This window comes from Gopherus evgoodei, chromosome 20, assembly GCF_007399415.2.
Source record: "Gopherus evgoodei ecotype Sinaloan lineage chromosome 20, rGopEvg1_v1.p, whole genome shotgun sequence".
In the NCBI taxonomy this organism is placed as follows: domain Eukaryota; kingdom Metazoa; phylum Chordata; order Testudines; family Testudinidae; genus Gopherus; species Gopherus evgoodei.
The window spans coordinates 1,222,676-1,365,376 of NC_044341.1; the positions used below are offsets into that span (position 1 = coordinate 1,222,676).

Consider the following 142,701-nt stretch of genomic DNA (forward strand, 5'->3'; position numbering starts at 1 on the left):
AACACAGGTAGGGCCTGAGTACAGCACCGGTTTTAACCTCGGTACCACAGGTCCCCTGGTGGGGTTACAGAGGTAGTGTAGATGGGGCCACAGCCTACCACCAGCTTTTGTTACAAAATGGCAGTTCTTCTAGCATGGCTGTTACCTGCAGAACCTGCCCGCCACCCTTTGCTAATTGGCTGCTTATCTGTCTCCAAGCTTCCCTAGACACTCTCCTCCTGCAGTGCTGTCACCCTTCAGACAGCTTGAAGCCAGGAATTGCGGGAAACTCAAGGCCCAAACCTGTCCCTGGGCGACACATCCCGAAAGCACAGGGGCTGACCGAGATTTTCAAAAGTGGCTAGTGATTGTTACCCCAGAGATGCGTTTGGCTCAATAACAACCCCTCTTGTCCTGACCCCACTCTCTTTCAGCTCCTCCAGCAAAGCGAAGTCTGGGGGACCTTTGCATCCTGCACCAGACACATCCCTTGCCATCGCATGGTAGCAGTGCATCGTGTTGGGGGGGAGTTGGGAGTCGGAAAGGGAGAGATGGTTATTTCTTTTGCACCTGCTTTAATTAACTCCCATTTGTGCCTGGATTCAGAGCTTTGTCCAAGCTGCTGCAGTGAGTTAAACACCCCTTGAGGTAACAGGAGTTGCAGTATTTCCGTATGGACAACCCAAGTGGGCTTTTTGTGATTCCTGCTTTTCCCTACATTCCCCTTTAAAACTCACCACAGTGTAACCGGAGACAAATACATCCAGATGGGACAGAGCCCGGCAGGACCAGTTGCTAATGCAGCGGAACAATCCATCTGCCAGAGGTTACTCAGACGGTCTCTCTCCAGCCTGCCTTTCAAGGGCAGCCGATGAGAGAAACAGAGGTGACTTGGAGAGCTGGGCTCCCTGTCTGACACTCAGGCACAGACACAAAGTGACAGGGGCAATAAAGCATGTTAGCTTAACCCATGGGCGACGTGTGAACAGCCAGTTGAGGGAGGCTAGACCCCTACCCTGCCCCTTCTGCATCCCTTCCCACACCGGAGGCCAGAGCACCCCACTGTGGCTGCCAGTGGCGGCCCCTGCCCCACGCTAGCAGCACCCCCAGCCCCGGAGCACCGGGAGGGCGGGCAGCATGGCCCCAGCCCAAACTGGGACCCCCGCACAGGGAAACTGGAGCCAGATAGTGGGAAGCAGGAGGGAGAGCTAGGGGTGGAGTGTGGGCAGGGCCACACCTGGCTCTTTGGAGAAGCACAGACTCCCCCAACCTATGATACCTGTCCCCCATGGTGATCTTGCAGGCCATGAGGCTTCCTGGGAGGCCTTCCCACTGCTAGAGCTGCTGGGAGGGTGAAATCTGAAAAGGCCCTGGGCCTGGATACATTGCTTCTGAAAAGTGCCTATAGCTGGATACTCTGCATACACAGCTCACCGCCAGCACGATGTGCTGGGACGCCATGTGCATAAACACACACATGTACCTGGCTTCAGAACCCCTGACGGGAGCAGCTGGACCCACCTGAAATGAGAAGTCTGCCTGAGGTCATCAGAAGCCAGCCTGGCTCAGGAGAAGGCTGCCAAGTCTAGGTTACCTTCTGCAAATATGGCCCAAACTTTGATTGGTCTTGAGATCTGAAACTTCATGATGAGACTCAGCAGATCAACTTCCAGAAACATTGACATTCTTTCAGACATGGGCAATGGCTGTGATTGTTTCTTGGCTCATAAGGGCTGTGAGTAGCAGAGCCTGCATCAAAGTCAACACCTGCTCTTGTGAAATTCCACCTATAGGCCATTAGAACTAATCTTTCTTCAGAGGAGAAGCCTCCCGTACACTGGCTGTGCATCAGGGTCCGGCCTTGGGAGTGGTTGGGTCAAACCCTCCCTTGTGTCTAATTTTTCTGATTAAAACTTTCTTGGTCCAGGTCTCTATTTTCCCAGCTTCCAGTGCACTTGCTTTGGCTTCCCTCGGCTGCTTTAGCAGCACATGCTGTAGAGTTGTGAACGTATCCATCACAATGGGAATGGGGTGCAACATATTTTGCTATGAACATTTGTTAGGCTGTGGAAGCCCTGCTGTAAACTGCAGATGCCAAGGAGGATAAGTCCTAGCGCACGACTCTCAGGGCAGCAGGACCACGCAGGGGATGCTCTGGGGTTTAGCACAGATAGCAGGGACCGCACCAGCCAAAGTAGCCATATGGTCACATTGTGCTATGACCATTTATGGGAACTGCTTCGCTCTGGGATGTCCTGCCATGCATCATCTTTATATTACAGCCAATTAGAGAAACAAGGTGGAGGAGGTGATATCTTTTATTGGACCAACTTCTGCTGGTGAGAAGGACAAGCTTGAGAGCTACACAGAGCTCTTCTGCAGGTCCAGACAACGTGCTCAAAGAGGCACAGCTAAATACCAAGTGGAATGGATTGTTCAGCACAAGGAGCTAATGGATCTATGAAGGGACCATTCAAGGTGAAGTGGCCCATTAAACTCTCTCCAATAATAGGGGAGAACGGAGGAAAAAAAGCAGGTTGGTGAGGAGTTTAGTGGGTTACAGATAGTTGTAATAAGATAAAAATCCAGCATCTCTATTCAGTAGGTGATTATTAGTGTCTAGCAAAGTTCTGAATTTGAGCGATCAGGCTCTCCTTTTGTAGGTGTTGGGCAGGTTTCCTTTGAGGATGAGAACTGAGAGGTCAGAATGGAGCAATCGCTTTTGTGAGACATGTTCACCCACAAGTGATAGGGTGTTTTTCTCTTTTATCATTGGTCTGTGTGAGTTCACAGGGAGTTCAAGAGCATAGTGATTGTCTGGTTTCACCCTCCTTGTTGTTACTGAGTATTTAGTGCCTTGGATGAGGTGCACCACATGTTGTGACAGGCATGCGTAAGACTCATGGATTTAGAAAGGTGTGTTGTGGGGGGTGCAGCTCTGCCAATGCACGTTTGTAGTGTAGACCTGCCCTGAGTACCTTTCCCAGACCTGAAGAAGAACTCTGTGTAAGCTTGCAGGCTTGTCTCTCTCACCAACAGAAGTTGGTCCAATGCAAGATATTACCTCACCCACTTTGTCTCTCTAATCTCCTTGGACCGACACAACTACAACAACACTGCATATCACAGCCAATGTCATCTGGAGGAAAGAAGAGAGATCGCTGCATGACTGATGAAGAAAACCTTTTGCTGTCAGGGTGCATATCCTCGAGACTGGGCTCTCCTCCTCTGCAGGAGCATGTGCCCCCTGCTCTTCCCCTCTCACCCACTTTGGGTGGTACAGCATGGAAGCCAGGGCAGAATTATACTTTGTTCATATTCTTATACTGTGCTCATCACTGGGGTATCTGGCTGTATGGACGGATGCACCAGACTAGATGTGGTTGCTACACTGATGAATGAAGTCTCTGCAGGAAGGTGTGGACCTCATGGCAGGTGGCCAGAGAGCATGCACAGTAATGGGAGCATTGCTTTTGTTTACATGGAGAGAAGGACAAGGTCAGACGGGCCTCTTGCCTTCACAATGCGTGGAACAAATGGATCCATTCTCTGTATGGAGATTTGCCTTTGACTCTGAATCACTGTGAAAGTCACTGAATTAGTGGAACAAAATAAAGAATATGTGGTGTGTTGTTCTTATATTTAAATAGTCTGTGCAGAGTCCTGAGAGCCCTGCTGGGATGGAAGAGTTGGGGAGAGAGAGGGGAAGGAAGGCAGAGGCTTAATAAATAAGATGATTATTATACAAGTCAGTCTGGAATTTCTGAGTCCTGGACTTGTGCCTGGTTCAAACTAGGTCATTGGGCAGCTGCCCTGAGTTAGTGCTTGTCTGCCATTCGGTGCTAATATTGCTCTGCACCAATTATCCTTCTACCCAGATTTGATAAGTGAGTCTGAAAAGGAGGAATGAAAACAAATAGAGATGCTCGGAAGGATACAAGGTCTCATGAACTACAGAAATGGTTTGTACTAACCCTCACCTGAGCCAGCTGTGGTTGGCTGACTGGCTCTGCTGGCTTCCCAGCCAGGATAAACGATAGCAACAGCATTATTCTGTCCAAGCCAGCATGCTGATCCTAAAACACAGACAATAAAGGCAGTGGAGGCTGTCATTTTCTTTCTGTGCAGGGCTCCTGAGCAGTGCGAAGTGCTGTGGGCCTGCACTTCAGATTCTAACACCAGATTGCAAAACCCAGAGCCCCACCTGGCTAGCTCTAATTAATAGCATGTGATAATCTGTCTCTGATTGAGTTGGAACGTAGCACTGGATGGATCCCTGCCCCCAGTGGAAGTCTGGATTTCATATAGACAATGATAAAAAGGCATAGACATTCTAGGAATATAATGGTTTTACACTGCCTACAGCTGTGGATTTTCTCATTTTATGACAAATGTGAGGCACTTCAAAAAACCACAAGACACTCACTATATTTTACATTATTTTCTGGTATATGGGTCCCTGTGGGCTGCCTTGAAATCCATTAGCAAGAAATGTAAAGACGCTTAAAGGCATTTACCCAGATTAGCTGCCTTTATTTAGTCAAGGATCTTTCCTATGATTACATTAAAAGCTGAAGGGCTGCCTTGAAACATTTATACTACAGAGATTCCATAGAGTGCAAGAAGAGCATACATCTGACAGCAAAGTAGGTCATTAAAAACAAACAGATTGCACTGATTGCTTTTATTTCCAGTTCAACACCACAGAAGGTACAAAGAGTTAATCCTTGTTATGAGCATTTTCCTTTTGGAGCCTGCAGTCAGGAGCCCTACTGCCTTTATCATGGGATTTATGAGCTAGTTTGACATTACTTTTTATTTTAGCTAGGACTTCTGTCACTGAACTGTGACACAAGAATGCCAGTAATTAGCTGGTATTGCCACCAGCCCCTGTGGGTGCATTTATTGAGGAAACCTCTTGGAGACCTCAGAACATGTGTTGGGGTTGTGTATTCAGATGATCTGCAGATGGTACAGTGTATGTAGGCTGATTGTTTAAACTCTCCTAATTTTTCATCATTCCAAGTTGACATATTTACTTCATGCCAAATAAATTAATAGATTGTTCCTGTCCCCTGGCAGCTTTGCTGATGCCCTTCAATCCAGATGTGCCTCACCTCTGGCTACTCTCATCCTGGCCCATGCCCACACATCTCCAAGAGTTCCCCTGAATCTAGACTTGCAGTGCCCCCTACTATTTCAGCACAAGCCCTCCCATCCCACAGCTCTGCCAATGCACCTGAGCTAACCTGCTTGCAGCACCCTCTGCTTTTCCAGATTCCAGCACTTTGGAGCAGAGACACGGGAATCTGTGCTGGAGTCTGTTGGTTGTGTGACATACACAAAAGAGCACTAAGATGACATGTGACTAATTAATTTACACTTGTGACCAAAACCTTTTGAGTCCACATGGAAAAGTGCAGGTGCAAAACTACCATAACATCAGGACTTCAGTTTCTCTGTAGTCTCTCTCTCTCTCCAAGCGCATCTCCTGCCACCACACATCAAAGCCTATGTCCTGCCAGTTGCCTTACCCTTTATCCTAAAAACTCGTTTGTCAGCAAAAGAAAAAAGTTTTGTTTCTTGGTCCAGCTGTGCCCATTCTCCCACCAAGACTTCCAGCTCTTTATCTCAGGAATTGATGGGCACGGAGTCTGATCCTTTGTCCTTGGTGTTTCTATCGATTTTTTTGTCATGAGGGTTATTTTCACTGCAGTTTCAAAACAATCCTTCTGTCTCCAACTACAGCAGCTAATATCTCATCTCAGGGAATTAGAGAGGTGCGGGTCCTGCCAGCCCCATGTCTGCTGAGTTTCAGGGTAGTCCTTTGCTGTTCTGGAGTTTGAAGCCGGGATCACCAATGACAACTCAAAACTCTTCCATTGCTGTCATCTGAGGGTCTCCTAGTGCTGGGCAGTGGAAATCAGAAAGGCGGCAGAGCTGTGTGTGTGTATGACAGGAGTGAGCAGAAAACCCAGGAATTCTTTTCTAAGAGCTTTTCCCACTCAAACCTAAGAACCTCTGTTTATAAAAGCATCTCTGTGCTCCCATCAGCCCAGCAGCACCTTTATTCCCTCCATCTGGCCAAAGAAAAACTCATGAGCTCAGTTCCCCAGCACACCATGATGCTCTAGAAACATAATTAAAACACCTCTGGCTGTTCTAACATTAAGTCTTTACAGATGCCTGGAATAATGTTGTAGCCAAATGGAAAAGTTTGTATTTGATTAGTACGATGTGAGTGTGACTGGAAAAAACAATACCCCGAACATCAAAACCTTCCCACACATTTGAAATACACTCCACTGGTTAGGCTGTGAAATGAAATAAATGCATATGGCTCCCCTGGGTCTTCTTGTTGTGAATGAAACTATCCCAGTGGTCTGTATTGATTTGGTACATGACATTAATACCTTTCATTGTACCAGAAGCATGAGCCCGTGCATGAATATTAAATGGTAGGTTGTTGTGCCCCAGAGGCTGCTAAGTGAGATCCTATATATTACAGCATGTGAGGCATGTGTCATATTAGAGCAATCTCATTTTAAAGGGCATCTTTCAAGCACAAACTAGCTTTTTCCCACACTTGACTGATCACACAAATAACTACGATTAAAGGTCAAGTGCCTGGGTTTTTCTATTTTACTCCTTAAAAATTTATATGCGAAAGAAAACCTAGAAGTTAACATAGCATGAAATTGTTATGCAGTTATGAGTCTTTAATGACAACTAAATATCACTTTGTTCCTGGGTGGCTTGAAAAATCTCCTGTAGTGATGGGTCACTTTTGCTGGTTTCCACTTGAGGAAGGTTATAAATAAATGCTATTTTTTCCTTCCCTGAGCAGCAGTGTGATAGAGGGAGAACTCTGGTCCTATGAACTCCATCACCTGATAAAGGCCTCACACCTTCAGACACAGCTGGGATTTTTTAAAGACTTTTTGCTTTGCCCTTTGTCGTTCAGGACCTAGGCATGCTCCTGAAGTGGGGTAAATTGCAAGCCCCGTCAGAGTTCTGCCCAAACTGTGGAAAGAAAAGCAACTATTTTCTTGTGGCTTAACCTCAGCATAGAACAAAGGTAGCAACAATAGCTGCAGAGAGGCTGAGAGATGACGGGAGATACCATAACTGTCTATTTGGACCTGAAATTTCCTACAGGGCCATTTTTTACTCAGCTGGGTGTGTGAAGTATCACAATACAGCACTCCCCCTCCTCAGATCTGTCAAACTCCATGTCTGGACAGAAATGTTTAAGGCTGAATGGAGGGATTGGTAGGGGACTCTGGTGCTTTGGAGATGGAGGTTAGAGCTGACAGGTGTGGAAATCAAATGGAAACACTAGAGAGATTTATACTCCTTGAATCTAATGGCTAATCCTCTTTGTGCTTGAAAAATGTTTCCATCATTTCAGTAGAATGGTCATGACAGCAGTGGACTCGTTAGCTGACCAGGTGCCTCAGGCTGCTGGTGGATGTATACTGGGTGCAACGTGTCTGACACCCTTCACGAGCAAATGTGCTTTGGTTTTTAATTTGTTTTGGAGACTGAGGGTCTTACTGATCATGTTACGGAAATAATGGGCTTGCAGTTTTAAACCTGCAGATAGACTCTGTTCAGGATTTAGGCCCCAATCCTGCAAAGATGCACACACAGGGTTAGCTCCATTGACATGAGCAGTCCCATTCATTTCAGGAACAAGGTGCCCAGTAACTGGACCACAAGGCATGCACGTAGCTGCAATTACTAGATCCGATTCATCTTGCTATAGGATGTGTACCTTTGAGTCTAACTGGCAGCAGGCTTCACTGTGGGAGTCATTGCAGGATCTAGGCTTCAGTGCCTAACATTTTAGAACTATTTACACTGAGTGAATTGTTGTTGGCACAGAATGCTGCCCCTCACCCCACCTGCCTCCTTCCCCATCGCCTTTTGACTGGGCATTTTTATTTTTCTCTGAACCCAGTTTAGGCAAAGTTCTGCTGCTGCTTCTCCATCTGCCTCACATCTGAGCTTCAGCTGAGCCAAGCCTCTAACACAGGCACAGAGGTACAATGTAGTGAATCAGCACTGGCTTTCAGCCAGGAGCGGCGCGAGGGTTTTTGGCGCCCTAGGCGCAGGGCCGGCTCGCTGGTCCTGCGGCTCTGGTGGACCTGCCGCAGGCGTGCCTGTGGATGCTCCAGGGGAGCTCCGGGACCAATGGACTGTCCACAGGAACGCCTGCGGGAGGTCCATCGGAGCAATCTGCTGCCCTCCCAAATCCTGGTGCCCTAGGCAACCGCCTAGGTCGCCTAAATGGAAGCGCCGGCCCTGCTTTCAGTCTGTTGTACCCAGAGACAGTGGCTGGTGGGGTGTCTCATTACAACTTCCCCTCACACCTTCCAAGCCAGGCTTGGTTCCCTCACTTCCTCTTTGCTGGTTTAATCCTCGCTTTGAAAGGACTGATCTAATCAGAGAAGATGAAGGTTGATGGGCTTCCTATCTACAAGCAGCAGGGAGTCAGAACAGCAGAGTTCAGCCCACTATCTAGCTACACATCTCTGCTTTGTGAAGGGCTGCTCAGGAAGCAGCATCTCCCAGCCACACTGCCTCACTCAGGGGCTCAACATTTGCATCCCAAACTAGCTGTCAGGGGGGTTCCATTTGACTGTACAAATCCACAAGGAAGTAAGTAAATGTTGCTGAGTAATTAAGGACATAAACTCCTTAGTCTTTATATTATGCAGGTCTCAGATTAAAGGGTTCCTGGGCTTGGGAGGGTTACATCAATCTCATATAAAACACAGCAATAGCAAACAGCTTGTAGCCCTGGTGTGCGTGAGCTCCACTTAGGGTGACCAGACAGCAAGTGTGAAAAATCGGGTTGGGGCTGGGGGGTAATAGGTGCCTACTGTAAGAAAAAGCTCCAAATATCAGGACTGTCCCTATAAAATCAGGACATCTGGTCACCTGAGCTCCATTGAGCGTCCTCAAATCATAAACAAACAAGGCAACAGACCTTCCAAAGCCACGCTCTGAGCTCGCCCCTTTCCCCAAGCGCTGCACTTCCCTTTTGTAATGTGCTGGGGGAAGGCTCTAATTCTCCACAACTGAGAGCCTTGCAACCCTCCCAATCACTGTGCTAGCGCATGCAGTCCTGCTCTTTCCCCGGCTCAGAGAGCGTTAACCCTGTCCTTGCTGGCCCCAGTAGGTCCATGTAATTAGGGTGACCAGATGTCCCGATTGTATAGAGACAGTCCCGATTTTGGGGTCTTTTTCTTATATAGGCTCCAATTACCTCCCCCACCCTGTCCTAATTTTTCACACTTGCTGTCTGGTCACCCTACATGTAATACTTGGGTTGCATTTCAAATTTCCTTCAGCAGCACCCTCTAGAAAGGTCACTCTCACTGTTAGAAATGACCTTTCAGTAGAGAAGCCCTGTACATGAGCAAACTTTACACTGAAATCTACATCTTTTCCTTTTACATCATGATTTCAATTCACCTGAAATATGTTGCAATTTAGTCTATAATGTTCTCCAGGGGAAAAAAATCTCAAATTATACTGTGAAGAAATTCATAGGAAACAATGCAATGCAGTCACTGTTTCTACAGGGCCTCTGAGGTTGTGTGCTTCAGTGCTAGTGAGCCAGGATTCAGAGAGGGACCTATCACTCACTCAAATCATCAGAAACTACTGCTTCCTGTAGAGTCACCATGAGAATTTGCAACATGCTCACAGAAAATTTGTGCATTTTCTTTGGGGATTAGGGGACAGAGAAAAGATTTACGTGATTATAATAGAAAAATACTAGGAAAAATAGCCTTGAATGTTTTTGACTTTGTGGGGGATGAGTGAAACAAATCTATTGTTTCCCACTTTTGAAAGCTGAGTTCCCCTTCAAGATCCTAGTCACTGCCCCCTTTAAACTCACCATGTTAGAGGGGCAGCATGGGGGAAACTGGCTCTACTACTGTACTCCATCCCCCCGGCTACTCCTCTGTGCCCCACCACCTCTGACATGCACCACACTGGTCCAGTCTATTCAGACAGCACAGAGAGCTTTCCTACTTGCATAGTCTTGGTGGAACTGTAAAGTGAGCATAATCCAAAACACCTGTATCTCACCCTCTTAACTTAGCTATACAAGCATTTTCAAAAAACACTGTTTGGGTTGAAAGAGGACTGATTTCAATCAAGGAAAGTATAACGTGAGGATTTGTCATAAGATTTTGCACATTTAGGTGCTGATCCTGCAAAGAACTGTGCATCATCAGACCCCAGATCTTGCATGAAGGCCTATTGACTTAAAATAAATATTCAAACACTTGCACTGCTTATTAGCAGGGTTACATAAAGAGCAGCTCCGCATTTACACACCAGCACTAACAACACAGATTTCATTAGGCATATTTATTAATAATATTAGGAATACAGTGTTCTGTAACTAGGTCTCAAGGCATATTTTAATATGACTGCAATAACCATATCAAGTGAATCCAATTTATTATGACACGCAGAACTGAGTCTGACTGGTAACAGGCTGAGAAGCCAATCAACATTCTGTCTGATATCTGGGGATTTTAGTGAGTCTCACTCTATGATGATACAAGAGTAATGTTCTCTTTATGGTTTACTGTTGGAAGCCTAAGAGACTTACTACTTATTAACAAATATTGCCTAGCTTTTCATGGTTAATTTGATTTTCTAGACTTGCTCCTGTTTATTCTTCAAAAGCAAAGATAGACAAAAACTAGAGCTACTCCGGGTTTTGGATGAATGGAGAAAAGATTCAACTCTCCTCCCCTGCTTCTGGGTTTGATTTTGCAAAATAAAATCCTGACACAGCACTTTTTGCAGATTACCCATTTACTAATTTTTCATTAACTGTACCAGGGAACTGAGCTCATTCAGTGGACAGGGCCAAATTACATTTTTAATTAGGGTTGATGCACTTTGACTACAAGGACATATAGTACCCTCCACAGTAGATTTCCCAATAAGATTGAGGGCAAACTATGACCCTGATATAGTAATTAGGTTTTTAAGACCACCAATATTTCTGTCCTTTGTTTACGTGTCCACTTATGTGTGAGTGGGACTGAAGTAACTGTGCATATGAATTAGGCAGGCAGCTGCAAGCCCGTTCTGTATGCACAATTCTCCATCTATGTTTCTAGGACCCTGAGATGTAGCTATTAGGCTTCAGAATCACAAACTCATCAGCATGAATAGGAGGAGCTCACATTTTTCAGAGATGTTGCAGTTGTAGCACTCTGAACAGCACAATGACACCCCCCAATTTACAACAAGGGCTGTGGACTTGGTACTGAGCCACTGTGAGCTGCTCCCCCTGCCCAGAACCTGGCAGCCTAGAGCCCCCTAAATCCTCAGCCCTCTGAAGTGGGTACACCCCCCAGCAACTCTGAGCCCCAGGCTCCAAATTCCACTACAGATCCCTGAGCCCCTGCTCCCTCAACACAATCCCAGAGCCTCCCCCCAGCACTCCCAGCTGCCCCCAATCCCAGAGCCTCCCCCCAGCACTCCCAGCTCCCCTAACCAAGCCAAGTCCACCAGCACTCAACTCTGTTAACCCCAGAGCCCCCAGTTCCTGCCAGCTCAAAGCCCTAGTACTTCCAGCTCCCCCATCCCAGAACCCCCCAGTGCTCCTGGCTCCCCCCAATGCCAGGGCCCCCCAGCACTCCCACCTCCCCCATCCCAGAACCCCCCATTGCTCCCGGCTCCCCCCAATGCCAGGGCCCCCCAGCACTCCCAGCTCCCCCATCCCAGAACCCCCCAGTGCTCCCGGCTCCCCCCAGTGCTCCCGGCTCCCCCATCCCAGAACCCACCAGTGCTCCCGGCTCCCCCCAATGCCAGGGCCCCCCAGTGCTCCCGGCTCCCCCATCCCAGAACCCCCCAGTGATCCCGGCTCCCCCCAATCCCAGGGACTCCCAGCTCCCCCATCCCAGAACCCCCCAGTGCTCCCGGCTCCCCCCAATGCCAGGGCCCCCCAGCACTCCCAGCTCCCCCATCCCAGAGCCCCCCAGCACTCCCAGCTCCCCCATCCCAGAGCCCCCCAGTGCTCCCGGCTCCCCCCAATCCCAGAGCCTCCCAGCACTCCCAGCTCCCCCATCCCAGAACCCCCCAGTGATCCCGGCTCCCCCCAATCCCAGAGCCCCCCAGCACTCCCGGCTCCCCCATCCCAGAACCCCCCAGTGCTCCCGGCTCCCCCCAATGCCAGGGCCCCCCAGTGCTCCCGGCTCCCCCCAATGCCAGGGCCCCCCAGCGCTCCCAGCTCCCCCATCCCAGAGCCCCCCAGCACTCCCAGCTCCCCCATCCCAGAGCCCCCCAGTGCTCCCGGCTCCCCCCAATGCCAGGGCCCCCCAGCACTCCCAGCTCCCCCATCCCAGAGCCCCCCAGTGCTCCCGGCTCCCCCCAATCCCAGAGCCTCCCAGCACTCCCAGCTCCCCCATCCCAGAACCCCCCAGTGATCCCGGCTCCCCCCAATCCCAGAACCCCCCAGTGCTCCCGGCTCCCCCAATCCCAGAGCCCCCCAGCACTCCCAGCTCCCCCATCCCAGAGCCCCCCAGTGCTCCCGGCTCCCCCATCCCAGAGCCCCCCAGCGCTCCCAGCTCCCCAATCCCAGAACCCCCCAGTGCTCCCGGCTCCCCCATCCCAGAGCCCCCCAGTGCTCCCGGCTCCCCCATCCCAGAGCCCCCCAGCGCTCCCAGCTCCCCCATCCCAGAGCCTCCCCCCAGCACTCCCGGCTCCCCCATCCCAGAACCCCCCAGCACTCCCAGCTCCCCCCAATCCCAGGGCCCCCCAGCACTCCCGGCTCCCCCAATTCCAGAGCCCCGCACTCCCAGCATCTGCCCAGCCAAGGCCGCCCCGCGTACCGCCTAGACCCCCAAGGAGGTTTAACTCAGGCCGCGTGTGCCCCACCCTCGGCTCCGCCCCCTCACTTGTAATTGGCTGGCAGGGGCCCCAGCAGGCGGAGCCTCTGCTCCTCGCCCCGCCTCCTTTACGGTCCATTGGCCGCGCCCCTCCCTCTGCGTGGAGATTGTGCTCCTCGCCCCGCCCCTCCATGGTGTGCGGCCCCGCCCCCAATCGCTTTGCCCCTGCCGCGCCCGCCGTCGTGAGCGGCTGCTCTCCATCCTCGCCCCGCCCTTCCAGCGCACTTGTCGCTGTGATTGGCCGGTGCCGCTCCTCGCCACGCCCCCTCCCGCTCCTCTCGCCCCTCGCGGCGATGGCCGCGCCTGCCCCCGCCCCCAGCCCCGATTGGCCCGGCTGCCGGGGGGGCGGGGCGGGTTCCCACGGGCGCGGGCTCGGCGGCCGGGCCCGGGGAGGCGGGGGCGGCCGGGATGAGGCGGGCGGCAGCGGCAGCCGGAGCCGCGCGGAGTCGGCAGCACCATGGAGACGGGCGGAGGCGGCTTCCTCGTGCGGCTGCTGCTGCTGCTGCCGCCGCTGCTGCCGCTGCCCGGGGCCGCCGCCGAGGAGGGTGAGTCCGGCCGGGGGATCAGAGACGCGGGCGGAGGGGCGCGCAGTGCTTGTGGGGGGGGCCTGGGGCTGGGGGCAGTGGGACTGGGCAGGGGGCGGGGGCCTGGGGCAGGGGAGATGAGGGGCAGTTGGGGGGCTGGGCAGGGTGGATAGGGCAGGGGAGATGGGGGGCTGGGGCAGGGGAGATGAGGGGCAGTGGGGGGGGCTGGGGCAGGGGAGATGGGCGGCTGTGAGGGGGGCCTGGGGCAGGGGAGATGAGGGGCAGTTGGGGGGCTGGGCAGGGTGGATAGGGCAGGGGAGATGGGGGGCTGGGGCAGGGGAGATGAGGGGCAGTGGGGGGGGCTGGGGCAGGGGAGATGGGCGGCTGTGGGGGGGGCCTGGGGCAGGGGAGATGAGGGGCAGTTGGGGGGCTGGGCAGGGTGGATAGGGCAGGGGAGATGGGGGGCAGTGGGGGGGCTGGGGCAGTGGGGGGGGCCTGGGGCAGGGGAGGTGGGGCAGTGGGACTGGGTAGGGGGCCTGGGGCAGGGGAGATGGGCGGCTGTGGAGGGGCCTGGGGCAGGGGAGATGAGGGGCAGTTGGGGGGGCTGGGCAGGGGAGATGGGGGCAGTGGGGGGGGGCTGGGGCAGGGGAGATGGGGGGCTGGGGCAGGGGAGATGGGGCAGTGGGACTGGGTAGGGGGCCAGGGGCAGGGGAGATGGGCGGCTGTGGGGGGGGGCAGGGGAGATGAGGGGCAGTTGGGGGGGCTGGGCAGGGTGGATAGGGCAGGGGAGATGGGGGGCAGTGGGAGGGCTGGGGCAGGGGAGATGGGACAGTGGGACTGGGTAGGGGGCCTGGGGCAGGGGAGATGGGCGGCTGGGGGGGGCCTGGGGCAGGGTGGATGAGGGGCAGTTAGGGGGGCTGGGCAGGGTGGATGGGGCAGTGGGACTGGGTAGGGGGTATGGGGCAGGGTGGATGGGGGGCAGTTGGGGGGGCTGGGCAGGGTGGATGGGGCAGCAGGGGGTTGGCCAGTGGCAATGTGGAGGGGCAGTTGAGTAGGGGCAGTGTGCAGGCTGCGTGGGGAAGGGGCCATAGGAGGAGGTAGGGACATGACAACAAGTATCTCTGTGGGCGGGAGGATTGATGGAGGGAGGGTGTCTGATTGTCATTGAGCCATGAGCTGGGCACTGACAGGAAAATCTTTAAGCTCCCTGTGCCCCATGTGGTTCCTCCTAGCTAGGATGACCAAATGTCCCGATTTTATAGGGACAGTCCTGATATTTGGGGCTTTTTCTTATATAGATGTCTATTACCCCACCCCCCCACCCCATCCCGATTTTTCACCTTTGTTATCTGGTCACCCTACTCCCAGCCTTCCTAGGAGGGTCCTTTGCCAGAACAGGTTCATTGAAGAGAGGGGAACAGTTTGGGGATCAGGAGATGGGGATGTGATGAATTAAAGAGTTTCTGCCATCTGCATATAAATAGTGTTTCCCGCATGTTTATAAATAGTTGTTATTATAAATTGCATTTCCTGAGTGTCCCTATAAACAGCAGCTAGTCCTCATCCTCCTTTTTCCTTCCCCTTCCCCTCAGTAGAGAGGAGGGTAGCTGGAGACTGAGATCAGGGGAGTGAAGTCTGCAGGAAGTCTTCCCTTCTGTGGGGCGTCTGTCCTGGACTCTGGTTGCTCACCCCTTCCCTCTAGTCTTAGTGCCTGGTCCCTTTCTGTCTTGTGCCTGGAGATTCCTTGCACAGAGAATTCTCTTTGGCACTTGCAGCTTTACAAGGAGCCCCTGGTTCTCTGTGCTAGTTTTGTCTGGTATGTGAAGAAAAAAGGCAGAATGGGGAAAAGCAAGCAGATTGCTCAAAAAGTCAGCAGCTGGGAGGGTGCACATGTTTCCCAGTCTGCCTCCAAGATCCAAAACCTCCGCAGACTATTATTCTGGCTGTGTGAACTCCTTCTGGTTCTAAATTTATGGGAGAATAGATCAGTATCTGGAGAGAACATACATAATGCGAAACCATGGTAGAGCTGTCAATTTGTGGTTGTAAAGATGTGAATTTTTAGTATTGTACTTGTGCTATTGTGGGGGCAATAGAACATGCAAAGGTAGATGAGTTTCATTAGGCTGTGCAGTTATCATTCCTTTCTTAATTGACAGAATAACACAGAGAGACCAGGTGGGTGAGGTAGTACCTTTTATTGGACCGACTTCTATTGGTGAGAGAGACAAGGTTTTGCACCTACACAGAGCTCTTCCTCAGGTCTGACCTGAAGAACCGAACAACATAGAGGCAATTTAGATATTCCCTACTGCCAGAGATCAGAAAAGTTTACGGTGTAGTCTGGCCAAATCAGTGGATTTTCACTTCCTCTGTCCCTGGACTTCTAAGTGTCTAATTTAGCTGGGGAAAGTGTGTAGCTTAAAGAGTTGGACAACAGTTTTATGGTTTCCAGGACCAAAGAATCGAAAGCTTCCATCCTTGTCTGATTAATTCTTACTGTGTTTGCTGGGTTGTAATCCCATGATTTAAGGAGAGAGTCGAAGATGGACAACTGGTGATGTGAACAGCAGAGTCACTACTAACGCTAAATTCCAAGGCAGACTGGCTGACATTGTGGGCAATCTGGTAAACTAAACCATGTAGATTGTGTACCTTAGTTCACCTGGATGACAATTGTGCCTAACATGAGGTACTGGTATAGAGCTTGTAACCAGTGCATCCCTGTACTATCGGTGAATAATGCACTAAGTGAGAACACGATTTATGATTTAGGCCCATGTGATAAAAATTCATAATTCGGGTAGCTAATGCAAGTTCCCCAATATGTTGTTGCTTGACTGGAGTTTTTTTCCTCTATGCTATGCATGTGTGTAGTTGGAAAACAGTTCTGCTTTTCTGTGGTATGCAGAAGTTAATTTAGAGTCCCGAAATTCTCCTGGTTACATGAGTAGAATATTCTTTGGAATGGAAACTCTAGATTCAATTCCTTTTCCTTTCTTGAATTAACCCAGAGGAGATCCTGGTAATAAAGTCTGGTCAAGTGTAGTTTGTTTTGGCTTGAAATACTATTTGTGGCTGCTAATTTCCTGTATGTCTAGGTGCCACATGCCTGCTGTTGCATTAATTGCATGACACTGTTTTGTTTTGTGTTGAAAAGTGTGAACTGCTGCTTCTGTTTCCATTGCCAGTGCAGTGTGGGTCCTCTGGAATCCTACACTTCAGAGCATCCGTCATTATGGGTTTCCTGGAAGCTACCTGACATTTGGCTTACAAAAAATGTCCCATGGATATTGTGTGCGGGTCCCCATCTGGTCACTTACCCAGGTGTGTATTTATCTGTAGACAGACAGACAGTGGATCTCACTGGAACTCTGACGAGAGATTGGGTGTGCCCACCTCTGGGCTGGGACAGCATCTGATCTAAATACACAACCCTGAGATTGGAAAGGGGGAAGGAAAGTGAACTCCTATAGCTTGGGACTGTGCTTGCTGTTCTAAATTTATCCTGAGGCTTCAACCTTCTCTCTAATCCCTCTGCCCTTAGGTCTTCCCTGTCCCTGCCCACCTCAGCTACTGCCTCTTTTCATACTTTTAGGTCATGATGCTCCCTATGCCTGGAAAGACCCTCGCTCCCTCCATGCTCTTCATCACTGACCTCCCCTCCTGGACTGTCTTCTCCTCCTCCTAGCTCAGTCTCTGCTTTAAAGCTGTGAGCAGATCAGATTTGCTTACCTCAGTTCCATCTCTGTAAAGAGTGATGATAATCCTTTCTTCCTCTTGTCTGCTTCAGTGGTAAACTCTTCAGGGCAGGGGCTGTCCCACTCTACGCTAGTGCAGTGCCCTGCACAGCAGGGCCTCTTACCGCTATTGTAATACTAATAACTGGCTTATATTTTAAGCTTCTTACCTTCTCCCTGTATCTATCGCTGCTATGTTCTATGCTTATCTTCTTTAGAAAGAGAGCTCCTTGGGGCAGTGACCCTCTCTGGCAATCCCTGGAAAATGCTGTGCAAAGCTCTGATGCTGCTTTAATGGTTAACAGTATAAATAACAGGATGCATGCTGAAGCTGTTTGAAAGGTGTGGTTCTGTCTAAGTGCTGTGATCACCTGGAAATTCTTGCTGGCAAGTTCCCTTTCTTTTCAGTTGGTTACACAGCAGCTCTCTGAACTTGCCCTCTGGAGGTGCTTAAAAACGTCCTAGGAGGAAAACTCAGGCTGACTTTGTTCTAGTCTCATGTCTCTCACCCCTCTACCACCTTCCTGCTTTGCTTTCACACTCAGAACCATTGAATTTAATCTGGCTGTAGCATATTGATCGGCTTTCTGCAATAGTTTTCATTCAAATAAAGCAGGCAAATAAATGGCTAGGAGTTCACATTCTTTTTTCCAGATGAGCCCAATGAAGCCTAATTTAACAGCCTTTGAATTTCTGAAGAGCTGTAGTTAAAATACACCAGGGTCACTAGTGTTGTTGACATTCCCATTCACACCATGAAGATGGTGCTCAGTGTTGCACTGCGATGTGAAGTGGCCCAAGTCCTAGAGGATGCGGAGTGTTGTAGTCAATGTTCTGTCTAGAAATGGCATGGCAAGCTTGGTTTCTTTCCCCATTCTGCCTCTTGCTTTCTGGTTACATTGGACTCTGCTTTTCCCCTGACATAGAGCTCTTTGCTCATATTGGCCTGTGCTTTCCACTTGCATGGTTTCAGTGATGAGTAGTGGTTTGATTTATCGCTGATTGATCTCTCTGTTCCATCCCGCAGGGGCTCGCTGCATTTACAGACTCCCGTGGGGGAGAGGAGCCAGGACTCCTCTGAGTGTCTGTGCCATTCCCTTCACAGCAGAGGGCCTTAGCGTGGGTGGCTGGACAGTGAATCTAAGATCTGACACTCTAGGCAAGATAACATTTAGGACTAAGTTATATGCAACCATTTGGATCCGACAGCTGTTGCTTTTAAAGGCACGACCTGGTCTGCTGTGCAATAGTCTTCAGTCTGCTACTTATTCTGTGGCATTCAGATTTGACTCAAAAATCTTGTGCAATCTGTGCCTATAGTGTGGTTTGCTTGAAAGGAAATATTAAGTTCTTACTGTAAGAGCAACCTGGGCTCTCCTGCTGTTGTAGGTGAAATACACTCCTTTTGTAACTAAGATGCAGTGGGACTTTCCCGTGCAGGAGTTGAATCCTAATCCTGGGCTATGTAGAAGTTTCTCAGACTGAAAAGCAGTCTCTACATTACTGAGAATGTTCCTGCATTGGGTTGCTCTATTTCTTCTAGGACCAGAGAGGATAGAGTTGGCCGCAACGTCTCTCATTCAGTTGATGAAAACAAAACTGAGCCCTGGTCTGACCCCCTTTCTGTTCTGTGCAGTAAACCTTGATCCTGGCTGCATGGTAGAATCTGCCCATGGTGAATTCTGCCTCTTTGAAGTTAAAAATATCCTGGTGGTTTTAGTACATCACAATGTCTCTGTTATAGCCCTCTCTCTTTCCTCTTGCCCCTTTCACAATTCATCCATGCCCAAAACACTATATTGGTGCCCCAAATCTTACAGAGTGGTCCTTGCCACCATATCCCTCTGGGAGTGCGGTGGAAGCATCAGAGTTTGAACACCGTCCACCAAGAAAGGTTACGGTACGTGGATGGAAACGTGCTGAAAGCCCTGCTGGATCTGGTGGTCGTGTGGTTGCAATGTTCATAATAACAAAGCCTGATTTCAGCCTCGATCTGCAATTAAAATGACCCCCAACATCAAGTCGCAGCACTGGTTTTCAGCCAAGATTCATTTGACTGAACAATCTGGCTCATTTGAGAAGGCTCCTCTGCCTGTCTTCCTCTCTCGGTAATTAGGGCAGGTGCAGCCCCTTGGAATAACGCAGTTTACTGTCCACCAGCCTTGCATGTTTTTAGCTCTGCTTCACTCTAGTGACACCCTCTGGTGGCTGCAGCTTTTTCATTCCAAGTAATCCCACTGATTGCACCTATTATTTCCTGACATGGGTTGCATTAACCTCGCCTGTTAGTCGGCCTCAACCTTTTGCTTTTCCTATAGGAGCCTGAGGAATTTGAAACTTTGTTTACACTCCTCAGCCTTACGGGTAGGGAGACCGAAGAATGACTGAAATGCAGTGTAGCTTTGTCGGTCCCAGTATATTAGAGAGATGGGGAAGTGGGGAGGGAATAGCTTTTACTGGACCAACCTCTGTTGGTGAGAGAGACAAGCTTGCAAGCTTATGCAGAGCTCCTCTTCAGGTCTGGGAAGCTCGCTGGTGAATTGATCATAATGCTCCTTTCTTGCCTTAGAGTCTATAAATCAAAGAGTCCTACGCTGACTGTGCTGTGGGATTGCTTTCATATTTAATGCAATAAATACCATGTTTAACTCATCTGGAGAACTTGGCACCACAGTGCTATGGAGCCTAGGGAGCTTTGCTGCAGGATTTCAACCCTAGTGTGCCATAGTGTATACGGGGCCATGTATGTTATATGGTGGTATCCCTGCACTCCTACCCATTGTTGGAAAGCTACTGAACTTTCACAATGAACTGGAAGATGAAAGAATTTTGCTCAATGTGCTAATTTAATTTCTAGACACCTGCCTGTCTTTCTGGGTGTCCTCTGTCTCTTTCCTGGGGTGATATGTACTTGGTGGGAATCAGTATTCGCTTCTTGACTTGCCCTGTCATTTTGCCACACTCCTTAGAAGTCCAGGAGACAGAACCACTTGCCTTGAGAGGAAAAGAGCTTGAATGAATGTTGTAAGCAAGGGATGAGTGGAATCCAACAGAATAAACTGATTCTTAGTCTCTGGATGATGATTATCAAGAGAGTTTATATGCCTGTGTCTTCAAGATGTGTTTTAACAAGAGCCTCTGTATTACCCAGATATATAAGGAATGTGCAGACACTGAAAGACAGAAGAGAAAAATAGAGAGAGAAGAGTGACACTCAAGTGTCTAACTGTAACATGCATGAATTCTAAGGAACCTCTGTAGCACTTCAATCATCAGATTCCTAAGCACTGCCAGGAACTCGGCCAGAGTTCAGGTGTGCTCTGTATAATGCTGCACAGAGGTCTCCCAGATTATTATAGGCAGAGCTAAGCTGACCTAGACTATGTATTTTGCCTATTTTTTTTAGACACATTGGAAGAGATGTGTACATGATGTCCTACATATAAAACTGCCTGGCAGTCCAGAAATGGTCAGTGTTAACCCTTTACACACTCTGTCCCTAGCCCACACCTTCAAGCATAGCGGTACTCTGGACCAAAGCTCCATCTCAGCCAATACAATGAGATTTTGCGTATGAATCCTGAGCCGTGACAGCTTCATGGCACCAGAGACCCAGGGGCCCATCTGATAAAGGAGGTTTCCTTATTCTGTTCAGATGTCTCTCAGCCATTGCTATTACACCGTGATAAAGTGCCCTCCTCCAGCAGGTGCAATCCTTCCTAGAGTAAGTTAGTGGGAGCAGACACAGTTTTACAGCAAGGCTGATGATTTACAATGATAGACTATCATAAACATACTTTATTGCACCAATATGGAGCTTTTCACACACTCTGGTTTTTGCAGAGTAGGAGCTCTGGCTACTCAGCTCCACTGATTTCACAAATTAAACAGAGTCACCATCCCGTGTGCTGCCTCAGAGAGCAGGGTTATTTTTATTCAGTCTAATACAGCTTGCAGGTCAGCTCAGGCTCCCTCTTGGCAGGAGAGAGTTAGTATTGTACAGCAGTAGTGGGGGAGAATCACTGTCCTCTTAACCCTCAGCAAAACACAAGGAAGGTGAAAACCACTATTGCAACTAACCTCACCAATGTGCCTCCCACCCAACGGGCTGTGCGCCCAGGAGACTGACTGGAAATGCAAGAAGTTGGGACAACAGCGTTCCTGTGGAAACCTACTTTATCGGCCTTCTAGTAGGAATATTGCAGCACTTTTCTCTCGAGGTGGGTTGTCATTAGATGGTTTGAGCTCCTGGGCCTGGCTCTCCCCAAACGGAATACCTGCAGCTGCCACTGGAACCAACCTCCTAGTGACCAGGGGAGCTGAGCCCTGTGGTGCATTAGGTGAATAGGGCTCTGTGTCTACAGAGCACACCTGAACTCTGCCTTGGCTGACCGAATTGATGCTAATGTACGGTTACAGGAGTTGTGGAGGGATGAGAATCTCTGGCAGTCCTTAGGGGTCTGATGACTGAAGTCTTGCTTCATGCGTTCCTAAAATTCTTGCATGGCATAGTTAGAAATTTGAGTGTTACTCTTCTCTCTGGATTTCTCTTTCACCTTTCAATGTCTCAGACATCTGCCTATAGATTCCTTATAAATCTGGGTCATAAGGAAGCTTTTGTTCAAGCACACATCTTGAAGACCTAGGTGTATAAACTGTCTCCTCAGGAGGCTGCCCAACATGTTAAGGGGCTTGATTATCATCGTTGAGAGACTGAGTCAGTTTATTCTGTTGGATTCCACTAGTCTCTTGCTAACGATGTTCGTTCAAGCACTCTTGCTCTGGAGATGAGGCCGTCTGTTTCCTGGCCTCCGAAGGAGTACCACTCTAGGAGAGGGAATGCCAATCCAAAAAGTTAGCAAGTATTCAACAACTCTGCTGCTCAGTTAAATGTAGGAGTTGTTGCCATAGCAACTGTAAAACTATAGCATAGCCTTCTCTGTGCTGAGCTGGTCAGAGACTTTGAGGCCAGAAGGGACTCAAGATCATTTAGTCTGACCTCATGCATGGCTCAGGCCACCAGTGCCACCCAGCGCCCACACGCTAAACTCAGCAACCAAAATTAGGCCAAATTATCACAGCCCCCAGGAGACTAGACTGTTATGTGCCTCAGGCAGAGAATAGGAGGAACTGAGGTGCACCAGAACCCGGGATCTGTGCAATTAGCAGGGAATTGATTAAGTGAGAGAGACCTGAATAATCCTGGCAAATGACCCTCACCCCATGCTGCAGAAGAAAGAATAAAAAAACAAAAACCCAGATCATAACCAATCTGACCTGGGGAAAACTTCTGGAGCAATCCGTTAGACCCTGAGCATGTGAGCAAGAACCAGCCAGGCAAGCATCTGAGAGAGAATGCTTGCCTGCCCACCTGTCCGGTGTTCTACCTCCAGCCAGGGCCATCTCTGAAGAAGAAAAACAAAAGCTTGGCTCACAATACATTTTGGGGTGTGTGTGGTTGGGGGGAATCCCTTCCTGACCCTTGCAGGTAACCAGCTAAGTCCTGAAGCCTGAGATTTTTAGGAACACAAGGCATGACCCTGAAGAGATCCCAAGGACAGCTGAGCCCTACTCTCCCCCCAATCACAAGCAACCCTGCCATCAGGGCCCGATTAATGCAGGGGCTTTAGGGCCTGCAGCCCAGGACCTCAGGCTAAGACATGAAATATCAGGTTCTAAATGCTGGGGAAGGTGCTGCTTGTGTGTAGGTACTGCAAAGTACATAACACAGCCAAAGTGTGGGGTGGAATTTAGGTCTAGAGTTCTCTCATGCTGCGTGCTTTAGCTGGTAAAGTAGGTTGGTCAGAAATACCTGGAGCTCTTGGGGACCCCGGCTGGCCAGTTTCTCGAACAACCAGCTTGAAGATACCATTAGTCCCCTTTATAAAATTACCTGGTGGATGTGGTGCACCCTGTGATACTTGAATTAGCAAGCAGAGCATGCTGAATGACACTGCCATCAACTGGTATACAGAGAGCATTCAGTCTTCAGCAGACCGTTCTGAGGGCCTGTTGCCCTGTGGGGAGGCCAGGAAGAAGGAATGAATATGGATACTTCTAACCTTCCACTCTGCCAAACACGTGCAGTCAGTGCTCCCCACGGGACTCAGTTACTAAGGCAGGTAATCTTGGTAGCGCAGGCCCCTGTGCTTCACTGGAATCCATGCACGCTGACAGGCCATAATAAACTCTCCTGAAAATGAGAAATCCAAGAATTCAGCATCTAAAGATTTATAAATAACGTGATTTTTCCAAAACATCCCTTTGTGTTTTTCCAAATATTACAACACTGGACATCTCCGTCTCACTAGCTTCATGTTCTATGACAAGCTAAATGTTCTCTGAAACAAAGCAGAGATTTTCTGCACCTTGGGGTATTCTGTAGTCCATGGTCGAGTAGGAAAAGTGGAGCTGCAGCCTAATGCGAGGGGAAGCATGGGCAGGCTAGAGCATGTGGGATGTTGGCTTCTGGGACTCCCACCCTGTCTCTTTGCTTGGCACACTTTAGCACTAGTGTCTCAATGCCTATGGGACAGAATTAAGAACAGGCATGCATCTGGGTGAAAGCTAGATTGTACTGCTCTCTGACCCTCTTTCCCCTCTCAAACAACTAAAGTAACAGTGTGGGATGCTGGGGTCTGAGAAAGCTCCCGCTTGTTCCTGTCCCGAGCCCCAGGGCTCCTAATGACATGGAGTTGTGGTGTATAAGAGAAGATGGAGCCAAGGAGCACAGAGGACTGTACCCAGATGGGCCATGCAGAGATTTCTGGGACTTAAATTTACTGTACTTGTTACTCCACTGCAGCTCTGAAGGCTGATTTGCATGTACCTGCTTTCTTAGCTGCTGTGCAGTGGTAGCGCTAAAGAAAGATCTGAAATCTCAATACTTTCCTGTCAGGTTGTGATGCTGGCAAGGCGCAAATGAGTGCTTTGCTGTGCTTTGAGAAACATGCTTTATTGCCACTGCACCAGGAAACAATATTTGAACATCTCATTAGCTTTTAAGGCCTCTCTTTTATGTGTTTTTATTCTGTTATCCAGATGTGCATATATTTGCTTAATTTCTCTATTAAGCTTCAGTAGCAGAAACATCTGTCTCTTTGGTCTTTGGAGATGGTCTGTCTCGGGGGATCTCTCTTCAAAATGGCAGCACGAGTGGATTTTATAAATATAATTTAAAAGGGCAAATAATTAATTTTGTAAAATATTGATTGCTCCTTTGAGGGCTCCCTAATACAATCAAGGCGTTCTGTTACCTGATACCAGATCTGATCAATCAGTGGGTCCCTTGGAGGGGGGATTACATATTCCATTACATTTCAGTTACAGTACACCCAAATGGACTGCATACAAATTTACTTAGCAGGTACGATGATGTGTTGCAAATATGGAACTCGGCAGCGTTTCTTATTGGTTGAAGCATGCGGTGGAGGAAGGAGAGAATCTAGTTTCTGTTTCTGGCTCTAGAACAAACACGATGTGCCTAGGAGAAGTCTCTTCCTGTTGTCGGCTGAGCGTGACACCCACTGAGGTCTGACACACTCAGGTTTATTAATTCAGATCTTTGTTTGAACAGAAGCATGCCTTGGGATTGCGATTACTGTTAAAGAAATGAATGACATATATACACAAAAAGACAATGGCCAGCTATTTTCTCCTAGGGCATCAGTGGGTCACAATGGGTTTCTCCTACAAAGCTCTGACTGTCTCTGATAATCTATCCTGTATTATATGCATCCAAATTGCTTATTCATTAGTTCTCTTCCAATAACTGTTAAGTATCATGAATATTGCGTATCTTATGTAACTCATACAGTACATGTGTAAACTTGAATTGGCATAACTTCTGTTTATCTTTGCTATTTTTCTGTTGTTATTTCTCTTCTCTAATTGCTTTATTACCATTGATCATGCAAATTTGGCCAGGTCACTTTGACCCTTTACTTTGTGTAGGGACTTTTTACCTGTTTTTTCTCTAATTGTATCTTGGCAATACGTTTTGCGTATCTGTTGTCCCAATAACTCCCTTCAGTTTATGTAATATCTGTGGTCAAAACATCCCCTTCGTCCTATGCAGCCTCCGCTGTAAGCAAGTTTGCTGACTAAGAAGCTCGCTAAGAATACACTGGGGTCAAACAAAGCTGAAGCCAGCCAGTCAGTACAAACGTCACCTCAGTCTGTCCAAAAATACTCATCAGACACAACTTGTAGCACTTCTCACAGCCTTCTTTACCTCTGTTTCTTCATTCTTAAGGTGAGGACAATGTGCTCCTCCCAGGGATGATGTGTGGCTTCATTCATTACTGCTTGTAGAATGTTTTTGAGGTCTTTAGTAGAAAGGTGCTAGAGGACAATGAGGAGTTAGTGTAAATTGTGTAACGTTCCACGTTATTGACTGTTTTCCTTGTTAGCCCCTGTGTCTGTCAAACTTTGTTGCAATTAAATCCAGAGCAGCCCAGAGTAACACCATTGAGGCAGGGAAGGAGACCTGGTGAGGCTTCCTCTTCATCCTCCACCCACCTCTCTCCACACCCATCTTACTTCTAATACTATAAGGGTATGTCTACATCTACAATTTTGCAGCGCTGGTTGTTACAGCTGTATTAGTACAGCTGTATAGGGCCAGCGCTGCAGAGTGGCCACACTTACAGCAACCAGCGCTGCAAGTGGTGTTAGATGTGGCCACACTGCAGCGCTGTTGGGCGGCTTCAAGCGGTTTCGGGCAACGCGAGAGCAAACCGCGGGGAAGCAGGTCTCCTTCCCCGGTTTGCTCCAGTGTTCCCCGAATCCCCGTGCAAGCAGGTCTCCTTCCCCGCGGTGTGCTCTCGCGTTCCCCGAACCCCCTCCGTGCAAGCAGGTCTCCTTCCCCGCGGTTTGCTCTCGCGTTCCCCGAACCCCCCTGCAAACCACGGGGAAGGAGACCTGCTTGCACGGGAGTTCGGGGAACGCGAGAGCACACCGCGGGGAAGGAGACCTGCTTGCACGGAGGGGGTTTGGGGAATGCGAGAGCACACTGCGGGGAAGGAGACCTGCTTGCGGGGAGGGGGTTCGGGGAATGCGAGAGCACACCGCGGGGAAGGAGACTTGCTTGCGGGGAGGGGGTTCGGGGAATGCGAGAGCACACCGCGGGGAAGGAGACCTGCTTGCGGGGAGGGGGTTCGGGGAACGCGAGAGCAAACCGCGGGGAAGGAGACCTGCTTGCGGGGAGGGGGTTCAGGGAACGTGAGAGCAAACCGCGGGGAAGGAGACCTGCTTGCATGGGGGTTCGGGGAACACTGGAGCAAACCGGGGAAGGAGACCTGCTTCCCCGCGGTTTGCTCTCGCGTTCCCCGAACCCCCCTGCAAACCACGGGGAAGGAGACCCGCTTGGGGGGGGATTCGGAGAACACCGGAGCAAACCGCAGGGAAGGAGACCTGCTTGATTACCAGAGAGGCTTCCTCAGGTATGCTGGGATACCTGCTTATTCCACGGAGGTCAAGAAAAACGCTGGTAAGTGTCTACACTTGATTACCAGCGCTGGATCACCAGCGCTGGATCCTCTACACCCGAGACAAAACGGGAGTACGGCCAGCGCTGCAAACAGGGAGTTGCGGCGCTGGTGATGCCCTGCAGATGTGTACACCTCCTAAGTTGCAGCGCTGTAACCCCCTCACCAGCGCTGCAACTTTGTGATGTAGACAAGCCCTAAGACTTCCTTATGGGCATGTCTGGGTCGTTTGTGGGGAGTGAACCCAAGATCTGTGGATTTAAAAGCATGAGCAGGTACTGCCTGAGCTCCAGGTTTGTGTCTATTAGCTGGAGGTAACAGCAGCCTTGTACCTGCCCATGTCTAACCACGAGAGGGACACACACAGCCAAAATGTGTTAACATGGGTTATGTGCAGATGAAATCTAGATCTTTTGCCTAATAATCCCCCTGGAATTGTGGCTACGGTGAGATAACTGGAGTATGTCCTGCCGACATTTTTAACCACAAAGAGCTCTGTCTGGAGAGGGCAGAAGTGTGTCTAAAAAAGTGATGTGAAAACTGAGTATACCTCCTTCCCCCTACCTCCCCGAATCAGAAACCCCTGAGCCTAGAGGAAGAAACTGGCTGCCAGTGACTTGCTCTTGCGGTCTGTTTTTTTAAATTGTCATTCATTTGTTGAGGGTTTTTAGTTATCACTCTAGATTTTCAAATAACGAATGCCCCTTCACTGGGCTATTTGGTGATTATGTAAATAGTCCTGTGTGTGGTTAATAATAATTCCTCTAAACTCGTTGTGATCTGGAAGTACAGGTGCTTCATTTGAACATTCACAGCACGAAATGAAAGCTGCAGACCATGAAATGCAGAGGGGGAGGTTATTTGCGAGAAGTACTGGCTTTGTCAGAATTGTGTTGCTGTAAATAATTTCAGCATCGCTGTAATCCGCTCTACTATAATGTAGGAAAAGAGCATTAGCTGAACTATGCTCAGTGGATGGTGGCCAATTTGATTGTGCTTTGGAGTAAAATGTATGGTCTGCATTGTAACCAACACCTCTCTGCAAATGAATGATTCCAGGCTGGAGAGGGCCAAGGTTTTGTTTTCAGTTCACTCTGAACTTCACTTCATTCACATTATGGTGTTTTTAAGTATTGCTCATTGTGCTGTCCAGAAACAGCCCTTTCTCTCAATTTGCTGCTCAGATACTGAGAAGCCTAATGCCGCTAAGGACTGTTGGTGGTGATCAGCGGAATTTATGAAGTAGTACAATATGGTAGGTCTGGCAGGGGGCATAGCAAATGGCCAAATCAGCAGTAATATCATTTGATGGAAGAACTAGCTTCTGCTAGGAACGCACAGCAGAGGCTGGCAATTTAACTAAACTTGGTGGTGGGGGGGAATTCTGCATGTGAATTAAAACTTCTTTGATTCTATGGAAACGGAAGGGAGAGATGAGACTAGTTATTCTCTGCTGTTGAGAGGCAAGCAGGTCATGGGCTGTGTTTTGTCTGAATCTCCACCACCCCCCCGGTTGGCTTGGAAATCCTTTATTCTCTGGGGAAAACTTTATACCAAGCTTGCAGTTTGCAAAATCATGAGTAAGGCTACTTTTTAGTCATGGTATTTCACGGATAGTAAACCGGTCCATGACTTTTACTATATATCCCTAACTAAAACTTGGGCTGGGGGACCACAGGTGCTTGGGTGTGTGTGTGTGCTGGCGGTGCTTGGGGTAGGGGGTTGGCCCACAATCCCCACTGGTGCTGGGAGGGGGAAGGGTTGATGGGGCTGGCAGGCTACCTACCCAGCCCCAACCAGCATGCCACTGTAGCAACTTGGGGAAGGGGTCACCGGGGAGGCTCCACGTGCTGCTCCCGCTACAAGCGCCAGCTCCGCGGCTCCCATTGGCTGGGAACCGCAGCCAATAGGAGTTACAGAGGTGGTGCCTGCGGGCGCGGGCAGTGCGTGGAGCCTCCCGGGCCGCTCTGCCTAGGAGCTTCAGGGACATGCCGGTGGGAGCCAGGGAGCCCCTCCCAGGTAAGCACCGTCACACACCCCAACCACCTGGCCCAGCCCTGAGCACCCTCCCACACATCCAGACTGCTGCTGCTGGAGCCAGCACCAGCTGCTGCGGAAGTCACATAGGTCATGGAATCCATGACAGATGCTCAGCCTTACTCACGAGGGAATCAGTAATGAATTTTTTTTTTAGTTATTGTCCATTAACTGAATAAACCAGCCACTCTCTGTTTGTCTGTGACTGGAGTTATAGCCACAAATTCCTGAGAGCTAGCAGTTATCCTTAATATCTTCATTGTATCGGTTTAAATGTTTGACAGTCTTTATATTCCAAAGTAGGTCTTAAAAATGAACCTTTTTATTATTATTGGTGATAGTTACTTCCAATAAAAGGCCTATGTGCAACACTTACACCAGTGAAATGTTTATCACTGTGATAAAAATACAGATGATTCCAGCCTATTATTTTTAGCATGAGCCTGTGGAGATTAGCCTTTATATCCTGTTAGTTTTAGTGAGAATCCCACTACAGAGAGATGATGTCTTTATGACTTTCAGAGGGGTGAGTGAGTTTGATCCTGCCTCTTTTGGGGTACTCTGCTAAGATACTTGGTTCATGGAAATTACAGCTACTGAAAGTAGAAAAGACCTGTTGGCTCATCTTGACCATTCCAGGATCTGTCCCTGCTGAGGACCTCTGATGTTTGGCCATTACATATGGGAATCAAAGTGGGCGTTTATATTTAGTGTAAATGATATCTAGTGTCTCAGGCTTGGTGGTGGCAACAGTGCATTTGGAAAGGGCAGCACCACTTCCCAATGTGTTGGAAACTGACCTTGCCCAACCCCTTTGAGTAACTTGAATCAGAAAATGGGGGAATTTCCAGCAATTCTGCTGTTTGTAAAGGTTTTGATGTTTGTAAAGTGGGGAACACTGCTTTGCTCCAAGGAGCAAGGTGAGCTAACCTGACCTAATCTCGAGCATTAAAGTCAATTTCAATCTGGCATTTAATGTCAAGTGGTTGTCATGGGATTAGTACTGAAAATCACTTATTCTAATGTCATGGTATTTCTCGATCAAACTTACACACGTGAGTCATGTCCTTTTGCTGATATTTTGATTGTAGTATGAAGAGCTGTGTTGCAAGACACTATTCAGAGCCCAGTGCTTAGCTGTCTTTAGCTAGCTAAAGATTTTTCCACTAGTACCATCGCCATGGTATCTGAGCATTTTAATCCCCTGGAATGAAGCTGTGCCACACTGAGGTTAGTGGGGGTTTTGCCTTGACCCTCCATGACACCAGCATTTCACCACTCAGGTGCAATTGTGCGCTATATATAATCCTGGAATTCTTGCCACTGTAAAATAGATGTCACGCATAGATCCAATCCCAGTGTAGCTGAGTCGGTCTGCCGAAGCTGGGCGAGGTGGCTCTACCACAGCTGGTTAGTCAACGGTACGTCGGGAAGTTTAGAAATGAGATTGAAGACTCCACATTAGCAGCAGTAAGTTATTGAATTTAACAGTTCTCAGTTCACTTACACATTTGTAACAAAATATTGGATGGTCTGTTCCCTCCTCTTTCTCACCCCACATTTCAGGGCTCTGTGGTTACCCTGCGATAGTTGCTGACCTTCCAGACCCCCAAAGCAGCATGTCCTCTGGCAGTTTTGCTGCTGTCGTTGGCACAGTAGAAGTGGGCAAATGCAGAACCTGGAACTCTTGTCTCAGCTGGTCAGGGAAGGCAAAATGGCCTTTGAAATAGTTTGCAGATGTGACAGTTGTCGTCATTACGTTTCTAGTGTCAGCTGGTGACAAACTGGGATTTTAAGCTGTTTCAGGGTTTCCTTTAGAGCATGGCAGTGTCACTGCTGTGAAACTGGGGTGTATGTCTGAGGCACACTGTGCCCTTTTAAAAGTGTGAAGTGATCTGAATACTGTCTCCAAATGGTCGAGCCAGTTCAGAGACTGGATGTTCAGTGTAGTTCATCAGGGTGGCTGAGATGGGTGTGAGTTCTATAAATTCACTTTTTAACACCTCTGTCTCCCATGCAGTTGTTTTGCTGGATTCTAAGGAGTCCCAGGCCGAATTGGGCTGGACGTCGCACCCATCGAATGGGGTAAGTGAAAACATATGCAGAGAAGTTTTGTCACTATAATACAGCTCCAGCATCTCAGCTGTCCCACCTCTGGGCAGCCTGGTTAACTTTGCTTTAGAGCAGTGGTGTGCGTCCAGCTGTACTCGCCACGTACACGTGTCACAAATCTCTCCTGATTCTGCATGGTGACTCCGGGCTGTCTGGATTTATGGGAATGGCTTCGTGGCTCGAGTGAACTAGCTTCAGCAGCTGAGTAATGCCACCTGTGGAAGTGCGTTTGCTGGTGCTCTCCCTTCAAGGAGATGAAGATGGAACTCTTGATCCCGATGATCTCAAGGGTGTCAAATGCTCTATACGGTGGAGGGCCTTTGCTTTTGGCCATTGCTTGTCTAGACAGGTATCTGCCTTCTGCCACTGAACAGTGTTAGAATGATAGGAGACAAAATTCTGCTTAAAATCCAGATCCCAGAGGTGAGCTGAGAAGCAGTGACATGTCTCTGTGATGTGAACAGCAGGCTTGACAAGCTGACACAATGCTGCCTTGACGTGAACGGTGATGTTTGCCAATCCCAGACAGCCAGGGAGAGGAGCTGAGTGAGTCTATTGATTATGTCAGAGGAACACTGCAAATTGAGCATAGCTCATGACAATGCACTTTGCATTCTTGTACTAAGAAAAGGAACTCAAGTCAATTAATGCTTTTCTCTCTAGTTCACTTTCCAGGCCAGTTGGCTTAAGGGATTCACTCTGTTCCCTGATGAGCAAAAAGGGCAGGATCTCTGGAATTCTTGGGGAACTTGACTCCAGATCCCTGCATGATTTGTAGTTTGTCTAAGTGAATGGCTGCGTTGCCGCCTCTGTCTGTAGCTGTGCCCACTTTCACCTGAAAGGGCAAATCAGTGAAATCAGATGTTTCCTGCTGCTCTTAACTCCTTCTTCTGAAGTAACACTGCATGTTTGGAGCTTGGCTCAGGGGTCAGCTGGACTGGAGCCTGTGGGTGGCTGGGAAGGAACTCCATTAGGGGATTTCTTTGGTTATCTCACTACAAACTCTGCCACCTGTGGAAGGACTTGCTGTGAGCAACCCTCAGATCACTTCCTTCTCAGGGCTGATGTTCTAATCACCATCTCATCAATCAACACTTCCCTGGCTGCTCCAGGGAAATGCCACTTCACTTACACTTGGGCTGAGTTTGTTCCTTGAGAGCATCAATGTCCTTGGCCTGCTTTCAGGCCAGAGATTGTCCCTGTTGGGTTTGAGGCACCTGGCTCCTTCATCCCCAGGCATCTCTAGCTTCTTTTGATATTTGGCAGTGTGAGCTGCTTCTGGGTGACAGGGCAAATACTACCTGTCCAGGAAGGTAAAGCCATGAGAGACAGTCGGCCCTGGGGACTTTGCCCCTCATTCTGACCTGAGTTGCTCAGCATTGCCGGAGTCATTCTTGGCAGGGAGGGTGGAGTCCTTCCTTCTCCTGCCCACCAAATGACAGGTGAGGAGAAGTTGGTCTGACACTTCCTCTCTCCTTACTCTCCTTTCCCCCCTGCCCCCACACCAGTGCTCTCTAATTAGGAGGGTAGTTTCCCCACTAGGGAGCTGTAATTGCTGCTGTGCTATACTAAAATACAGCTTATGACCTGAAGCTAGTGGAGTTGCAGAGATACTGACAGTCACCACCTTTTGAACAGTTCAGTAGGTGCTTGGAAAGAAGAGGTCAGTCAAATGGGATTGGAAACTGGCCCTGATAATACACTTAACTATGACATTAGTCGCTAATACAGCAAAAGCCATCTCTGGCCCTGCAGGAGCGAACTGGGGGATAGTGCACCTTGCCTCTAGCTTTGCAGACAAGACTTTTCTGGCTTTTAGAAATTAGATCTTGTTTTAGACATTAAATCCCATGTCCATCCTCTGTTACTGGCTGTGTTTCTCCCTCCTAAATATTTAGAAACAGGAAAACACTGCAGAGTGGCTGTGTTGGGATTTGTGTATTCTATGGGCTTCAGTTTTTTTTAATATCTGCTATAATGATGCATAGGTTAAGAGGTTTTTAGTGGCTGAATTTATAATCTCAGTACGAAGGGGGTTTTACTTGGAAGACTGGTTCTCACTAAATAGCAGTTGTCAAGACGTGTGTTCTTTTTATAGTGGGAAGAAATCAGTGGAGTAGATGAAAACTACAAGCCGATTCGTACCTACCAGGTCTGCAATGTCATGGAGTCGAATCAAAACAACTGGCTGCAGACAGGCTGGATTGCCAGGCGCAGTGGCCAAAGAATCTTCATTGAGCTGAAATTCACCCTGAGGGACTGTAACAGCATCCCTGGAGTGGCTGGCACATGCAAGGAGACCTTCAACCTCTACTATGTTGAGTCAGATTCTGATCTGGGGCGCAGCATCCGTGAGAACAAGCATACCAAAATTGACACCATTGCTGCCGACGAGAGCTTCACCCAGGGGGACTTGGGCGAGCGCAAAATGAAGCTGAACACAGAGCTGAGGGAGATTGGCCACCTGAGCAAGAGAGGCTTCCACCTGGGCTTCCAGGACGTGGGTGCTTGCGTGGCTCTGGTTTCCGTGCGGGTTTATTACAAAAAGTGCCTCTCCACGGTGCAGAACTTGGCAGTGTTTCCAGACACTGTGGCAGAAGCAGCATTTGCAACCCTGGTGGAAGTTAAGGGCACCTGCGTCAATCATTCTGAAGTAGACCTGGATAGTCCTCCAAGGATGCACTGCAGTGCGGAGGGGGAGTGGCTAGTCCCCATTGGGAAATGTACATGTAGTGCTGGCTTTGAAGAGAAGGATGATGGGTGTGAAGGTAAAAATGGCCATTCATGCTCTATTTCAATTTCAGGCCCCAGTCAGTCCATCTCATTGTTATACTGTGTCCAGCAGCCTGGTATCAGAGCACAATGTAAACAATTGGAATTGCATTTTGTCAATCTTGTGTTGTGGGTTTTCTTTTTTTTTAGTTCATTCTGATTTACTAATCCAATAACCAGAGCTTTATTTGGGGACCAGGGAATAAGGTCTATTGGTTTTTGTGGTGGTGGTTGTACTGTGCCGACTGATTCAGCAGCATCTTTGACTAAACAGACACGCCAAAGGCTCAGAATAGCTTCAGGTATTTTCCATAACTTTGTCCGTGCCATAAAACGACTCTAGAACAGTAATATCCCCATTGTCATGCTTAACACTCAACTTAATGATTCAGTGACTTTACAGCTTGCAAGGTTGTGTTTAATGACAGCTGTAAAAATGGAGATAACCCCTATGTAACTAGTGTCACTTTAATGAGTCTGATGCTGAAATTCATGTCAGTTTCTCTCTTTTAAAATGATGGTAAGAGAAACTCGGCATTACCAAGGGGCTGAGTGAGCCAGGGGGCTGGTGCTGTCCTTGGAATCAGTGTTTGGAAACACTTTTGGAATGGAAGAGGATTATTTTGTTAATGTCTTTTTCTTAGTTCTTGTTCAATACCAAATCTCAGCCCAGCATTGTAGCAAATGCTTCTGTAAATCAAGTTAAAAATGTCAAAGTAGCTAAGATGCATCTGTTCAAACAATTTCAAGGGCAGGATGCTTTGAGTGGTGTTACCTGGGTAAATACTAAGAAGTTCTTGTGTACCCTTTTGTCACAGACCTAGTCAAGTGTCCCCTCTGGGGCACTGTCCAGATTGCTGTGAGGGGAACCAGTTGTCAGATCCTGAGTGCTTGAGGCCTAACAAGTTCATGCACTGCCCTTAGTCTGGGGTCCCAGCATGCAGATCCTCTGTCTAGCTACCCCTCTTGAGAGCTGGGGCCTCCGTGTCCAACCATCCAGCTCCTGTGATCAGTGCCAACTTCCCCTCCCATTGTATTCCCCCATAGCTTAAACACACCTTGTTCAGAACTCCATCTATGTGAGCATGCTGGTCCCACAGGTTAACATTTCGAGGGCCTGAGATAGGTGTAATACAATGCACAGGAATCTAACATGATTGCTGTTAATCATACAAGAAATATACGGATCTAGCCAAAGTAATACACTTTTCATGCATTTGCCTTAGTTTCCTCCCTATTCCAGAGCATTCTTTGGGCTGGGGTCAGTCTTCCCTGCGGACCTCCAGGGTCCTTCTACAGCTGGTTTGACTTCCCAATCATGGCACCTTTCTCTCTTTCTCTGTCTCTTTCTGTCCAGGTCAGCTTGCTTTGACTTTGATTGGTCCCACAGCTAAACTAAGGATGGGACAAGTAAGCCATATAAGCAAAGTTTGAAGGAACTGATTATATTTAGTTTGGAAAAGAGGAGATTGAGGGGGAACATGATAGCAGTCTTCAGCTACTTGAAAGGCTGCCGTGAAAAGTTGCCCTCTTGCCACAGAGGGCAGGACAAGAGGCAATGGGCTCAAACAACAGCACGGCAGATTTAGATTAAATCTTAGGAAAAACTTCCTACCTGTAAAACCAGTAGGACAATGGAACAGATGCCTTGGGAAGTGGTGGAGGCTCCTCCACTGGAGCTTTTTTCAAAAGGAGGCTGGCTAGCATCTGTCTTGGATGAATTAGACACGACAAATCCTTTATCGTGGCAGGAGGATTAGACTAGATGACCCATGTGGTCCCATCTAACCCTGTGATTCTATGATTCTAAAACCGAGGTTATCTCGGTGACTGTCAGGGTAACTTTATTTTTAAGATGGCAGTGGCTCTGTAGCTGTTGCCAAAATGCAGATTGGGTGAAACCACTGCTACACTCTGCTTCTGGAAGGCCATGCAGGGCTTCAGAAAACTCACTCAATGAAGAGGCAAAGGAGAAAGGACATAAATATGTCCTAAAGTGCTAACGTTTCTCTGTGGTAGAAATGCACCTGTGTGTTAGAGTGAGCTCTGCCTAAGGATGACCGTTCAGTTGTCAAATGAATATAGGGTGACCAGAGGGCAAGTGTAAAAAATCAGAACGGGAATGGTGGGTAATAGGTGCCTATATAAGAAAAAGCCCCCAAAATCGGGACACTCCCTGTAAAATCGGGACATCTGGTCACTCTAAATGAATACTTGGCGCCATGCAAACCTTAAATTCCCTTTACAGGATGCCGTGTGCTGGCCGTCTAACTCTGCTCCCTCCTCCCCCAGAAGGCAGGAAAGCCTTTAATGGTGCTCTTGGCAGTAGTGATTCACTTAATGCCCTCTTTAAGAAGACCATAATAAAACTATTGAATTAAAATCTTGGTATTGTTCATTGCTTCAGTGCTTGCGTGGCAGCTTGCCATGCTCTTCCCATCTGTTTGGAGTGAGGAATTTACAAAGCGAGTCCCAGAAGGCTCTTGCTAATGTTTCAGGTTTCTCTGTGTTGAGTTTAAATAATTCATATTCTCTTAAGAAAAATATTTGAAGTAATTTAATGGACATAATTAAGTTTTTGTTTTTTTGTTTTTTTTTTCCCATTCACAGAAAGCAGGTCATTAGTCACTCTCTGTGGAGCTGCGTCTGATGTCTGGTCAAATATCAAAATAATTTTGAGAAGTGGAAATTTCTTTAAACCTTGCATTAGCATAGTGCTAAGTGAATAATGTTAAAGATTTATGATGAAAGCATCCAAGGCCGCAGGAATTCTTCGACAAGGACAAAAAAATTAGCTTCACTTGAAGGCAAACAACAATGGCTTTTTGTGAATGTTAAAATTGACTGGCTGTGCAGCAAATCTGACTCCAGTGCTTTGCTCCCAAGATCTGTTCTGAGAAGGGCCTACTCCAGGTTAAAGTTTTCCAGGGCCTCCTTCCCAGTGAAACTGTGACTCTGATCTCTGACAGCAGTGCTTTTACCTACCAGTGAGGGAGAGACTCCAGTGGAGGCTTGGGGAACTTCAGGGATGGCAAACAAGTGAGGGAGAAGCAATTCCAGCCCATGTGATTGCCGGCCAGCTCAAGCAGGCGTGCTCCTGGGGAGCAGCAGCTCTGACATGTAAGAGTGGGAGCTGCTTGGACCTGCAGCAAAAGTCCTTTCCCAGTATATCATGATGGTTGCAAGCCACCCTGCTGATGTGTTGGCTGTGTGAAGGCCGGCGTCTTGGGGAGAGTGTGTGCAATGCTGTCTCTCACACACTGAGCTGGTCTGCCAGAGCATTTGCCATGATCTTTTCTCTCCCCCAAGGAGAGGGCATCATGCAACCCTGCTGGGCTATTCTGCTCCTCTGTCTGTTGAACATTCCCACCTCCACCCCCTTTTCCCTCTGGGGCCATGTCTGGAACATGTGGCTTGACTGATTTGCGGTGAATTGCTCCGAGGCTCCATTTGTCTAGGGGTGTCACTGCCTTATTTGGTGCGGGGGCTGTGAGCAGGGCCCTTACTCCATGAGGTGACAGGTACAGAATCCTAAACTTAATGGGCTTTTCTCATTCATTCTTTGTTGGCAGCCTGAAGTACCTGTTCTTTTGTTCAAGGACAGTTCCCCAACTGGGATAAGCCTGGGACAGACCATTTGTCTGGGATAATGGGGCCTGGCAGTTAGGAGGCTCTGCTCTTTGCCAGGCCTTTCCTCACGTTACACTTCAGAGCTCCCTGGCCTCTGTCTGTCTGTCATTCGAGACCTTCTTTGACACCTTTCTGGGTGCACCGTGTGTTCAGAATTTGCTGGGAAGAAGTAGCATGTGCAGGACCAGCAGTCACCTGGCATCACGTCTGCAGTGAGCTACCCAGGGCTGGTAACTCTCTGAACACGTGGAGAGTGTGTGTGTGTGTGTGAGTATGTGCGCGCCAAGCACGAGAGGGAGAACTGCGCCCTCAGTAAGATACTGCAGGATCCAGCAGACTGGCCAGCTGTAATTGTGACCTGCCTGAGGGCTCTGCAGTAAGAGGATGCCATGCCAGAAGAGCACTTCAGGCAGGAGGCCATAACTGCACCTGAAACATGGCTGCCAAGGGTCCAGTTCTGTGTGCTTGCTTGGCCCCAGGCAGAGGGTTATAGAGGTGGCAGTGAGTTGGGTCAGAGCCGGTGCTGCCCCATGGAGAGGTGAGCAGGAGTCAGGCAGCTTCTTGTGGCCTCCCAGCTGCTCTTCCCCCGAGAGCTGCCGGTTGCTATGGACAGAGCTATACGGTGATAAAAAGCCATGGCGTACCAGACCAAATCCAGGCCTGCTGGGAGCAGTGGCAGCCCGACTGGCCTTGCATTGCACCTACTAATGCAAGCTTGGATCTGGCCCATGTCTTTTAAAAGGTAGAAACAAGAGACCCTGCAGCAGGGCTGTGGCTCAGACGGAGCAATGCAATTATTGGAGCAGCACTGCTGGAGTGACCATCTTCTCAGTATTCAGCCTTAAAGGGGAGTGCTGAGCAAAGCAGTGCCTGTCTGATCCCCATCCCCAGCCTCTGCTCCTCTCCCCCTACATAAGCCAGGCCCTAATGTTTCTTCTGATTACTCCCTCTTCCAAATGTTTCCTGCCTGCCCTGGCTCTGATGCTGTTACAGAGAGTGCACCTCCACTGTGCCCTGCAGGGAGAGTGCAGAATTAGGAAATGATAAAGTAAGTAAACCTGAATGCATCTGAAAGTGTGCGTTGCCCTTTGCAGATGAAAACACAGGGCTGAGTCTTTCTCCCTTACCAGTGGCACTAGCCCTGTTCTGGACTGGCCTTTAAAAATGAGCCCTCGAAGACAAGACACAAGCTGGCTCCTGAGTTAACTCCAGACCCAGGTAGCTGCCAAGCCAAGAGCCTTTCTCAATAAATCAATTTTTCATTTGAAAAATCTTCCCCGTTTTCCAGCTCACAGTAAAAGCGAAGTCTGGAGTCTAGTGTTTTAGATTTGTAATTGGCTGGGTGCACGGAGCTCACAGACAGGTGTGTTTGATAACTCTAAATAGAAAGAAAAAATAAATGGTGGCACGGAATGAGTCTCATGCGAATAGTCATTCTCCTCTCCTGACCATAGCATCCTCTGTGGTTCTCCCTGGCAACCTCTAAACCTGAGCTACACTGACCCTGTTTGCAAGTATGATGTGCTACATCCAGATCAGAGTCCTGTGAACCAAATGAGCACTGGGGTCTATAGGGAGTGTATCAAGCCTTCTGGTCAGTTTTATTTCCTGCCTTGCTAATCAGTACCTCTTTAGTTGGGCGCTATGAGATTGGACGTTAAAGCTGGCATCTCTGGCAAAGCAGAAGGGATGGGGATCAACACAAAGAGAGTTGGATAAAATAAGTAGGGCGGAGTCATGGACTTTGAGTGGGTGGGGAGGATGCAGAGCTTAAACTTGATGTGGTGAAGAAGGAAGCTCTTTTAAGAGGGGAGGAAATGGATTTCTGTGTCTCCTTGAATTTGCAAGGCTGGGCTCTAATTAGATTATAACTCTCTAGTATTCTAGTACTGAAGTCATCGTTGTGCTGAGGGAACATTCATGTTTTAGCACAGTAATCAGCAGAGATTAAAAAAAGGACTAATAATATTTCCAGCATGCACTGATCACTGCTGCAATAAATCCAAATCTTTTTGCTGTTCATCTTTCTATACAGCTCCTTTCATCCTAAAGGATCCCAAGGCAGGTGACAAACATTGTATGTGTTCTCACATATTCTAAATCACTTCACCAGTCACTGAAATGTACCCACCTCTAGTGTAGAATGAGATAGCTGTTGATTATCTTCTCAAATAAGATGAGGTTCTGCCACTAAATACATTTGAAACACTCTTCTTGTTTAGCATATGTCTGAAGCCAGATGCTGCTCTGTGCTTATCTTGATTTTGAAATCTGGCTCCAGTGATCCCATAGTGAGTGAATTACAAGTCTTATTATACTGCAGCTGATCGGACTTGTCCACTCCTGCCTTTTTCCTGACAGGCTCCTCAGCAGCTGTGTCCTTTTACCCTTAATATCATGAGACACATGCACTGGCCCCCTTCATATAATTTACTTTCCAGTATGTGCAATATCTTTTGTGTAACTGAAGCCCTAACATAGAAACTGTGTCTGACATTTGTTGTAAAGTTGTCTCTGCTTCATCTTCTCCGTCCTTCTCCTCTTTGTATCTGCAAGGAGAATTTCAACAAAGACCAAGGTTAATATTTACCAGCCAGATTTGTTGCAAATGAGACAGCTTTCACCAGAGGGTGAATTAATATGATGAAGACCAGTTTCCAAAAATAGCTGTCAGCCACTTTTCTTTGACAGAAACGTAAATTCACACTCTAGCTAAGTTTTCTTTTCAATTTATTTCTGCCCAGTTCTGACAGCCCTGCTGGGAGCTGGCTGCGTGTTAGTATTCTGCTGGGTTTGCAGCACGCACTGGAGAAATAGAGGTGAAGTAAGAACTACATACAAAGAGGCTATCACCTGCCAGTCAGCATCTTTTTTCCCCAGGAGACTATGATCTAATTAGCAGGCAATTCCACAGGCTTTAGGACACCTTCGTCATGGGGATAATGGCACTGAAACCAATTTTGGGAGGGATGTGGAATCTCTACTGCTTTGTCAGGATTTTTAAAATCCTGTTAAAAAAGTGCTAGTGTAAAGGGTCAGCTTCACAGCTCGGGATGGTCTCTTGTTGCAAAACCATGCTCAGAAGTGTCCTCTGTTTGCCAGAAGCTGGGAATGGGCAACGGGATGGATCACTTGATAAATTGGCCTGTTCTGTTCATTCCCTCTGGGTACCTGGCTTTGGCCACTGTCAGAAGCCAGGATACTGGGCTAGATGGACCTTTGGTCTGACCCAGTATGGCCGTTCTTATGTGCAGAACAGGTACAGGCACAGAAGTGGTACTGCATGCACCTAACCCCTTGATCTGCCTCAGGGTTAACCTGGCAGGACTGATATCCGCAGAGCTCAGCCTTGTCTTGTATTTGCTGTGTTGTAGGAGCCAGCGAGATGGTGAAGGGACAATCCACATTACAAGCCACCACTATAAAAAAGCTGCCTGTGAGCAGTGGATCAGTCTGGAAAGTGTGTGTGTGTGTGTGTGTGTGTGTGTGTGTGTGAGAGAGAGAGAATGTGCTTGGATGTGAACCATTGCCGAACAGTTAAATTATAAATGCAGCAATGCTTCTTTCTCCAAGTGCCCACCTCCATTAACCCTCTTTCCCCTTCTCTGTCCTTAGGACACTGAAAGCAACACTTAAACTGCGAGTGATCACCATTTACGCTGTGCCTTGCTGCCCCTTCTTCCGAGTTGGATTTAGTCATTCCTGGTCCCAACTCACTAGGTCTTTTCCTTAAGAGGTGCTGACAAGAAGTCAAATTAAATCAAATACTCAGGTGACATTAGAGAGAGAGTCTTGACACTAAGACCCAGCCTACCCTTAAAAAGCATGGCCCTGACACAGACCATCAGTGTGTATTAATGATGGGAAGAGCACACCCTCGGACATGAATATGGAAATGGCTTTAATATTAACATAACAAAGAAGCAGAGTGTGTGCTAATTGACTGTCTTGCACTCTGCACTCTGAGATGGAAATGTGGATTTTGCTGCTGGACATCTGAAACTGTGCTAAATTTTAACCAAACTTTCCAACAGCTTTCCACTAGTGAAACATAGTTGGTTTAGCCCAGTGCTCAGGAACACCACGAATGAGATGGCAATTAGAAATGGACATGCACGCTTTAGAACATCAGGGCACCATCCCAGAGCAGTGATGAGCTAATATTATATTTTCATAAGGGTATTTGCACTATATTTTGTATCGCTTACAGAATGCACCCTTACATAGACCATCAGGGTTGGAAGGTACCTCGGGAGGTCATCTAGTCCAACCCCCTGCTCAAAGCAGGACTAATCCCCAGGCAGATTTTCACCCCAGTTCCCTAAATGGCCCCCTCAAGGGCTGAGCTCGCAACCTGGGTTTAACAGGCCAATGCTCAAACCACTGAGCTATCCCTCCCCCAATTTCCTAGGCTTGGAGACCTTTGTGCTTCAAAGGGCTTTTAGGGAGGGGAGGTTCAGCTCGTGAGCTGCCAATCTGTTCATGGGAGAGATTCCTCTAATTTCCCCTTTATTCGTTTAACATATTGAATGAATTACTGTGGTAACTGCAGCCACGCTTACTACAAAGGAGCAGGCTCCGGAGACACATTCTGTCAAATGCTTGATGGTCATGAGTTCTGTCCTGGGCTTATCATAGTTAATGCAGAGGAGGAAAATGTACATAAACGCTCTGTTTTGCTGTTGAGGGACATACGTGTCCCACAAGTCATGCTGGCAACTTACTGGCCACATCAGCTCATTATCTAAATTGTTGTTGGGTAACCGGTGTGAAGCACATTCTCTTCCCAAGTTGCTGATTGGATTTTTGAGCAGCAAGTCAGACTTGACACAGCACAGAGCAGTGGAGATGTTAATTCACTGTCTGAGTAACTGCAGATGTTGATTACTCACTAATAAATCTACTGCAAGTAATGGCCCAAATCTCTACTGACCCATGAACTTGGGCTGGGACAAAAACCTCTTACGTATGGATTTTTTTCACTTCTCCGGTAAGACATGTTCACTGTATTTGGGGGGCAGGGGAGTCTCGTGGTTCCCCCCCTACTCTCTACTGGCCATTGACACCCCCCCACCGGTGATGGAGATTCTGCCCTTTACAGGGCTCGGTCAGTGGTAAGATAAGCATTTTCAGTGATAGTGGGTCTCACCCTTTCACTAGTGTGCAGTGTGGAGTGGAGCATAAGTAACCACACTTGTTTAAGGGAGATATTCAGGTAACTAACCTAATCCCAGTTTGAAAGGTGCCCTTATAATTGAGGCCATGCAAGTCTGGGCAAGAGTAGAGGCAGCTTTAGTTTTCTTTGTTACACTCTGTTCAGGTTGTGTACACGACTGTCAATAGGCACACTGTAGTACCTGCTGGGCTGTAATCCTGTAAAATAAGCTATCCAAGGGTCTTGTGTTCCCCATTACCACTCACTGAAAAGTGGCTGCAACAGCAGGACTCTGCTTGACCACTCATCTCCTTTATAAGAGCGAACAACAACTCGTTCTGCTGATGGTTCGCTTTCCAAATCCACATCACCTTCCTGCCCTGGAGAAGAGCAGTGTAACTGTCTAGTGTTGTGTTGATCCCTGAAGCTAACGGTTTTCCCTATTGTCTTTCAAGTGTGTGCTGAGGTGTCCTTGCCTCTATCTAGTGTTCTCTTCCCACAGCCACCTGTTAAGTTAGATTAACAAAGTCCTGCAGGAAATTCTAATAACCCAGTAACGGACAAAATGAGTGACGGGACAGCCGAGCAAAACTTCCTGCAGATCTGAACATTTGCTGCCAGGCTTGGGACTGCTGTGCTCAAACTGCTACAAATGTCACACTGCTCACTCGGTTTGAGTCCCCATAGACAGGTCACCTAGCCCCAAACTCTCCCTCATTCCTCCACCCAGACACGTGGGTCAGCCGCTCTTCTGTGTCCACACTCGTATTGTAAATGTGACGCTTCTCCCATTTGTCCCTTCTGAGAAACATTCCAACTAGTTAAAAAGAAACCCAAGGAGGAGAGAAGGGAATGTGGTGGAGCTAGTGGGGTTGCTGATACAGAACTTTCACCAGTTGTGTAGATTTTTGCAGTATACACAAGTTTTTCCTAAATTCTGTAGATGGGAAATGAAAGCTGTGCCCTGTGTTGGGGGAGGATTCTGGCCAGTCACATCAATCTCTCTTGCATTCCTATCAGCTTGGAGCTGCTTGGCATGTTTGTCTAGGTGGGAACTGGTGTATTGGCCAGAGTCTGTGGGACTGAAGGTAAAGGCATTAGCTGTTTAGGAGCTAGGAGGCTGCGTTTCCAGCTGAGACGCTTCCAGCAATGCTGCGGGGTGCTCTGGGGAAGGGATTAGCAAATCAGATAATTAACAACCCGCAGATATGGTGTGCGCCTTTGGAAGGTTTCCTCACTGGCTGAAACGGGCCCTGTATTTTGCAATGTGTTTTTAATTAGTAACAGTTCTGTGCCCTTTCTAGCACCTTCCACCTGAAGGGTTCCAAAGACTTTACAACAGTAACTCAGCTAGTGTTGTTAGCACTTCCCGATGAGAGACAAGGCCCAGGTCGATCCTCATTCCAGTTACAAGCAAACAGTCCCAGAGAATGGCAGGTGCCACTGGCACTTGCTCAGAGCTGTGCAATGGGGACAAAACAGCTTCGTGCTGGTTATGCAATGGGATTCAGCAGTGGGCGGCATTGTACCTCTGCTGTGTTATTAGGCCAGGGCATGTTATTAATAGCTTGAATTGGCTGTTGAATCTAACCGTGTGCACAGTGTAATTATGTTCTCTGACTGCATGTGATTGTTGTTGGTAATGATGAGACAAGATTTACAATGGCAAAGCCTGGCTTGTTATCGGGGCTCCTCACCCGTTCTTTACGTCCTCCGAACACTGAACATCCAGAGACATAGGGGGACGGGGGAGGGAATAGCTTTTACTGGACCAGCTTCTGTTAGTGAGAGAGAAGATTTTGAACTTTAACAGAGCTCTTCTTGAGGTCCTGAAGTCAAGCTCTGTGTAGCTCGCCAGCTTGTGTCTCTCACCAACAGAAGCTGGTCCAGTAAAAGCTATTCCCTCCCCCATCCCCCGTCGCTCTATTAGCCTGGCACCAACACAGCTAGAGCAACACTGCACTGTACAGCTAGACTATTGCCTGAGACTGCAAACACAGCAAGGAAACCTTCAGCCTGCCTGTGCTTTGGGTGTTTCCTTCTCTTCCTCTGGCAGTTGTTAACGGCCCAGCTATTTCTCAGATGCTGCCATTCTGCCTCACCCTTTGGGGAAATGCCTCTTGCTGAGCAGCCACCATCTCTGCCCAGTGACCATCCCTTTGCAAATCAAAGTCCTTGTTGCATTTGACAAATACCTCCCCACCTTTCCCCATCGTGATTCAACCGGCGAAGATCCTGCTGCAGCACACTCTCAGAATGGTGGTCTGCAAAGGACAATTAAACTGGGCCACGGCCTTTCTTGCACTGATATATAAAGAAGGCCTGAAGTATCTGCTTTGGTTTTTACTGCAGAAATCTCAGGCAAGAAGTCTTTTCTTTCCTGCATTTGGCTTCTTGAGCCCTTTAGCTGAAGGGTTGGTGTGCAGAGCCTTTAACAGAAAGCTTCCCTCTGTAGGACTTTTCTACAATTCAGATTGTTTGTGGGTCAACTTGAATCTTTGTGTTTAAAGTCCACACAGTGTGGTGCAAATCTGGCTTTTTAACACGCGTTATCAATCGAAGCGTGTGTGTATAGCTGCAGAATGAGTTAACCTGCAGCTACAACAAAATAGCTTTAACTAAATAGGGAAACAAATCTCCTTCACAGTGTTTAATCAGGCCTTATTTCCATACAGAGCTGGTTGAAATGTTTTGACTAATTTTTTTTCCTGTCAAAAAGGGGATTTGTCGAACTGTAACAAGAAAATCTCACTTTGAATTAAATTGTTAGACTTTTTTTTTTTTTTTAAGGAAAATTTTTAAATGAAATTAAAATTTGGGGATTGGTCCTGCTTCGAGCAGGGGTTGGACTAGATGACATGCTGAGGTCCTTTCCAACCCTGACAGTCTATGATTCTATGAAAACTTTGTTTCATTTTAATTTTTGAAAACACATAATTGGTGTGTCTCCATTTCTCTCCCCTCTTTGCCTCCCCCCTGCCATTTTGACACTGGGTGCAATGTATCATGCCCGGGGTATATGTGGGGTTTTGTTTTGTTTTATCATTTTGTTGCTTTTCAGAACTTTCTCAACTTTGGAAGAATTGCAGTGTGGCAAAGTTAGGGTTTCAGTTTTCCTTTTGCTTTTCTCTAACTTGTCCAAAGCTGGGGAAGTTACAGAATGTTAATGGGGGAAGAAAGAGTGGGAGAAAACCCAACCTCTTCCTCACGCTGTGTCTACACTACGCAGTTTCCAGTGACACGGCTGGCCATTACAGCTGTGCTGCTAAAAGACGCACAGTGTAGCCGCTGTTTGTCGGCAGAAGAGAGCTCTTCTGTTGACAAGCAACTTCCACCCCCAATGAGTGGCGCTTGTCGTCGACAAAACTTTTGTCTTTCGTGTGTGTGTGTGTGTGTGTGTGTTTTTAACACCTCGGACCAACAAAAGTTTTGTCTTTCACTTGCCAGTGTAGACATAGTCTCATTCATTCTGTTACACTCCATGCCAAAAAGAGAAGAGACACATCCAACCTTTTGATTTTTTCCTGGTTTTGAATACTGATTTGAAACTGCAAAAGTGATTTGAATCAAAATGAAGTCTTCCTGCAAAAAAAGTCACATTTTTGAGTGAAATGTTTCATGCTGAAATCTTTTATAGTGGGATGGGGAGAGAAACTGGGTTTTCAACCAGTGCAACATGCAGGAGTTGTCCAGTATTTTAACCTTGCTAATTTTCTGGTCATCCATGGAGACTTTTAAGACAGGTTCAACAAGACCTGAGTGTCTGTTGTTCTTAAAAAAGCAGTGATGTCCCCACAGAGAAGCAAATAAAGATACTGTTTTCCTGCCACAGACCCTAAGATGCGGGACTCAGCAGAAATGGAAGAGATGGCACAGCTGCAGGAGCTGAGTTGAGCATCAGTGCTGGCTTGACGTGTGAGAGTCTTGACACAGTGAGTCCCTCACTGAGGTTAGTGGGTGCTGTAATCGCTTGCTCCTAGAGGTCAGATGAGAATGAGGTAGCAGCAAGTAAATCACCACGGGCGGTGCTAGCCATTTCGCCACCCCAAGCATGGCGGCACACCGCCGGGGGTGCTCTGCCAGTCACCGGTCTCGTGGCTCCGGTGGACCTCCCGCAGATGTGCCGGCAGAGCGCCCTCCGTGGCATGCCGCCCCAAGCACGTGCTTGTCGTGCTGGGGCCTGGAGCCGCCCCTATAAATCACAATGCCTCCCCTCCAGGGCCTTAAACTCAGGACTTGATTTAGTATCTTCTGTCAGAAGCTGGCAGTTAAGTTTCTTCATACAGAGGAAATGCAAACATCAGCTTTATAAAAGGCAGTTGCTGGCACTGAGTGAGTTATTGGCAATGTCTTTCCCGCATTGGCACTCAAATGCGAACTGCGCTTGTGTCCTTGTAAATCCTAAGGGTTATTTGTTTGCATTGCACATCAACCATTCTCTCGCTGTCCTCAGTATTCAGCCTGTACTCGAGTGTCAAATTACTGGAACGTGGAACAAATAACACTGCACTAGAGCCAAGATGAGAGAGGCAGATGTGGGGATCCAGGAGCTGCAGAAATGAAATATTTTTATGTATATAAAATGTGTAGGTTTTGAACACAGGTGTTTAAAGAGAGACTTCATCTTCGCTAAATAGGGAAAGTGCTTTTGTGGCATCTTTCCACGTGGCTGGGACGGTGTGTCTGAATAGTACTTCTTTAGATGGGAAGCCAGGTGCAACATCTGTCTTTTTGTTTGTACATTGCCTAGCAGAGTGGGGTCCTGGTCAGTGTTCGGATTCATGGCACTGTGATAATACAAATAACTCAGGAAAATAACACCTAAATCCTGGCGTGCTCCATGCCATGCTGGGAACAGAGGCACTTGCATTAGCCAGGTAAGAAAGCGGACTTCAGAAAGGTTGAAGACGATCTGAGCCTTAGATTTGATGGGGGCCCCATGCAGGTCACTTCCCCTCCAAACAGTCTTGGAAGTTGGGGCACTTTTCTAATAAATGCTAGCTGGTGTTATAGCCATTGGAATGAACAGACACCCAAATCTAACCTAAAGCAACAGGAAAAGACACACTTCTTATTGTAAAAGGGCAACAGGAACAATGAGGCCTCTTTACAGAGTGACCGGCAGATGTCCAGAGCCATGCAGAACCAAAGCTGGCAAGCCAGGAGAAGCCCTCCTGTAACTCTGAGTGGGAAGTGAAATGGGAACACCTAGGGAGGGTGTGTTGTTTGTAGTCATCTTCCAATGGAAACCAGACAGCATCTGATTCCTTAGTCCAGTGAGGCCGTGCACTGCATGCGCATAGGGGAACCAGACAGCAAATATGAAAAAATTGGGATGGGGATAGGGGGTAATAGGAGCCTATATAAGAAAAATACCCCAAAATTGGTACTGTCCCTATAAAATCGGGACATCTGGTCATCCTACATGCACGTGACTTTTTCTTCCTAGTAGAGTATGTGTGATTGCCATAGCCTAAGAGAGGTCAGAGTGTCACGGGTACGTACAAGCCTTAAGTAATCCAAGGTATGTGTCTGATACAGCCTCCTCCCATCTGTCCATGGCTTCCCGGTACCAGATGTGGTTAGGCCCTGGTCCAGCAAAGCTCTTAAACATGTGTCTGACTTTAAACACATAGGTGCTTTCCCAAACTGGGATCTTACCTGGCTGTGTCAAAGCATGGGGTGGAGGATAGTGTTGGGGGCCTTTGTGAAGGCTGTATAGTTTAGTGTCACATCTTTAATTTGAAAATTCTCTAATTTTTAATGGGAACATTTGCCATCGCAAGAGGCTGCAGTGATGCAATAGGTCACGAGAGGAAATAATGTTTTAGCTGAAAATTAGAGAATTTTTTAATGTAAAATGGGGTTCTTGTAGCTCTTTAGTGCAAAAAGTCTTCTGAAGCCTCAAATCTGCTTTATCATTACAATAAAGAAAGGGATCCATATGTACAGCACTTTGTTTTTTAATGTGTTTAGCTTACAAACCTCTGTGAGGTTCCTAAGTTAATTTTGTCTTTTGGCTGATGCCTGAGTATTATGCATAATCAACTGCATATAGTTTAAGGACTTATTTTTCTCTTGGGATTCTGGTGACTTGCACTGAACACCCAGGCTTTGCTTTCATGATTTATCCAGTAACTCTCACAATATACAGCTTTGCATAATTTCCTTGGCAGATAGAATTCTGTGCATTTAAAGGGACATTCTTTACATATACATTGATTTAGTAACACTAGTAAAGGATTTTTTTTTGCTTAAAAATAAAGCCACCTCAGTCCATGTAATCTCAGAGCTTTTATATTGACTCTAACTTCATTTTTGCTCCATGACTTTGTTTTAGCATCTTTAGCAACTTGGACAGTAAAAGCAGACAGGCCACTTTCCCTATTCAGGATCTGCATATTAGCATAGTATAGTGGCAGTGCTTTTGCAACCCAAGCAAAGCAACTCTTTACACTGCACTGAGAACTTCTGACTTACTGAAGCCCTCCCTCACCTGTTTAACAACCTACAGTTTGAGTCTACCCTACCCCGTAACAGGTGCCTCTCTCTCCCACACACACTTTCTCCTGTGCCTTTCCTTATGATAGAGGTTTCTGCTGTACGTTCCTTTTTGGAGTGCTTATCAAGCTTGGGGATATTTTATTGTCCTGCATATTCTATCGCAATGTTATGGTGTGTCTGACATAATTAGGACCCTGGAAATCCTGGCAGAGCTAGACACAAATTACCTTGTGACTCTTAATTTTAGCATCAACTACTCAGAAAATTACAAGAATCATAACTTGTTTGCAAAATTCCTGTTAAGCTTAAGGTTATATATATTTATCTCCTAGATGGACATACTGATTGTTCTGCTGAAAAGCAGGGCAGGCGATAAGTATTGCACTCTTAGCCAGGGAAATGCTGGAAGGCAAGTAGGTTCCAGGTTGTTATCAGGAGTAGGCTGGGGATATTCCCGTGCAATGTACTGACTGACCTGTAACTTGGTGAATTACATTACGAAATCGAAACAGATAAACAGTAAACTACAGTTGGCTTCTGTTGATGTCTCTGCTTTTATGTGGCCTTGGGGAAAGTTCTACGTAAAGAGAAATGTTTATAATGTTTTGGTTCAGTACTGGGGATTGCACTGAATTAAGGTGACCAGATGTCCCAATTTTATAGGGACAGTCCCGATTTTTGGGTCCATTTCTTATATAGGATCCTATTATTCCCCCCCCCCCCCCCCGTCCTGATTTTTCATGCTGTCTGGTCACTCTACACTGAATTCAAGTGAATATTTTTGTGAACGTCACATCGTGGGATATTTCAGCGCTGCCATACTGATAATACTTGGGGTATTTAATTTTCCTTCAGATAAAATCACTGAATTTAATCTCCTAGTAAGAGCTTATTAATATTTCAAGACGCACAAAATTCTGGCATCTGCACATAGTTTATTTCACTTGTGTACTTAAAATTATTTAAGAAGGGCAAAATATATATTGTAGTGTTTTGCTAAGGGTTTCAAAGATACTGAGAACACATTAGACTGTAGACTTTGAAAAGTATTGTTGAAAACCAGTTCTCTAACAGAAGAAAAACTACCTTTGATTTCCCTCCTGTTCCAAAGTGGCACAGTCTGAAAGATCCATTTTAACAGTAAGATGCCAAGATAACAGGAGTTTAAAAGGGAAGAGCATGACTGTCCCTTGAAGAACTGATCAACTGCTAGTATTGATCTCTCTCTTTCCCACAGACTTTGTCCCTCTTCCAAAGGCATGGAGATTGTACAAGATTTTCTTTTCTTCCTCACAGCGGGGCTCTGTACGAGTATTGCTCACTGTCTGCAAAATATTGATGACAGTTTTTGCAATAAGACAAGGGAAGATTGCAAACCCAGCATGTATGGGGAAGACAGGAGAGCTCCTCTGTGAGACAATGACAATTGTTGACTAAGCTTTTCCCCCAGCTCAGGAGCTGTACTACTTACACTTTATCATAGATTCCAAGGCCAGAAGGGACTATCGTGATCATCTAGTCTTTCCTCCTGTATGGGGGAGGGGGAGAAGCCCGTAGAATTTCCCTACCTCTGCCCTGCCCACCCTCCTCGAGGGGTTCCCACAGTAGGTGCTGGAGCAGCATATAATTAAGACATTCAATAACAAGCCTATCTGAACAGAAGAAATTGCTCTGTAGAGATTGGTGTGTCCTTAACTAATTGAGCCCTCCTGTCGCTGCCTGTCTCTCCGCCTCTTCATTGCAAATGTCAGGTCCCACTTGCTTAGTTACAAGAGGGCTGGTGGTGAATCGTGAGAGGTGCCCCTAGTACTGAACAGCAGCTCAGCTTTGATTTGTGGTGCAGAGGCAAAAGTCTGGACAGGAAACATGAAGATTATTTTTCCTGAGCACCCGGAGTTTTCCTCTCGAACAGGCAGCATGGCCGCTGTTGCATTCAAAAGGCAGTTTCAAAGGAGCTGACCCTTATTTTAAAGTAAGACCTGCTGCATTAAGTCATTGATCGACTGCAACAGTTTTAAGGAACAAATACCCAATGGGTTTGTTTTTTTTCCCCAGAAATATCAGGGAGGGGCAATTTCAAGTGGCATAAATGCCATTTAGCTCCATCAGTGCAAGCTACACTTATGGGTCAGCACTGGGCTAACCATACTGGGTGCTGGGCATTGATTGCTGAACAAGAGCTATTCCCTAGCGTAGACCCAACCGGGGATTAGGAGCTGGGGTCTGTCAGACTTCTGAATGAGTCTGCGTAGAGAGCAATGACATGAAGGCTTCTCTTCCAATTTTCCTCCAAGTAAATTTCCAGTAATGATAGCAAGTGTGACACACTGGTACCAGCTGCGTCTCCATCAGGATAAGTGTCCTGCACACTCTCCTGCTATTTCTCATCTTGATGTAATTAGTGTGTGTAGCCCAGGAGTAAAACACAAGAGATCACCGTCCTAATGAAAATGCACTTGAGCAATCTGTCTCACCTGAAATTACTTTTAGCTGAAGAATAATTTTTTTCTCTTCATAGGTAGGTGTAGAGAGTGGAACAGTTTATTCTCATGTGGTCAGGGGCTGGGCCAGTTTGTGCCTTGAGCAGCCACATGGTACGCTAAGCAGCAGGATTGTGTTCTGCTGTATTTAAGCTTTCTCTCGCAGTACCAGAAAAAAACAGATTTGCAAGAGCAGACCCGTGTGCTGCCCAGAAATCTGCCCCATAGCTGGGCGTATCCAGTGGCAGCTAACTCTGCTGTCTGGTGTTGTGAATTACTATCTGAGTGCTGTGTCCCAAATCTGTACATCACCAGATGTGCAGTGGAGGGAATGGCCCTTCTGTGCACTGCCTAGCAGGGTTCGGAGCTGCACAGGACTCAGTCCGTACTTGCTATTTGGGAGGGGTAGGGGTTGCTCCTGTTGCCCTCCAACCCAGGGTTTCTTCGCATGACTGTCACAGTGCTGCCAAATTAACCTGAGGGCGTCTCAGCATCCGAGCAGCTGTCTGTCCATGAGTGTGGTCCTTATTTTGGTCACTCTCTTTATTCGCTGTAGGAGTGGAGTGGAGCCTGCTGCTAATTTGGAGCTCTCACAGTGAGCCTCAGAGAGCCTGAGCAGGGAGCAGTCAGGCTCTGTAGGGACGACACCTCTTTCCATTCTTAGTGCAAACGTGTTCATTCAAGCCCACCCAAAGCAGCAGGATGAAGCTGACGCAGTCTGCAGAGTCAATGTGTGTTGGTTAATCCTCCTGCCCGGAGTTCACTGCCCGCAGTGTGAGGCCAGGCTTGTTGGGAGACATGACCAGGGCTTTCGGGGGGTGGGGAGGGTCCACAGGAACTTGCTTCCTTGTGGGCAATAAAATAAATGTCATTAGACTCCTCCACTTTCTGCTGCATCCCAAGAGTGTGAGCACTAGCAGGACTCTCTCTCCAGAGCGCTGGCTGGTGCTCCTGCCTGCATGCACCACAGGCGTTTCAAACCAGGGGAACAGACACACTCTCCCTTGATGGCTCTGCTGAGGGGTATCTCCGGGGCTCCCAGCAAGCCCCCGCCCCACCATTCTGCGAGTGCTGGGAGCTGTGAAGGGGCTGGTGTACAACTAGCTTCAGACAGCCACTTCAATCAGATTGGCAGGGTGGGGATTGGTCCAGGCAAGCTCAATGGGGGCTGGACGCTATCTGAGTCCCAGAACCATAGACTGGGCTGCACGTTCCCTGCTTAATGCTGGCAAGAAATTCTGCTCTGGTTATTCCAGCTCATTAGACCTGGCGTCTCCTTCCCTCTTGAAATGACTCTTTTCCGTGATCTCCTTGGCGCTGTGGCTAATTGCCAGACGCCTGGTGTGGAAGGATTCAAATAGTCCGTATGGGGGGCGGGGGGCAATAGATGTGCCAGAGAAAGACAGTTCAGATGGAAGCTAATGGAACTTGTGCGGAGGGCAGCGCACACCTGGCAATAGCATTTTACAGGCCAGCTGGCAAAACCTGCCCCAGGGCCAGGTGAATGAAGGGAAGTGGCAGCTTGCTGGCATTTACTGCCTTTGTCTGTCACTGATACACCTTGGTGGTAATGGAGGGAAACCTGAACGATCGACAGCTTCAGTGTGATGACCTGATGCTCACAGGTTCATGGCTGCATTGGCCTCAGTGCTGTGATTCAGACACTCCCATCCCGGCAGCGAGCCAGCAACGGCAAACTCCAGGGTCAGCATTCAACGGGTGCACAGTTCTGCAGACTGGCTGAGCTTTCCTCGACCCACAGGTCTTGTGTTCCATGGGCCACCTTGGCTCTCTGGTGCCAGCAAGGGGTGGGTGGGTGTGTGTGTGTGTGTGAGAGAGAGAGAGAGAGAGTCCCTTGCCCCCAGTCGGAAATAGATGGGAAATGAACACTGCCACCTCTATAACAGCTCCTATGGGAAAGAGAGGTGTACGTGACCAGCTCCCACCCCCCCCATCCTCCAAGCATCTCTTTGGGGGTATCAGGGCTATTCTGCCCTCTTTGGGGTGAGGGGCAGGGCATGGTGCTGCTTTGGGAGACTGACTCTGGCCCATTGTGAGCACCAGCACTTTGCACTCCAGAGAAGCTTTGGCTGGAAATTAGTTGGCCTGTTTCTATATCGGAGCCAGGTTTGCTGCCGAGGGCCAAGCTGCTGCGCTTCTCGCCCAGACTCCCTTAATGATATTTAAATGTAATCTTTAGCATTTGAAATTTAATTACATGAAATCTGCAGCACCTCGTATAGTGCTGGAGGAGCATAAGAAAACCTCTGCTGTGCTCACAGGATGGAGGAGAAGCCTTTTGCTTTGTCTAGGGATTAGTTCCTCGAAGATCTTGGGCTTAAATTTACTTAAAGTAAATTGGAGCCATCAAGGAGCAGATTTCAAGAGGTGTTGAGCATTAACAGTCTCCTAAAACCAGACCTTGCATATCTCAAGATGAGAACCCAAAGGTAGAGACCACTTTGGTACACGTGGGTCTTGGTTTGAATGTGTACTGAGTGCAGAAAATGGGGACATTTTTCCAGATCCAGATGATCACCCAGTGGTAATGTGTATGTATTAGCAGTGGGAATGTACTCTGATCTACCTGGCATGAGATTGTGGGTGAATTTCTCCCACCTTCTAGTACTTTGATATTCTGCTCCATCTCCCTGCGCCTGCCATGGGGCTTGGGAATCTATGACATGCCTACACAGAGCACGTGTAGCTCTTCCTTGACAAAGGGTCTCTTTTCATCCATCTCTGTGTGTTAAGAAGCATATGTCCTCCCTGATAGTCTGATACAATGTTTGAAACATAACAGTAAGTTAAGCTTAATAATGGCAATCAGATGGATGAGAGGCCAGGAGTCAGCCTGGTACAGGGGGCATCAGTGGTAGCTAAAATCCCTGGGAAGAACTCTGGAGAGAAATTGCAGAGAGAGCAGTTTTGTAGTTCATACCACTGGAGGCAACACAAATCGCAGGTGCAGAGACAAGTGAGATTGATGTTTATACAGTACTTCGAATGTCCAGTTTGCTGTAGACTGGGACCCTTTTCTTCACTGACATCAGGAAGGGGGCTGGCGTGCAGCTGTAACTGCTTTCACGTTACTTCAGTCACCCAACAGGAAACATGGAAGTAGCATCTCTGTAGTCCACATGCAAGGTTCCACCTAGGGACCTGCAGATCCGGTATGTGTAAAATACATAAGACAACCTGTAAACAGCTGTTCGGTCCTTTGTAATGAGAAGTCACTAACAATGTGTGTGGTGATTGTGCCATAGTTCTGAGTAACCACTCCATTTGCCTCGCACTGGGGGAGCAGGTATCGGCTAGCCACAGACTGGAAGGGGATTTGTGGAATCACTGATAGAGTGTGCTGGGTTTTCAGATGACTAGACACTTTAAGGCCAAGAATGCTACTGGGAGAAGTGAGCTAGAATAGGATCTTCACTAAGAAACATGAAGAATGATTCTTCTATAGGGAAAAGGGGCTGTTTAACGGCTGCCCCTGTCTGTGTGATTCATCTCTCATCCTTGCCCTTTGTAGGGGAATAGATTATGCACTTAATCCCTGGCTCACTCTGGGGGCCTGTTGCTCACACCCCTCCCTCTCCTACCTGTTGATGTACTAGACCAAATCCAGTTCAATGGTTCATCCACGTTTTTCTCTTATAAAAGGTTTCAACCTGGCATTTCATTTAGTGACAGCAAAATCTGTGATCGTATACAATGGACACCAGAGACTTTGCCCTTGTCTCCAGTATTGTTTTTCCTCCCCTTCCCCGCCCGTTTCTTTCCAGGTGGGTGAAGTGAGTGAGTTCTTCACCTCGGCTCCTCGGTGGAGCAGGAGGGTGGAAGTCTGCTAGCACGGGAATAATTTTTCTGCAGCTAGGGAGAACAAAGCCCATGTACCAGAAAGATCTTTGTCTGTTGGCCTGTGAAAACCCCGCAGGACCCAGTCTAGGCAGGTCTCCCCACAGGGAGGTGTTTACAACCTGAGTGATAAATCTTAATCACACACACCCCGCTCCCTGGTGTTTGGTTCCTGGGGGAGCTGTGGGAACCCTCCCTCTGGAGTTGCGTACGATCTCTGGCCCATGGTGATACATAAACGTAATACAAGATGGTCCCCAAAGATATTGCATGATATAACTGTTACAACTGAGAAGGGGGCAAGGCACTAAAGAGGATCCCATGCAATGCTGGGTAAAATCCAATTTGCTAGCTGGCCGACAGACGTTTCTGCTCTTCTCTTCTGGTATCTCCTGTTTGTCTCTGAGGGCTTGTCTGCACAGAGATGTTTATGTTGCCTTACCCATTGCTCGGCTGATACAGTTTACAGTTAAAGCAGCGTGACTTCCCAGCGTGGATGCAGTTAGAACAGCGTAAAGGGGCTCAGGGACCAGGCCACTTTAACTCTTTGTCTAAATCAGTCTAGTTACAGTGAAGCAAAAGCTGTGCGTGGAACAGCCTGAACATAGCCAAAGCCACGGCAGAGTTTCTTTAACACAGAAAAGCGTTCGTGTTCTGGACATCCACCTCTCTGCTCTGTCTCGTCTTCCCCGGCACCTCAGAAGCTATAGGCAGAGTTGGAATGCCTCTTCCCAAAGGAGTGGGACTGAATGTGGGTCCTGCAGCCTTCGGCTCGACTGCCATTTCCCCTGGGCAGCGCCCCCACTCGGGGAGAGTGGTGCAAAGTTAACTTGGCAACACATTGAGATGCTCTGTCGCCTCCAGCTTGGGGGCTTTGCTTCGAGGTTTCCCTGTTGAGACACACCACATTTAGTCTGACATGGACTCGCACACAAAGGTAAATACCATCTTGAAAGGTGAGGTCTGAGGATTTTGGAGAGGGGGGAGAAATCTTAGCTATCATACAGTGTCAGCCGGTTCTGCCTGTCTCTCCCTTCTCCCAGGAACCTGAATGATGAGGCTTGGGCATTCTAATCAGTCATGGACAGGGACGGAAAAGAAGCCTTCTGGGCAGAGGCAGAGTTGGCAAAGTGAGACTCGCGGAAGGAGATGCACTAAAGCTGCAATCCCATTCTCTGAGCTCAGCACTCCCACTGCAGGGGGCGGGGAAAGGGGGGTTGTGGTAGAGCACCAGTGTGTCAGTGTCCATACTCTGCCTGTTGCTTCTCTCACAACAATGTCTTTATTTTTGTCCACCCCACTCTTATGCCCTTTCTGAGCTTGTCTGTCCAGCCTTCTTGACATTCAAACCCTTCCTGAAAGCTACATCTACCTCAGCCCCCCAAGCAACCTGCCAGGCGTTCTTGGCTCGTAGCAGGGCAGCAGGAGCTCTAGTATATGTGCTAAATTAAAGTGGGGAACTGAGCTATGTACCAGGCACCACCCTGCCCCCTGTTTTCTCTTTCCCTTTGGAAGCTCTGCAGGGCAGGGGTTTTGACCTCCTGCGTCTCCGCAAAGTCCAGCACACTTTGGGTGCCATTGCACTGCATTATTTTCATGTCTGTATCCCCCGGATACAACTTGCACCCTGTCAGAAGAGAGACAAGGTCGCTTGGTTCAAGACAGCAAGTTAGAACAGCGGACAGGGTGTCTGCCCCCAGGAATTCTTTGAGGGTGGGGATGATGGCTCCCGTTCTCCTTAGTGGTTTCCAGAGCAGTTCCCCTGGTTTTTCATTGTTCCTTCGCTCTTGTTAGTCTTGCCTCACCAGATCAGACATGTGGTCCTTCTGGTTCCATGGCCTGCCTCCCAGGAGCGGCCAGCGACTTCTGATTCAGAGGGAGGAGGCTGTCTCCAGAAAGTGCCTGGCGAATTGTGCAATGCTGAATGTCCCAGGGGTGGTGTGAATGTGGGTACTTCCTTCTTGAACTTGCGTGCCATCCTGCATCTGCCCACCCCTCAGTTACGGGGGCACAGTGATGGGAGGTGACTGTTCGTTGGCAGGGGGGAAGGGCCAGAGCCCTGATGTCTGTTCATCCTGGATCATTGGCACCCAATGCCACAGAGCAGACTGGAGCGCTACAAAGTAGCTGACTACGGAGCTTTCAAACGTCATTGTAGGGAGCCACACACAGATAAATATTGATTTTTATTTCTACTCTTTGGCGAAGAGCAAATTAATTCCAGCTCACGTTGTTTGTGGCTATTGGATTAATAGGCGGCAGCGCTACTCCAGCTGGGACAGTGACATTTCTCTTTGTATGAATAGATGTCAGCTTGATACATCGTTTTATCTATACCACAGAGTTGAAATTTGCAGCAAATGCTCTTGCCTTAGGGGAAATGATGTCACTGTTTTACCACCGTGTGACAGGAGCTGGCTTTGGAATAGGGACTTTGAAGGCACTCGGCTTGTGTGATTCATCACGAGGCCTCAACACAGCAGCACAGTTATCCTCTGTGAAAGCCAGTTCTCCTCCCTTCTAAACCTCCATCCTATGCAACTAATGGATTCAAAGGAGAAAATTTGTTTAGTGCTAAGTTCTGCCCTGTCCCTCACTCACGGGCAACAAAGAACTTTCTCCTGCAATGTTGTGGGCTGGTGTGCTTCAAAGGGGTCTTTCTACAGTCTCTCGGGATCTACCCTGTGGTGTGTTAATTTGTGTGTAATACCTAGAGCTTTGGTTGAGCCCTGTTAAATGAGCAGAGAGTTGAAGGGGCTAGTTTCTGAGCAGAGGTTGAGGGGAACCTAAAATGTACCACAACCTACTCCTCATTTGCCCCTGCCCTTCAGTGTTTTCCCTGCAAGAAACACCCACCACCAAATGGTCATCCATGTTCCACTGAGAACAGATTAGCAACAAGCCTCAGAATGAACCTGTAACCCCCACTGCCGAATGCAGTAATGGGGTGTTTGATGATGTGTGTGGCACTTGGAGTGGTTAGACCAGGTTAATCCAGATTGGTTTGCATTCTCTCTCCAGCTAAATAGCTCCTCTGGCTCCACACCAGGGACCTGTTTGAAGGAGGCTGGGCTGCTGGCTCTGTGACTGGGAGGATGTGAGGGGATTGAAGCTTCCAGGTTTAACTCGTGAGGACGTGTCCAATAACAGTCCATAAACATACTGGTCTGAATCACTAGTTTTGGTGCGCTTTGTCCTGTCATCTCTCCTTTATGGCCTTTTCATGAATGCATGCTATCAAACATCTCAGCACAGGAAATCAACACACATTAAAAGTGTACAAACTTTGACAAATACAGTTTCTCACAAAAAAATGAAAGGAATTGATTTTAGAAGACTACTGAGCTGTAGTGTTAATTATAAATCAGGTAGGCGTTTGGGGGAGACACCGCAGGCGTTATTGATTCGTGCTGGCAAGCATACAACACTTCCGCTAGAGCTATGAATTAAAGAACACGAACCAGTTCAATAGTGCTAATGCATACTGTGTCCTTCAGGGTTTTTGCCTCTCTGCTTTAGAGATGGCTGTGGGGTTTGTGGGTGAACAAAGTAAGTTGAGACAATGAGAAAAATACAGATCTGTCAAAAAGTTCAGAAATTAAATGCTGAAGAGGTATATAACAAAACAAAGGTAAAGGCGACCGTATTGAGCATCAGAAGAGCCATTGTTAAGGGAAGTGAAGAATTCCAGAAAGGGGGAGTCTGATTTTGCAAAAACAGCTATCTAGAAGAAACAAACTCATGACCAAAATTTGGCTGCGCAGCCACAGTGAATGTGGGAAAATCCCAAGCGTGAGATAGATTTATCATAGGAGCTCAAGTAGAAGGTGAAAAGCCAGTGTAGCAACTGCTCCAGAAATTGTTTACTGGTCTGAGGATTGGGACAGTGTCCTCAGGCTGTTATGGAAACATGATTAGGAAAAACAATCTGTTTCCTCCTACACTTACAGCTAAACAAACCCTCTAGATGTAATGTATCTGAGCCTCACACAAGAGCAAAAAAGGGAGAGAAGAAAGAATAGAAGAAAATGTGTTTAATTACAAATTCAGCTTCTGTTAGGGCATTTGAGCTGTAAAGCTTTACCCTTGGATCTGAACCGCTGCACATCAGTGGGCAGCTTTCTACCTTCTATGAATATGTCACTGCCATGTGATGCAACAGGCATCCTTAGCTTTGGCTAGAAAAAGTGAGTTGGATTTGAGGGTTTTTCTGTTCATGACCCTAAGGGACTGAGGGCTTGGCTACACTGGAGAGTTGCAGCGCTGGTGGTGGGTTTACAGCGCTGCAACTTATTCACCGTCCACACTTGCAAGGCACATATAGCGCTGCATCTCCCTGGCAGCAGCGCTGGCTGTACTCCTGCTCTGCCTGGGGTGTAATGATTGCAGCGCTGGTGATGCAGTGCTGCTCCGCCAGTGTGGCCACCAAAAGCACTGTAATTGGCCTCCAGAAGTATTCGGAGGTATCCCAGAATGCCTGCTCAGCCACTCCCAACAACGCTGCAAATGTGGCCACACTGCAGCGCTGGTAGCTGTCAGTGTGGCCACATTGCAGCGCTTTCCCTGCACAGCTGTACGAAGACAGCTGTAACTCCTAGCGCTGTACAGCTGCAAGTGTAGCCATACCCTCAGTGATCTAGCTCTGGCATAACTTTCCCTGCCCCAGGGCCAGAAAGCAGGATCTGGCCACTTTCAGGCCAGGCTCGGGTTACAGGGGTAACCCCTGCTGTCCTGTCCTGTGAATAACTTGTGAATGGAAACTTCAGTGGGATTCCCACATGCAGATCAGGCCCCAAAGCCAGAAAAATGGTGTTTGTGAGAGACCAGTGAGTTGCATTTTGCAGAGAAATGTGTGTATGTGTCCCACAATGATACTCTCTCTTCAGTGTGGGCTGCTGCTTGACTTTGTGGAAAAACATTTTTATATGGCCCTGGGGTGTCTCCTGCTGCTCTGCCTTGTTTGTGGAGGAGCTAGAACAGGGGAAATAACAGGGGGTAATAAAGTTTGGAAAATCTCTTGTAGGTATCTTTGCAGAGAAAGGGTCTTGAAGAGGAACGTGGCTTTCTGCATTGGTTCAGGGTTAGCATTCCATGTGAAGCGCTCAAAGGCACAGACGGTCCAGTGCCACTTGTTGAGAAGCTGACAAACAGGCGGATGAAGGGCTCGGGGCGGTGGCCCAAAGAAGATGTCTTGCTAAGCGACAAGGGGAGGTAAAGAGGAAGGAGCAAGAGCAGTGGTGTAAAAGTGAGGCCAGTAAGATGGATTTTTGGTTGCATGAGAAAGGGGAGCCAGTGGAGAGACTGAGAAGGGGTGAGGTGGTTGCGGGAGAGAGGCACTAGATGGAACACTGGTCTGCTCTTGTGTTCACCACTCAGATGGGGGTGTTTCCAGGCTTCCCACCACATGAATGCTTAAGAAGCCTGTACGCAAGCAGTCCCTGCAGTCTAAGTCACCTACAGTCACCCTGGGGCTTTGCACTCCCTGCTCCCCATTTCTCTAAACCAAGTAACTTTTTGCCACTTTAATAATCTGAAACTCAAGCTGGGTTCTCAGTAACTGCAGCAAATCAGAGCTCCGAGTCCCTGCCTGTCTGCCCCTCCCACCGGTGCTTGTGATGTCACAGCAGAGTTGGATGCAAATCTAGCAGGGAGGTGAGTTGGCAGTGGTCAGTTTGTTTAAAGGCCGTTCTCTGAATGCTCGGCGAAGCTGAATGCAACTTCTGAGAATGCGTACTTCCAAATCTGGGGGGGTTTCTGTCCTGTGCTGGAGCCCTGCTAATGCAGTGGCAGCGGGATACCCCAACTCCTGCTCTGACAGCTTCTTGGGGGGTGCAGAAGGCTGGCATTTGCACTGAAATTTGGAACTTCACAAATAATTTGACATCCTGTGAGCTAAAGTAGCTAAACTTCCTTTCAGTCAGATCCCTCCTGCTGACGGCTCTTCCATGACATGAATCTTGTGGCTCCTGCCACATGCAATGCAAGCTGCCCCCTCCAGACTGGGGTGTGTGCTGAGAGTTTGCACAGCACGGTCAGTTATTTTTTGATGAGGGCAGAGCATGTTTCGCCATTGTTGCTGATGGGAGAGATTGACATAACTGACTTCTTATTCTGGATTGACCTTGCCATGAATTCGGTGCTTTCCATTTCCACAGAGAATGTCTCTACTGTCCGAGTGCTGGATTGGCTACATGATGCTGTTTTCTGAGGTTCTGAAGCCTGGCAGTATCCATAACCATTTAGCCTTCTACAAATGCTTTAAAGTGCCTTGCAAGGAGACGGAGCTCCCCTCACAAAGTACCTCAGTGTGATTACATCTGAAAACGGCTCCATGGAGGAAATGTTCAGAACATCCTCCTTTGTCCTGCGGCTTGGAAAGATGAAGCTCACATTCAATACGGGGAGTTCCAGATTTTGACTGGACAACATACAAGGCAGCACAGCATTCTGGGCAGGAGGTAGTGGCCAGAGGCTTCGCTCCCAGTTTCAAGGAAAGAGCTACTAGCATGAGCCACAGGAGAAGCTCTTGGTTTTTATAAGCAGAGATATCATGCAGGTGGGCTAAGAAATCCAGCCCCCCCCCCCCCCCCCCGGCAGCAGACAGTTGTGATCTTCAAAGTGCTTGTCCTGAAATTCACCCAGAAGGGGAGTCCTCTCCCAGCCCTGCTGCCTGCTGGAGCAATTGCTGATTTCCATTCACAGGTCCCTTTTCTCTACAATCTCAGCCTACCCCTTCTGAAGGGCGGTGTGGAGGAGCAGACATGTACCACTGCTGTCGGGCAGAGAGGAAGCATATAGAGGAGTGTGTCCTTGTTTTAGTATTAGCATTAGGTTTCATTCCTAAATCCATAATAGGAAGTGGCTTCAACCTCGTATTTAATCTTCCCTCTGTGCTTATCCTCTTTATTGTATGCTAAGCTGCCATATTTACTCAAGTCCCTGCCCCACTCCTCTTTGCAAAACAATAAGCATGTTTCAGTTAGTCAGGTGAATGAATGGTAAGGCCACAGAGAATGGATTATGATTTTCATTGGTCTCTACTGATTTGCTGGGTCAGTTTTAGTGGGTTTTAACATGCTCATGCTCACATTTGTCTGATTAAATATCATTGCATAATTTAAAAAGCGCTTTGCAGCTGCTGCTTCTGCATTATGCAGAGCTAGACAGATACTCCAACGTAAGCCTGGGAGAGGAGGGGAGGTATACTGCTCCGCTGCAGCTAGCCAAGCCCTATCAGGGAAGGGTTCTGACTTTACCAGTGTAATAAAGCTGCAAACATTTACATATGACAGCTGTAGCAAGGAAACGGCTGTGGAATCCGGGCAGAATGGGAGGATTTCTGACCAGGACCCCTCTCTGCAAATAAAATTTACTTCCACAACGGACCTTTGTGTACAATTTAACTCAGTGAACCCAACAGCACAGTGGTTCTCGACCTGCGGCCCAGTCAGCACAAAGCTGCAGCCCATGTGACATCCTCAGGGCCATACAGGTAGTATTGGATGTGGCCTGCACAACACATCATGGGCCACATATGCAGCCCCTGATGGTAAGCAAGTTGAGAACCACTGCAGCAGCAGGATCACAGCCCCTGCTATTACTTGCCCCTGGCGGGTTTCTACTTATTTAAATCTAGCTGTGTCTCCATGTTTCTTACAGCAAGATGAAGAAACTGAAGATTACAGAAAGCTGGCTGTAGATTTTCCCCTTAATGAGAGTGGCCGAGATTGAATCTTTTTAATCTCTTGGCTGAGTTATAAGATGCCAGTAGCATTATCCCAGCCTGTCCTCCTGTTCTCGTGGAGAATTGTCGATGCAATTCCATGCTGAGACGAGCTGCGCTACGCTGACATCTGCCCCGATAGGATGGTGAGCCGTAGATGGGAACATGGGCAGGAGAGCAGACACTGACAGTAGCTGAGTCCTGCACGGCACTCTTAGCCATTAGGTTGCAGGACTCCTAGAATTTCCATCTCAGATGCTATGTTGGCATCAAATTAAATCCCTCTGCCACCACTTAATTAACAACTGGACTCCATCACTCAGCCAGGCCGTGATGGGGCACGGTGCAGACCCTTGACCTTCGAGTGTGTCTGCTTCCCCCGGAGACCTGGGGTGAGGGTGGTTCTCATTCTGCAGGTCACAGTGCCCCAGTTACCACAGGTGCCACTGCTGAGCAGTTTCACTTGCCCAGCCTAAGGATTATTCGGTGTAGCTTTGTGTGCACTGACAATGGTTTCACGTTGCTTGTGTTTAAGTCACTATCTCATGCTACTGTACTTGCATGGAAGAGCTGGAATCCCATCTGTGGGTCTAGAGCAGTCTCTGCTCTAGGGGCCTGGTTGTACAGACACTAGAGTGGGACTTCAGAGACCTGAGTTCAATTCCTGCTTCTGCCATTCTTCCTGTGTGACATCAGCCAGTCACATGATCCGCACCTCCATTTCCCTATCTTTAAAACATGGTTAATACTTTCCTACCTTACAAGGAAATGGAGGATAAATTAATTGTTTGAGGCTCTCAGTTACTAACGTGTGCTGTGAAATGGAGAGGATGCGGCAGTTCTGTTGGGCAGGGGAAGACACAGATGTCCTACCACAATCTGAGCAGCTTTGCCGTGTGCGTCTAAACACTGCATCCCCACTAGCACCTGCTTTCCTTCCAGAAAAGGTCAGGCATGAAAGCTGATGTCACTTTCTTCCTTTGATAGAACCATCTCCACTCCTCCCTTCACAGAAATGTAGCAGCTGTGTATGTAAAAGCGAACCTTCCCACGGGTGCATCTGCCAGGTTATCTATCTGCCAACCTACAGCACAAATCAATGATGCTTGTTTTGCTACTATTTTGAGCACGCACGGTGTTTTAACAAGATGGGAACAAGTGTGCTTGCTGTCAATGCAGAGAAGAAAGAATGTGAGTGGTCGCTTGCATGGGCATCAGTGAGGGACTAGGAGGGAGGCAGGCAGTTTGGTATGCTTGGCACCACGAGTTTGGTCATAGATTATCGGGTCATTACCATTATTTAACATTTATATTGTGGAAGCACCTGGAGGCCCGGAGTGGGGTGCAGACGACAATAACAATGGTGATGCCATTATGTAAATTGATGGTGTGTCCTCATGTGAAATACTTGTGCATCATTGGTCACCCCCTTTCGGGAAGGATAGTGCAGAATTTGGGGCGCGGGAGAAGATTGGAGAAGGATTCCAGAAATGATTAGGGGGCCTGGAAAAATTCTTTTAGAAAGAGACATTGAAAAGTTTGGGGTTGTTGTCCTTAGAAAGGAGACGAGGGGATTTGATAGAAGTCCATGGCATATTGAACGGTCTGGAGAAGATAGGAGGTTGGGGGATTTTGTTCTCCCTAACACAACAAGGGGACATTCAAGGAAATTCTTCATCATCATCATGGCAAATCCCACAGGAATGTGGCCTCCTTGCAAATTGAGCAGCACTCTCTCTTGCAGCAAGAAGTGAACAAACAGGAAGGGACAAATCCAGTAGAGGGGAAAACACTGGGCTTGAGCTTTTTGCAAGGTTTGCTTAAAACAAAGACTGCCAAAAATATATGGTATTGTGCACTCTTAAATCGATCCTAGCTGAGAGAATAAGAGCAGGATCCAATCCTATTTTGGCTTCCTCACCATGATTAAGGACCTGTGTTTTTTTTATGAATTGGGAGCTCTGGGAGGCAGTTGTTGGCGACTGCAGGCTGCAGACCCTGGTTTCCTATTTCAGTGCATCATCCTGCAGCTTCCCCAGAATTCTGGTGAGTGCCAGGAAGGACGACAAGGAGAGAACAGCTGCTTCAGTGACAATTTCTCCCAATCACTCTATTTTTGCTTCCGAGAATTCAGAGCTGACCTGACTGGGCTTGGGAGGCTTGGCTTGCATCCCATAGAGAAGTAGTGTTGACAACGGCCGGGCAGTTGTTAGTTTTTTGCATGGCAGTAACATTGTGCAAGAATCCTATTTAATCTGGGTTTTCAGAGACAAGAGCAGATTCACTGGCCTTTTGCAAATAGGGAAACAATCCTTGTTTTAAGGTTGAAAGCTGCACAAGATGCTATCGATACCCACTACAGCAAAGCTCCTCTGCTGTACAGAGCTGAGAACAGGCAGCAGCTCAGAGCAGTGCCTGCAATACCGACATTATGCAATGTTTCAGTTTCTGCTGGCAGTTTAAGAGAAGATGTCTCTTACTGCGTGACAAAGAAGAGTGGGCAACTCTGCCTGAGTTACAGACCTCTGGGAACGTGGCGCATTGGCCTTGGGAAAGCGCTGAGCTGGAATTCTTTCCCGTGCTGAGAGGGACAGCTGTGAAAGCATTTTGTTTTTGTTACTGGCCACGTTTTGGGGAAGCTCGTTGGCAAAGCCTGCTCCATTCTTTCTTTCCCCTGATGCTCTTGGTTTGCTTGGCTGGTATCGGGTAAAGCACTCTTGGAGGAGGTCTCATGAACATGTGCTCTGATTCGACACTGCAAGGCTGTGGCTACTGAGCATGCTTCTCCTCTTCCCTTGGTGCACATGTACCTAGGCCTGAGACAGGACATTGCAGGGATCAGGACATAAAACAAATGTGGGTTTGAGGCAACTCCTGAAGGCTAGTTATGTAACATTAAAAAAAAATCTCTCATTTGCATGGGAGACCTCAACTCTGCCAGGCAGCAGTCCATACATGTGCCAGACTCCAGGGAGCATAGCGAATACCAGAGAATGGTTAGATCAACTTTGCTCTCAAGGAAGAGGAAGGATTAATAAAATGCTTCATGCCACACCTTGATTTGACTTGCAGGGTGATGTGAATTCCAAAAAGACTTTGCAACAGATGAAAATCTACCTTTCACTTTGTGTTGCCTGAGCATTTCATTGTCCTATGAATAAATCCCATTCCACTGTCCTGTGAATAAATGTCATCCACAGCTGATCCTATATCTCTGGTACTTTGTCCTAAGATCACAAGTGTAGCTGCCAGTATTATATCACGGTAAAAAATTAATGAACCGAAGTGCCCTGCACTAATCTCTTGTAAAAGAAACAATCTCAGGGGTGAACTCCTTAACAACGATAAGATATGGGTGTTTTGTGGAACTGTGCAGCTGGGAAGTTTAGAAGTGATTAAGTTTAAATATTCAGGAAGCTGATGAAGGGTTGATGCAGGCATAGCAAACAGCAGCACCTCACAAACGAGAGGAAGGAGAAGCAAGCAAAGTGTGGTGCCGAAAGTTATGTTCTGCTCATAAGTTCGGCTTGAATTCCAGCTGAGTCAACCTCATTGCAGCCCGTATTGGCAACAGACAGGGGGCAAAGGGGTCCTGGCTGGATCTCCTGCTCCATAAGCCATGCAGGAAAGTGCATCTATCCAAGTCTGTCTGGCTGATTGCACCACGACTCTCACACATTTGTTTTCAGGCTTCTCTCTTCCCTAATGCTTTTAGGGTCACCATTGAAATTAATTACTTGTTTAGTTGAACCTCAAAGGTAATTTACAGAGGATACATGGGAACCAAAAGTGTATTAGTTTGTAAGTTTCTATTCGTATCATTCAGTATCGATGACTATATCACTGACACCACCTCACTGCCCACAATCCATCTCCTGTGTTGATAAAGCCACACTCCTCCTATTTGCCCAGGCTTGCAGCTTTGTGGCTTGATCCTCATTTACATTAAGTCTCTCGACAGGGTTCTGCCAGTGTGAAGGGGCCTTAGTGTAAATGCTCTGTCATTGTTGGTGCTTCCCTTTTTCAGTACCTCCCTCCCATTCAGACTGTGGCCAAATCCTGCTGCTGCGTCTGTGTCCTCTCTGGAGCTTTCCCTGTCCCTCCTGGGCCATGCATTATTCATCGCCTGCCTCCTCCTTGTCCACAGGGAGAGCCCCCCCTGCTCTCCTAAGGCCTCTCCAACCTGCTGGAGCTAAAATCTGGCAACTGCCCAACCCTTGACTCCGCGGAAAGGTCTCTGAACACTGAGATCCAAAGCAAAGGGGGCCTCAGGACTTGGAGAAGGCTGGTCACTAACAACAACTCTGTTTGCTTGTGCTGCCAGAACTCGGCTTGCCATAACAGTCTGTCCATCTCTTCACAGCTTGCCCTACTGGATTTTATAAGCTGTCCTCCCGACTCCCTCTCTGCTCTCCCTGTCCCGAACACAGCTTCACACATCGAGAAGCCTCCACGTTCTGCACGTGCCAGAAGAACTACTCCCGGTCCCCATCAGACCCGCCATCTGCCTCCTGCACCCGTATGTCTCTCTCCAGCAACATCCGTAGTTCGCGAAATAGAAGGGAAAGGAGGGAGCCAGTCAGAGCTGCCACTATGACAGGCCAAGGAGCTGCCCCCCACCCGGGTGGCAAGGCCACCAACACCCAGGCAGAGCTGCTTGGCCTCTGTAGCTGTGTCCCAGGGCATTAGCATCACCGGGAGTTATTCTGGGTATTTCAGTAGCACCCACAAGGAGCTTGGTGCTCTCCAAACAGCCAGGAAAAGCCAGGCCCTACCGCAGGGAGCTCACAGCCAGAGGTTACAAGGCCTGAAATCTGAGGCTATGAACATGCCAGTAGGGATTGCCGGCTACCCCAATAAAACTAGGGCATGCTTGGATAGACACAGTCTAGCACGGCACATGTTTTTAATTAAATGGCATCCATTAATTACATTTGATTAATAGATACTATGGTGATGGGCACTTTAGAATTGCTTATATAATAATAAGCAGTAGCTTTTGTGAGGTGACTGACAGCAGCCTGAGTGAGATGTGTCTTATTCTTGGCCTCGCTGCGGAGCCAGATGGCTTGGCTCTAAGCTATTTCACCGTGTGAAACAAGCAAGGCCAAGTCTCAAGCTTGGAGCAGTGTGAGGAGCTGGCATGTGTCAAGTGTCTGCAGGTATCGGACACTAAGGGTCTGTCTGCACTGCAAGGACACTGCACTGTGTCCTTAATCTGGGTTAAAATAGTGACGTTACGGCATCTTGGCTTTTCACTCCAGTTAGCAGCTTGAGTTCAACCCCATGGTGCCCTACAGGCATTCATTTAAGCTGCTAATGCAAGTTAAAAGACAGACTAACCTAGCAGTGAAAACACAGCAGTTTGAGTTAGCTAATGCGGATTAACTAACCTGAGTTAAGAACCCGCCTTTTTCTGCAGTGTAGACATACACCCAGACTGCAGGGAGACTGATCTTTAATCCCGTTCTGCCTTGCTCAGAGCTTTCTTTAAAGTGTGGACACTCTCCATGCTGCACCAGCAGCACACATTGCACAGGGCTGAGGCTGCGTGACTCCTTGTGTTACTGGATGGCATTACGACTGCCCTAGAAACAGGCTTTCTTGGATCCAGCTTTTCCTCTGCCATTCTGTAACTTCCCCTGAATCCCAGTGGCAGTGCCAGTGTGGTTATAACTGTGACGGCCTCTCGCTGGTGCTGCTGCAGGTTGCACCCGTGCACACGCGGTGAAACACTCACTCTTCTGCTTGCAGGTCCCCCGTCTGCTCCAAGGAATCTCATCTACAGCCTGCAGCAGTCCACGCTGGTCCTGGAATGGAGTGCACCAGCTGACCTGGGCGGCCGGACCGACGTCACCTACAACCTCCTTTGTGACCGCTGCTCGGCGGCTCTCCGGCGGCAGTGCGAGCAGTGTGGCAGCAGCGTTGGCTTTGTGCCCCAGCAGACGGGATTGGTGGACAGGACCGTTACCCTGGTGAACTTGCTACCACATGTTAACTACACTATCCGTGTTGCAGCTGTCAATGGTGTCTCTGATTTCAGTGCCTCGTCAAAGCCGCAGTACGCGGAAGTGAACATCTCCACCAGCCTCAGAGGTACGGGCCACGCCTAGCTGCACTTGCTGCTTTACTCCCTCCTCCCCGTTCCTTCCTGTGAGCGTCTAGGACTTGCACTTTGTGATGCAAGAATCCCAAAGGAGTAGAAGGGAGAGGTGTGGAGAGCCCACCCCCCCGCCACATCCAGTGAATGACCCCTGCAGGGAGCAGCCTCTGAACCTGCCCCCGCCCACCTGCGCTATGAATAAGGTTCCAGTCTTAGCCCTTGATTGCCAATCCCACAGCCACTGGCTTTAACTGCCCTCAGTTTCTATGAACTGCACCCGGCAGCTGGTGGGAGGGCTGGGCACACGTGCAGGGCTGGGCACGAGTCTGTAGGCAGCTGTTTTTTAATACAAGTAATTAGTGAAACCAGCAGTGCCCTGTCCCTGTAAGGGCTAAGCAAACAGAGCTGCCCAGTTGGGTTACTGGAAGGGTATGGCTCAGCCTGGTAGACAGCGCTAGGATGCCACACTGGCTCCCCTCAGCCCCAGTGACCCCCCAGCTTTCTGCTGACTCTAATGGGAGCTGCCTGGCTACATGCAGTGCCGCTCTGGCCAGCGAGGCGTGCAGCTGACTCTGCGGCCTGTGGCGTATTGTCCAGCATGGCAGTGGCACAGCCCTAAAATGAAGTTCATTGGCTTAGATTAACTTAGTGCTCTCCTGGAAAGCCCAAGGTTTTCTGAGCAGTTCTGCAGCACTCAGCCCCAGGGCCCGCGGGCAGGAACAGTCAGGTTAGCACCTGCAGCGGCCGTCACTTTCCCCATCTTTACAGAAGGGGGGTAGGTCATGTTCACTGCTCCTCTCGAAGCAAGTGATGAATACGGGAGCCACTGGGCCTCATATGCAGGAGTGTGATCCAGAGCATTCCCAAAGGTGCTGGCCATGGTCCTGTCCTAGTCCATTTCCTGGCACCTTCACCAGGAAGCCGGAGACCCTCTCATTTGTCTACTTGCTCTCACGAGCTGTTAGGAGTTTTTCAAAGATGGCTGAGCGAGCCGGAGAGGTTTTTACTGCTTAGCTGGTGTTTCCGTAGCTTTTTCTGCTGGGAGGAGGTGATTGCTCACACACAGCTTGGCCAGTGGATTTCCCCCATGAGAGGACTTGGCAATGCTCCCCCCTCTCCCCTCCTGACCTCTCACCTTCACCCTGCCTGCTGGGTACTCAGGGTCACGCAGATACTACAGCAGTGATGAGGACCATACAAGTGCTTAGGAAGTGTGATAAACTCAGGACAGACAGCTGCAAGGGAGGGTTAAAAACCCTCCTCCCTATCAACTGGGAGGCAAATACGGGTCAATCAGGTTCAGCTGAGAAAGGGGTACCAAGGCAGCAATTAGAATCAGCTGATGGGGAGCTACCTGAGGTTAATTAGGATCAGCTGATTCCAACTTAGGGCTGCCTGAGACCTTTTTAAACCCTTCCTTGGGAGGAAGGAGAGGAGAAAGAGAAGGAGGGCAGCAGCAGCAGCAGCAGCAAAACAGTGAGCCTCACCAGGAGGAGAGGCAGTAGTCTCTCCCACAAGGGAGAAAAATACTCTAAACAGGACTGGTGGAGATACGGGGAGCAGACTTCCCCTGTGTCCCAAGCGGGATCATGTTGCCCAAGCCTGTCTCATCAGGGCTAAAAGCAGCAGAGGCTGGGGAGACTGAGAAGGTGCCTTGCCACAGAAGATAGATGGGAAGAGATGTAGGCAGATCTGTGACACTCAAGCTGGGTTTTCATTGCTAGAATACAGAGAACAGATGCTTGCTGGGTTTAGAAAAGCCCTTTGCTCAGGACAGTCATTCCTCTGCTGCAGACAGGGTTGGATTAACACAGGGACTTTAGGGGCTACAGCCCAGGGCCCTGGGCTAGGGGGGCCCCAACGCAGCAGGGCTCAGGCAGGCTGCATGCATGCCATGGTGCCACGCTGCTCCCGGAAATGGCTGGCTGCTGGCATGTCTCTGTGGCCACTAGTGGCTGGGGAGGTGGCTCTGTGTGCTTCCCCTGCTCCCAGGGAACCGGCCAAGAGCCCTGCTGTGCTGTCCGGCCGGAAGCCACCTGTGGTAAGCGCCTCCCAGACGGAGCCAGCGCCTCCCAGACGGAGCCTGCACTTCGCACCCCCTCCTGCACCCCAACCCCCTGCTGCAGGTCAGAATCCCCTCCTGCACCAAACTCCATCCCAGAAAGAAACTAATATAACAGCTGCTCTAAGGGAAAAAGCAGGATATTTTGAATTAATTTAATTATAGTCTACATATTTTAAGACTGAAATGTAACCACAGAACGGCTTTGTTAATTAGAAGGCAAGTTTAGTACAGCGTTAATAGCCTAAATGCCATAATTGTGATCGTTTTGTTTTAAATTAGGAAAAAGACTTGTAGACAGGGGCCTCACACAATCTCCTGTGAGCCCGGAGCTATTAGAGTCCTTAGCCCTTAGCTCTCCTTGTCCTGTGCTATTTCAGAGCTACACGACAGTCGCTATTCTGACAGGGAGGCTCTAGGCTCCATGGAGCTGTGAGTCCATTGTGTGATTAAGTTACAGTTTGAATTTATGGATCACAAAAATGTCTTCAGGGAATCAGTTCTTGCAACCCAGGCATGTGAAACTCCTTAACAGAGAGTGATTCAGGGGCTGGCAGTCCCACATGAATAGGAGAGCGTTAGAATTGTTGGTTACATTGTTTTCTCCAGGCCCCGTTTCAGGGCACAATTTCCCATTGTCAAATGTCTTCCTTCCCCCAAGGGCTCACACCTTTAATTTCCTGACCTGAGCAGAATGGAGGAGCCTTTCTGTTTGCATGCAGAGCCCTTCCCTGGTGGAAAGGGGTGTGTTCCCATTGCTGCAATCCCTTTATATTTCTGCAGGTCTCTCTCCATGATTTAAACCTCCCCAGGCAAGCCGGAGAGGGCTCGTTGTGTCCTTGTCTCTCCCTCTGTTGGTGTTAATTTGAATGAAAATCCATTCCCCAGTCACAGTTAATGGAGATGAGCCATCTCCATGTCACTGTCCATAGGAATTGGCTAACAATTTTATCTTGAGAGATTAAACTTTGATCTTGTTGTGAATAATTTCCCCACCATTTGATCAAATGTTTTTGCTCACGTTGCTGCTTTTACTTTCCTCACTCAGTAATTTCTATGACTGTGCAGTCTAGATGCAAGGCCAACATGGACCCGTCCTTCCACACAGGAGACCTCCTGGTCATTGGAGAGTCCTAGCTTGGTCAAAAGCTTTTAGTGCCCGAGCTCGTGTTAACTCCATAGGTCCAGGGAGTCAGGCAGGCAGATGGCTTGATTCGAAAGTAGAAAAGTCAGATGAGCCCCCAGGGAAATGCTGTGGCTGCAGGCGACCTTGCTAGGGGAGCTCTCTGAGAGACAAGGGTGGGAGGAAAGTGTGTTTGAGCCACTCACAGGTCACTGAGTCACAGATTCTTGCTGCCATTGGAAAAAGGCTCTTTCCTGGCTTGGCAGCAAACAGGCAGAATGTGTTTCCATGTTGCTTTGACTTCTTCACAGGTGGGAAGCCAACACCGGTCACAGCTGGCAAGTGGGGAAGGACAAAAGGGCTGATCTGCAAGTTTCCAGAACCAGAGTGTATTAGATAGGGGACTGGGTGAATCTATTAGCTGGCAGGGATGAGAAACAGAGAGAGGTTTCTCTAAAGCAGTGGCTCTCAACCTTTCCAGGTGACTGTAGCCCTTTGAAGAGTCTGGGGTTCTCCGCAAACATGCATCTTCCAGGCAGCTCCCATTGTGGAGAGGGATGTGCTTCCCTGTGCTGCCAGTGGAACATCGCTTACCTAAGGGAAAGACAGTGGCCAGAGGAGAGCTCGGGGCAGTTTATATTAGCTACTGAATGGCCGGGGCTCCTGCCTGCCTGGAGGGAAGAGTTTCTTTTTCAAGGGCTTTTAAGCTACTGAATGCGCACTGGTCTTAGTCAAAGTGCAATAGAAAAGAGCAGTAACCAGGGGTTGGGACAATAGCTCATAGCTCTGAGCTGTTCCTAGGAGCCTGGGTACGAGAATGGCTGAATTCCCACTGATTTCAGAGCAGCAGAGACTTTGGAGACGTGTGTTGGACTGAGCCAGGCACAGGGAGGCTGCAAGGGGGTAGGACAGGGAACAAGCTGGTGCCCTTTAAGTCCAACTTTCCTTCTGGCCTTCCACTTGCCCCTTTCTGGGGGTTCTGCCCTAGAGCCTGGCTACCTGTGCGGCATGCTCTAGCTTTGGGTCTGGAGACCATGAGATGCAGGAGGCTTTTCAAGGCAGTAGCTTAGCACGTGTGAGGACTCCACCATTATGTCTGGGAACCCTCGGATACAAAACCAGCCGCGGCAGCGGCTGCGCTGGGGTCACAGAGCTGTCGTGGAGGCAGCGCTGAGAAGCTCTTTCATGTCTCAGTTGCTGCAGGGTTGTGAGACCCTTCATAGGTTCCTGGAGCACCTATGAAAAGGTCGAGCCTGGGCATCCCTGGCTATCGTTGGGTGCCTCAGCAAGCCCGGGGCTTTCAGACCATTCCAGGCCTCAGCAAGTCTGCATCACAGGTGAAGAGCATCCTGACTCAGGGCCTGGAAAGAAGCCGAGGACCCCAGGCTTCCTACATTGCTTCAGTTGCTACCTGAGCCCAGATGCATGTGTAGGAGGCTCACGGAGCTAAGGAAGGGGCTGTTCTCTTTCTGGCATAAGCGGACGTTAGGGTTTAGCAGGACTCGTTAGAACAGACATATTTCTAGCTGTGTCCTGGACTGCCCGAGCTGCTCTGATTCCCCATGACAAGGTAATGTGGACGTCTCTGTGGGAGCGGAGAAGGTTGGGAGATGCAGAAGCAGAGGAGACCTTGTTGTTGGCTGGGACGTGGCAGCTTCAGGGGATGAGATCTGCAGCAGCAAAGCTCCGGCTGCAGATATACAGATTCAGAGGAAAACTTAAAAAATGAAACAAGGTCTTAGTTAGCTGCCAGGTCCCTGTACCTGTAAATATAGCTTTGACTAATGCTTTCAGCTCTAACCACTTCCCGCCCCTTCAGTGTTCACGTGAGGTTTCATTAACACTTCTCCATTGTGTCTGCAGGGGGGGAAGACGCAATTTAGTCCACAGGAGGCAAAATTAATACCGTGTTTTTTCTAATCTGGCCCAGCATGGGGCTAAGTAAAAGTGTTTGAGGAGAGAATGGAGTTGCTTACCTGCAGGAGAGGAGTGCATTAACCATGCAAAGGTACACTAGGACAAGGTCCTTTACATTCCCGGCAGGTGTTGGGTTCTGTCTTTTAAATTTGTTGCAAATTAATAGTGTGGCCATTGCTGAAATACACTCTAATTTCTGTGTCTGGGGGGATGTGATTTGTGCCCAGTTAGGGCCTGGTAGGGAAGTTTTATGTGGCCACACATGGCTGGCATGCTCCTGACCTCCCTGCCCAGACGGGGGGAAACCAGGTAACCAGACTTCTCTTGGCCTATTGCACAAGCGTGAGGGTTAGGAGACACTGGGCCAGACTCCTGCAGAAACACCCCTGGGGCTCTTCCCTATCTGCTCAGAGGAAAGGGGACCTTGGTTTTTTGCATCTATTCTGAAAGATCCTCCCAGTGAAATGCCTGGAGCTTCGTTTACAGCTTAGCTGGCAAGTTCCTTTTGGCACGAACTGCCCTGTGCAGTGCTCAGTTGGCTGAGGGAAGAGTCCATTACCCTAGGCAGGCCGTTCTGTAGAATGTGTGAATTATTTTGCTCGATTCCCTGACGTTCTCCCCACTTATCTGCAGCCTCCAGCAGGAAAGTGCCAGTTCTAGTGTACGGTCCCTTAGCGTTTCCTCACTGATCTCAGACTCCCTTTGAACTGGCAGGGGGCTGGCCATATGCTCCCCTTTGCCACGGTTCAGCTGAATGTGCCAACCGCGGCAGGACAGGCAGCTGGACTGTATTAATGAGGAAAACTCCCTCCTGGATTTGAGTAACGCGGAGGTTTTGAACTATAATTACAGTGCTCTATCGTCACAGCCAATAACTCCTCAGAGTGACACTTACTAACGAGGAAATCCAAATGTCCTCATTCTTACCAGTACGGAGGTACCCAACAGGAGCTGGGCACAGCCCACCTTACAGCGTCAGCTCAGCACATAAAGGGGAGCTGCTGTTACCTGCAGAATTCTCAACAGGCCTTGGCTTCTAGCCCTGCCCGAAGCAGCATTTCTCTCCTGGCTCCCAGGTGCTCCTCACATACCTGCACTGGTCATCGTTGCTAGATACGTGGATTCAGTTGCTGCTGCGTTTAATGGGCAGCTTTTCTAAACAAATTCAAGAGCTTTGTTTGTACTAGTCCAACACAAGCTGTGCCCCTGAGCGCTAGCTTCACTCTCTGGATCTTCTGGAGTGAACGCAGTCTCCTGAATGGTTCAGAGGGGGAAAGGGAGTCAGGACTCCTGAGTGCTATTCCTGGCTCTGCTACAGGTTTCCAGTGTGCCTTGGGTGAATCACTTCTCCTGTCTGTGCCTCAACATCCCCAGCTGTAAAATTGGCCGGCATGATTATCCCCATGTCCCAAGGTGCTTGTGTCTGTCAAGCTCTCGTTTGCTGAGCACTCAAAGTTCTCACTGAAGTCAGTCCCCCTGCTCCCAGGCTCTTTGTGTCTGATTTTCAAATACCCTATGGAGTGAGAAATGGGGTTATTCCTGGTAAATCCACTTCCTCTGCCCTGATACCTGGTCTGTGTGCATAACTGGGCAAACTACCAGGGCAGGAGGGTCAATGCAATGCCTTTCAGGGACACTAAGCACTAGATTTATGGCTCACAGAGTCCATTTAATGTCACAGCCTGAAGTTCTCTGCAGCCAATTCACATAAATTAACAGGTGCGAATTAATGTTTGTGGCTTAAACTTCTGCTGTGTGTCCCCGTGGTCATTTAGGCTTCGTCTTGGCTCTCTTATGGCTACTGAACACAATTGGACCTCAGGTATAGAGTGTGCAATAGCTGAATGCTGATTTTGTAAAGCAATTCACGAGCTAGGGGTGAATAGTTCCCAGCATCACACATCCTCGAGCCATCTTTTCTTTGGCATGTCTCTCTGGCTGTTGGGCTCTGTCCAGGTTAAGAGAGATCAGCTGCCTTTCCACAATGTTAACTCCAGCATTAGTTCTCTTCCCTTCCTGCCTTCACTTTGGGACCCTCTCGCTAATTTCTTTGGATGGTTTTGGAGTGTGACTTTTCAGTCGCGCTCTGGATGTGCTTTGCTTCATAGCTCTGGCTCCTGGGGGGTGCTGAGCTCTGCCCCTTTAGGCGAGATAACTTGGAGTGTGTAGCTTGACTTGTGCTTATTACACACGTTCTCCCTGCATGTCAAATGTCAACAGAGACAGACAGAAAATGTCTCTGGAGAATAATATTATCCTCTAAAGATTTCCTGAAGGGCCCCTCTCAGGTCCTTAGCCATTAAATCACACGTTTTGCACAGATACCTTAAACACCATTAACTTCCCTTCTGTGCTTTCCTGGGAAGCTCCACTATGAGTCCGACAATACCTGTTTATGTGCTTTCCCACTTTGCTTTCTGGGATTTTTGATACTGACACAAACTGGGCAGGATTTTCAGGGAAGATTTGCTGAAGTTTTCTAATAATACGATGTCTCATGCCATGTTAAACCCAAATCCTCGCCAACTGTGCGAATAAACTTGGATGCCTGGTCTCCAATCTATTGACAGCGTGCTGTGCCAGGAAGCTGTCCCTAGGTAGAGGGGAGTTTAGGCACTGGGCTCTATTAACCATCTCTGGCCATTAAACCCCAGGAACAGCTTCACGTAAGTAGCTAGGTTTAAAATGAAGGGTGTGTCTACAATGCACTTAAACACCCAGGGCTGGGCCATGGTAGCTGACTTGGTCTGTGGGGCTGTAAAATTGTGGTTTACATGTGCGGAACCTTGCGAGGGGGGAGGGTCCCAGAGGCCGGACTCCAGCCTGAACCCGAATGTCTACACTACCATTTTACAGCCCTGCATCCCGAGCCCCATGATCCCCCGTCAGCTGATGGGGGCCAGCCCAGCCACAGGTGTTTAACTGCAGTGTAGACACAGGCCGCCTGAAACTGCATTACCCAGAAAAACGGAATCCTCTTGGCTCTGGAATTTTTCAATTTCAAGAGAATTAATGCCTTGCACATTAGCCAGTTAGGCTATTTCTGCCTTTCCCAACAGCTCGTTGCTTTTATAATGATAAATACCTTGGGGGGAACGAGAATGGGGAGGAGGGAATCTCTTTTACTGCCCTATTAAAGCAATGTGCCCCCCCGCCCCCCGGAATTCTTGATTTATAAATTGTGCAGCCCCAGAGACAGCTGCTTTCTCGTATAGATGTTATGTTAGTGAAGTGCTCTTTAAATCTGCTGACGTGATGCCCTCTTGGTGGGTGGGTGGGAGTGTTTAAAGCAGCAGTTTCGACTTTCTGTTTCCTTACGGTTGCCCTGGGCAGTCTCTGGCTGCTTCTGCCTCAAGTCACGTTCCAAACCTTTGCAAGCGTGTTCATCTTGGAGTTGTTTGGCTTAGACCTTTGTTCCATGCAGAATAAAAAACCTGATATTTCCCTGCTTCTGAGGACTTGCATGATGCCCACAATTTACAGGGAAAGATGCTAAATGAATGCTGCATTAAAGGACACAGGATGCCTATGGGAAGCAATTGAGCTGGAAAATGAAAGCTTCTCTCTGAGTAAAGGTGAGTTGGTGAACTTGGAAGAGAGATCCCAAAGCTCTTTCTTCTGCCATATAGCCACCCATGTGGCACCTTCCCCAGGACGCAGACTAGTTTGCCTCTCTGATTATGATGGAGAGAGGGGATTTGTCTGGCACCCCCACAGATCTCCTCTGTTTCCCTATTCTCTCCTTTCTGAGCCTCCGCTTCCACTCCCAGGCCATGGCTACACGTACAGTTCTGCAGCGCTGGTAGTTACAGCTGTGTTCGTACAGCTGTGTAGGGCCAGTGCTGCAGTGTGGCCACACTGACAGCTACCAGCGCTGCAGTGTGGCCACATTTGCAGCACTTGCAGCGCTGTTGGGAGTGGTGCATTGTGGGCAGCTATCCCAGCGTTCAAGTGGCTGCAACGTGCTTTTCAAAAGGGGGGGGTGGGGTGGAATGTGACAGGGAGCGTGGAGGAGACAGAGAGAATGGATTTTTGGAGCTGACACTGTTCTCAGCTCCCTGCCTTGCAAGTTCTAAGGACTGGAAGATGCACAGTGCCTACCTTCAATCATTTTAAAAGTTCTAACTCCCTTCCCCCACTCCTCTCTCATTCACTAAATGCAAATTATGTACTGCTAAATACCCGTCAGACCAGATAAGCAACTGCTCAACACGGACTTCCCCCTCCCCTTCTGCTGTGTGAGAGTGCTGTTTCTGTCTTCAAGCAAACAGCTGTGAACATTCCAAAGTAATTCCCCTGCCTGCCTCCGCTCGCTCAGCAAACAGGAGCTGTGTTTGTTTTTTAAATAAGCAGTTTGGCTGAACTCCGAGCTCTCCCTTTCTTCCGGTTTGTTGTGGACAGGAATTCTGGGATGCCTCCTTATACCCCGGAGGTCAATAAAAGTGCTGGTGGGCATCCACACTTGCTGACCAGCGCTGGATCACCAGCGCTGGAATCCCTACACCCGAGGCTCGACCAGGGGTACAGCCAGCGCTGGAACCAGGGAGTTGCAGCGCTGGCCGTGCTTTGCAAGTGTGGCCACATCCTAAGTTGCAGCACTGTAACCCCCTCACCAGCGCTGCAACTCTCTAGGGTAGCCATGGCCCCAGTAACACTACAAGAGTTGCCCATATGCACGGAGAGCAGGCTAAGCGCCAGAAATAGTTATTCTGATTCCTTGGTGGATCACGTCTAAATGTCTTTGCAAAGCCTCCATCTCCAGTCCCTCTGGGGAATGGATTGGTGAGACACATTGCAATGAGTGTGGATCTCAGCCTCCCCCAGGTCTCCTGGGCGGACAGGAGGCAGGAGCCCTCCCCAGGTATTTAGGACATCTTTAAACATCAGCTAGAATCCATATTTCAGATGCAGATGTTTTCTCAGCAGATGGCTGCAGTGAGTACACCTATTTTTATGCCTTTTCTGCTGGTTTGTTTGTTAATTAAGAGGAACAAAGCCACGCACAGTGAGATGGAGTTTATAAAATCAGGCAGAATGGTGAATAATTTAATGTTTGCTTTTCAGACAGAGGCAATGGTAGGGAGTTTAAAATATTAATAAGAAACATTTTATTCACAACATGAATTACTCTATAGCGGTATGATTTTTTAATTCCTTTTTAATGCATCTGGGGCTTTACTTTTTAGCTGGTATCTACCATATGGCACGAATGAAGAAGCCCCACACACTGGTCTGAAGCAGATCACTTAGTTACCAGAAAAAAACTTAACTATGATTAGCAATGAATAGGGTTTATTAATAGCAGCAATGATTAGAGGCCCTACAGAGGTGGAATTGTGTGAGGGGCTCTGATTGTTAACAAAGACAATATGACTTTTCCCAGCTTGTTTGGAAGGAGAAGGCCCAGGAGCAGAACTGCTGTTGGTCACTGCTAGGAATATGCCCAATTTTCACATATTGACATGGCAGGTCTATCTAGGCCCCCTGCCCAAGTTAGGAGAGCAACACCACAGTTCAAAGAGCAGGCTGCTCTCCAGAAGTCAGCAAAACTTGACCTCTTACAAAACTCAAAGATATTTTGTCCTGTGACTGTAGGCTAACGGGTTGTTTGCCATTGAGGGGTCCCTTAGAATATATGCTAACTTCTTATGCTAAACTGTCTGTTTGATCTTGTATTTAGCTGTGAGTCCCTTTCTCAGACCTGAAGGAGAGCTCTGTATCGACAGAAAGCTTGTCTCTCTCATCAACAGAAGTTGGGCCAATAAAAGCGATTACCTCACCCTCCTTGTTGCTCTAAAAATACTACAGGCATGCAATAGCCACTAAAGCATGGGGGAGGTGGGCATTTTTCCAGCTGTTTTAGTTACTTCAGCTGAAACTCTGTGTGCGCGCATGTGTGTGTGTGTGTGTGTGTGTGTGTGGTGTCTCTGCAAAGTGGGCAAAAAATTGTCATGGTTTCATCTAGAATATTTCTGTTTTTTCTCTATTGTTGAAAGACTCTTTGCATGTAAAAATAGTTTCTCCTCTCCCACCCTCATCCCTTAGCAAATATTGCACTTGAATTTTTGCCATCATGGAAGATGGCTCTGAGGAAAATGGCAGCCAGGTGTAATCGGTAAGATGTGGTATAAGGAAGTACAGAAGCGGCACTAATCCTCTCACATTAACTATTGTTCTCTGAACTACCGCAAGGGGGCAGCAGGCTTTGTGCCATTCCTGTTGTTCCTGAAACCGTAGCTTTTAGTGTCTTTGGTGGGATGGGACCCTTTACTGCTGACACCTGAAGTTTTAAAATACAGCTCCGTACCCGAGACTCTGGGGTAAAGGGAATGCCAGCAAGGCGCATGTTGCAGGAATTACAGATGGAATCCAGTATTAGGGAGTAGCCATGTTAGTCTGCATCCTCAAAAACAACAACGCGTCCGGTGGCACCTTAAAGACAGATTTATTTGGGCATAAACTTTCATGGGTAAAAAACCTCACTTCTTCAGAGCTGTCCTCTGCCTGTTGTTGTGATTACCTGACAGACCAGACAGGATGCAGAGTTAGCTGCAATGGTAATGCAGGCACCGGCGCTGCTTCAGACCACACCTGGACATCCACCTGCAGAGCTGTCGCAGGTGTGCTTCTCTGGCTTCATGCTCTCGCTGGGGCATTAATTTCAAACACAGCAGAATCCCTTCCCCCCCGCAGCGTTACCCAGGGGCTTTCATATAGGAAAAAGACTTGCTAAAAGTTGAGAGCTCAAGATGACCCACATGTTTGGCTTCAGTAATAGGCCAACCTCTGTCTCTGGTCTCAGCTGAGCTGCGGGAATGATGAAGCTGATCCTGGTGTCTGTGAAAGTCCCAAACTTTGCCTTGTAATTCTGGGCCTGGAGATGGATTCCAACCTCTGTATTGATTCCTGCTGCTCCCACCTAGGGATTCAGGCCTGTTCTGCACCATCTGTCAGTACGTTCTGAAACATTAATAACCTTCGTTATCCTAGAGTGGCCTTGCTCCACCCTCTTCATGTATGGATAATTCAATATCCTCCTAAAGGTCAGTGCCCAGAGCTAGTGTGTTTACTTGGAGAATTAGTTCTTAAAATGTCAAAGAACAACTTCTAGTCAGATCAGAAGTAAAAGACAAGTGACCTGTGCAAAGAGAGTGCGCGCACGTGCAAACAGCCGCTCCCTGGCTTGCTTTTGCTGGTGGCACCTGGTCTGGCCTGTGCCAGTTGTTTAAATAGAGGCTGAAAGGACCAGGAGCCAGTCAACATGAATAATTCATGAGCAGAACTTTTCTCAGCAAGATCAATGAGCTGCATAATAAATACAACATTTCACAGCTACTTAAGTTTGCTTTCCAGGAACTTGTTCCTCTGAGTGGAATTCCCTGTAGGATAGTCAGGCTCTAGCAAGCTTCCAAAATCTGGGGGAGAAGGAAGACAACACAGAACTAGCTAATTTCCCAGGCAGCTTTTCCTCAACAAGGTTCCTTTCAGGCTGTCGGCTCAGCCCAGCCATCCCCTGGGCCAGCTAATGGATGGGTTGTGAGAGACACTTGTTCTGATTAACAAAAAATAAAATCTGCCTGGCCTTTAATGATTAGAGATTTGTGTTTGAATGACCTGGCAGGATATAAATGAGGAAGCCAAAACTGACCCTGCATCCCTGCAAAGTGACCTAGGAAGACAGACAGAATCCGTGAAAACAGGGTACCCTTTCACATCTCTTTGTGACCTGCCCCAGGCTCCCATTTCCTGTCAATGACCCATGGGGTTGGGGACGGCTCTGGAGCAGGAGAAATCCTAGGTGTGCTGATGTATATAACAATGCTGGGACTCTCCAGAGGAAGGATGCTACAGAAGGGCAATGTGAGGTGCCAGTTCAGTGATTAAAATTCACAGCACTCCTGCTGTGAGACAGGAAGATCCTGGTCTCAGCTTTCCAGAGGAGGACGCTGGGGAACAAAGATGAAGTATCTTGCCAAAGGCCACCCACAGTGTTGGTGGTCGAGTTGGTCTAGAACCCAGGAGACTTGACTCACAATCCCTTGCTCCAGCCTCCCAGACATGGATGCTCCCTCTGACTGTGAGTGAGAGAATGTAAATGCCCAGTTCAGTGGGTGTGCTGGAAAATGGAAGCAAACCAGGACTAGGGAAACAGCAAATTCCCTCCTTTGGGGTCTGACCGCGGAGACTGGTTATCGCTGCTGTTCTCTGGTGACCACTGAGGATCGGGGGAAAGGAACATCAAAGAGTTTGTGTCACTGATTCGGGGCCAGGGTTCAGCCTCTTCATTGCTCCAGCAGCAGAAAGGGGACAGACTCAAGCAGTGTTCTCAGTGGGGAATTGGTTGTGAACAGCCACCAGCAGATCAAAAGTTCCTCAAAGAAGCTCATTTCAGAGGATAAATCAGTCAGTGTAAAGTCTCTCCTCTGCTCTTGCCTTGCGGCTCAAGGGGGTGAAATGCTCTGCTCTGCTCCTTGGGCATTCCCAGGACCTAGATCCTAGAATGAACAGCCTCTGGCTGGGGAAGGAGGGAGATCTTGGCAGCCCAACAAGCTACAGCGAACTGCGAACGAGACTTTGTATTAGGAGGAACACGCCAAGAACAGAAAACAATCGGTGTCAGAGCAATCGGTGCCGCCTCACGGGAGAGATGTGACAGGCCGTAATTGGCATGGTCAACTGCAGGGGAGAGTCGGGGCTTCTCATTAATCTGGGACAAAAACGGGGCTTCAGTGGACATTTGAATATCCAGTGTGCTACAGACAGATTTTAACTGCTGAACTATCTATCAGAGTGGTTGGGCTGGAGAACCCCAGGGGATGCCAATCAGCCCATTCCCCTATTCCTGATAAATCAGCAAAAAACACGTCAGTGGGGAGGCGAGGCTTTGAGTGTGAGGCCTCTATCCCACAGCGTGTGCCTCAGTGGGTTTCCCGTCCCTGACCCAGCTTCTTGTGACACTCTGACAGTGCAGTCCAGGTCCCGCTGGTATCTCCCGTACGGCAGAAGAGTACAGGACAGTTAGCGCTCTGGCATGCCATACACAGCATGCCTGCAGAGTCTGGGGAGTACAGGTGACATGCCGCCCGGAGGGCACAAAGGGTTGGTTTAGCAGGTGGCGGGTGAGGAGGGGCAGCTGGCAGCAGTGCAAGAGGCAGGCACCGGGAAGAGGAAATCCATGCAGCAGAGGGAGGCGGACAAGTTGTTCTCTTCTCCCTGCCTTGAGTGCTGGGGCAAAGGCTGAGCTCCCAGGGGAGGGGCCTAGGGTTAGCACAGGTTGGCTGCTTTCATGCTTACCAACTGGTCCCAGCTCCACATGGCTCAGTTTGCTTTGGCTCCCGGGCAGGTTAACACGAGTGGGAGAACTAAACGTGAACAACGTGGGGAGGAAGGCTGGGCACTTGGTTCTGGAATCCTGGGCTGGGGGTTTCGTTACCCATTACCCTGCTTGCTACTTCAGGTGTCACACGGTGAAGCTGCGTTTGAAACAAACCAACAGTTTTTATCCCCCGTTGGGATTTTGCTCCACCTGGGTAGAGTGAATTCCAGCTGGCTCTGGGCTCCAGTGCCAGGAGTGCTGGGTGCCTGCCTCTCTCTCCTCATCTGAGGCGGTGTTGAACCAGGCGCTGGTCCTGGGGCAGGAAAGCCTCTTTTTTGCGCTGCCAATGATTTTTGAGTGACTTGCCTTATGCTCGACCCTGCTAGGGGCTAGCCAGACTGGCAGTCACTGCTGTTGCTGGCTCCTTTTCTTTAGGGAATTAAGTACTCTGCACTTTGGAGCAACACCCAGCCAGTAAACAGGAGCTTGGCTGTCCTCTGAGCCTGTGCAAGAATCAAGAGGCACCAATTTACATGAAATTATCCTTAGAGTCGGATTGTCACACAGGACTATCCGGCCAAATAAAGAGCCTGATTTTCATGTGACTTGAGCAGCAGTTCTGTGCGCCTGGGTGATGACTGGAGGGAAGCTGTCTGCATGTCAAACTCTGCCCTATGTCTGACATTCAGTGAATGCCAGGCCATGCTATGCTGAGTTATGTCCAGGCAGAGATTTGATTTCTCTTTATTGTCTGATGGGTTGGAAGGGCCTGACCCCGGGCTCTGCTCAGATTTCCTCTTCTAGTGCGAAGCTGTGTAATGAGTGTTGCTATTTAGTCTCACTTCCCTTGGAGTCTGAAGCATTCCAATTGTCTGTCCAGGAGGCCGGTAACTGCCTAATAACAGCACAACAGGAAGCTAATGGGGCAATAAACAGCTGAACTCTGGTCTCCTTCATCTACCCTGCATTACAAAGCGTCCCTCAGAGCCTACCCAAAAGGCTTGCAGTGTACCTTCCTGCTCTCGTAGCTTGCCAGAGAGTTTGCTCTAAGCTTAGCAACAACCTGTAGCAGCTGATGGTCTGTATATTGGTGAGTTTTGCACTTCTTTCCCAAATGACTGGAACTTTCTCTTCAGAAGCTTTGAAATCCAGCTTGTTGCTTGTCATGGTAAATGGCAAGACGCTTGCCCTTGCCTGCGTCCCCATGGCAGTAATACAGCCCTGGCTGTTGCCCCAGTGAACGGGTGCATGCCTCCAGTAAAGACTGCTAGCGCAGACGGTTCCAGCCATGTTCCTTTCAGCTGCAAGGCATACACTTCTGGAAAAGAACCTCAGGCCTCCCACGGAGACAGCCGTGTTGGTTTGTTCTCAGATCTCAGCTCTGCTAACACCCAGCTTCTGGGGGAGCTTTGTAATTCCTCTGGCCATAACAGTCACTTCAAGGAAACCGAGCTAGGAGTTAATTTATACTGTCTGTATTTTGTGGGCCAGATTTTCAAAGAGAAAGTGAAAAGGCCTAAAAACCCCTCACCACCGGAGATGAAAACTGGGGGCTGTGACCCTGTGGGGCTGAGCTGCGGTACAAGTATCTAGGGAAACAAAATGCTTTCAGGAGTTTGTGCAAATGGATCTGTGTCCCCACTGGTGTCTGTTTTGAATGGGCTCCTGAGTCTGGGATGCACCTCGCTCCTGGGTGTGCTGCACTGCACCCCATGTTATTCCAGCGCTGGAAGCTGCCAGTTGTGGAGTGATTTTCTGATAGACCAGTGTCCTCTAGAGGCCCCAGGAGACTCATTTTCACCTGTGACCTTGCAGCCCCATAACACTGTGTGACTGTGGTGAGAGTTCACAAACTCTGACAGGCAGAAGGTCCCAGGAAGTTGTGTGCTACAAACCCCAGCCCCACTCAATCTCCCTCCTGCAGATGACTAAACAGCCCAGCGCAGACTGACTAGCCACTGATTTATCTGCTGGCAAAAAACTGCTTAGCTAACCCAATGGGCTCAGGCGAGATTCCCCTCCCAGCTCTGCACTGCAGAACGCTACTTCAATACCCTGCTTTCCATACACGTGCAGAATTCCTGGTGACAGTCAATGCGGGGGTATGCACGTCGCAAGATGGGAATGCTGGACCTAAGATACAGAGCTGGGAGGAGAACCGCTCCTAGTATGGATGGTCAATGCAAGTCCACAGCTAAGCTAAGCTGGCTGGCTGGAGACCCCCTTAGTGCAACTGGGGGGATCTGGCTCAGGGTGCTTGAGTTCCACATTTAACAAGGTCCTTTTTTAAGCAAAGAGCCTGTTTGTGTTGCCAGGACTAATTGACTGGACAGATCCCTGTGCGTAAGCTACAAAACAATTAAATGCAGCAGCAAAGAGGGTCCCAGAGCCCTGTAGTTTTTGTTTCTTCATGTTTAAAACCAGTTGCCAGATGTTGAAGCAGTTTCCTTCTGTTTTAATGCAAAAGATTTTGGCTGTAACAAAGCTGCTTTATTTAAAAATGTTACCCTTTGAACTTGCCTTCGGATGACCTTTCCTGGGTTCTGCCAGGCCACCCTGACAGGGCAGTACTTTTAACCAAAACTGAACAGATGAATGAAATTAACAAAACAACTAAGGTTACAAATTCAGCTCCCCCCATGTATTTCTGCCTGTTTCATCAGTTCTTGACCTATAGCATTGTAAATACAGGCAGCCAGGCCAGGATCTAAGCAAGCCCCGGGGATGTGACTGGCTGACTGAAAATTATATCAAGAAGAGCTGATTTCCTCTGCTCCATGTTTATACTCTGAATCCTGAGAGTTCCTGCACATTTCAGGCAGGGCAGAGCCCCAGGGTTTGTAAAATTGCAGACAGGGTGCAGCTGGAAGGCCACTAAGAAGACAGGTGCAGTTGAGTTTATTTCATGCCTTTTAAGTGCCTTGTGGAAACTTGTCTTCTAAAGGAGCTAGCTCAGGGCCTCTCTTATCAGAATAGGATACAGTGGAGTGGAATTACCTGGGCAGCAGTGACTGGCTGGTGTCTTGTGACTAACCATGGGCCCCTGTCTCCTCATGGCTGGTCAGTAGTCCTAGAGGACTTGTACTCCAGGGTCTTATTGCCCAAATAAAATCCAGTCGTCCTCTGCTGTCTCACTTCTTGGCCACAAAGCAGGTGCTTGCGACCTGGGCAGCCGGATCTTGCTACGCTCAGCACCCTGGTTTTATGGCAGAAGAGTGAGATTTTCTCTGCCCTTCCAGCATCTTGTCTCAGCAGAGAGAGAAAAACAAGGCGGTTCTGTGCATGATGTGTGTGTCGTGCAGATGCCCACTAGCCCTTTATTACAACACAACTTAGGCTAATGTAGAGTCAAACCTATTGTGTCAAAGGGTTTGTCTGTGAAACTGTGTCAGCCCAAGAGCTGACGTGCCCTTTTGTGCTGCAGAAGAAGAGAGTATTTCTGACATGCATTCATAAGTGATCTGTCACTAGGGCACCTTTGTATTTTGCTGCTGTGACCAGGAATAGAAATGGGTTGATGATGCTGTTCCTCAGGGGCCCAGTTCTGCTGCAGCTCTGTGCATGGAAGTCTCCGTGAGATGTCTCTGCATGACGCGGCTGCATGGTCAGATGCTATAATTGGGGTGCTGTTTTTCTGGGGTGAGTGATGGGGGAGCCCAGCCTTGTGGGGTGATGGCGTTAGTGATCTGCTTGTTTCTTCTCTCTGCTTTTTCAGCACCAGCTCTTATTGCTGACATCCGCACAGATAAAATTGAACAGAAGAGCATTTCCTTGTCATGGCAGGAGCCGGGCTTCCCTAGTGCCAGTAACACTGAGTACGAAATCAAGTACTTTGAAAAGGTAGATCCTTTGGAGACTTGTTTCCTATCTTTTCAGTGACATGCCAAAAACTCCAAATGAGAGGTTCCCCGCTTCCCAGCCAGACTTGTGATACATAGAGCTGTCCTTACCGATGCTGTCTGCATGCCTCCCCTGTAACGTTTGCTGTGACCCACTTGCTTTGTAAATCCTCAATAATGGAAAATGTGTGTGTGTGCGTGATGACTTTACTGGCATGAGTTTGGGTTGCTCCTGCTACTTAAAAGTTCCACATTCCCTAAATCACCACTACACAATTTGGTTATACACGCTTTAAATTATTTTAGCTATTTTTAGAGTTTATTTTAATTGTTTTTTTTTCTGTCTTCACCTGTGAAGCCAGGTTGCATCAGCACTGCAAGTCCTAATATAGAAACCTCCAGGGAGAAAGAATAGAACTTGATCATTTTTAGAGGTTTTTAATAGCTTTTCCTTAAGTGCATTAGAATTCTGAGACTTGTGAGCTTGCAACCTGCTAAGTTAGATATATGTGTTTAGTCCCTTTGGATGAGGGGCATTCCCAGAACTGCAGCAGGATGAGCCTGATATTTTTGGCACTGCTGGATCACAAAATACTGAATGACCTTAAAACTTCAGTGAGTTCAGGACCAACTATTACCAGTCCTGGATTTCAGAGCAATGATTTGTGAGAGAAATTCCACACTGGAGGGGAATGAAGCAAACATTTTTGTGATTGTCTTTTAAATTAAAAAATGGCCACTGTTTGATAGCTGTTGTGAGGTTTGAGAATGTTAGAAGTAAAACTAGTGGGCAGAGAGCGGGGGAATATGTTCAAAGACCAAATAAATGCGGTTTATCACATGGGTCTGTAAATTATCCTGCCAGTGTATGGGGATGCTCCTGATGAAATTCCTTACATGCCAAGCAAAAGATGCAGTGACGTGCTGAAATTCTTCCCCTTGAAACAGATGAGTTTGAAATAGATTCATATTAACTTGCTCTTTAATATCTGAGAGTTTCCAAAAGAGGGATTTGTTGTGAGGTCAGGTGCTGAAATATAATGTGAGAATTTCTTAGCAAAAATACTATAGCCACAAGATTTGGAGCATATGTGAAATAATAATCCACTGCCTCGAACTTGGTTAGTAAGGTTAACTCTACAGTTCAGCAATTGCTCACATGTAAACAAATCAATATTTGTTCTGACTCCAGAAAACTGGCTTGGTACCTAGTCCTTGTATTTAAGGACTCGGTTTTTTCCTGATTCTCTACCCAAGGGCTCTGAGAAAAAACCATCTCAAATAGATAACGTGTTGCACAATAACATCTACAGACCCTGGAGAAATGTAACGAACTCTATCCAGGCTCTGGCATTAATGCTAGAAACTAGAGTTTGAGACATTTGTTAAGGTTAAAGCAGCAAAGAGTCCTGTGGCACCTCATAGACTAACAGACGTATTGGAGCATGAGCTTTCGTGGTGAATGCATCCGACGAAGTGGGTATTCACCCACAAAAGCTCCTGCTCCAATACGTCTGTTGGTCCATAAGGTGCCACAGGGCTCTGGCACTTTTTACAGATCTAGACTAACATGGCTGCCCCTCTGATACTTGAGCTTTAACAGTGCGTTTCCTCACATCTCTCTCACGCCTGCACACGCAGCCCCAGTTGGCTGGGAATGTCTCCTTTCCACCTTGGAATAGCAAACAAGGCAGTGAAAATCCTTCTGTTCTCACCTACCTACCTACTCTTGCTACCTACTCTTGCTATTACTTACTTTACAACACCCCAAAACATATGAGACACCTCACAGAACCCCGCTAAGGTTAGTTCCTGCTCCAGAGTGCTACAGTCCAATAGATGGGAATGTAGCGCCCGCCCCCCCCCCCCAGCGGGCCAGGGCAGGGAAAGACAGAGGTTCTGGACAGGGGCGTTTGTGTAGTTGGGGTGCTGAGAGCCATTGAACTAGACTAAACCCTGTATATGAATTGGGGTGGGCACTGGCCAATGGGAGCTGGGGGGGCAGTACCTGCGGGCGAGAGCAGCGTGTGGTGCCTCCTGCCCCCCTGCCGCCCCCCCCCCCGCTAGGAACCGGACCTGCTGGCCTATTCCAGGGCACAGCGCAGTGCCAGGACAAGCAGGGAGCCTGCCATAGACCCTCTGCACCGCTGACTGGGAGCTGCTCGAGATAAACCTGCGCCCCAAACCCCTGCCCCAGCCTTGAGTCCCCCGCCCAAACCTGGAGCCTCATCCTGGACCCCAAACCCCTCATCCCTGGCCACAGCCCAGAGCCCTCACTCCCTCCCACACCCTAACCCCCACCCCAGCCCAATGAAAGTGAGTGAGAGCGAGCCATGGAGGGAGAAGTAAGTAGTGAGTGGGGGCAGGGCCTCGAGAAAGGGGCAGGGGCAGGGCTACGGTGTTCGGTTTTGTCCGATTAGAAAGTTGGCAACCCTATATATGATGAAAATCACTTCAAGCCAGGGGGGTGCAGCAGCACCCCAGCACCTCTGGGATGCTCCGTATGGCTAAATGGTTTGAGTGGTTTGTTAAGCATAAGCTCCTTCTCTGGTGGTGCTGTGCAAGTGATTGGATTGAGGAGAGTGGAGGCTTGTCAGATTTGCTTTGGGAGGAGCTTTCCTAACATGTGGCTCCGCCTGGGAGAAGCATGAATATACTTTGAGATTCCCAATGGAGAACGTCACCTGGACTGTGGCCACATGTGCCTGCTGCAGGCATGTAGAGGCTGCATCTCTGGAGCCCACGGAAAGTTTGTCTTTAAGTTCTGTGTGATTCCTTGGGACAAGGAATACAGCAAAGCCCTCGGAACGGCCGTTCTGCCCCACTGAGACCTATTGCCTTAGGAAATGCTACGTCAGAGCGTTTCTGTTCCGGGCTGCCATGCAGAGACACAGCTTCCCACTCTGATATTTGTCAGCTGCTGCTTGAAAGGTTCTGTCCATCTCAGCCATAACAAAGCAGAAATGCGGAGCTAGCTGGGTAGGTGAATCACATTCCTGGGCCTGGAATCACTAGAGAATGTGCCTGCCAGCTCTGATTACTCCAAGTGTGCTAATACACATTTATTTAGGGCTTGTCTACATCAGAAAGTTGCAGCGCTGGTGAGGGAGTTACAGCGCTGCAACTTAGGAGGTGTACACATCTGCAGGGCACCACCAGCGCTGCAACTCCCTGTTTGCAGCGCTGGCCGTACTCCCGTTTTGTCTCGGGTGTAGAGGATCCAGCGCTGGTGATCAAGTATAGACACTTACCAGCGCTTTTCTTGACCTCCGTGGAATAAGCAGGTATCCCAGCATACCTGAGGAAGCCTCTGGTAATCAAACTGGTCTCCTTCCCCAGCTTGCTCTCGCGTTCCCCGAACCCCGAGCAAGCAGGTCTCCTTCCCTGAGGTTTGCTGGGAGGTTCCGGGAACGCGAGAGCAAACCGCGGCGAAGCTGGTCTCCTTTCCCGGTTTGCTCTCTCGTTCCCCGAACCCCCGAGCAAGCAGGTCTCCTTCCCTGCGGTTTGCAGGGTGGTTCAGGGAACGCGAGAGCAAACCGGGAAAGGAGACCAGCTTCGCCATCCAGGAGAAGCTGCGTGAGTGAGCCATTGCAGGGCGGGGGCAGCTCCAGACTAGCTCAGGGTATGGCTACACTTGAAATTTCAAAGCGCTGCTGCAGCAGCGCTTTGAAGTGTGAGTGTGGTCGGAGCGCCAGCGCTGGGAGAGAGCTTACGGGTGTAGCTTGCAGCGCTGTAAAGTGCCAGTGTAGCCATGGCCTTAGCTAAGATGTTTCTAAGTGGACGTGTCTTTGCTGTAGTTGGTGCCGTGGCTGAGTGATTCCCCTCGATGCTGTTTGCTGGAGCAGTTTAAAATGCTCCGTTCTCTCCAGAGAACCTGGTTTGTGCGCCAGGCGCTAGGCCACGCTGTACAGTCGGGAGGAAGGGCTTCCATCTAGCTGTCCAGCGGCTCTGCTGGCTGTCAGCTGATGGCCCAGCTGGAGTGTGATGAGATTCTGGCACAGAGATGGTGAGCTGGTGCACAGAGGCCGGTTGGTCTGGGTAACCCAGGTCTCCTGAGCCCACCTGCCTGTAGCACTGCCCAGCATTCAGAGCTGGCTCCAGTCTGCGGAGAAGGCCCTCTCCAGCCGGCCTGGTGGTGGCAGGTAATCAGATTCCAGCTGGCGGACGCACCCTCCGTCTCAGTAATGCAATGAGTACAGGCGCTGTCTCTGGCCCTCGCACCTCCACCCTGCTCACTGCTTTTCAGGGTCCTCCTGGGCTCTGGCCCGGCTGCAGCCAGAGCCCTCTTTGGATGGCCCCATCTCAGTGCCGTTCACTGAGAACCTGCTCATTGCTCAGCCTCAGCCCAAGGCTGAAGGTCCCTTCTCCTCTCCTTGGAAATGGCTCGTAGCACCCCCCACCCCTGCCAGCAGCCCCCGTTTAGTTTAAATCAACCCCTCTCTGGGGACCCAATTACACATTCTCACCCACTGTCCCCGGTCCCAGCCTGAAAGGCCCCTTTGTTACGGGGGAGCTTAAAGAGATGGCCATGCTGCTGCCAGGATGCACCAACTTGCCTCTGCTCTCACTCAGCCTGCCCCTTCCTTTTCCCATGATTCCTCCAAGAGCCTCTCTGTTCAAGCAGCCCCTGCTCCCCATCCAGGGTACTGAGCATGGGACTCCTTGGCCCCTCAGGCGACTCATTCCCCCAAATTTGCCCTGATGCGCTTGGGGGTCATTTAGCACCATCCAGCCTGTCTCTCCCTTTGGACTCTTCTCCTCTGATACCCCTTTGGGACGCCGGCATCTTTGGCCAGCAGTTCCAGTGACTTTCCAGGCCTGCTTTGAGGCAGCGCCATTGTGCACCCCAGTCCCCTCAAGGAGCTGGGCCCTGTCACTGGCTTGATTGTGTACTCAGCGCTTCCCCCAGGACATGCCATGCAACCCCTCCGAATGTCCTTCCATAGCCAGACAGGGCTGCCCAAGGTACATCCGCGACCACCCTCTGCCCATCTCTCAGGTTCTTTGGAGATGGGAACGGGCTGCGGGAGGCAGGGGGGGACAGGAGTGCACTGGCTGGCGTCTGAGTGATGCACCCAGCACCCTTTGCTGGCTGGAATGCCAGGCCTGCTTAGCTGTTTATTCTCAGCCCCGCCTGGTGGAACTACTTTCTGCTCTATGCCGATTATTGATCATGTCCTATCTGTAGAGCCATGCTCAGGACCTCCTTGGAAGTAGAGGGGGAGGGGCTTGGCGTGCACTCTCCCAGCGTGCAGGGTGGGGTGAAAGAAAAGGTAAAGAGGTGAATGGGAGAGGACAGCCAAGGAAGCTGGTGTATCACCCCTTTATAACACCTGTTCCCCAGCCTCTCACCTGTCATGTCTGCTAGGCCCTAGCCGCGTTTATTCGGCCTTCCTGTAACTTTTCAGTGTAATTTCTATTAATGAGGCATCTAGAAAACATTTCATTTTCACTGATGGTCTAGTCAGCCCTGCTGGGACCCAGAGGCACAGCGATAAGACAGCTGCTCCGCAGATCAGCTAGAGGACAGTTGTCAATCTCCTTAAATCTCCTGTGTTTCATTATTTCATAGGATCAAAGAGATCAAAGTTACTCGACTGTGAAGACCGCGTCGACAGCCGTGACAGTCAGTAACCTCAGGCCTGGCACGTGCTACGTCTTCCAGGTCCGGACAGCGTCAGCCCAGGGTTATGGAAACTACAGTCCTGGCATCGAAGTGGAAACCTTGGGGGAACGTAAGTGCTAGCAGGCTGGTGAGGTGCGTATCGAACGCAGAGCACACATCAGGTGCGTCACTCTGAGCTGGAGCAGCTCTACAGCTCATAGTTCATGCCTGAGACTCAACTGACTTCAAGCAGCAGAGTCTGTTCTGGGTGTGGGCCTGTCCCCTAAGGAGGGAGCGGGCCCTTCTGTTGAACGAGGGCCTATTCCTTCATTCCTAGCTTCCTATTTCCTTCCAATGTCAGAGATTGATGTAATGCTAATGAGGGTGCTGGCTTGACAGCCTTGCAGGCTGATGTCCTCAGATTGTCTACAGAGCAAGTGCAGCATTGACAAGGGCACCCGCCTACCTGCTTCTGCCCTGCCCTAGAGGGAGCCCCTAGGCAGTAGGAGGGGAGAAATAACCGGACATCTCTGGGGGTTCTACTGAGCCTGCCAAGGACGATGCCTAGTAGGGCCAATTGTGACTTGGTTTTTGTGACATTGACATCTGGATGGATTCCCCCAGTTCCATTACGCAGGGGCCACCAAACAGCTGTCAGATGGGAACAGCTGTAGGTCACTGCCTGCTGAACTGCGAAGGGCACTTGACCTGTCTTTCAATCCTCTGAGTCAGGTGGTCTTCACCTAGTGCCACAGAAGAGAGGGGTCAGTTTCACTATTGTCCAGTGGAAACACAACCAGGGTCCTTCAGATCATTTCACATGGAAGCAGAGCTGGTCTCCAGCCTGTGCCCAGATCAGAGACGGTTGCTCTGCTAGGGCCCTGCTCCGTGGAGCGCTTAGGGTGTTTGTCACTTTGCTGAATAGCTGAATCAGCCTCACTGGATTTTGTTGGGGTTTTACTTTTTACAGCTTCCATGCAAACCTGTTGTCAAGAACATCTTATTCTACTGTCTAAAGGAGGGGGTGGGGGAGACGGTAGGTTTCAGTTTGATAACCCGCCCTGGCTGGAAATGGAGGTCCAGGGATGGCTAGCTCAGTATGAAGTTTTACAGATTGTGTTTAACAGGGCTTTCAATTGCATCCATTTACCACACGGAGACGTTTTCAGAATGAATTGAATCCAGTAAAAGTTGTCTCTCGAATGTCGCTATCTCAGACCTCTGTTCGCCAGCGCAGAGTGAGGAAGATCTAGTGGAACTAGTGAGGGAGATCATCTGTATGCTATAAATTTTCAGGTGTCTCCCCCATAAACAGAACTATTTCCTTAACATCGGCTAACAGAATGAGGAGTCCGCTAAGGCTGAGAGCTAGAGGTTCCTCTGCTCACCCTGTCAACGCTGCCCTTCAGTCTGCTCGCATTGGCCCTGGCTGCCAGAACGGCCTCAGCATGTGAATTGGAGACATAACAATAAGCAGCAGCTTGGACCTGCAGAGAAAGTTTCTTTGCTGGAGGAACCTGAGCTGTTTTAGCAGGAGGAGGGGCTGAGCTCTGGGACAGGGAGATGCTCCAAGGGAGCATGGCAAGATTTGAGACCCAAGTGTGTTTACAGCCTTACCAAGGTGCAGCAAATCCTCTAGCTTTTGTCTAGCTGTGTTTGCTTTGGAAACAAGTTGCCAGTCGCCTTGTGAAATTGGAGTTAAAAAACAGCCCTAGTGCTGCTGACCCTATGAAAATAGCATGTTGAGCTCCCCTTGCTGCCTTTCCACGAGCAGCTACTGTGACGCCTGCTCCCAGCAGCTGCAGCTCCAGGCACCAGCATGCCAAGCGGGGGTGCCTGGGGCGGCAAGCTATGGGGGGCGCCCTGCTAGTCCCTGTGAGAGCAGCAGTCAGGCTGCCTTTGGTGATGTGCCTGCAGGAGGTCCCCGGTCTTGCGGCTTCAGCGGCAATTTGGTGGTGGGTACGCTGAAGCCGTGGGACCAGGGACCTCCCACAGGCAAGCCGCTGAAGGCAGCGTGCCTGCCATGCTTGGGGCGGCAAAAAAGCGAGAGCCACCCCTGGCTCCCAGACCTGGCCTGACATCCGACAGGTCGTGTGCTGCTAACATGGGGTCAGCATGAAAGTCACTTCTGGCATTTCAAATGCATCCTGGTGGAAATCTTCTCTCAGCTTCAGCCATCAGGGCAAGGTTGTGGCTTAGACAAAGTTTTCAGACCATGTAACATCTGCAAACTGCTGGCTTAGTCCAGTGCAGTGGGCTCTCAACCTTTCTAAACTACTGTACCCCTTTCTGGAGTCTGATTTCTCTTGTGTACCCCCAAGTTTCATCTCACTTAAAACCTACTTGCTTACAAAATCAGATATAAAAATACAGACATATCACAGCACACAGTGACTGAAGAATGGTGACTTTCTCATTTTGTCTGTATGAAATTTTACTTTGTACTGACTTTGCTAGTGCTTTTTCTGTAGCCTGTTGTAAAGGTAGGTAACTATCTAGATGAGTTGCTGTACCCCCTGGAAGACCTTTGCGTACCCCCTGAGCTATGCGTCCCCTGGTTGAAAACCACTGGCCTAGGGCGATGTGCCTGCGTTGCAGGGAATGTGCAGGGGGAGGCTCTGTCCCTTGTCTTGGTGCTTTATGATGCAGAAAAGCCTGAACGATTTTTCACCCTCCCTTAGTCTCTCTCTTGTGTTTTGCCCTAGAAATACCCAGAGTTTTGTTCCCTTTTCCAGTTGTGTTTAAACACGAGGGGCCTATCGTACACTGCCAGTGATGCAGGAAGTGCCATCTGGTGCAGGAGCACCCTGCAGCGTGGCGCTCTGGCTCACACCATGACATTGCCAGGGCCCTGACCCTGGTGCTAGAGAGGTGCAGGAATGCAGCACAAGCCAAGACAGGCTGATTTGGAGTTGTAACCATGGTGCCGGGTACATGCAGAAGGGAATACAGGCCTAACCCCTGTTTCACTTCCCTCCTTGGCAGTGACTGTGGCTCCCAGCGAGCAGAACCCGATCATCATCATCGTGGTGGTTGCAATTGCTGGGCTTATTGTGCTGGTTTCCATGGTGATTGGTGTGATGATCTGGAGGAGGTGAGCAGACTTCGCATCTCTTCTATTGTGCATATGGCAATAGACCAAGGATTTCTGGGGGTGGCTTGCTGGCTTGGTGTAGCTAATGCTCCTAATGCTGCAGCCAAGGGTTGAGGAATACGAGGAAAGAGACAGGTCTCTGTAACAGCCAAGTTCTGCCCTGTGGGTTGTGTGTTTGTCTGCCTTAGGGTCAAACCTGCTCATCCAGAGGGACAACACTCGGCCTAGAGCTGTGAATGTCACCTTCCTGTTTCAGACTTGGACTAGCCAGTGTTTGTGCCAGGGGATCAAGTGGGGTTACAGGGTTTGGTAGCTGAAAAATGCTTTGGCAACTCATGTGTGACTCTGCCCATGGCCAGGAGTGGCTGGTGGCATTCAGAGCTCCCCCAGGGACTGGCTGGCCAGTGTTACAAGCTGTCCTGAGTCTGACCTGGTCCAGGCTGTGCTGTTGTCACACAAGTGAGTCACTTTCCCGAGTCCAGAGGGTTTTGTGGAACGGACAGTGGGAAAAGCTTAACCTGAGCTGTGCGTCTACAGCCATTGTGGTGCTCAGCGAACTAGTGATGTAACTGTGAAAATGGGCCTGGGTGGGGGGAATCTGGGAGAATTTGTTGGCTCCAGTCGATAACAACTAAACCCCCAGGATTCTCTACACTGTTTGCAATGTGGCCACCATGCTGGCCAACTGGAGACCTTCAGAGAGAGCACAAGAGTCTCTGCGCTCCCGGCCGTGTCTTGGAACTGTGCCAGACTCACATCCTCTGTGGTTCAGGGCATGTGTCACCAGTGGGTCACACTGGGACCTCTCCACACGGCGTGAAACGCTTCACTTTTCCAACTGGTAAATCAAGGATAGAAATTCCCTTAAGTTAGTTTAGCATTTTTAAAATCTGTATTTCTGTCGATCTTCCCAAACGGGGGCTTTTCTAAGGCTCAGGTTTTTACTTTGGCTGGGTCTAGCTCTGGAGTTTAAGGACGGGTGAAACCCAGACAGCTGGAGTTCCACACGGCATGGGGAAGTATATGAAGCAGATAATTGTGCTATCTTTGGAGCCACTCGCTCCGATCTCCATTCCTCCTGCCAGGGCTGCAGGAACAAGGCAAATGGTTCAGAGAGGCATCAGTATTCGTCTGACAGCTGGGTCAGAGGAACGATCTGTAATTTTTAAATTAAAAGATTAAATTGAGCCCCAAATGAGACTAATTTAAATAAATAGAATAACAAAAAATTACAAGTGAAGACTCAAGTGTTGTGTAACGACAGGGCTGGGGTGGGAGCAGGCCACTGTCAGGTCCCTGTGCCCCTAGTTGGAGCGGCGGTGCCCAGGGGAAGGGGCAACTCCGGAGTGGCAGGCTGACCTCCAGTGCACAGAATGCCAGGCTCACACAGGCAGTGGGAGTTCACTCAGCTCCCCACAGTGGCCATTTCCCCTGAATGCCTGGGGTGGCAGAGGAGCAGCTCCAAGGGAGGGGAGGCTTGTTTCCTCTGTTTAGAGTTGCACCATTTGCTCGTGCAGGCAGCCCTGGTGCAAGGCTCTGGGCCCCTGCTTTAGAGCTGGGGCAGTTCCTTCCTCCCTCTGGCATGGAGCTGCTGTCAGTGGGGGGCTGAGGTGGGAAGTTGCTTTATTAACCAAATGGCATCTGGGGCAGCCTCACGCTCTGGCTCGGTCCTCACTGGGGCCCTGCTCCCTTGGACACCAGCAGGACTTTTGCCACTGCCCACAGCCAGTGCAGCATCAGCCTAGGAAGCACTGCTCTTCCCTGGGCAGCAGGGAGGGGTTAGGTGATGACTGGCGGTCCATAGGAGCTGGCTTTGTGTCTGTGCTAACAGGAGTCCCTGAAGGTCAGAGCAGGGATCTGACTGTCGCACTGCTAGTGCCACGTCTGAAATCCTGGTGATTTCGTTGCTTGCCACACTGGGGCTAGTCCGTCCATCCCATGGTGTTTGACTAGCATCTTTCCTAAAAAAGTGTGGTGTCAGGCTGAGATTACAGGGGTTTGGACACACGAGCAAATATCCTGCCTGCAGCAGGGCTTATCTGCACCTGTCACAGGAAGTGGACATCTGAGTTATCCACATGACTGGGCTAGCAAATGCTCTGTGTGTCAGGCGTCCGGTACCCATCAGCTCAAGCATGCTGGAAATGACCTGGAGACGCTGCTCTGTCATTATCCCTGGGAGTTCGGAACTTGCCTTCGTGTTGCGGCTCCAGATTTGACCTGCTCTTTGTTGGCTTCCACCCCAGCCCCAGATCAGCCAGTGCCCTCTCTGCATGGTTTGCCCCCATCATTTGCTCATCTGCTGTTCTGCAGAGTAACCCCTAGGCTCTTCCACGCCCACTGCTGAAGCTGCAACTCCACATCCAGCCCCTGTCTCAGCAATTCTCTCCTGCCGGGCTTAGGATCACAGAGACCACAGCGGTTAAGCGTACAGGTTTGCTTGGCCCTGGCCTCTGGCTCCTTGTGCGGGTGTATTCTGGGGGGCTGGACAGCACTCTCGGGCCCTGGCATTTGGGGCTTTGTATCCAGTGGGAGAGTCACACTTGAGGCCTAACGTGACTATTGCTTTTCATTGCAGACAGTGTGGGTACAGCAAAGCCAGCCAGGATGGAGACGAGGAGCTGTACTTCCATTGTAAGTGACGTCGGGCCACTGGGCTGTGTCTGATTGTGTGGGGAGCTCTGCATTAACAACCCTGCTCTCTGCAGAGCAGCCCAGGATCCTTCCTTCTGAAGTGCTGTCATCCCGTGTTAGCCCAGAGAAGGCCAGCTCAGCACAGCAACGCTCTCCGGAGACAGCTGGCTTGACAGCTTCATAAGCCAGTGGCTGTCCTTCCTGTGCACAGAGCATTGGCTGCTCAGGGAGGTCACTGACATGCCACAGGAAATGGAGATGCTTTCAGCTTTCTCGAGGGCATATGAATTATTCTGTCAGCTTTTCACACACAGCAACGGGAGAGCGGGGGTTTGTTTTCTGGGGCATCTCTTGATTATCAAGCAGTGATAATTTTACAGACAACTGTTGTCAAAGGAAATGCAAATGTCAGAAATGACGAGTGTATTTGATTCCTGGCATATGCCGGTTAAGCACACACCTACTCTTCTGCTCCCTGAGAGGCAGCAGAGCCTGTACGCTTTTCAGACAAGCCTTTGCTGCTGTCATCCACTTTTCAGGATCCGTGATTATTGCTGAGCCACGCTCCAAAGCTTGCTGAGAGTTTTCCGTACAAAGCAGGGAGAGATGAAGGGCAGCAGCTGGAGTTTCTTAGGCTGCCTGTTAGTGATCTGGGTAGGGAGGGGGCTGTTCCTGGTGCCCTGATCCCAACCTCAGGTGCCGTCATACACAGGCAGGACGCCAGGGGAACCCCGTTTGCATTATATTTATTCTTTGGAATTTGTGCTCAGTAGACGTGGGATTGGCCTTTGCTGCTGGTTTAATTTCCCAGTGGGAGCACCATGTGCAGCAAGCGCAGCCCTCTGCCTGTTTCCGAAATGCAGAAACTCAGCAGGTCTTTGCCCCTCTGGGCTGAGCAAGGCAAATCCCCGAGGTCAGGGCACCCAGTGCTGTTGTGTTGGGAGCAGAGGCCCCAGGAGCAACAGAGCAACATGCTCCTGTCTTTGTTATTTGTTCTGGGAATTTAAAAGGAAGGTTTACAGGAAACCCACACGGGGCTGCTACAGTCCCCACCCGCGCTGTGCAATGTTCCTTGTAGCTGGGTCGCTCTCACTGCACTTCGTTCTCCTGGGCTTGGTCCAGCAGCATCAGTTACAATTTAGCAGATGGTAGCGGCCTGTGGGGGAGGCTTTGCCATCCATGCTGCTGATCATTGGGGCCTGGAACAGCTCGTGATTATAATGATCCCTGCTCCGGGGCTTGGACGCCGAGCCAGTCAGGTAGCGGAGGGTTAACCTGGGAGGCAGTCTGCTCAGACTCGAGGGGCTGCTCCTTGAGTTCAGAGGCATCATCCCTGTTGGAGCTGGGCTGTGTGAGAATGAGCAGAGGGGATGATTCCTTTTCTCCCTGTAGGAACTTGGTAGCAGACTGACAGAGCCAAGTTTCTCAGCGGTTTTAGCTAATGCAGTGTGTCAGTCCCAAGAGGCAGGAGGTTCCTGCTGAGACAGATCAGGGGAAAGGCAGCACGTTTGCTCCATCAGTCCTGATGCTGAAAGCAAAGCTCTGTCTGCATCCAGACCCAGAGAGAGCACTCCCAACTATGCTCCCCGGCCTGTCCTGATGGCAGTTCTGACCAGCCACCCCCCATCGAGAGCAAACCTGACCTGTAGCCGGAGCTGGCTGTATCTCGAGAGGTGCTCTGGGGCTAAAGCAATGAGGAGAGGCGCTCTGTCTATCAGAGCAGCGGCACTGCTGGTGGTTCAGAATCATACTGTGGCAATATGCTGTAGCCTGAATGGATAGAGTGTCCTGGGGAATGGAAACCTGGTCCCTAGATGACAGGAACAGCTGCCTGCCTCACTGCACTTCACTTCATTAACAGTGTACAGGGAGGAGAGGACAGTCTATTTGCCCAATGCAGTTTGGGTTGTGAGCTAAAGAGCAGCACCTTGCAAAGATCTCCCCAGTGCAGGAGGGCTGGGAGCAGCGGCGCATACTGTAGATTGTATAGCCACATGTTCTTTTCCACATTACCTTGCTACGCAGACAGGAGAGTGGCTCCGCAAGAGGCCTCAGGTGGCACAGCTAGAGGATACAGGTTTGTAGGGCCCTAGGGAAGTTATTGTCGAACTCCGTTAAGCTGAAGAGCTAATTGCCTGTTTAACAGCAATGTTTTTTAGTTAAATTAAATCCAGATGGATGCTGTTGCTCCAGTGCTGAGTCCGGCTCCTGCTGCTGCTCCCACTCACTGCAGAGGCCTGTGTCCTGGTGCTCTGGGTGCTACAGAATATTGGAGTTTTCTGTATTTACGTGGAGCACTTAGTGTTCAGCTGAGATGTGAACGCCAGCTCTGGGGTGACTGTGACTGGCTTTCTCCGAGTTGCTCTCTCAGATCCTAAAAGGGGACATGGTGTCCGGAAGGAAATCTCTGGGCGTGGATTAGCTGTGCAGGGCCCCTCAGTGTGGGCCCAATTCATGTCCTGAGCCCCAAAGCGCAGCTCAAAGCCCGGGGAACAAAGAGCAGCAGCAGAAGTGGGATCGGCTGGAGACAGCGAGCAGTGGGGAGCTGGAGGGGGTCTCACAGTGCTGGCAGGTAAAGAGAGGAGCAAAGATCCTGCCAGTTCACACTCTGCTGCCTTTCTCAGTGGAGTCCTGGCTGGGCAGGCTTCGCGGAGGTGACACAGGGTTTTCTTTTCACACACTCTGTTTATTCCCTCTCTTTGCTGTAGTTAAGATACCAACCAGGAGGACGTACATTGACCCTGACACCTGTGAAGACCCCACGCAGGCCGTGCACCTCTTTGCCAAAGAGCTCGACAACTCGAGTATCAAAATCGAGCGGATCATTGGAACAGGCAAGTATTCTTGTTTGAGACGCTGCAGCATGGCTCCCGGTGTGCTCTGCAGAGAGGCATTCTTGCCGGGCCGAGGACCCTGTGCCCCAGGGGCACAGCCATCAATCTGAAGAGGAGACAGTGTCCTCAGCCCATCGGACAGGCGTTGGGTGTGGATTTACAGCTTCCCAGGGAGGGAGGGTTTCTAGCTCCTCTTTCACCCCAAAGAGGTAATTCCCAGCAGGGTTCCCAGGGCTCCATGCTGCAGTCCAAGGCGGAGGCAGGATTTCCAGGTGGAGCAGGTCACAGCCTACCTCCCAGCTCAGTTCTTCCCCAGCCTCTGCCTTGTAGCCCGGCAAGTGCTGCTGGCACCTGTCCTCAGGACCTCAGCCTGCCCCCAGCTAGGAGTCAGTGGGCGTGCAGCGAGAGCTCACTGGCACTCTGGTAGGTGCTGGGGGGCCTGCGTTCCAAGTGACATCGCTCCCCCCCAATAAAACCCTTCTGCACTCCCAGGTGATGGAGTGTGGCCCAGTTCTGTGTAATCCCCAGTCTGGCTTCGGGGTTTGCTGGGCACGGAGCCCTAGTGCAGCTCTTGCCATTGGTGGGGACTTAAACAAAACTGTAAATCCATTTTGTGAGCAGTATGTTGCGTCAGCAGCCAAGAGTTTTCTGTTTTAAAAAGCAGACGTGTGTGTCCGACTGACTGAGCTGTCAGCTGCTGTCTGGCCCCTCCTAGGGAGCCAGCAGGGCAGAGAGTATGAAACAGACACAAAAACTCTGAAACCCTGCCTGTACCCCCCAGGACTAGAGTTCCTCCTGCTGACTGCGAGAGACAAGAGACTGGTGCTCAGACACTACAGGCATGGGGCTGTATAAGCACTGAACGGAGAGATCAAACGTCACTCCAGCCTTTTCTAAATGACAAAATGATCCTCCAAACCCTTGTATCTCAGCTGCCTGCAGGGACTCAGGGAGGCTGTGGATGTTACTGGGGTGTGCAGAAAAGGCTGGCTGAGGTGTGGATCTGGGTTCTGGGTCACAAGTCTGACGCTTTGCGTTCAAGGTTGTGTCAGGTCGTTGTTCTGTGCAGCTATAAGGAGCTGGTTCCAGAAGTGCTACTTCTCCATCTAATGCAGCTCCTGAGATTTAGACAAGTCATTTGTGAATAGACTTCTGTCAGAAATAAGCAGTGTCGCGCTCTGGGGCACAGGGACCTGCTTAAACAAGCTTTTAACCCAGACCTTTTCCCTGCAAATGTCTTCCAAGGTGCTCCTCCCCCACCCAGGAGACTGAGCCATATCAACCTGTTCACAGCGCTACTTAACTGAAATCGACAGCAGCTCCTGGCTCTGTAAGGTGATGACTCCTTGCATTATTGCCGGTGTATAAATACAACCCTCAGTTTTCTTTCCGTGGTGAGGTTTCTGCGGGAGCTGCCATGTGCTAGGAAACAGATACCTGGTACTGACTGGGGTGGAGAGAGTTGAACTGTGCCACACACTTGGATGGTGGTCATGACAGGAGTTCGCCAGCTGTAAGAAGGGCAGCAAGTGTAAACACCTCGCTTGCCCCATATCCCTCGCTGCCTTGTCTTGCGTGACCACTCGCTGAGTTCTGGGGAATGAGGAGAAATGCAAGAACTCACAGTGCATCCCACTTGGGCTCTGGATTGTTCAACTCCACTCCTCCTGCCGGAGAGGAGGATCTCACCTGAGACAGGCCTGGGAGGAAGATGGAGAGTGGCGCCCTCGGAGGAGAACTGAGTCCCAGCCTGCAGCAGCAGTCAAACCCGTCAGTGATTGTAAAGGAAGGAGGCACAGCCAAGGCAGACGCACAAGATCCCTGGGAATGACTAAAAGGATTGTGACTTTCACCTGCTCCCTTGAACCAAGAGGACAAGGGCCGCGGTAACTGTGAATTGCTGCTATGTGCACTGAGGGGACCGCACCAGGTACCAGGGTAGGAATGAATCTCAGCAGCCCATTGTTACCTGCTTGGCTCTTTATAGGATTCTGGGAGCCTCATCAGGGTTTTTAAAGGCGTTTCCATATTTCCTGCTGCTGGCTTCATTAGGGATTTTCAGTCTCACTCTGTCCTGGTCAGTTCTGTGTGCTCATAGCAGGGAGAAACAGAGTGCGGTTGGTTAGTATTTTGTACATGAGCTTGATTTAGTGTTCCTGTTTATTTTCCTCAGGCAGAGCGTACAGTAATGTGACCAGCATCTCATAGAGAACGTCAACAATTATCTGCTTCTTAGCAGGTTGACAGCAGCATAAAAACTATTTATGAATATGCTAACTCAATGTTTTACTGATTTTCATCGACTTTACGGCCTAAAACGTCAAAGCAAATTAAAATCCCTGCAGCTTTAATTGCTAATGCAAGCGAGATCTGTGGAGGCCCTGGTATGCTGGGTGTCATCTTCCCAAAGAGAAGCTCTGTAACAAACAAAAAAACAAAAAAACCGAAAACACGATAGTTGCAAGGGAGTAGCTTAACGAGCAGCTTAAATATTAACATGGAAATACACAGTGGAGAGCAGAGGACTCTTTGCAGCCATCTGAGCAGAGAAACTGGCCCAGTGATTCTGAACTTTTAGCAGTAGATCATTAATGAAAAGGTAATCCAAGTAGGGTAGGTTTTTTCAATAGGAGGAATGTAGAATGGTTTGTATTAGTCTCCCGTGTGACCGACCGGATACCTGTCTCTCAGATCAATAAAGCTCTTCGTATCCATTGGCTTTCCCTGTAAAACCAAAGTTGGTCTTTTCTCATTAAAATTTATCACTTTGTGCTGCTGCGTTTGTGACTGCGAGGAGCAGAAAGTTCTGTCTCAAGTGCTGGTGAACAATGCATGGCCCTGACCACACTTCCTGTGGGCAGGAGGTTTGGGAGTGGAGAGAGTCGGAGCCCAGTGAGGACTGTCTCGATCTCTGGGAGATAATCTTCCATTCATGGAAAGCACTTCAGAAGTGCAGTGTGCACTTGGCTGGTGCATCAGGGGAATGGCCTAAGCAGCCAAAGGGAGGAAATTGCATCATGTGTTACTGCACCTGCTAGCTGGCACTAAAGTGTTTCAAAGTCTGTGTGTTCACAACTAGTCACGATGCCCCCCCCGAAGTGGGGGAAGATGGTAAACTGAGGCTAGGGTGAGAATTTTTAAAGGCACCTTAATCCACCTTCCTGTGTTGTGGGTAGATGTTTCCCCTGAGCGTTTCTGGCCATACGATTCCCTGCTATGTCAGAGCAGAGCCCATCTGCCTGATTAGCCAAGTGCTCAGACACTGGCTGCCCGCACCCCAGGACCCGCTTCTGTGCTCCCAGATCACAGTGTTTGCAGGTCCAGAGGCAGAGGTCCTGCTAGGGGATATGGGGCACGAGGAAACGCTACCAGAAGGAGAGCTGATTTTCTAGAAGAGCAGCACTGCTCCTTGTCCCATTGCGCAGCAGCAGATCTGTGCAGCGCTGTTCTGCACAGTGAGATTTGAAGATTTGAGAAAGCCATAAAGAAAATCAATGTAGCAATAGTTCCCATTTTCAGGGCCTGTGCGTGACCAAGAGAGCAGCTAGCACATCTCCTAGAATGACAGTATGAAAGCAGTCCTGTGTGCAGGACCGGCGCTAGGGGTTTTAGCGCCCTAGGCGCACGGCAATTTCGCCGCCCTGCATGCTGGTCCTGTGGCTCTGGTGGAGCTGCCGCAGTCGTGGCTGCAGACTGTCGGCTGCTCCGCGGCTCTGGTGGAGCTGCTCCAGTCGTGTCTGCGGGAGGTGCACCGGAGCCGCGCGAGCAGCTGACCGTCCGCAGCCACGACTGCAGCAGCTCCACCGGAGCCGCCTGCCGCCCCCTCCGGCAAAATGCCGCCCACCAATAATCCTGGCGCCCTAGGCTATTGCCTAGGCCGCCTAAATGAAAGCGCTGGCCCTGCCCGTGTGGCGTTCTCTTGGGATGTTCACTCTCTCAAATGTCTAACCACAGGGACGTTAAATGGCTGTGCTCCTTTAGCTGGAAACACTAATTCCCATCTCTCCTATGGCACAGGAGAGTTTGGAGAAGTCTGCTGGGGATGCTTGAAACTTCCCAGCAAGAGAGAGCTCCCGGTTGCCATCCAGACCCTTCGAGCTGGCTGCTCAGACAAGCAGAAACGCACCTTCCTGGCAGAGGCTAGCACCATGGGCCAGTTCGATCACTCCAACATCATCCGCCTGGAGGGCGTCATCACCAGAGGTGGGGCTCATTAAGTCTGCATGTCATGGTATGCAAACTCATTGCATTCCAAACAGACCCAGCTATGTGCTGTGCCTAGTGCTCCTGGCGTGCACAGCACCCACAGCATTGGTGTGAGCTAATCTGGGTTCAAGCAAGGCATTTGTGTGAACCTTCCCCTTCTGAACAGTAGTTCTGCCACCCACTTCAACCCCAAATGGCACCAACATCTGCTAATTTGGTCCTAGGTCTCTGTGGCGCAATCCCACGTGACTTCCTTTCTGTTCCAAATTGTGTGTAGTATGGGGTTTTTTTAATGACAGGGCCAATCTAGGACGGCACTCGCCAAACCCATTGTGACTAGATCCTAGAGCTAGATCTGAATCCAGTCCTCATGCACGGAAAGCCTAATGCATTAGGATCACTCACCTCTGCATCCACCCCCTCACTTTCAGCTTGAAAAGTTTTTATTCCTGTTCCCTCTCTCAGAGAGAAGGCTGAACCCCAGAATACTGGCAGCTTTGTGCTGCGTTGTAGTGGCTTCACTCCCTATCCTTGCAGTTTTAACAGTGTGCGATTCTGAGAGTGAAGGCAAGAACATACAGTGAATGGTCACACAGACCCCTTCATCCAGGGCACCTGAAGCCCTCCACAAAGGCAGGTGTATATTGTCATAGGGAAACTGAGGCATGGGGAGGGGTGAGGACTAGACAACACAGACGGTGCCTACACTAGACTTTTCTGCCAGCTGTTTCCAAACACACTCTTACCAGCTGATCACCACTGTGGTAGCAATGCTGGGAGTGCTTGGCTGCTGACTTGTATCCCCTGCTCAGAGTAGGCCTGCATGATATAGTGGTGAGAATGCTGGTGGCTGCCGGTGTTTTGGCTACAGCTAATGGTAATAATAGGAAATGTTGAGGACAAAATAGTGCCACAGACCAGGAGTCTGTCAGAGCTACAATGGAGACCAAGTGCCCAGACTCCGGCTCGCCGGCTGTGGAATCACTACGAGGAGATGTTCCGGACCAGAGAGATGTGCGTTACATGATGAGACTTTATGTTTAATACACATACAAGACCGCTGTAAAAACACCCTCTCCACACACAGCAATAATGCCATGTTTGCTTCAGGTTACGACACAATTCCAAGTCCTATGTAGCTCAGAGCGTTTATGGGCTGATAACGATGCAAGTTGGGCAGCGTAAGGGGGATGTGCACAAACAGCCGCTCTGCGATTGCATGGCACTTGATCTAATCGATAGATACAAAGTGATTCCAGCATTATTACACGGTTATTAGTGCCAAGCAAAATGAAGCGATACGCTCCCTGATCTGATTTTTGTGGCAACAATGCGGCCTCATTTAGTTGGTAATTTAAAAGCAATAGAAAGCGATGCTGATTTTTTCTTAATTACCCACCATGGAGTTTGCAGGAGTCTCGCCTTTGAACTAATCTGGTAATATGCTCGAGCAGTTGTTTAGCAATGTGATTATCTGGTGCTGGACAGTCGCCTTCTGGAAGCCAAATTTTTGCTTGTGTTGGTTTTTATTTTATGGTTCTGATGCTGTTTAATCAGATTTTTACAGCTAGATTAATAAAGCCAGGGAGTCAAACTGGGTTAGCAGCAAAACCCAACTCTTTTCATAAAAGCAAATTAAAATGAGAGTTTTGTCAGCAAACAGATGAGTGTGTGGTTGCTGTCTGTTGCTGAGGGAGTGGTGCTCTCTGTCAATCTGAGGAAGGTGTAGTTAAATATGGAGAGACCTGAATACGTATGTTGTTAACTATGCTATTTATAACACAGGGGATCAACTTCTGTTTTAACATAGGGCCCGATCCAGCTACCGTCACTCACATACTTTTCTACTCAAAGTGTTCCTAGCGATAGTATTTAATATTCCTCCCCAAATCAAGAGCCAGGGCCCCTTATGCTGACTGCATTCCTTGGGGTGAGATCCATGTCTCCCTCTGAGATGCTAATCTTGCGCAGCAGAGCAAACTGCAGGATTGGGGTCGAAGGTACGAGAGAATCAGGCCCTTAGAGTTTAAGCCGCTGTGTGCAGTACAAATGCACAGAAATCTATCCTGTGATGGTCAAGTGCTTAAGTACACCTAATTATATCCATTCCATTTCCTACCTTTTACTGATGTCTTCTTCAAAATACGAAGTGTGTGCTGGTTTTGTGGGTGTGTGAATTATGCCATTTAGATGAACAGCTCCACCATTGATAGTTAGGAAATCAGAAACACTAATTAATTGCGTTCATTATATGTTTGTGATAGAGAATTGCAAGTCTCTCGCCCTGAGCAATCCCACCTCCTCACTGTTAAGGGCCCTTTTTCTGTGTAGTTCCCTCCTTTTCTGTTTGGCAGATGTGATCTTGTTTCAAAATAAATGAATCATCTAGTTGTGACTCTGGAGACATCTCAGGGTCTGATCACCTCAAAAACCCACATGAGCTTTGTGTTCCCATCATTCCCACAGCTACTTGATATTCATGAAGCATTTCACCATATAGAAATTGTATAGTAAGCCATGCTTTTGAAAGCCCTAATTCATTGTTCTCATAGCAGAAAGTTGAAGTCTGTGGATGTAAAATCTGAAGGATGGCTGGGAGCTTGTTGAAAGGGGGAAAAGAAATGTGTTTGTGCTTTTTTCAGCTGCCTGATGATACTGGAAGGAGGCCAGGATTATTGCTATTTATTTATTTTAAGGTTTCTTTTTCTGCCTTTTTACCAGAGAAATATCACGCATATGAAGTCATGTCTGTCTTGTTTTTTGGAGGTCCCACTTCAGCAGTGGTTCTCAACCAGGGGTACACATACCCCTGAGGGTACACAGAGGTCTTCCAGGGGGAACATCAGCTCCTCTAGATATTTGCCTAGTTTTACAACAGGTTACATAAAAAGCACTAGCGAAGTCAGTACAAACTAAAATTTCATACAGACAATGATTTGTTTATTCTACTCCATATACTCTATACTGAAATGTAAGTACAATATTTATATTCCAGTTGACTTATTTTGTAATTGTATGATAAAATCAGAGAGACAGGAATTTTTCAGTAATAGTGTACTGGGACACTTTGTATTTCTATGTCTGACTTTGTAAGTAGTTTTGAAGTGAGGTGAAACTTGGGGTACGCAAGACAAATCAGACCCTGCAAAGGGTACAGTCATCTGGAAAGTCCCTGCACTGGAGTATTTAGAGACCTGAAGCAGGACCTTTCATAAATTTGTAGAGTTTATAGCCAAAAGGGAACATTCCATCATCTAGTCTGACATCCTATATATCACAGGCCAGTAAATTTCACCCAGTTGCACCTGTACTGATCTGAATAACTTCTAGAAAGGCATCTAGTCTTGATCTGAAGATGAGAAAGGGAGAAGCCACCACTTCTCTTGGTAGTTTGTTCCTTTGGTTAATCACCCTTACTGTTAAAAACATGTCTGATTTCTAATGTGCATTAGTCACCCATTGAGTCTTGTTCTGCCTTTCTCCACTAGATGAAAGATTCCTCAGTGCCTGTTATTTTCTCCCCTGAAGGTCCTTGTAATAGAAATCAAGTCTCTTCTCAGTCATCATTTGGATAAACTAAGGAGATTGAGTTCTTTTAGTCTCTGTCAGGCATTTTCTCCAGCCCATAAATAATTTTGTGGCTCCTCTTTGCATTCTCTCCACCTTTTCAACATCCTTTTTAAAATGTGGACACCAGAAGTGGACACATGATTCCAGTACTGGTCGCACCTGTGATATATTCAGAGATAAAATCACCTCCCTGCTCCTTCTCACTCCTCAGCCAAGGATTTCATTAGCTCTTTTTGCCCCAGCATTGCACTAGGAACTCCTGTTGAGTTGCTTGTCCACTGTAACCCCTAAAAGCAGCAAAGAATCCTGTAGCACCTTATAGACTAACAGACGTTTTGGAGCATGAGCTGCATCCGAGGAAGTGGGTATTCACCCACGAAAGCTCATGCTCCAATACGTCTGCTAGTCTATAAGGTGCCACAGGATTCTTTGCTGCTTTTACAGATCCAGACTAACACGGCTACCCCCTGATACTTGTAACCCCTAAATCTTCTTTAGAGTTGCTGCTTTCCAGGATACCAAACCCCATTCTATAGGGATAGCATGAATGCCTGGTTCCCAGAGGGATAACTTTGCATTTGGCTGTGTTAAAACATTGTCTTTAGCTACCAATGGACTGGAAAGTACCTCATGTGATATGAGCACCTGATCCTACTTCTTTCAAAATATAGAACAGAAAAATTCATTTGACACTTCTCCCTTTTATGAATCATTATTTACAGTTTTGTCATCTACTTTTAATAATAGGCTGATAGCATTGCTAACTCCTACTGGCTGTCCTGAGCCTTGCCTGCCAGGGATTCTCCTCTGATGTCTTTAGCTTTTCTTATCGATTTCCTACACTCATTCATATTGATTGCTTTCTGTTTCCCCCTTTTCCCTTTCTATATATGTTGCTAATTTATTTCTAATTGCTGCCTTCACTTCAGCTCCCAAGCCAGGATGGGCTTTTGCCCAGAGTTCTCCTCTTTCTTGATTGTGGAATTGTGGCTTTTAGGCCATGTAATAAACTCTTCTCAGCGAACTCCCAAACATTCTGTATTCCTGGTTGGGACTGTCCTCTGTTTGCCCGTATTGAATTAAATGGGGTCATTATCACTGGCCCCTAGGCAAGCACTAACTTCCAGTAACTTCCACCATAGTAAGGTCCAAATTAGAGGTGCCTTGCATTGGGTGAATACCTTCTGTGTGAAGTTTTACTGCTGCCTGCTTGAGACCTCCAGCATATGACTCCCAGTAACGATGCGTACTCCCAGCCAGCAGGCCCACTTGTCTAAGGGTACTGTGCTGCAGGGGTTTCCTCTCCGGTGCCCCCGCAGTCTGTCAGTCTTTGTGCCGCTCAGCCCTCTGGCTGAGAAGTGGTTGGTCCAAACACAATGCCCAGGTGCAGACCAAATCCCAAAGAATCAACCTGGCCTCTGGGCCCAAGGGTTCCACTGCCTTTCCCTGGCTCTGGTATCAAGTCCTGTCCTGCCCAGCCTACCTCCTCCTGAGGCCGCTAGCCTCCAGCATCTCTGGCCCTTTGGCTTATCACAAGAGCCAACAGCTCCCCGTGGTTTCTCTGCCTTGGCTACAGGTTCTCAGATTATGCAGAAGGCCCAGGTGACTGTTATCACCTGATCCGTCCTTAGTCCCGCCTCCTCTGACCTCTGTCTGAGAAGTAACTACCTAAATACCACCCAGGTGAGGTGATTGTGACTGACTGGGCTTTTAACACTTTCTCGCCTGGATTAGGGGTTGAAGTCTCCCATAACACCACAATTTTATTTTCCACACATTGTTGGTAAGTGCTTCAGGAGTAACTAACTCATCCTGTTCTCTGGTTTGAGTTGGTGTCTAACTTACCAGTACCCCACCCTGGATTTTGTTATTTAACACACTGAGTCATATGCATTCGTGGTCCTGGACTCTGAGTCGTCAGTAACTCTAAAACTGGTCCTGTCTGTCATATAGAGTCCTGAGTAGGGTGTAACTAGTGATTTTAACATTCCCCTCATGCACAGTCTGCCTATTCGGGAATATCAATTTTATCAAGTTTCTTCTCATCAGAGAGAATTTCCAATTCCTTTTTCTCGTTACCCAGATTCCCAGCATTCGTTTTTATGCCTCTGAAAATTTTCTTTTCTTCACCTTCTTTGTCACATTGGTTCACGTTTTTTTACGACAAGCTAAGTTTGTGTTTGTTCTGCATTTGTCTTCTAAGCACCCTCCCCTCTTGCTCTGACTGCTCCAGTTAGTCTCCAGCTGAGAAGATTAGCCCCCTCCCTAATGTAGGGATGTAGACTGTCCCTTGGTACAGCCTCCTCTCCCACAGGACCAAAACCTTCAGCATCATTCCTGGTGAACAGCCAGCAGCTCAGTTCCGGGAGTGCTCCACTTTGGCAGCAGGAGGTGGGGTTGCTGAATCTTCAGGAGAGATTTTCTCCCCACGGTTTATCAGGCATTTGAGTTTGAGGTTTTTAAAAAGCTGATTCTAAAGGGTGAGTAGAAATCCCTTCCCTAGCTCCCCTCCTTTGCTCAGGGGTCCTGTCCTTTGAATGTGGCTGCCTGACTAACTCTCTAGTTATGCACAGATTCCCACGACCGACAGAGCAGACAAAACCCAAATCTCTCATGTGAAAAGCAAGCAGAAAATGATCTTTCAAGGGGCAAAGCATTGAGGTCTGGACTGGGCATCTTTGGGTCTGGAGGCTTTGCTGGGTGTATGTATTTATATCTGTGAAGAACTGTGCTTGATAAAAACCAAGGTTAGCTAAATACTCCTCCTCTGTCTGTGCGCCCAGGAAACACCATGATGACTGTGATGGAATACATGGCGAACGGAGTGCTGGATTCGTTTCTCAGGGTGAGTGTACCTGGGTGTCGGTTACCCCCTCGGACCTTGGCTAGCAGTGCTGCCATTTTCCTAACTGAAGAGTCATAGCATGAGCTGTTTGTGCGACATGAGCCCAAGCTGAACCTCCCTGTAATGCAGCCTTCCCTACTCCTGCCTTGCAGAAACACGAGGGCCAGTTCACAGCCACCCAGCTGACGGGTATGTTACATGGGATTGCCTCTGGCATGAAGTACCTGACCGAGATGGGTTACGTACATAAAAGCCTTGCTGCCCACAAAGTCCTCCTGAATAGCAACCTGGTTTGCAAAATATCAGGCTTCAGACAGTCCCAGGAAGATAAAATGGAGACCATCTTCACCACCATGGTAAGCTGCGGGGGACTGACAGAGCTGGATACTTGCTAACTTTGGGAGTCATTGGAGGAGGGAAGTGGAGCGGGGAGGGTTGGGTTTGAAGGTGCAAGAGATGGAATGTCAGGGACAGTCACTGAGGAATACAAAGATGAATTGCCAGGGTAACGTGGTTATTAGACCATCTCTTGTGCTTGGAAATTGACTGATATGTTAGTGCAGTGTAGAGTTTGAGAAGCAAAACTTTCCGACAGAGGTTCAGAAGGCAGGAGGAATTTCCTCATACAAAGTACGAATCATGGAGGTTCTGGAAACATAATAATGGAGAAGCCTCCTTCTGTGGACCTGGCAGGTGACAGAACCATGTTCCCTTCAAAAACCTGATAGAGAAAAGAACACGTCCAGATCCCTCTGAGATGCTGAAACCCCTTCCACGATGGAGCCAAGGGCATGAGGCTCCTTGTGCAGGTTCTGCTGCCACCGATCAGAACAGGAGCACAGTTCTGTCATGGTAGGGAGTGTCTTCTTGCACTGCCTTGCCCCTGAGAGAGCTCTAAGATCCTTCTCCCAGCAGCTGGGGTTACTGCTGTAGCCATAAATCAATCTGGTTCCACTTCACAGGGTTTGTGAGAAAGTTTCCTTTAGCTTTGGCTTCTGGTTCCAATGTTTCCCAAAGCAAAGGGCAAACATTGGGCAGAATGGCCATATTCTCATGTTGAATCTTTGCAAAACCGGATCTCTCCTGGTTTTGCTGCAAAGCCGCAATAAGGATAACCTAAAACTAGGCCCAGCATCGCCCAGGAGGTTTGCAGGCCTGATCTGAATGTTGAGTAGGGATCAAAATCTGAAGCTAGCTGAGTTTCACAGCTCTAGTTAATACCAGATGCAGCGAACCTGCTGCAGAAGCAATATGGTTTCTGGTTGCCTGGTCTCTTCCTGATACATAAATCCAGTATTTGCATGTAAAAGAGTTTTCTTTTCAGCTGGAGATAAAAGTAAATGGCAGTGAAATGCTAAGGCTTTTTGCATAAACTACCTATGAATCTGAATCAGTGCAACACAAATTCTTTCCCTCTCATCGTGTGTGTGTGTGTGTGTGTGTGTGTGTGTGTACACACATGCGCGCATTGGGAACTGTAAGCAGCTCGCACAGCCTGGGGGTTAGTTATATGTGTTTTATCACTTGTAATGAAATTCATGGTTTTCAGTTAGGAATTTAAGACCTGTCTGATTCACACGCCTGCCTATTCAGCATTCCCAGCCAATAGGCTTCCTGAACACTCACACTCAGAGCCATACAGAGATGGGGCTTGAGATCCCATTACATTCCCCCAGAAACACATCCGCACCCAGGGCCGGCTCTAGGCACCAGCAAACCAAGCACGTGCTTGGGGTGGCACAACTGCAGGGGCGGCATTGTGGCAGTTGAGCTCTCGGAGGTTTGTTGGTTTTTTTGCTTGGGGAGGCAAAAAACCTAGAGCCAGCCCTGCCCGCACCCCAAACATGGCACTTGGAGGGGGGAAACTGTCCTGCAGACTCTGTTAGGGAGTCAAATTACAGGTTTGGGGGAACAACGCACACTTCCCCACGAGCACATCTTCCGCATGGCAGCATAGCGCTGCTCTCACTATTCACTCGCAGTCCAATTTAGAGCCTTTCACCTGCCAGTGAAGAAATCAATTTACAGTATTTTTAACTGAAAAGCAATAAAAATGGTTTCGTTTGCTGTCCCACAGCCAGCATACGTGAGCCAACCCCATCATATCATCCCATTAACCCTTTGTATTTAAAAACGACAATGGATTCTTCACTCCAAAGAACACGTACTGTCCCAGGCAGTATTCTGGTCGCACAAAGCACTAGCGGCTGCTGACACACTGGCTTCAGCCAGCCCTTGGACCGAAGGTGCGACTCTCCCGGCCCTGGTGGCCTGCGTGGGGAGCTGCTGACGCGAGCCTGGCACTTAAAGACCTCGCTCAGTCTGAGTGTCTGATGCTGGTGGAGTGTTCAGTGCGTCCCTCCAGCCCGATCGAGTGGCAGGCCAGGGGAGAGCCTGACTTGGCGTCTCTGTGGAATTGGAGGGGAAAGCATGTCACTTGGAGCTATAGCTGAGACTCTGAGTCCCAGATGGATGGATGGAAACCTTGTTGGTGTTAACGAGAGACGGGGGCCAGATGTGCCCCAGTTGAGGAAAGGCTGGAGAGACCTGCGGAAGTGCCAGGGTCCCCTCTCTCTAACAAGCAGGGTGTGTGATTGCTGGAGTCCGTCTCAGTCCCTAGCAGTTAATTAGTATTCACCCAGAGGAGCCCAACGCCTGCTGTCCCACATGCAGCCGGAAGGGTTCTGCAGACGCTGCAAAGGCATTTGCTAATTACAGGAGAGTTGAGGTGGGAGGGAGTGGCAGTGTGTTTGCCGGGTTGTGAGAGTGTTTTCATTCAATATTAATGGATAAAATGCCATCAGCTCCTTCGGAGGACTGTACCTCCCATGTTAATGTTTCAGGACTTGCCCTGCCCTGCAGACTAGCACTGGTGCTTGTTCCAGTGTTAAAGAATTCGGTGCAGAGTTTTCCCCTCCCATTAGAACTGCACATGGTGCCAAGGTCTGTGTCACTAACTGCTCCGCAACACAGGTGGGACGCATGCTGATCGGAGGCATTAGTGAGCCTGTGTGAACGTGTCCCTCGTCCTTCTGCTGTGGAGAACCTCACATCTTCCTTTCTTCTGCCTGGCCAGAGTGGGAAGAGCCTGGTCCTGTGGTCAGCCCCCGAAGCCATCCAGTACCATCGCTTCAGTTCTGCCAGTGACGTGTGGAGCTTTGGCATCGTGATGTGGGAGGTGATGTCTTACGGGGAGAGACCCTACTGGGACATGTCCAACCAGGACGTGAGTTGCTTTGCAGTCACCGTACTCTGACCCTATGGAGACAGCGGCACTTGATACGTTCCCATGTTTCAATGACGGGTATTCGGGAATTGCAAGCCATGCATGTCACTTGAGTGGCTCCGTATTTGCATCTTGGGTTAACGTATGCAGGGGGACATTTGTCTAATTTTTGACCTATAAGAGCAGAGCCATGCAAATAACCCAAAAAGTTTAAAAACAATTGTTTTGGGTTAAACAAGACATTTCTCTTCAGCCTGAAACAAAACTTTTCATTGACTTTTTGACTCTGATTACCCTTTAAAAATTTTTAATGACATGGAAAGAAATTTTGAAACAAAATAAATAATTTTGAATCGATAGATTTTGTTTTAAAATTTTCAAAACAAAACCTTTTTGATTTTTTTCATGGTTTTTTCCAAACCAAAACCAAACAATTTGGCAATTTCAACACAAATTCATTAAATGTTTCCGTTGACCCAAATTTGTGGTGAAAAATGTTTCCTCTGAATGATTTGGCTCGGCTTTCTCAAAGCAATGGGAATGTCGTACTCCAACAGTGCTGACAGACAGAGACTGCTCTGCTGCTTTTCAGTGACTCCTTTGTAGCTCTCTTCTCTTCCTGCCCCAGGTGATAAAGGCCATCGAGGACGGTTTCCGGCTGCCTCCCCCGATGAATTGCCAGCCCCCGCTTCACCAGCTCATGCTGGACTGTTGGCAGAAGGAGCGAAATGAGAGGCCCAAGTTCTCACACATCCACAATATCCTAAGCAAGATGCTTCAAAACCCAGAGCCACTGAAATGTACCAGCCCCACTTGCACCAGGTGAAGATCTGCCTGTATCACTGATCTTTCTCTTTAATTCTAGAACGTTTGCCTCCGTGTGTCTCCCATAGGCCACAACAGACCGCGCACTCCTGGGTGACACCAGATGCTGAACTCACTTACGCTGAAGCAAATCCAGATCCACTCCATCTAAATCATTGCAATAATTCCCAGACGTGCGCTGCTACCCTGAGATCAGGACTGGGCCCTCTGAGTGCAGTCTGCCTCATGGGATCTGGCTGGATTGAGGGATTCCTGGTCAGTTGAAGCTGAGTTCACAGACCGCTGTGTGGATCTCAGCGGGCTGACACCAGTAATATGAACCTGCCAAGTCTTGGGTCCAGCGCGGTCCCCAAGGGGTATGTCTACATTGCAATTGGACCCCCATGACTGACCTGTGCCAGTGGGCTTGAGCTAACAGGCTATTTAATTGTGGTGTAGACATTTGGTGGCTCAGGCTGCAGCCTGGGCTCTGGGATGCTCCCACCTCGCAGGGTCCTGGAGCCTGGGCTGCAGCCTGAAGTTCTACAGTGCAATTAACAGCCCTTAGCCCAAGCCAGCTGGCACCAGCCGGCCGAGGGTTTTTAACTGCCGTGTAGCCAGAGCCTTGGAGAGCGACAGGGCCCCAGTTCTACCCTCCTGCTCCTCTGGGAACACAGGGCCCCGGATGCACAGAACTAGTACAACCTCATTGCACAGGGTGGGTGGCAGGATTCCCAGGGGGCCCCCGAGGCGCCCCCCATTGATCTGTGCGGTGCCCTGCATGCCAGCGCAGAGAGAGGTATCACAGGAAGTGGGATCCAGTAATTGCACTCTTGTGAGGATCCTCTGGCCACGCCCTCATTGTTTGATATTTTCTCCCTCTCCCCACCTCTCTGCCTCCAGCTAATGCAGCACTGATGGGTCAGACACACTCTTTCCTCAGCCCCCGCAGGGGGGTCTGGGAGCTCTGGCTGGAGGAGGATTCTGCAACTGAAGTTGACTAAAAGCAGAACCCTTCAGATGAGGAAGCAGAGCTTTAAGAGCAGCTCCTCTTCCAACTTGTCAGCGAGACACTGCATGTTGGGGTGTGTCTGTGTCATGCCGTGCTATGTGACTGAATTACTTCATAAGCCATTGGTGGCGGTGCTGCGTGGCTATGCTGGCAGAGCTGCAGGCCATCGGGGACTTTCGGGTGACCTGTTCTGGCTCCAGTTCTTGGTGGAGGGGTGAGACCTGCTCCAGGCAGACTGAGCCTTCTCTACTGTTGGATCACTTGGGAAGAAGGTGAAGTGCCCAGTAACCCAGGATCACAGCCAGACAGCTCCTGATGGAATTGCAGAACATTCTGTGATCCCAGATCCTCATAGAGTGGGTAGGATTAAGGAGCCAAATAGCCACCATCCCTCAGTTCTCCCCTTCCTTACATGGCCAGTGCTCAGGTTAAATTTCCATGTGCCTTGCCTCAGTTGTTCCCTGAAAACTTGCATGGGCCCAGTCCACTTTCATGCCTGCTAGAGAGGTAGCTGCCAGATTCCGTCTTATGGATGGGAGCTTAACCTTGCTTTGGTGTGATCTAACTGCTCGTGTGCTGTTTGAATTGGCAGACCTCACAATCCATCCATCCCCTTGGCCGAACACACTTTCTCAGCCTTCCCGTCTTTCAGCTCTGTGGGTGAGTGGTTGGAAGCCATAGAGATGGGCAGATACAAAGATAACTTCACCGCTGCTGGGTACTGCTACCTGGAATCTGTGGCAAGGATGATGGTCCAGTAAGTGCAGAGTGTCCTAGGAATAAACTAAGAGAATAGCTGCAGCTTAAAATAGCCTGCTCTGAAATACCAGGCAGCTGCTATTACATGTGAGCAAGAGATATGCATGGAGCGTCTGACCCCCGGGAGAACACACTCCAGGAGAGGTTGGAGCTGCATGTGTTTGTGTGTCTCTCTGTCCTTTGTTTGACCTGTTTAGATTTTAAAGCTGGAAAACCGGAGGCCAATTATAGTGTTTCTGGGTGAGTGGCTGGCCAGCTACCTCTCCCAGCACAGCTCAGATCATACCTGGAGTTCATAAAGCTTCAGATAAATAGTCCTATTCCCAGATAATGCAGGAGCTCACCTGGGGCTTTGCTACCTGATCTCCCTGTGACCCTTCTCCTCCAGCCTCCTTTCTTTGGGTTTGGCCTCTCTCCTCGTCACTTCTGTCACTGGTCCAGGCTTTCTGTTGCATCCAGTGGAGATTGCAGTGCGGGATCCCATCCAAAGTCTGCAGGGCAGAGAGAGTATCTGTTGCCTGTGAAGTGCCCAGCATGCTGCAGTCAGCCATGGGCGCTGAACAGTCCCTGTCTCTGAGTTGCTGTCTCCTTTGGCTGGGACTCCATGTGTGGGCTGCTCCAAAGAGAATTGCATGAGGCTTCGTGTCCACACGAGCTGTACCCCTGAGCCACAGTGCCTTTTAGTCTAAAAATCTCCATTTCCACCATTTGCTGGTGGCCTTGGGGACCTGATGCTATGAACTGACCTCTGCTGTGGGGCTTGTTTTCCAGAGATGTCCTGAGTCTGGGAATCACCTCAGTGGAACATCAGAAAACCATCCTGAGTGGGATCCAGACCCTGCGAGCCCAGGTGATACAGATGCATGGTCGAGGCGTGCAGGTGTGAGCCCAGCAGGGACGGACACTTTCAGAGCACTGACTTAAAACTCCCCGGGGACAGTGGTGTAGCAGGGCTGGGAGCTGGCCCTAAACTGGATCAAATCTCTGAGACTTTACCAGAAGCAGCTGTGTGAGTGGGAGGTAGGAAGTACAGGTCTGCTGCAGACTAGTCATTCCAGAGTAGTGAGGGAGTCCAGGAGCTGGTGTTTCCTGTCCTGGGGTTCTCCCAACAGCAATTTTAGTGCAGTGTGCTTGGTTGGTTGTGTTTTTCCCCAGCAATGTTTTGTAGGATGAGAGTCAAGCTCCAGTGATGCCATTTCACATGGTACCTAGGCTAACAGGGTGGACTGGACACTTGTGTACTGGTTTGAAACTGGATTTGACAGTGTTTTAGTATCTAGCTTTCTACTGATAAATCCATAGGTATTTTTTATACAAGCTGATGTGTTTTACTGACCCCACGAGTACCTTCTGTTTTATAGAGTCCAGAGCACAGCGCGCTCTAATGGCCCAGCTTTGAAAGGTGACTTGGCCCAGCCCATCCATTCTTGTCCTTCCAGAGGAGATTCTGAATTCCCACTTTTCCCCAGCATGAGCCATTCCATTCCAAGAGTTACCTCATTAAGTCGCAAAAAGTGTGTGGAAAAATAACTAATTCAAATCAAAGTGGCAGGAAAAAGTCCACAAATTCTGTCAGAAATGGGACAGATAAAATTAGGGAGTCAGTCTGGAGTTATTGAGAAGAATATGGCATGTATCTGTTCTTCTTCGACTGGACTCTGTCCATTCCCACTCCTGGGATGTGCCTACAGCCTCCGAAAGAACAACTCTTGTTACAGTGAGTAGCCTCCATTTCTCCCCCAGAGAATGTCCCAATTCCTGTTCTCTGGATCAGGACTAGAAATGGCTGGTCAGAATCACCATGTTCAGTTGTAGCACAGTATTAACGTTTCACATCACAGATCAGTATCACACTATGTCAGAGCCAGAAGGTGCATCCCAAAGCTTCTCGCTGGATGTGAGACGTGCGGTGCTGTCGCACCAGGAAGGGTTGGACCGTGTGCGCTGCCTGGGATGAGAACGCTCTACATTGCTTGGGGCTTGATTTGATTAGCCACAGTCGGGGTGTCAGTTTGAGGTAATTTCAGTGGTGGCGTTGCCAGGTTAGATCCCAAGACAGGAAATTCTGGCGAAATGGTGGAATTGGATATCAGAACGGAATCAATGAACCAATGGAATCTCTGAAACTGTCTTGAAATCCAGACAAGGCAGGCTGTATCTGCACCTTGTTTTGTTGTGCAAGGAATGCAGGACTGGGCCTGTTCTTTACATCAAATAGACGCTTTGTCTTCAGTCAGGGATCAGACCCTACATCACAAATGGCATTTGCTTAGCAGTACAAGTTTCCTTTAAGTTAGTTAATTAAATGGATTTTTGCAGCCTGGATTCAGTTAGATGTACACAGTTTTGTAGGCCTTTGATTATCATCTATAAGCATTAAAAGTGAATTATTGATGAGGAAAGACAAAGATTTACAAAGGGAATTAATGCAGTGGAAAGTGTTCAAAGCACATTTAGAAATCTGTTTGCATTGTGATTCAGATGTGCCTGCTAGACTGCACCATAGGGATAGAAAACTAAATTGAAACTAAATATAGGACCTTAACTCCTCATATGCCCTGTAGTGTTGGCACAGTATTTACCCCCTGCCTGGACATCCTTCCTTCTGCTCTCATAGAGGTGATGAAACAAAGAGGCAATACTATGTTTTAACTTCTCTCACTGGCGTGGTGACCCGTGCAGAGCCTGTTACGTTGGGGATCTAAGGCCACGTCCAGACTAGGTATTAAAATCGATTTTAGATACGCAACTTCAGCTACGGGAATAACGTAGCTGAAGTCGAATTTCTAAAATCAAGGTACTCACCCGTCTGGACGGCGCAGCATCGATGTCCGCGGCTCTCCGTGTCGATTCCGGAACTCTGTTCGGGTTGATGGAGTTCCGGAATTGATGTAAGCACGCTCGGGGATCGATACATCGCGTCCAGACTAGACGCGATATATCGATCCCCGAGCAATCGATTTTAACCCGCCGATGCCACGGGTTAGTCTGGACGTGGGCTAACTCTTTCATTCAGAAAGGTTTACTCGATGGTGGGCTTTTTTAATTGTCCATATTTGAGTAAAATTCTGTTTTGGCTGAGGTGTTGTGATCTGTTCAGATTCCAGAGTCCTGGAGTCCAACAGTTTCGCTGGCAGGATTTAGTTTTATTCAACTTTATGTTGGCTTTGTTGGATTCCCAAACCAAATGGGAACGTTCTTCTCAAGAGGGGATTTTCTCAGATAACATCTCACAACCACTGCCTGTAAACTGGGGAAGGATGTGTGCACGTTTTGTGACTCTCTGACAGTTACGTGGGACTTGGCTGGCTTGCTTTCTTGGTTATTTTTGTACTGCCTCCTTGTGTCATCAGGCTGGATTTATCTGTTTTGTTCCACAGAGGGACAGTTGTATGGTCCTGGGGATGGGTGTACAGACAGTGTTCATCATGCCACTATGTTAGACCCTCTAGATGTGGCACCAAGAAGGTGTGTATTTTAAATACAACAGAGGTCCCAGCTAAAGCTCTTTATAATGTTTCTGCCCATATAGAAGCTTTCAGGCAATGTCACAGCCAAACTCTCATGTCAAAGGATCCTGAATCCCGCCAGCTCAGACTGTCTGAGCTGACCTTAAGGAAGTTGCCTCCTTTCTTTTCAGGCTTTTGAAACAAATTTAAGCAATTCCTGGTAGTAAAGGTGAGGAACAACGGAGTAACCAGAGCACAAATTGTGCGCAAAGCAAGAGTTAAGAAATATTGCCCTGTGGAGAACTGGACCTGTAATTTGTGCTACAAATCAACAGAGCATGCAGAAATCAACATGTCTTTCAACACACCATTTCTTGGGGGAAATGTTGGGGTCAGGAACTCTCCCTGAAGTAGATAAACTCTCTTCTCTTTGTCACTCCTTCAGTTAAAAAAAAATACACCTGCCCCAATGTCACCTGGTTAACTTTTAATGGAAAGAATTTGTCTTCAGGGTTCATCTAATTCCAGCCCACTTGGTCAATCTCCTGTTGTTTCCTACCCAGACAAATAATAATTGTGAACTGAAACCTTCATTTGGTAGAAATGCCAGATCCTAAGGATCAAGTGCAATTTGTTTGCTCTTTATGTTTACATTCTATCTATAGAGAAAGTGTACTGTAGTCCTCCAGCTAAGAAATGGAACCAACTTGATTCCTGATCATTTCATTGCATTTGAAATCTTCCCTTGTGTTCCCAGTATCTGTAACCTTTTGGCTGTGATCATTTCTAAGGGTCACCTGTGCTCTGGGTGGTGTCTAGAGAGGCTATGGAGACCATTGCTGGAATAACTGTGTCCAGCTCTGGGGTCTACTCTTTAAATAGGTGTTGAAAAATTGGAAAGGGCCCAGAGTACAGCTACACAAATGAATTAAGGTCTGGAAAAACGCCGTACAACAGGAGTCTAAAGGAAGTCAACCTCTTTAGCATATTGAAGAAAATGTTAACAGGTGATTTGTTCCTGAGCTATAAGTACCTGCACAGGGAAAAGCTACCTGAGGACTCGAATCTAGAAGACAAAGGCATAACAAGATCTAATGGCTAGAAATTGAAGTCACCAAGGTTCAAAGTGGAAATCAATGGCAGATTTTTAGCAGTGACTCTAAGCAGCCATAGAAGCAGATTGCCAAGAGTTGTAAATTCTTCATCACTTGGAGTCTTTAAATCAAAGCTGGATCTCATTCCAAAAGATGGGGTTGAACTGGAGCATAAATGGTTGGGTTAGATGCAGGAATTGCTGAGTGAGGTTCTCTGGCCTATGTTGTGCAGCAGGCCAGATAAGGTGTGCATAATGTTCCCATTGGCCTTAAAATCTACCAGGCTGGCAGAGGAAGGTCAACATGAGCCCAAGGGCTGGAAGTTGAAACTAAACAAATTCAGACTGGAACTAAAGTGTGAATAAGGATCCATGAGAGTAATGAACCATTGGAACATGGTATCGAGGGTTGTGGTGGATTCTCCAGCACTGGCCATTTTTAAACCAATTGGATGTTTGTTTAAAAGATTCACTGTCAGGATTATTTTGGGCAGTTTTCTGGCCTGGGCCATGCAGGAGGTCAGACTAGGTGATTACAATGGTCCCTTCTGGCCTTGGAATCTATGTCTTTATAACTAGCAGCTCTTGAAGCCAGATGACTTGTATTCTGGAACATGTCCTTATTCCACTTTCTAACCAAGGAGCAGTGTACACAGTAGTATGGCCCCCCTGAGTTAGATGTGTCCTGTGTTTATAGCCAATAGAACACCATGCTGCCAGATGGGCGGACTGACTGACCAACTGGCAGACTACCTAGCGGCTTGGCTGCGAAGGATAAAAGGCTGGGAAGTCCAAGCAGTGTTTCACAAGCAATGCTGCTGCTTGCAGGATGCTAAAGTTTCTTGAGTCCTCACAGAACTGAGGCTGAAATGGGAGATTCCCTTCCCAGAAGATTAAGCATCGTTTCCTGTTGCCTAGGAATCATTCAGGTTCCTGTTTTTAGAGAAGCCCTGACACACCTAAACTGGCACCCTTACTAACCTCAGAGGCTCCAGGAGCTCATTAGCTAATAGGTAGGTGGCAGTAGGTTGATTAAGGAAGAATCTAATTAAGTCAAAGTCATCGCGACTTGGGGATCTGAACAATAAACTTCTTTAATTGGGCTCCCTCATCAACAGTGCAGCTACTAAACAAGATGAATGGAAGACATTATAGATAGGGCCCTACCAAATTCACTGTCCTTTTTGATGAATTTCATGGTCATAGGATTTTAAAAATCATAAATTTCATGATTTCAGCTATTTAAATCTGAAATATCAGAGTGTTGTAATTGTAGGGGTCCTGACCAAAAAAGGAGTTATAGGGGGGTGGCTCGCAAAGTTATTGTATGAGGGGTTGTGGTATTGCCACCCTTACTTCTGCCCTGCTGCTGGCAGGGCGCTGCCTACAGACCTGGGTGCCTGGCCAACAGCCACCACTCTCCTGCCACCCAGCTCTGAAGGCAGCGCAGAAGTAAGGGTGGCAATACTGTGACACCCCCCCTAAAATAACTATGACACCCCCCCTACTCTCCTTTGGGTCAGGACCCCCAGTTTGAGAAATGCTGGTCTCCCCCATGAAATCTGTAACGTATAGGGTAAAAGCCCACAAAAGGCCAGATTTCACAGTCCGTGATGCGTTTTTCATGGCTGTGAATTTGGTAGGGCCCTAGTTATAGACTGTTGTTCTATTTTAATGTTAACGTCTGTCCCATCAGTAGCTAACCTTTAGGGCTGTGTTCAACGCCTTATAATTCAATGAATTAGCAACACTGTTTGTCAGCTGCTCAACCAAGGGAATTTATTCTCTTTCCCATCCAACCTTTGGCATAGTGGGAACCAACTTCCCTCCTGTTAGTCACAGGGATACCTTGATCACTTGGTCCGTAAGGAAGGTTTAATGCTCCTGCCACAGTTCTCCCTCTCTTTCCCATGGGAGCATTAGTGTAATCGGACCTATTCAGAGGAGAATAAAGAACACTTTTTGGTAATCAGCAGGCTTTACTGGAGCTAATAACTGCAATTACAACAGGATTAGATTGTAGACATTAATGCAGCCAAGGCACCGAGAGAGAGAGTGAGTGTGTGTGTGTCAGAATCCACACCCAAGTAGGATTGTGCTCTGGTCTCCCTTCCCCTCCTCTGCTCCAGGAGTGGGAAAAGCCACTGAACCCGAACTGGAGTTCTGTAGCTTGTCCCCCTGGCCTCGCTGCCCTAAAGCCAGGCCACAGTTCTGTACTTCTAGGTATGGGGCCGTTATCCTGTAAATAAACAGCTGAGCACCCAGGGGCCAAAGGCTGGGAGCTCTTCCTCAGCCAGGGCTCTGGCTGCAAGCATGAAACAAACAGAACACCCATTAGATCCCAGATGTCCTTCTGCAGAGCAAAGCGACCCAAAGAGCTTAACACACAAAGGTTCTGTGACCTCGTCAGGCACCGAGACCTTGTCAACATCTGCTTTGGCAAGCGACATGGTGGCCAGTGAGAACCGGCATTTCCCTGCAGGAAGGTGCTAAAAACCCCCAGGTTATCACTCCTTGGTGACTTCCTTGTCTGGGTAAGTGAGGAGGCCGGTAGTGGGTGTCCTGGTTCAGCACATGGCCAATAGGCATGCTCCCAGGGATGGATTTTCTGCACCCATCATGCCTGCAGAACCTGCGTTTTCTCATGCAAGAGGTGCCCTTGGAAAGACAGTGGGACCTGAGTAACCAAAAATGACTCTGGACTCACAGGTCAATTATATTTTTAGTGCAAACAACTGGCCTTGAGCTGCAGCTTCAATTCCCTCTTCAAAGAGGCTTATCAGCAATTGCTTCCTCTGTCCCCGCATGCTCCAGTGAAACAATATCTCTTTGGGGGTGGGGGGGTGTCCATCTGCCCACCTTCCAGGCTGTCTGTTCAAATTCGTGCAAAGCTCCTTTGGGTGCCTCGGCACTAATCTGCTAACAACACCGTGACAAAGGATTTTCTTTGGATGATGACGATTGAAACAAAAGTACCAGTGCAAAAAGCACTCGACAGGCAAAGCTGTTCTCGGCATGCTGCTAACGCAGGGCGATGCTATCGGGAGGACTTAATTCTGTCAACTTACAAAGGATAAACTTTAATTCATGTCTCAGCGGAAGGCTCAATGTGAGGCCATTATTCTTGCACTTTGGCTTTTCCTTGTGTTGCTTAGTCTCTGGCTCCCTTCCGGCGAGGATTCTGTACCCGCATGGCTGCCAGGGCCAGGGGCTCAGGAAGTGTGTGGAGCAGACCTGAGCGTGTCATCCCCATCTCATGCTAGGCGTCTGGGCATATTATTGGCTTCCTCACACTCATTTTTCCACTTCTTGCCCCTGGTAGCATAACTGCCACCTCAAGCCACTAGCAGGGAGCAACATTTAAGGGCTATTCCGTATAATCCCTAACGAATACCTTTCCATTGGAATGCGACTCTGCCAGGGTACAGCATTTTGCCTGCGGCTCCTTGGATGTCCCTGTGGGGGGGATAATTGTAAAGTGTCCCTGCAGTTCAGCTCCACCAGCGTTAGCTGCGTTGGGAGCCCGTGTGTGGACAGGCTGCCATCTGGCACCGGCATTCCCGGCTGTGCCAGTCGGAGCTGGTCTCCTCTTTGTCTCTCTCATTGTTTGTTAAACCTGCTTGTTGCATCTTGTCTTCAGGCAGGCAGGCAGGCCCTGACCTGAAGGACTGACCTGTGTAGGTTGTGCCCTGCACAATGTAGCCCTAACCTGATCAGGGTCTCTGGACACTACCACAATTCCCATGATCCCATACCAAAATGGGGCTGAGCAAGCTGGTGTCTCTCTGCTGGGGGATAGTGAGGGGAGGTTTTAAGGTAGGAAAACTAGCATCATAGTCAATAGCGTCGGTACCCACGAGACCTGAGGGAGGGGACAGCCTGAAATGAGGATAGTCCAAAGTGCTGAGCTTAAAGGCACTCAGTAGACATTAGCTCCCTTCTTTAATTTAACAAGAGTGTGTTTGTTCAAACTAGCAAAGTATTAAATCGCCCCCCCCCCCCAAACCAAAATTGGAACCAAGTTGGTTCAGCAGTTTAGCTTTTTTGATATTCATTAACCACATGTTGTTATATACTGTAAATACATACTGGAAAAGTCAATATATATTTTTATAAGTTTCAAACAAATGTAATATAAGAACATAAGGGACACTGTACATTTCACTATTTGAATTCTAGTCAGGCGTCTACAGGAATCACGATTGTTTTGGAATAATAATAATATAATTAATAAAGCTCTATTGACATTTTCGTTAACTTTGTATGTATTGACTCATGTTTGAAGGTTGCAATAAAGAGATACTATATGCATAAGTGAAACCCAATGCCAGCTGTGCCAGGACTTGTCTGTGTGGGTTTATTTCAGGTGTTCCAGTGAAATGCTCCAATTAGCACAGATGGCAATTATCAGCCAATTAGTAGTTTAAGCTCTGGCAAGGTGTGACATGTGTCAATGGTTTATTAAGTAGTGTGCATGCTGAAAAGAGAACCTCCCCTCCTGCTGCAGAGATGGCAGATAAGGCGGAAGCCCATCTAGTGATATTTTTTGCCCGGTGTTCCACCTCAGCAATCCATCCTGGGTACTTCCTTGGGTGAAGAGCTGTCTCCATCTGCCTGTTTCCAGAAGTTGTTCAGGAAGCGAAGGGTCCTTCAACATTATTCCAAAGAGCGGGTAACCTTGGAGCTATCAGCAGTGCAGTCTCACTGTCGGTACAAATTCAAACTGGCTATTATGCATGTTGCTGGGACAGAGGGAAAGCCACTGTAGAGTACTGTGCGTAAAGCCGACAATTGTTTTATTGAGTAAATGAAAGCAGCATACAGCCAGCACGTTAAATGCAAACTCAGCACAGAAACAGGCCTTTAGAAATAACTGATGTAGTGTGACTCTTCGTCAGCCCCGATTTCCTCTCTCAAGGGGCTTGAATATTAATGCTAATCTGCAGAAACAAAATCCTCTTTTCAGCATCCTGACAGTAGTGACAGCTGCTAGAAGGAAGCTGAACGGAAGCTAAAATGGGTGAACTCCTCTGTGCTCCCCACAGTCTACCAATTAATTCAGCCAGCCTCCACCAGTAGCTGTCTCAGCAAATTATATGGGCACTGTAAAGAAATCATCAGAGGCTTTAGCAAGTCAAGGGGACAGTGTACTTGCCTCTCCAGCTGGGAAATAAGGCCCCAGTTCTACCAGCCCCTTACTCCTTACTTCAGCAGGACTAAGGATGTGTATGCTTGTTTGCAGGAGTGGGGGCCTACTGCTCATCTCTCTAGCAGAGAAGCGTCGGCTCCATCGGTTCTCCTCTCCTCTGTGCCAAGGGACTCACTGGTCTCCTCTCTAGGATCCTGCAGAAAGCGTGAGTCCGTGTGCAGCCAGGAGAGGGGAGTGAGTATAGACCACTGATCCAGGATCTTTGCCTGCGGGCCACTTGCGCTCAGCTGTGGCCCGTGTGACATCCTCAGGGTAGTATATATATTGTCTGCATGCTGCCCACATAACACTTAGAGAGCTGCATCTGCAGCCCACAATGGTAATAGACTGAGAGCCACTGTCCTAGAGGCTGCCCTGCTCTGGAGGGGCAGACTGCGCAGGTGGGGCCTGACTCCTTTAAACATGGACTGAGGAGTTTAAGTTCATGCCTGTCCTACACAGATGGGCGTGCTGCTCATTAATCACTGGGTGAGGAAGCGCTTTTGCTACACCCCAGCCTCTCCGAGGGAGCTTGCCAGCTGCGTGGTGAAGATGCTGCCTTTGTAAATCAAGCCCGTTATAATTGAAATCTTGTCATATTGGGACCAACCCTCCACTGGCTGCATATGGCAGCACGGGGCAATAACTGAAATCATTAGCGGCTGCCTCCCTGCATGTGAGGGAAAGGTCAGCCTGAAAGGAAAGGTTAGCAGGGGAGGCGCTGGGGCTAACTGGAGACAAAACTAAGGTTTAAAAAAATTGTTCAGGTGACGACACAACTGACCGCTGCCCAGAAATACAAACCAATGCCTGACCTTCGCCTTCCTCCGGGGATCAGCAGGAGGAGCAGCCTAAACACTGAACTTCTGCTGGTTTGTCTCTCCTTGGGGGGGGGGGGGGGGTTTGAGCCAGAGGTGCCCAAGATATATCCCTCCTAAAAGATCATGTGACACTTTCAACATGACAAACATGCATAGTTTGGACCTCCCAACACCCCCGGCACACAGTGGGACGTACCACTGCTCCCACTGCACATGGTGAGCTGAGGCACAGAGAGATTAAGAGACTTGCCCATGATCACCCAGAGAGTCTGTGGCAGAGCTGGGACTTGAACTCAGATTGCCTGAGGCAGAGTCTGGAGCTGTAAACCCACAAGACCAGCTCCCGTCTGTTGCCTGACAAACCTTGTCTGTAACTTAGTGTTTCGTGTGAAGAAAGGAAAAAAGAAAGGAAAATTGCCAAGAACTGAGTTGTTTCAGCCCACCACCTGTCTGATTAGCTGGCATTAATTAATGGTATGAAATGGGCTCCTTCACCTCTGCAGTTCAGGCAATAGTTCCACAGCTATTGGATCTCCCTCTCACTGAGCCACAGTTGAGCAGTTCCCTAAAGTGGAGGCTGGTTTTCTGGTTTATTGGATTAAGCTGTTGTATTGAACAGTGTCAATGTCTCTCCGCTCTACTCGTGTTGGACGCTTTCTCCTTATAGCTGTTCACAGTTTTATAACTGGCCCCACTGCAGGACTGGTTACATAAGCTGACATTGACTTTGATGTTCTTTCCTCCAACCCCCTAGGCTGATGCAGCTGACTGGTCTGCAAATATTTTCTGTACAACACACCAAAACCTCTGTATCAACTCACTTCTCCTAGAACAGATCCTGCAGCGCAACAGAGGACAGCATCACAGCCCCATCCATTACCATGTGTGTGTCTTGCATATGCAACAACATTCTTAGCATGGTACCAACCTCTCCCAGGAGGAAATTACCCTCTGAAAAATATCTGCAACAAACACAGCAAACATCCTGGCTAATTGTAGCTGTCCAGCCCACCAAAGGAAAACCACTGTGTGCTGGAGCTACAACTGCTACATTCAGGTTTGCCTTTGATAGCCTGGCTGGATCCTCCCAAAAGATCTATCCCAGGGGTTCTCAAACTTCATTGCACCTCGACCCCCTTCTGACAACAAAAATTGCCAAAATATCCCCCCAAATCCCATTGCATTCATGGAGCTGTGCCAGCATCCATGTGGGTAGGTCCATGCTCCAGACCTGGTGGATGTGACATGAGTTGGCATATTCCTTCACCAAAGTGTGATTACCTGCCATAGGGAGTAATGAGACAAGGTGGGGGAGATGTAATAAATACATTCCATGGGTGGCATACCCGAGCCCACTTATCCACTGATGCGTTAAAAACTCCCGCACCCCAATCTGGGTCTAGTCTGGTTATGTGATATGTCTGTACCTTGTGAACCTTGTAACCGATACCTGTAATCCCCCATAACTCAAGCCTGACCCCAGATGTACAGTATCTTCCCTCTTAACTTGTGTATATTTAATTTTAAACATTAACTTTAATAAAGTCTTTAACTGGACCAACTTCTGTTGGTGGCAAAGACAAGCTTTCCAGAGCTCTAGGAGAGGTAATCAGGGTGACACAGCCCTATAGGAGGTGGAACATATTGTTATGCATAAAGGGTTACGGTTGCAGGAGACCAGTTAAAGTGAACTGGGCCATTAACACCTCTGCAGTCACAGGACAAAGGAGGGTTAGTAGGTTACAAATTATTGTAAAACTAGTGTCTCTGCTGAGACCAGGCTTTTTGGTGTCTAGGATAGTTAGGAATGTGAGTTCCCAGGCTCCTCTTGGAAGGGGTTGTGCAGGTTTCCTTTGAGGAGGAGGACTGAGAAAGCCAATGTGGCGTGATCACGTAGTGAAAAGTGTTCGCCCACAGGGGACAGGGTGTTTTTATCTTTTACCATTTTCCTGTGTGAGTTTGCTCAAGAGCACAGGAACTGGCTGGTTTCCCCCCAGTTGTTGTTATTGGGGCACGTAGTGCACTGCATGAGGTACCCACATGTTGTGTAGGATTCTTGGAACTGGAACACTGTTGACTGTCACAGCAGTGCAGAGACGGCTGCCAGTTTTACAGCTGTTGTTCTGACAGGGTCTGAGGCTGCTTTGAGTTGGCTGGTCTGGGTCTGTGGGGAGCTTGGCAAGGCTGGGGGGTTGCTTGAAGGCCAGATGAGGGGGGTTCGGGAAAGATTTCTTCAGAATGGGGTCCCCATTGAGCATGGATTTTATTGGAAGTAAGAATGCGTGGGAAGCCGGCATGGTGCTTCAGTATTCCAGTGATGAGAGCTTTAGAAATAGCACTGCTAAATTAGTCATGGAGAGAAGGTGCCCAGATACCATGTTGATGGGCCTGGGGCAGGCAGAAAACCATGTCACACAGTGCCCATGCCATCCATCATCTCTGTTGGATGCCCTGGGAAGGGGCTTCCGCTAGGGAACCAGACGCTGGTAGCATGGCACGAGAGGGAATGGCTAGCTCCGCTCCCCGGCGTTCGCTGAAGCCTTCATGCTGGCAAGAGCTGTGGGGATGCCCTGCACCGGCAGCTGCAGAGAGCTGCAGTGGGGCTCCTCCCCCAGCACTCTCTCGTGGAGGCATTCCCAGTGCCATCACTGCCGGTGCTCGCTGAGCTTCGCTGACCTTTGGCGGGGGCGAGGATGGAACCGTTCCCTTGGCGTGCTGGGATTAGCTGCTTTTACCAACTGCTCTGCTTCAGGGAATGGAGCTTAAACCTTATTAGCTGCTCCAGCACTTGGCCTGGTGACCTGAGTAAGAGAGACTGGGATGCTCTGAACAGGACTGCTGAATGCCACTGTGACACTGTTCTGAACAGCACTGCGGCCCTAAGAACAGCTGCTCAGCATGAGTCTGGCCCCGTACGGCGGCAGCTACGTCTCAGGGGCTAGCTGGGCAGAAGGGAATAGGGACTTGCTCCCCGAGCAAAGCACTGACCTCTGGCAGCCCCCCAGGTGGTGCAAAGAGCAGACACAGCCTCTTGCACCTCCTTGTTCTGCTGTCACAAAGAGTGATAATGATCCAGATGAGACCAGGCCTGGGGAGCAGCCATGCTGAAGGTCAAAAGTTTGGGCCTGTCCACTTAGCAGCCAGTAGCTGTTCCCCTCCCCCAGATCCCATGCTGCCCTAGCAAGGAGATAAATGGAACGTGGAAGGGCCATCACCCCCAGTTTGCTGCTACAACCTCTCTTAGCCCTGCACTGACAGGTGTAACTGTATATTTCTCTGGTGATGAGGCGAGGGATCGATAAGCCGTTATGGCAGAGATGACAGTAAAATACAAGGTGAACCACAGGTTAGTCAGGGGAAGGACTTGGTAGTTTACAGGTGCCACCTGCTCTGGGAGGATTTTCCATATATGTATTGAGTGTTACTGAGCAAAATGAATGGCTGGCGCTGCAGCATCTGGCCATGCCCAGCACTGAGGGCAATGGTTTCTCCTTCCAGATGTGCTGTTCTCACTGCTAGCTGGAATCAACTCTGTAGTTCTGTGTGTTTAAAGGAAAATGAAGGAAAGTCCCAGATTTTTTGCCTTTTACGGTCTCCGAAATGCAAGTCGTTGGGCAACCAGCTTCCCTCTAACAGATTTGCTTAAAAAAATAAACCACCACCATCAAATGACAAAGCTGATGTAAGCTTTTCCCAAGTGTTACACTGCAGCTAGGATCAAAGCTGCTGGACAGAGGGAGCCCTTTGGACTGCAGCAGAACTGGGCAATGTCAGCGATTGGCCCAAACAAACTGGAAAAGCGGCTGCAGCAAAGCAGCAGACTGGCTGGGGAGCAGAGCTGGTCAGCCAGGTCGGGGCCTCCCAGGGCAGGGAGACACTAGGCCTCTGCCACCAGCTCCTGACAGGTCTGGCTTCCTTTCTGGAAGATGCGTTAGTCAGAGGCTACATCTACACTACAGGATAAATTCGAATTAGCTTAAACCGATTTTATAAAACAGATATTATAAAGTCGATTGTGCGCATCCACACTAGGCACATTAATTCAGTGGTGTGCGTCCATGATCCGAGGCTAGCGTCGATTTCTGGAGCAGTGCACTGTGGGTAGCTACAGTAAAATAATGAGGCCAATAACGTCGATTTGCGTCCACACTAACCCTAATCCGATATAGTAATATCGATTTTAGCATTACTCCTCTCGTTTTGTAGGAGTACAGAAATCGATTTAAAGAGCAGTGTCGTGTGGACGGGTGCAGCGTTACATCGATTTAATGCTGTTAAAATCGGTTTAACAGCGTAGTGTAGACCAGGCCAGAGACGAGTCACTGGGCTGAGTGCAGGGGTGACTGGGTGGCTGTGCAGAAGATCAGAGTGGTTGGGCTAATGGTCCCATCTGCCTGAAACTCCACGAAGTGCCCCAAGGGCCCTGCAACTATTGCCATCTGCTCACTCCTTTGTGGAGTCGGCTCGCGTGGGGGATGAGGGCCCAACACGCTCAGCTAGGGCTGCTGACCAGGGTACCCATGTGAACCTCCAGGAGCTCTCCTCTCGAAGGGCCATGCCCAGCGTTATTGCCACTGACCCTCGGCCTTGCTCTGCATGGAGGGCTGTGAACTCCTGTCACTCGGTGGATGCTGAGACTGTGGCCAGAGAGGCAAAGAGAGGAGCCAGGCCTCTCCCTTGCCATAATCTCCTCACAATGGGAAACCCTCAGCTCCAGTTCCTAATCAGCGCTCACAGTAAGTTACTAGCAGTTACTTGAGCCATTATCACTGGCTTTATGGCCTCATTAATAATCATTGTCCAGAAAGGCGCTGTGATATTTTCACAGTGAGAATCTATTAACCCATTAGCTGGAGGTGAACTGCCCTGTCTTTGAAGTTCCAGCTCGTTAATTGGCCAATTGCAACAAACAGGGATATTTGCCTAAGTTTCTGGACTTGCTGGGCCTGTCCCATGACCGGCATTTGACCCGTTCCACAGCACGCTGCCTTGGTACAAGACCTGTAATGAGCCATGGCGATTATATGGGTAAGTCGTGCTTCCCCCGCCACTCCTGCAAATGGACTGTGCAATCTGATCTCCGAACAAGCAGAGTAATTTGCTGGGATGGCGGCTCCGCCTGTGCTCACGTGCTGGGCTTTGCTGAATGGTCCATGTGCTCTCAGCCATGCAGAGAAAGGCAGGAAGAGGAGGCCTCTCTCAGTCAGAGTGGGCTGGGCTGCAGGAGCAGAAATGGGGGTTCCCTGCAGTAAGGGGAAATAAATGTCTGTCACCTCTTCCACCTGGAGCAAAGGCTGGAACCAGTGTCCTTGTGGGCATGTGGCTTGGCTGTGGCAGGGCAAGTTCCAGTCTAAACAGAGATGCAGGCTGGTCTTGTGCCCAGGCCTGGGCTTCTGCTGAAGTGGGTTCAAGTCCCAGTTCTGCCACAGACTCCCTGTGTGACCTTGGGCAAGTCCCTTAACCTCCCTGGCCTCAGTTCTCTCCCCTGTACAGACTCTGATGCACCAGCTCCATGGTTTGTGCAGAGGAGTAAACCAGACTGTAATGATTTCATTGCCACACACAGCAGCTTGACCAAATCACATTCTAGTATCCAGAAAAAGGTGTCTTCAAGTGAGGCACAGCTCTACAGCTAGGGAAACCAGCGTGGCTGTACTGACCTCCTGACACCAGCAGAGCATGCTGAGGAACTGCACCATTGTTCGCAGGGACAGTCTGTTTGACGCCTGGCAACAGAAGGGAGTTTGGAATTTCACTTCCCAAAGGTGGAATTATTATTGTTGTTGTTATTAAATGATGAGTATTATGTGCGGTACAATGGAGACTAGAGGCCCCAAGCTGGTGGGGGGGGCTCAGACAGACCCTGTCCCACAGACAGGTAAAGGGGGAAGGGGAAGGACTTTGCCCCAGGACACCCCACATGTGACTAGAATATTGTAAAAGTGTGTTCTGTGGTTCTTCCCTCTGCGACAGTTTTATTTATTCCAGGTGCATCATTGATTTCCTAACTCGGTTTCCCTGTCAAGTCCTGGAATCCACAGGAAACCCGGACAAAAAACAAGTTACCTGAAAATGTTAAAGATACAGTAGAAACGTCCTCAGAAAAATGATAAACAATGAGGAAGAGAAATGCTGTGGTTGCAGCCTCTGAGGTTCCTGATCAGTCAAGATTAAATGCCCAGGCAAATACGAATGCTTTGAGCATGAGACAACAACAGCCAGGCCGAAGATCTGCAAAGCAGAGGAAGGGCAAACCATCAGGTTTCCATTACACCATCTGCTGAATTGTGTTTGTTGCAGTAGCCCCTGGATGCCCAGCTCCGTTGCTCTAGGGCAGCGCACACAGGTACCGCGCTCTGCCCAGGCTGGACGTGGTCTGTCGGCGGGACTGTCCCGGGCTCTTGGCTGCTATCTTTGCTCTATACCTGGCAGTGTGGCTAAGTCACCATGGCTGGGGAACATTCACCTTTAAACACTAGCAGGGCGCAGAGCTTGCTGCCAGCTGCCCAGAACCATGGGCGGGTTTGCTGGGGGAGGCGGGAATAGCCTTAGAACACAGGCCAAAGCTGACAAAAGGGGAGGCGGGGGGGGGGGTACATCTGCTGCCGAAGAAGGAACTCAGATGGTCTCCCTGTCGGAACACCCCCCCCCACTGTCTCCCCCCCCCCGGAAGTGCAGGAAATGGACTTCTTCCTCCTAATCTTGCTGCAACACCACACGCCTAGGCCTGCTAGGCCTGTTTGAGTAGCAGAGACCCTTGGAAATGAGCAGTGATGAGTGTGGACACACTGGCCCCTGGCTCCCGGAAGGCAGCGATGGGGCCGGTCGGCTTACTCCCCCGTCTCGGCTCCGTGGGGCCATGGCAGGAGAGCAGGCTGCGTTTTACAAGGCACTGCAGGAGGGCTGCGCCTGCCCTCGCTGGAAGAGCTGTCGCCGCGGCTCCTTGGCTGCACTCAGGGTTTGTGGGGGGGACAAGGAAGAGTTCCACCCAAAGGTCACTTGAGTTGGACCCTGGGAAGCAGCCCCGTAATGGGACAGGTTGGAAGGAGACGTGATTCTGCGGACTATTAATGAGCCCAGGTCTGGAGGGAGCGTAACATTTAAATATGAACAATTGCTAATTATCATGAAGATCCTGCACCATCCATCATCCTAATCAGCGATTTGTCAATGCAAGTGTCAGGGAAATGGCTGCGTCTTTCCTATTCGTATTAATCTCCCAGCATCTCCATGCTAATGAAGCGAGCGCGTCACTCGCTGGATCCTAGCCAGCTGCTTTCCAGCCCCCCACCCTTCGCCCCTGCTCTGTGGCTGTGGGGTTGGGGGCAGTGGCTAGTACTTTGGAGCTTTCTTTAAGGCCAGCTTTCAAGCTGCTACTGCATTTGGCTAATGAATGAAGCTTCGTGCTCTCTGCTTCCATTGTGACACTGCAAAGAGGGACCAGGCCATCTGCACTGACAACACACACCTGGTGAACGCCCAGGCCAACAGCATGGCTGGCTCCCAGACCAGTGATCAAACCCCTGGCATGACGGGAAGCAGGGAGTAGGTTTAAAAAAAACAACCCCCTGCAGCTGTCACTATAGATGGGTCCTCTCTGAGCGAACAAAGCAACGTCCCTGAAGCAATGTCATTTGGGAGCCACCGTGTTCCCGATTAACACATAGCTCCGTGGTGTTAGCACCAGGGCCATGCGGCTGCGTCTCCCTGCCCTGCTGGCTCTGTGCACAGCCTGGATCTCTGCTGGCTGGGTGAGGGGGACAGGGGGCCCTTGGCCTTGCTGGATGAAGCAGCCAGTGGAGGCCAAGTCTGAAGTGACTCTCTGGGGCTCATCTGGTGTCTGCAATGTCCATCCCAGGGCAGGTGGCCTTTGCAGGGGAGCTGGTGCGCCAGGCATCTGCGCAATCAACCCTTGCAGGGCAGAGGGAGCCTTGGAGGTCTTGCCATTTCCTACCGATGATTGACAATAAGCCTGGCAGCGGGAGATGCCCTTCGAGCACAGGAGCTCTTTAACTACACAATTAGAAATGAGGTTTTATCACAATGAGCTTGAAAAGCATCTTCCACATCCAACAAAGGGAGGCCTTTATCACGAGCACACACAGCCGCCAGGGCAGGGCAACAGAGCGGCTGTGAATGGGTGTAAAGAAAAGCCAGCCGCAGCATAGGAATGGCACCGGGGGAGGGATGGCAGGTCATGCAGCTGGCAGGCATGGTGCCATGGGCTCTGTTACACAGACACAGCTCCAGGACCGTGTCTCTGTTTGTTCCAGGCCTTATTTTGTGTTGAATTACAACAATCTGCTGCATAATGAGCCCAGTGGCACCACCAGGAGCACAGGGTCCCTGGGGTGGTGCAGTGGCGCTGGGGTGCACAGGGTCCCTGGGGTGGTGCAGTGGCGCTGGGGTGCACCCAGCTCGCCAGACGGCTGGTGCACTGGGCTGTGATAAAGACGCGTGTGGAAGCCAGCAATATATCTCCGGTGACAAGGGGAGCAGAGGAGAGGCACAGTGGGTTATTTATAGGCTTTAATAAAAGCAGAGGTAAGACAGCTCGTCAGTCCAAATTTTTAAAAAGCAGAGTCTAATTTACGGAACATAATTAAAAATGACCTTTAGGAGCCTCTGATTTATTAACAGGCCCAGACTCTTAAGGCTCAGTCCTGCCAGGAGCGCAGTGCAACACTGCAGAACCAGCACCGGAGCCGCAAACAGCAGGACCGACAGCCAGGGCCTGGCCCGCCTGGGCACATCCCACGGGAATGGTCACCTGGGGAGATGTGAGCCCTATGCCCCCAAGAAACTGACCCAGTCTCTCCCTGGATCAAAGCCTTTGGGGGAAGCAGCAGCTTTCCTTAGCATGGCGAAGACACTGGCCTTGCAGGCTTTACTGTCTGCTGCTTTCTCTACAGCCTAGTCCTGCCCCTTCTCTCCACCGGCCGAGCTGTGCCCTTTCCCCAGCTCACCATGTCCAAGCCCCACTTGGCTGGGTTTTTTTTAGGCTCAGACATTTTTAACAAAGGCAAAAAGAGGCCCCGTGCCCCCCGGCTTCGTGCTGGCTGGGCACGCAGAGGGGCAGAGGTGGCTAATGCTGCAGCAGGCTTGGAGTCTGTGTTCACGCCAGTGGGCTACATAGCAGCGTCCTCCATCTCCTCTCCATTCTCACCCCCGTAGCACACTTGGTCCCAACCCTAAAGACTGGGGCCCGTGCCCAGGGGACTGTGGCTTTGACACAGCAACTCACTCCCATGCACTGTCTGGTCACAAGGGCAGCAGCACCCCTGGGAGAAGAGGGGGTCAAATTTCTAGCCACCCCATGGGCTCTAGAATAAACCCCATTGTCATATGGCACATTGAATCACCAGCCAAAGCAACTGCTGAATGGAGGAGGAGCAGTGGAGGCATTACATCAGCGAGTTCCTTCCCTCTGCAGCCCAGCTCACAAAGCACGAGGGCCCAGGGCTTTAAAGGGATCGAGGTGTTACTGTTCTCAGCATTGCAATGAAATAGGTTTATGATCCCAAAGCGGAAGACGGGCTACTGGCCTAGCTGGACTATTGGGCTGACCCCATATGGCTGTTCTTGGATTCGTAGGAGCACCCGCAGCTCCGCTGGAGGAGAACATTAGGGCTTGGGAGCTTGAGCTAGTCTCCTCGGGGGCTGGGACGCAGCCACGCCACACTGGAATGGACCATTTGCCAGTGAGAGCTGGGCTTGGCCAGCGTCATCACCTAGCGCAGCGTGTAAACCTGGCATTGGACACAAGCGGTTCCATGGAGGGCCAGGGGCCTGCGACACCTGAGGGAACCCAGTGAGGCATCGGGCTCAGGGGTGGTGGGGGCAGTTTGACACTAAGTTACATTGGACAAATGGACCATGAACTGTTTACCCCTGGGTCACAAGGGTGGTGCTGTCAGCTGGTGTGTGCCGCTCCGGGGCGATGCTGGCACTAGCCCCGCGGGAAGTGTGGGTCCCTGCAGGCTCAGCTCACCTGCAGCTGGTGCGGATGCACCAATGAGAGGACTGGCTGGCCCAGCATCTCTGACAGACCAGCCCACATTCCTGCTGTGTGTGGCCCGACTGCCTTGGCCTTCAAAGGATGAGGGCAGAGGGGGCCAGCCAGGGCTGAAGGGCAGTAGCAGAGCTGTGGGAGGGGAAGTTTGTCGCAGTTTCCTGCACTTTTCCAACCTCCCAGGCTGCTACACACACACACACATCACAATCACAATCACCACATGGCATTAAAAATACCGACTCAGGATTGCAAAGCTGGTATCCTGTGATGAGCAGTTAAAGGCTGTTTTTCAGTGGTGCAGCCTGATTTAAACACAAGTATCAGTGTCTTCGGGCTTGCCTGATCCTTCAGTGCGGCGTGAGGGGAGTGGTAGCTCGTGCGTGGCGAAGTGCAGCCCTTACACAGCATGGGGCTGGCTGGGTAGACGTCCTGCTCAGCATGCTCCGAAGATAAACCTCATCTTCCAGGGGTTTTATGGCCAGACAGCACACAGCCAAATGCGATTACAGTCCCCATATGGCATAACAGGAGAGCAGTTCACTGCTTTATGTACAATCATAAATGTCTCCATTAAGTTGCACAGTTTTTAAATTCCATAATGGACTTGAACTAAAGCAGCGGTCTCGTATCTGAGTTAGAATCGCAGATCATACGTTATGGAGTCACCGCTGCGCAATCCTGCACGTTTCCAGGATGAATTTACAACCAGGTAATTCAGGGTTTTGCTTGGAATAATCTTTTGCTTTAATGATGCCCACTCTTGCTGCTGCTTCCCTCGTCGGAGCCTGGTGCCTGGTGTTCGATAGCAGGCTGCCTCCCCCGCGGAATGGGGACCAAACAGACCCCTAGGACTGAGCAATGCTCAGGAACTGTCAGGCAACTGGTTCATTGATGCTGTGTCACTCACCACAGCTTGGCAAAACCTCAGAGCTGCGGTTGCTCAGGAGGGGTGACGAGCCTCCAAGGATTCCCCTGAACGCTGGGCTCTGTATGAGGCAGCCCTGCAGCATGTGCCCATAGTATCACCCCACACCCCCACTGCACAGTGCATGCAAATGCCCTTCTGGGACTCAAACCCCAGTGCAGTGCACACAGGCCAGTGCACAAGAAGCCGTCACTGCACTTTGGCAGTTTCTCTGAGATGGTAAAAGCCAGAGCTAAGCCAAGCGTGGAGGTAAAGAGTGGCGCAGAGGCTGCCATTTGCATCAGCAGCTGCTTTTACTGGGACCTACCAAACCCAGCTGCTGCTACCTGATCTATCAGCTATTCAGCTCCAGAGCAGTTCTGCAGCAGCCAGCATCTGCCCTTGAGTGCCAGCCCCTCACTCAGGCGTTGGGCCCAGCTTCTGCCAACCATGCCCTGATTATCCAGAGACCCCTCCCCTGTGCAGCCAGATGTTCAGATCAAACCCACCCATGAGTAGAGGTTATTGTGCATGCCAGGGGAGGGGATGGATGAGTCCCTGATAGATGCAGAGCCCTTGCATTCACTGCTGGAGGAGGCAAAGCGGGGCAGGTGCTCAGCATCACCAGGACAGCTGGGCAGTAATTGATGAGAGACTCACACCTATCTCGAGGTAACGGATTCCAAAGACCCAGGGCCAGAGGAGCTAACTGTATGAAGCAAAGGGCAGCCGGAGCTGCAGGCCCAGTGCTGAGAGACGCTTGCGGTTTGTATTTCAAGGTGGTGCAGGGAATGATATTCAGTCATGGTGTTTTTATTCTGTTAAATATTTTTAAGTGAATCCTATTAAACCTCAGGAAGAGGCGAGATTGATGGGGCAATGAAAATGCTTTTTGTGAGATTTAGGTGCTCTGGAGCCATGGCAATTGCACCTCTGAATAAATAGCCATTGGAGGCTGTAAATATAAACTTCCCAGGGTAAGTGGTATGTAAATTGGCAATATTGTACATCTCCTGAGAAGAATAGACTCTGGGACCCAGATTGCATTCATTGTGCCTGTTTCTGGACAGAGTTAAATTAAGTGAGGATATAATGCAGTTTCTGCGGGGAGAAGTCAAATTTATTACAATGGCTCATGTGAGCAAGAGCAAGAGAGTTATTCCCTCTGCATGAACTCATAACCAGGAGCTCTGAAGCAATTTCTTTGTGTGTGTGTGCGCGTACGTGTGTGTGTGTGCGTACGTGTGTGTGCGTGTGCATGTGTGTGCACGCGCACGCAAGCTTGATGTTAGTGATGCTCAGGCTATGATGCAGCTGCCTTTGTTATCTCACTCAGAAGTCGATATGTCTGTATAGTACGGTCTGAACTTGAATGTCGGCTCTTCCAGGCTATAGTCTATCACCCAGCAGGTACATGGGGCCCCTGACCTACCAGCTACCCTGACTGCATGGAGTGTGGGTCAGGAGTTTGTTCACACACCTAAAAGTTCCTGTTGGGGTGAAGCGCCAGCCCTAAGGGAGGATGCGATTGTACTGGCTGCGTGTGTGTGTGTGTAATACCGTGAGTGAGAACTGACTCTGTACAGCTGTCACATTGTGCGTGCTATTGGTTCAATTGTGTTAATTAAGTTATTGCTGCTCTAACCTTGCCCTGCAGAGGTGAGGCTCAGGCTGGCAGCCAGGATGGGAACACTCCCTCCTTTCAGGTCACTGGGGTTTGTGCAGTACAAGTACAGCAGGGTCACACACACGTTTGCTCACTCCCTCTCCAGTAACTGCACAATGGCACCATCCCAAGTACACTAGCAAAAAGAGAGGAATTTGGGTAATAAAAGCCCATGAGCTGCAGTCTAAAGTCATCAGGTTGCAAACACACGTGAATGTGAAGAAGGTCGTTAACTTGACAAGTTACACGAACTCTGATGATCTTCCAGCTGTGGCTCAAGGGACTGGTAACGAAGACATCAGATCTGCTGAAGTCCTAGTCCTGCCAGAATAATTCCATGTTCAATTTCCCACCATATCCTGTGGCCAGGCAACGCTAGCCTCTACACTGCAGGAAGCCCCTCCGACATGGCACAGTAAGCTGGAGTCGTTTCAAACAGCAGCTGTGGCTTTGGCGTCCCCTAGCACTCTCCATGAATGAAAACATGGCAGGACTGATTCAGCATGTGCCTTGCTGGGAGAGGAACTCACATGAGCCAGATCAGACCTGGCCTTTTCGGGAGGTTGAAGCATGTTATGCAACTCCCCAGCTTTCCTCAGCCACACAAGACACGTCCTGAGCCCTTCTCATTTGTAGCCTGGGAAGTCTCAGTCCTGACATTACCAGTGAGGGACATTGGTGCTGGAATTGCCCAGAATGCAGAATGGCCTTTGCAGTGGTGTAGCCCGTACACTTCACTCTTCGCGTTAGAAACATGTGGCAAAATGTCATGCCTAAGTGGAAGGGACTAGCCTAATACCTGCCATTTGGGAAGATCCCTTTGATCTCCATTGTCTATCAATCAGCATCAGGAAATGCAGTTGCTCGCATTAAAATAGCTTTTGGCAAAACAAAAAGAAAGCAACCCCACTCAACTGCCCAAGAGAGATCCTGGGGTTCCAGGGGTGCACAAGGGTAGGGTTTGAATCTCTCTCCTTGGTACACAGAATTAATAATTTCACCCACCAGCTGAAGGTCCTTCCACCGTCACATAGTGTGAGATTTGCCTGTCTAGCCAATAAGACAGGCAAAGGGTCAGAGAGAACAGACTCACCCAGAGTCACAAAGCCAAGCAGTGGCAGAGCTGCACTTCAGATCTCCTGAGTCCAGTCCAGTGCCTGGTCACTGGTCCGCTCTACTGCTTTCCAGCAGGGCTGAATTTGTTAGCCGAGCCACGGGTGCCCTGAGGATGGCAGTCTCAGTGGGGCAGACCATTTGATACATAGCAGTTTTATAGCTTCCTGAAAGTTTTCCATTTTCTATTAAGATATGTGATGGTAAGTTTATTGTCTGCACTTGGGCCAGGTCCTCAGGGTTATGTCTAAATTGATGATGTCTGAATCTTGTTTTCTAAAGTGCCATGAGAGCTGCTGCATTTGTCTGCAAAGAAGAAAGAAAGTTTTCCAAGGGCCTGTTACATTTTCATCTTGTATTAATTGCGTTGCCTGGTAAGCTTGGGGTGGCCCTCAGCTCTTTAATTTATTTTCAGATGTTGACCTATTGTGTTGCTGTATAAAGCAGAGTTGTACATTAAATCGTTACATTGTCTTGCATGGAAATGTGACGTGTCAAATGTCACATCGCATTCTGTCAAAATGTGATGCGACCATAATGAATCAAACTTCCGAAAATAAACTTTCTTC

General features: G+C 49.1%; 1 protein-coding gene and 1 long non-coding RNA gene across 4 annotated transcripts; both read left to right on the plus strand.

The window, feature by feature from the left end:
* The first annotated feature begins 30,728 nt into the window (after positions 1-30,728).
* EPHA10 (EPH receptor A10) lies at positions 30,729-120,600 on the plus strand. Of its 3 annotated transcripts, none has more exons than XM_030538943.1 (15): positions 30,729-30,785; positions 32,911-33,580; positions 67,298-67,453; positions 68,689-69,030; positions 87,171-87,295; positions 92,867-93,029; positions 95,885-95,993; positions 98,572-98,627; positions 101,336-101,461; positions 105,479-105,664; positions 112,021-112,082; positions 112,235-112,438; positions 115,159-115,308; positions 115,937-116,130; positions 118,655-120,600. In XM_030538943.1, exons 2-15 carry the CDS (start codon positions 32,977-32,979, stop codon positions 118,767-118,769), a joined length of 2,592 nt encoding a protein of 863 aa, XP_030394803.1. In that variant the 5' UTR covers positions 30,729-30,785; positions 32,911-32,976; the 3' UTR covers positions 118,770-120,600. The 3 variants fall into 3 exon arrangements, with proteins under 3 accessions (XP_030394803.1, XP_030394802.1, XP_030394804.1); XM_030538942.1 differs by lacking the exon at positions 67,298-67,453 and adding an exon at positions 117,717-117,881; XM_030538944.1 differs by lacking the exons at positions 95,885-95,993; positions 98,572-98,627; positions 101,336-101,461; positions 105,479-105,664 and adding an exon at positions 117,717-117,881.
* On the plus strand, positions 33,744-57,780 carry LOC115637576. Its single transcript, XR_003997298.1, has 3 exons — positions 33,744-35,106; positions 44,248-44,253; positions 57,768-57,780. It is a non-coding gene; the product is annotated as an uncharacterized LOC115637576 (long non-coding RNA).
* Positions 120,601-142,701: the final 22,101 nt, after the last annotated feature.

Excerpts from the sequence above, each read along its gene's own strand:
- EPHA10 (XM_030538942.1), top strand. The coding sequence starts at position 32,977 with ATGGAGTCGAATCAAAACAACTGGCTGCAGACAGGCTGGATTGCCAGG. Across the intron at positions 87,296-92,866 it reads AAATCAAGTACTTTGAAAAG|GATCAAAGAGATCAAAGTTA; the intron begins GTAGATCCTTTG and ends ATTATTTCATAG. Across the intron at positions 93,030-95,884 it reads AGTGGAAACCTTGGGGGAAC|TGACTGTGGCTCCCAGCGAG; the intron begins GTAAGTGCTAGC and ends CCTCCTTGGCAG.